The sequence below is a fragment of the Meriones unguiculatus genome, chromosome 8 (assembly GCF_030254825.1).
Source record: "Meriones unguiculatus strain TT.TT164.6M chromosome 8, Bangor_MerUng_6.1, whole genome shotgun sequence".
In the NCBI taxonomy this organism is placed as follows: domain Eukaryota; kingdom Metazoa; phylum Chordata; class Mammalia; order Rodentia; family Muridae; genus Meriones; species Meriones unguiculatus.
In genome coordinates, this window is record NC_083356.1 from 73359610 (window position 1) to 73498050 (window position 138441).

The 138441-nt window shown below is 52.8% G+C and overlaps 6 protein-coding genes and 1 long non-coding RNA gene across 11 annotated transcripts in view; 3 read left to right on the top strand and 4 right to left on the bottom strand.

Annotated features, from left to right (window-relative positions):
• Positions 1 to 7020, top strand: part of Ntmt1 (N-terminal Xaa-Pro-Lys N-methyltransferase 1) — a 9305-nt gene extending 2285 nt beyond the window's left edge. The window contains exons 2-4 of one of the 3 annotated variants that reach the window (XM_021650787.2): positions 4139 to 4327; positions 4943 to 5195; positions 6341 to 7020. In XM_021650787.2, the coding sequence (XP_021506462.1) occupies positions 4166 to 4327; positions 4943 to 5195; positions 6341 to 6597 (672 nt within the window). In that variant the 5' untranslated portion in view covers positions 4139 to 4165 and the 3' untranslated portion in view covers positions 6598 to 7020. Of the gene's footprint in view, positions 1 to 4134; positions 4328 to 4942; positions 5196 to 6340 lie in introns of those variants that run through there. The other 2 variants (XM_021650856.2, XM_021650941.2) reach the window with 2 other exon arrangements.
• A 55-nt stretch (positions 7021 to 7075) lies between these two features.
• On the bottom strand, positions 7076 to 11659 carry Asb6 (ankyrin repeat and SOCS box containing 6). Its single transcript, XM_021651064.2, has 6 exons — positions 11421 to 11659; positions 10224 to 10399; positions 9380 to 9486; positions 9176 to 9284; positions 8538 to 8624; positions 7076 to 8433 (listed from the first exon to the last, which is right to left on the bottom strand). Exons 1-6 carry the CDS (start codon positions 11531 to 11533, stop codon positions 7769 to 7771), a joined length of 1257 nt encoding a protein of 418 aa, XP_021506739.1. The 5' UTR covers positions 11534 to 11659; the 3' UTR covers positions 7076 to 7768.
• A 17335-nt stretch (positions 11660 to 28994) lies between these two features.
• On the top strand, positions 28995 to 62753 carry Prrx2 (paired related homeobox 2). The gene is made up of 4 exons (XM_021651187.2): positions 28995 to 29512; positions 60152 to 60339; positions 60828 to 61006; positions 62290 to 62753. Exons 1-4 carry the CDS (start codon positions 29269 to 29271, stop codon positions 62423 to 62425), a joined length of 747 nt encoding a protein of 248 aa, XP_021506862.2. The 5' UTR covers positions 28995 to 29268; the 3' UTR covers positions 62426 to 62753.
• An 8047-nt stretch (positions 62754 to 70800) lies between these two features.
• Ptges (prostaglandin E synthase) lies at positions 70801 to 82436 on the bottom strand. Its single transcript, XM_021651306.2, has 3 exons — positions 82232 to 82436; positions 80235 to 80317; positions 70801 to 71847 (listed from the first exon to the last, which is right to left on the bottom strand). Exons 1-3 carry the CDS (start codon positions 82358 to 82360, stop codon positions 71598 to 71600), a joined length of 462 nt encoding a protein of 153 aa, XP_021506981.1. The 5' UTR covers positions 82361 to 82436; the 3' UTR covers positions 70801 to 71597.
• Positions 82437 to 91846: 9410 nt separating this feature from the next.
• Positions 91847 to 109852, bottom strand: LOC132656025 (uncharacterized). The gene is made up of 3 exons (XR_009593984.1): positions 109758 to 109852; positions 106119 to 106495; positions 91847 to 92079 (listed from the first exon to the last, which is right to left on the bottom strand). It is a non-coding gene; the product is annotated as an uncharacterized LOC132656025 (long non-coding RNA).
• A 13616-nt stretch (positions 109853 to 123468) lies between these two features.
• Tor1b (torsin family 1 member B) lies at positions 123469 to 129583 on the top strand. Of its 3 annotated transcripts, XM_021651425.2 has the most exons (5): positions 123471 to 123737; positions 124252 to 124517; positions 126442 to 126617; positions 127075 to 127202; positions 127496 to 129583. In XM_021651425.2, the coding sequence occupies exons 1-5, from the start codon at positions 123539 to 123541 to the stop codon at positions 127735 to 127737; spliced, it is 1011 nt and encodes a 336-aa protein (XP_021507100.1). In that variant the 5' UTR covers positions 123471 to 123538; the 3' UTR covers positions 127738 to 129583. The 3 variants fall into 3 exon arrangements, 1 of the variants encoding a protein (XP_021507100.1); XR_009593795.1 differs by lacking the exons at positions 126442 to 126617; positions 127496 to 129583 and having other exon boundaries at positions 123469 to 123737; positions 124252 to 124880; positions 127075 to 127204; XR_002476946.2 differs by lacking the exons at positions 127075 to 127202; positions 127496 to 129583 and having other exon boundaries at positions 123469 to 123737; positions 124252 to 124880; positions 126442 to 126579.
• A 2372-nt stretch (positions 129584 to 131955) lies between these two features.
• Tor1a (torsin family 1 member A) overlaps positions 131956 to 138441 on the bottom strand; it is a 6683-nt gene continuing 197 nt past the window's right edge. The window contains exons 1-5 of the mRNA XM_021651577.2: positions 138385 to 138441; positions 137794 to 138059; positions 134909 to 135084; positions 134695 to 134822; positions 131956 to 132553 (exon numbers count right to left, since the gene is read on the bottom strand). The exon at positions 138385 to 138441 is cut by the window's right edge and continues 197 nt beyond it. Of these exons, the coding sequence (XP_021507252.1) occupies positions 132303 to 132553; positions 134695 to 134822; positions 134909 to 135084; positions 137794 to 138059; positions 138385 to 138441 (878 nt within the window). The 3' untranslated portion in view covers positions 131956 to 132302. The remainder of the gene's footprint in view (positions 132554 to 134694; positions 134823 to 134908; positions 135085 to 137793; positions 138060 to 138384) is intronic.

Consider the following 138441-nt stretch of genomic DNA (forward strand, 5'->3'; position numbering starts at 1 on the left):
TGGGATTAATGGAGTATTGCTAAAGCTACTTTTATAAAACTGTGTTTGCTTCTCAGTTTCTGTCTTAACCCGGCTATCACACAAATAACTGAGACTCTTTTATAGTTGTTTACTAATATAAGCTTCTTAACACAATAACTGAGCAGTTATTACTCCATTCTTAACCCTCTGAGCTAATCTGGTTTCCTCCCAGCGTGCATTTTATAGATACTTGCATTTTGTAGTTTCCCTTGCTGAGCTCTCTCCTGTGAACATCTCCTGTGGCTCAATCCCTTCTCCCTCCTCTAACTTCTCCTCCCCTGGCTGGCAGGAAGTTCAGCCCTATTCTTTCCTCTGCTCAGTGATTGGCTGTAAGCTGCTTTAGTGACATATAGAGGACAATTAGGGAGCAGTGTTTACATAATATTGAGACAGGAGGGGTTTTTTGTTTTGTTTTGTTTTTAAGATTTATTTACTTATTTACGCCAAGCAAGGACACCAGATCTCATTATAGATGGTTGTGAGCCACTATGTGGTTGCTGGGAATTGAACTCAGGACCTTTGGAAAAGCAGCCAGTGCTCTGAACCTCTGAGCCATCTCTTCAGCCCCAGACAGGAGATTCCAAGAACCAGGACTGCAGCCATGATGGGGGATACAGAAATCAGCATTTGAATTACACAGTAATCTTCTGCCTGCATCATATGCCACCACACCTGGCACCTGACATTCTTCTTGGTGTCTGTTTGAACTCTGTGTGATTTTGGTCGGGCTCCCTACCTCCTCTCTGTGCCAACATCTTTTCTCTCTCTCCCTTCTCCTTTCTCCTTTTTTTCCTTCCTGGAGCATTCTTGCTTTCACCAGGCCAACTGCTGTCCACCATGCTGCCGGAGGGAAGCTGTAACCGACGGAAGCTTTTCCTTTATTTTGCCTCCATTTGCTTTCAGGCTCTTTCGTAGAAATGTCACTGGGGGTGGTGACTGTAAAGGCCCGCTGGTGACAGCTTAAACATCATTTTCTTCTCTTTTCCTGGGAAAAGAGACTTAGCAGGGCAGCTGTCCAGGTGGAGCGGGAGGTGGTTACATGACTCCAGGGACTGGCAGGTGACAGTCTGCCATAAACAGGAGGCCTGCCTGCCCATGAGCTAGCCGAGCACACACATAGCCACATGCCCTTTCTTCTTTTGTTTTATTTTGTTTTTTCTTTTCTTTTCTTTTTTCTTTATTTTTTATTTATTTATTTTTTTTTTCAGACAGGGTTTCTCTGTGGAGCCTTGGCTGTCCTGGACTCAGTTTGTAGACCAGGCTAGTCTCACAGAGATTGCCTGCCTCTGCCTCCCTGAATGCTGGGATTACAGGCGTGTGCCATGAGGATGTCTTTCTTGATGTCTCTAATTCTCAGTCCACGTTTGGACAGGGCCCCAGGAAGCGCATGTCTTCATGAGTGGGCTATAAGGGCACATCAGCCCTGGACTTGCATTTCCTGTCCTGGATGCACTCCACCACCCCCACCCCCATCCCCCAGCTACTTCCGAGAAGCAAGTGGGATTCTTGTAAATTAGATTTTTTCAAGACACTTTGGCATTTAAAGGAATTGTGTCATAGGCTTTTGGTAATGCAAAAACTGATGTTGGTAACAGCTGCAGCAGCATCTGTTGTGACGTGAGGGGTGTAGGAGCCTCCAAATGTGAGAAATGGCTGCCCCTGTGTATGCTCACCAAGTCCTTCTACCACCAGCTAGCAAGCGCCCTGGACTTCAGGACTGCGAACCATGTGCCATATCATGGCACTGGCATCCTGGGAGGGGCAGATGGGCAGAGTGCACCCCCTTCTGTGGTTGGCTCCAATTTTCCTGTTCGTCTGACAAGAACCACACTTTGTGTTGGATGCCTGGGTGCTGCGTGGGCCACGAGAAAAAAGCGAAGTCACTGTTCTCATTGTCAAAGAAGACCGCTCTTTTTGAACATGAATCTGAGATTTTTCTTAGGACTTACAGGCATCGAGGGGGTGGCCAGTGGCTGGGCCCCGGGGTGAGTGGGCCAGCCCTGAGCTGGTGTGGTCTGGATGCCGTCCGAGCTCGTGCTCGCTGTGACATAGTTGCTGTGGTTCCTGGAGCGTCCTCCTGTCGTTCCCAGACTCCAGCCAGGTGAATGACGTTGAGGCTGGTGTTCCCTGTCTCGTCTGCCTCTCAAGCCACGGTTCCGTTTCTGCTTGTACAGGTGCTAGTCTCTGGGACTAGGTCTTCACATTCCTCTGTGGGCCGGAGACTTCACAGCTTAGGGCACCTGTTCTCAGGAGCGCGCTGCCGCCTTGGCTGGGCCAGCGCGGGTGCTGCCGGTGGGTTATTGTGGTAAAGGAATGTGCTGTTTAGAGCCAGGTCCCCCAGCCTGTTACTCCAGGGCCTCTTGGGGTGCAGGGTGGCCGTGTGTCTTCTTTTGGCACCAAACCCTTGTAACAAGTGCAGTTGTGGTGCAGTGGGGGCCCGGTGACAAATGGAGCCACTTTGCTGTTCTTGTCTTTCATTCCCCGCTTCTGGCAGCCCATGGGGCCCCTTCGTGCCTTTGCTCTCTGGGTTTGCTCTTTACCTCCCAGAGTCCCTCCCATGTTGACTTACTTTTGAGCTGTGGCTCTGGTGCCCAGGTAGGTTGGTGAGACCTGAGGCTGCAATGCTGGCCACGTTCCTGGGGACCCCAGCTCTCTCCCTAACTCCGCAGGCAGGCATTGTAGCTGCCCTGGGGCCCGTGTCGTTGCCCCGTGTTCTAGTGGAGACCCTCGAGTTCAGGACAGTGAGGAGAAGCTGCCCATGTGGTAGGATAGGACATGGGCCTCTGACCTTGGGCAGGGCATTTAGCTCCCCTGTGCCCCGGCACCCTCTTCTACTCCCGGGGGAAAGCATGGGTGCTGGACAGTGCCTGAGTGGTGACAACCCTGTCTTCCCTGCTGCTGCTACCTGTCCTTCAGCACAGCCACTGCCGTATCCACTCCCCTCTGACACCCGCAGGTTAGTCCTGGCTATTGCCCTGCATACCGGCTATTAGGTGCCTGATGGCTTCATGACTGCTCAGCCAGCGCGAGCCAGCAGGCCGCAGTTCAGGGCTGGTCCTCTGCAGAAGTCCTCCTCTTCCTCTTCTGCTGTTCAATTCTGCTTCTGGCCCATCTGCCCATGTCACTTTCTCTGGACCGCTGCCTACCCCCATTCAGAAAGCAGTCTCCGGGAGCGCTTATCTGGTGATGCAAAGCCTGGGTCCCACCCCCGGTACCGGAAACAGAAGAAAGGGGTCTGTGCACCGACCGCACCAAGTTTATGAAGCCATGCGAGGACAGAGGAGCCCTTGTTTCTGCTGTTTAGCAGCTTTCTGGCTTCCTGTCTCCTACTGGATTGTGACCATCAGATCCTGCAGTAGCTGGGACAAAGGGGAGTCAGCACTTCCGACAGCCACGATCCTGTGTTCTCCACAACCCATGACCAAACTAGTATGGACGCTGCCGATCCAGGGTCACTTTGCCGAAAGGGCAGGCTGGCCTAAGGCTGGATTGGGGATCTGAGGTTACCTGTGCCCAGATGTCTCCTCCATCACCAGCCATGTTCAGGGCCCACGGCTCCTCAGGCCACTCCCCGCTGATCCACCAGATCTTTTCTTCTCACGTAGCCAACTCTTGCTCATCCGTCACCACTGTTCCTTCCCTGAGGATGCCTTCCCGATCCTCAGTGACCCCTGGCTGTGTCCTCCCTACTGTTGAGGTCCTGTTTTGGGCCTCGCTCCTGCCTCTTGCTGCACAGCTTGGCACCTGGCTGAGACCCTGCCCTGGAATGAAGGGCTGGCCCTCCCTGAGCTGTTGACTTGCCATTGAGGGGGGAGAAAGGCATGGAGGTTGCTCAGGCCTCCTGGTGGGGGCTCCCTGGGTGTCTGTAGCAGAAAGCTCTGGGAGCTTTGCTTTTCCTGAGGTTGTAGGTCATCAAGTTAAGAAGTCGCATAGATGTCAGGAACAAGACACCAGGCTGCAGGCCCCTTGCATTGGTAGTTTTACAAACTGTCTGGGAAGCCAGCTGTCAGCCAAGAAGTCTCGGGCTGCTCGTTGCTCTCTCGAGGCAGTTTTGTGCCTCACACGGTATGGCCTGTGCCTTCCAGTGCCCTGCTCACCCTGCCTCTTCATTTTCCAGAGGCGCAGAGCTGTGGCTGGTGACATCATGACAAGCGAGGTGATCGAAGATGAGAAGCAGTTCTATTCGAAGGCCAGGACGTACTGGAAGCAGATCCCAGCCACGGTGGACGGCATGCTTGGGGGGTATGGCCACATCTCCAACATCGACCTCAGCAGCTCCCGGAAGTTTCTGCAGAGGTTTTTAAGGGTAGGCAGGTCTGATGTCCTCTCCAGGAGAGGCGTGGCTCTGGTGGGGCAGTGTGGGGAGTCACTTCCACACGCCGCGCTGCAGCTTCTCTGCTCATCTGTTGGTGGCTGCCGCCAAGGCCCCGAGGAGCTGGGGAGGGTGGTGATTGGGTGGCTCTTGTGAGTTTTGTCTCAGGGCTGCAAGGCAGGAGCTGCCCCCGCACTGGACCCGGCAGTCTGGGGACAGCCCCTCCTGGGCCTGGGGGTGCTGCGGCTGCAGGAGGGGACTGTCCTTCTGTGACTCCCTCCTCAGCTTCGTGCAGTCCAGGGCCGAGCCCAGCCGGCAGCCCTTACCCGCTCCCACATCCCCACAGTCCTCCCCACAGTGCTTAGCAGGTGCTCCATCCTTAGCACCCGTCCCCTGTGGGCTCCCGGGGGCTCTGAAATGAGGAGATTGTGCACCTGTCGCTCTAGCTGTCCCCCGGAAGTGGAAGCTGCCTTCAGCCTTAGAAAGAGTTCCACTTGCCCTCCCGTGACAGGCCAGTACAGCAGCCTGACTCGGCTTCCTGGGTCTCACAAGAAGGGCCCTGAGGTGGTGCTGCCGCCTTGTGGGTCATTTGCTGCCCCTGTGTTTTAGGAAGGCCCAAATAAGACGGGGACTTTCTGTGCCCTGGACTGTGGCGCAGGCATCGGAAGGATCACCAAGCGCCTGCTCCTGCCACTCTTCAAGGTGGTGGACATGGTGGACGTGACAGAGGACTTTCTGGCCAAAGCCAAGACCTACCTGGGGGAAGAGGGCAAGAGGGTGAGGAACTACTTCTGCTGTGGCTTGCAGGACTTCAGCCCAGAGCCCAGCGCCTACGACGTCATCTGGATCCAGTGGGTGATAGGTGAGTGTCCCACGGCCCCTCCCCCGTGCTCACCATGCTCTCTGTCCCTCAGCTGCCCCGACAGCCTTGGCAGCCTGGCTCTGCTCTGGCAGGGAGCTGGCCAGCTGAGATGCAGCTCATTCCCACTTCCCAGGACTGTGACGAGACCCTAAAGCCCACTGAAGAGCTGCCACCTAGCTGGATCCATCTCTTCTGGCCTGAGTGGACCCGAGGCACACACATGGCACAAATACATCCATATAGGCTAAACACCCATACACAATAAGAAGTAAAAGCAAATTAAAAAGAAATTCAGAAAGAATTTTTTTAAAGCTTTTAAAGTTTTATGTATGTGTGCTTGCACATGTGTGGGCCATGTGTGGGCCTTTCTCAGGCCAGAAGAGGGCATCATCCCCTGTAGCTGGAGTTACATACGACTGTGAGCCACCGTATGGATTCTGGGAACTGAACTCTGGTCCTCTGGAAGGACAGCTGGTGCCCTTAACCCATCTCTCCAGCCCTTAAATTCTTTTTGTGACTTATTTAAGTATGAGTGCTCTATTTGCACGTACAGCTGCAGGCCAGAAGAGGGCAGCAGATCACATTTAGATGGTTATGAGCCACCATGTGGCTGCTGGGAATTGACCTCAGAACCTCTGAAGAGCAGACAGTGCTCTTAACTGCTGAGCCCTCTCTCCAGCGCTTTTGTGACTTTTTAAATTTTATTTATTTTTTAATCAATCTCTTTATGTAGCTTAGATTGGCCTCAGACTCAAAATCTTCCTGCCAAGTGGTGGAGTCACAGGCTGCCCGGCCAGGCCAGGGGTGGGACCTGTGTGCGGTGGGGTGGAGAATGCCTGCACGGCCTAACTCATCCTGGAGCTGCCGACCTGGTAGCGGGCGCCGCCTCACGAGGGGCTACACAGCACTGCTTGGACACTGGGCCTGGCCCTTGTGTTGGGGGGCTTTCAGCTCACCCACCCCCAGTCCAGGCCTAGGAAGGGTGAGTGGTACGAGGTGCTGGCGGCACCCAGTCAGGTTGAACCCCCGCTTCTTGCTCGGCGTGTGCTGTGATGTGGGTGGCCTCACCCGGCCTCTGGCATGAGACGGCCTTGCCGGGCCCGTGCTCGGGGCGCATATCCACGCGTGCACACCTGTTCTCCCAGGCCACCTGACGGATCAGCACCTGGCTGACTTTCTACGCCGCTGCAAGCAGGGCCTGCGCCCCAATGGCATCATCGTCATCAAAGACAACATGGCCCAGGAGGGCGTGATCCTGGATGACGTGGACAGCAGTGTGTGCCGAGACCTGGAGGTGGTACGCCGGATCATCCGCAGTGCGGGCCTCAGCCTGCTGGCGGAGGAGCGCCAGGAGAACCTGCCGGATGAGATCTACCATGTCTACAGCTTTGCCCTGAGATGAGGCCAGGGCCAGAGCTGGGGCCCAGGCCTCGCAGGCCCCAGACCCACCTGCCACCCCCCATTGACTCCAGCGGGGAAGGGCCAAGCCCCGGGGGAGGTGTGCCTGGGCAGCACAACCCTGTCATTCTAAGGCACCCTGGCAATTTCCCATAAGGCATGTGGGAAAGTGCCCACCATAGGACTAGCTGCCTAAGGGAAAAGAAAGACTTCGCCTGGCTGCCGAAGGACCTGAGGGGTGTGGACTGCTATGCTCTGGGGCAGCCAGATAGTACCACTTAAAGAAATGCTCATAGTCCCAACTCCTCTTTGGTGATGGTCACAGGAGCCTGCTGTAAGGGGAGGTTTGCTCGCCTTCTTCAGCTCCTTGGGAGCTCCTCCCTGACAGGCACACATAGTTAATAAAGGGTGAACTGTTTTCAGATGCCCCAGGCAGCCTGGAGTGATGCTGTGCGGGGAAACTGTCATACAAAGACACCATATTTAATGTTGCAAATATATTTAATCATCTCTGCTCGTTCCCGAAGGCCAAGCAGACTGCCAAGGCCTCAGCACTAGGTTCTGGGGAGGCCCTCACCTTTAGTAGAAGGCACTGTCCCTGAGGCTGGGATATGCCCTGAGCAGAGCTGCCGCCAGCCACAGTGCCAGAGCACCGAAGGCCACAGGATCAGGCAGGCCCCTGGCCCTGGTCAGCCTGTGGTGGCCTCCGTGTTGTCTCCAGCTCCTCAAAAGCATTGTGAGACCTGAGGCAGTAGAATAGGACCTAACTGGATGGCCCAGGATTTTGGTGTTGGCCCCTGAAAGACCCAGGAAAGTATCTCTTCCTCCCTCCCCACCCCCCAAGAACCAACCAGCTGCCAGAGCTCTGAGGGGCCTGGCCTCTACTTCCTGCTTCTACGAAATGGCCTGGTCAGCTCCTAATACAGAGAGATGTTTCCCAGCTGCACTGGCCCCTCCATCGTGGCTGAGATTTAGGAATGCTGAGAGAGAATGGGTGGGCCTCTCCCCGGAGGCAGCTATGCCTTTGGCCTCGAGGGCACTGCCCTAGTGGTTTATATCAGTAAAGACAAGCCTTGTCCAGATAAAAGGACCCTCTGAAGACTGTTCAGGGACCAGGTCTACCGTCAGGTTGGCTTTGGCCACCCCAGATCATTCCATCCTGGGTTCCTCGGCAGTCAGCAGCTGTCTTCTGTGCTGCTGTGTGCACTGAGCAGGTACCACTTGAGCCTGTCAGGCAGGGGCAGCGCTTTGATCTTGGTGTCCACAGGCCAGGGCCGCAGGCACACCCGGATGGACACGCGGCACAGGTGCTTGAGAGGTGGCGGGAAACTCTCCAGCTGCCGCAGGGAGGCATGCAGGGCCTGGATCTTCCCTGCCAAACTACCCACTGGGTGGATGTTGAAGTTCTCAGGCAGCTGCAGCCTCTGAGAGCTAGTCACCATGAGGTCCAGCACGGTCTCGGCCTTATGCAGGAGCTCAACATGGCTGTCGTCCTCGGCACAGCCCGGGTGGGAGCACAGCCTCTCAAAAATGAGGTTGAAGCCAGACCAACAGGATGCGCCGTGCAGGGAGCAGTTGTAGGCGGCCCCTGACTCCAGCAGGAAGCGCAGGAGGGGGAAGTGCAGCTTGAAGCTCTTGAGGCAGATATGTGTGAGGGACTCATGGGCCGGGCACTCACTGGGGTCGGCTCCGTGGGCCAGCAAAAGCTGCGTGACTTGGAAGCAGAAGCGGTTGATCATCGGGGCCTCCTCCTTGTCCCCACAGACGGTCTCACCGAGCAGGAAGATGATGCATGTGAATACAGTGTCCCCATCTTTGGTGGTGGCCTTGACATCTGCCCCTGGAAGAGCCATGGGAACAGAAATGGGAGGTGGCCGGCAGCCTTTACCAAACAATGGGGATGAAGAAGAGCAGGCATAGCTGCGGGCAGATGGGGAGCCTTACCTCCCTCTAGGAGGAGCCGGATGTTCTCTGTGTTGTGGATTTGCACTCCGTCGCTGCTGGCCAGAGCGTGCAGCAGCGCTGTCTTCCCTAGGAAGGGGAGGGAGGATGAGGCCAGGTTGCCCAGAGATGGATGGGAGCAGGATTCTCAGGGCTTAACTTAATTCACACAAAAGCAGGAACAAGAGGGCCAAGCAAGGCCAAGGCCTGTCTGCTTCCGCACACAGCTGCTGGGTGTACTCACCTGGGGCACTGTAAAGACAGTGACCACACTCTCTCCAAAGCCTCTGGGGGCTGGACTCAGGCAGATTAGCATCCTCTGCCTGTGTGCCAGCGGTGGCTATGCCATCCACTGGGCCCAGCACCTAAAATGCTTGCTTGTCTTCCCATAACAAGTTTCCAGCCCCAGGGATGGCCAGCCTCCCACCTCAACACTTACCATTCTTGCTTTAAATTATTTTCTTATGTATGGGTGCTTTGCAAGCATGACATATGCTTATGTACCACGTATGTGCCAGTGCCCTCACAGGCCGGAGGAGGTCATCAGACTTCCTGGAACTCCAGCTACAGACAGTTGTGGTCTGCCATATCGGCGCTGAGAACTGAATCCAGGTCCTTACCCTCTGCACTAACTCCCTTACCATTCTTGTCAGCTGCATTGACATCTGCTCCGAGATCCAGGAGGCGCTGTAGGCAGGGCAGGCGTTCGGGTTCCTCGCTGGCCAGATCCAAGGGGCTGCTCTCATGGATCTGAGCCAAAAGGGATAGCAGCCATGTTGCCTGGGGGCCCGGAAGGCTGGCTGGTAAAGCTACCACACATGCCCAGGACTGGACCTGACTCTTACCCGGTCCCTCCTGTTGATGTCCGCCCCGTGGCGCACCAGCAGCTCCACCATGTCAGGCTGGTTCCTCAGGACAGCAATGTGCAGGGCTGTGTAGTACGTAACGGGGTCTGAGGGCAAAGAAGCTCTGGTCAGTCCATTCTCAAAGGTTCTGGCCCCAGAGCCTCTCCCAGCACTCCCACCTCAAGTATGCAGACGCTAGGCCCGGAGACCTGAGTGTTCCAATAGGCATGTAACTTATCTGCACTGTTCCTAAGGAGAAGGAAAAGCGGCTGCGCTCGGGCTCCAGTGTGCACCAGCCTTTTGTTTCCTTGAGCCAGGATCTTACAACCAAGCCCTGGCAGGCCTTGACCTTGCAGGTAGCCCAGGGTCACTAGAGATCCTTCTGCCTCAACCATCCAAGTGTGTTAGAGGCTTGGCTTCAGCCAGGCCGCGAGAACATGTGGATGGGCTTTCAAACAGCAGCTACTCCTCTTGCAGGATTCTCAAGTGCCCTGCAGCCTCTAAGCCTGCTTTCCATGAGTGACATGAAGGCTGTACTGGGGCAGGGCGGGGTCCGCATTGGCCCCCGCCACTGGCGCCTAGGCAGCCCTACTTGTGACAGCCAATGGCGGGACTGAAGGAATGGCCTTCATCATCCCTGAAGGCAGTGCACTTTGTTGCTAATAGAAAGATGAGTCTAAAAGCTGGGAAATGTCGGCAACATCACTCAGTGTGGGAAGAGAAACACTAAGAGCCACCAGAAAGTCACCCAAAGAGAAAGGGAAGACACCCCCAAAACAAGAGGAAAAGCAGTGGCCAGGCCTGGCTGCTTAGTCCTGCACCCCACCCCCACGGTGCTGCTGACCTTCAAAATTGAGGTTGGCCCCGCTCTGCAGAAGGACAGCCGCTGCCCGAGTCAGCCCCAGCTCAGCTATCTTCAGCAAAGCGTTGCTCACCCCCTCCTGGTAGAATGGCGAGTGGGCCTTCTGCTCCAGCAGCTCGGTGAGGACCAGGATGCGGCTCTCCTCGCTGGCAGCGTAACTATGTGTCAAGAGGCAGAACAGAGGAAGTGGGAACTCTCAGGCATGGAGAATATGTACACCCTTCCAGTCACCCACAAAAACTGCTCATGCTCTGTGGTGTAGAAGTCTTTCTTGGTCAAAAGTCTGAAGTGGTTTCAAAGCTATCTTTCAGCTTACTGTCAAAAGGGCTGGCTCCGTCCAGTCCTCTCTCACACCGCCCTGAATGTGGACCCACAGTTCCTGCCCTTCCTAGCCAACGCTACCTACTAATAGCTTCTTGGGCCTGGAGGCTGCTCCATACCTTGCCCCGAGCTCTGACAGCAGCCCAAACACCCTCACTTCAGAGTCACTGTGTCGCCACCATGCTCCTCACTTCATCTCTTCCCTAATCGCACCCACCAGAACTCTAGGTTGGCCACAAGATTCGACCAACGCCCGGACGCAAAACGCTTATCTGGGGCAGCCCTCCTGAATCCACTAATACTGGGCTCTGCCAAGGGGGGGCAGCAGCGCCTGGTGCTGCCCTCAGCCCCGCCTCCGAGCTCTGGAAGAGCCTGGCACTGAACGAAGAGTAGGCCCCAGAGGAAAGAAACGGTGTGGTTTAGAAAAGACGTCCTGGTGAGCTAATCAGTGTCTGCAACTCCAGCTCAGGACTCTGCCAATGCCCTTCCTCTGCCCCACCCTCTTCCCTGCATCTCACACCACCCTGCTGGTCTGGGTGCTCGCCTGTCCTTGCAGGACGAGCACTCCGAAGGCGGGGGTCTGGCCGCAGCGCTCGGGGAACCCACGAAGGCCAGCACAGAGGACACGGACCACATCGGCTTCCTTCCCCAGAGGCTCTTGGAGAGGCCTGCTGTCTGCAGAAAGCGCTGTCGGCCCCAGCCCCTCGTCTCCTCCCGACATCCATGCACAAGGCGCGGCGCCGAGGCCCAGGCCCTCTGCCCTGCAAGACGCTGCGGGACCGCTTCGGGATGGAGCTCGCGCTGGCAGCCACGCAGTTCCCGCGGGGACAACCACAGGGGATCGCAGCACAGACTCACTCGTGCACGGGCTCCTGCCGCTCCAGGTCCTGGATGCCCAGGGCGCCCAGGATGGAGTCCACCAGGGGCTGGTACTCGAAGATGATCCTGCGGAAGCCGTGCAGGAACGGCATGGCGACGGCCGCGCGTCCCAACACCCACACGCCACGACCTCCTGATCTACCGGTTCAGACCCCGCGCCGGTGACCAGTCCTCCGCTCAGGCCACGGTTCCGCACCGGAAGTCATCCTACCACTCCTACTTCCGTTCCACTCCGCCCTGTGAGGGCGCACGTGCGACCACAGTGCCCCCTGCCGCCGGGGAGGACCTCGCCAAGACCCTCACTGCCCGGGCTCCTCCCCCGCCCTGAGATTTCCCGCCGGGCCGCTGGAGGGCATCCGAGCTCTGGGCGGGCACGTGGGCCCGCTACTGCTCAGCTCCCGCCCGAGGTGACTCAGTCCCTGTCCTGAGCCTGAACACTGCCTTCTGCAGCCTGCTTGACTTTGGCCATTCTCTAAGGAAGGTCTGCAGCCACCTCGGTCTCTCCACGCTGCAGGCTGAGCGGTGCCACGAGGACCTTGCACCCCAACTCTTCCCCCACAAACAGTGGGGACAGTTCCTTATTCTCTGTCCCTTGACCTCTGGCCAATCAGGCTTCCTACTTTTCACTGGAGGGACTTAGTCAGCCTTCATAGCCTAGTCTGTAAAATGGGCAAAAAAAATATCACCTGCCTAAACTCCTAGACCCTGAGCAGGGAGGCAAGAGCGGAGATGTAGCAGAAAGGACTATACAGGGACCAAGCAGCTTCCCCCTACACGAATTTGAGCGGCTGCGACTTTGGGTCCTGCAGCAAGGCCCTGATGATTCTAGAAGGCCAGTTATGGGGAGGTGTCAGTGTTCCTGAAGCTGCATTGTCATAGGCCGGGGAGGATAGCGGTCTCTCTGCTTGGCACCCGCCTTCCACCACAGAGTTGACTGGGGGGGGAATAAAGTTTCGTGTTTTAAGACAGGCTCTCATGTAGGCCGAGCTGGCCTTGACTAGCTTTCGGAACAGCTGAGGCTGGTGTACTCCTGAGCCTCCTGCCTCCACTTCCCAGGTGTTGGAATCACAGGCTTCATTCCAGGATGCCCCAAGACACCAAACCCAGTGGGAACTGAAGTCTCTTATACAGAATGGTATAGCATTTTGTGGGACCTGCACGGTTCCTCTCATGTACCATATCAGCTCCAAATGACTCTTCCACCCAACAGTGAAAATGCAAGCCCAGTAGTTGTTTATGGGGTTATTCAGGGAATAACGGGGGAAAAGACTGTACTTAGGGCTGGAGAGCTGGGTCAGCAATGAAGAACACTGGCTGCCCTTGCAGAGGACCCAGGTTCTGTTCCCAGCCAGTGAGACTATCTCAAAAAGGGAAGGGGGTGGCTGGAGAAACGGCTCAGTGGTTATGGCCCCAGGTTCAGCGCCCAACACCCACATGGCAGCTCACAGCCATCTGGAACTCTAAGAGGAACTATGCTCTCTTCTGGACTCTGTGGCCATCAGGCACAAAAATGGTGCACACACATATATGCAGGCAAAACACCCATACACACGCAGAGGGGGTGGGCTACTGAACCTGGGCGCTGGGGATGTGGCTCAGCCGACAGGCTGCTTGGGTAAGGGGCTTGGGTTTCCTCTACCAGTGCCACGCAGAGTGGGCATCGTGGCTTCCTGCGTTGGGGCTGTGCCTTTGTCCAAATGTCCCCTTTCTTCCTCAGTGGCTCCCGCCCTTGGATTTGGAGGCTGCCCTGATCCATAGTGTCCGAAGTTTAACCTCCTGACATCTACAAGACCCTTCTCCTAAATAAGGTCACTTTGAAGGTCCCCAGGAACTCAGACGGCAGACTCCAACAACCTCTCTGCAGTAGGTGAACCCAGATGTGGCCTCTGTGTCTTCACCTCTAACTCGATTGTCGGCCCAGCTCTCACAGTCCTAGAGCCAACCACAGACATCCCGATGTTACCAATGGCTGACAGGGGGCAGAGTAGGAAGAGCTGGGCTGGGCGGGTGAGATGGCTCAGAGGATGGAGGCTTGCCACCAAGCCTCGTGACCGAAGGTCAATCTCTGGGACCTTTATGGCCGAGGGAGAGAACAGACCCCTCCAAGCTGTCCTCCGACCTCTGCACGCGTGACCCTAGTGTCCACATGCAATCACAGATGTGAACAATGCATACCAGAGAAGAGCCAACTTGCACTTATGGAACCCTTCCTGGTCCTAGCCCTGGCTGAACCCTCTACACACAGATTCCGTTAAATGTTATCATCGTGCCCTTTCACGAGCAAGGAATCCAGCTCAAACTGGTTTCAGAGCTTGCCCACTGACGCTCAGCAGGGCAGACTCTCACCTAGTCTATGGGCCCCTCTACACGCTGTCCTCCAGAGCTCAGAGAGGCCCTTCAGCTTCTCTGGCTCGGTGCTCTTGCGGATGGGCGGAGCTGACCTTTGCCCTTTCAGAGCCCTTAGGCATCACGCAGTGGAGCCAGGTTCCACTGCCAGCCAGTCCCCCAGGCTCCTGTCTTCAAAAAGCCCTATGCCCCTTGACCCCTCCTGTCAGCAAGGGCAATCCTGTTTCCTCCATCTGCCTCCCATTAAGGCTGTCACTCAGAGCCCCTGCTTTTGGCTCTGACCCTTCTCTCTCTTTTCCTCACCACTGCTCCTTCCTCTCTGCGTGGCCAGAGAAACCCCATCCTGCCACCCAGCTCCAGAGCTTCTCAGCCCAATGAGGGACAAATTCAAAATGCTCAGACCCTGAAAAGGTCTGTGCCCCTTCTTACTTCCCCGGGGAATGTAGGGGTTATAGTGAATAATGTATAGAGGTAACCTTAATATATAAAGAACTTTTAAAAATCAATAAAACGGTAAAAGTTTCCTACAGGATATAGGCATAGGCCATGCACTGGTGAATTGCAGGCAAAAAGTCAGCAAGCATGAGAAGAGGCAGCTACCCTCTTTAGCTCTCCATCAACAAAGACAATGGCGACCGCCACACCTTTAATCCCAACACTCAATGCTCAGGTGGCAGAGACAAGTGGATCATCTTTATGAGTTCAAGCCCATCCTGGTCTAGATATTGAGTTCCAGGCCTGCCAGAACAACCAAACGAGACTCTCTAAAAACAAAAACAGTTTAACAGGACATCTTTAGGAAGTTGGTTCCTTCCACCGTGTGGGTCCCGGAAATTGAACCCAGGTCTTCAGTCTGGGCAGCAAGTTCTTTTATCCACTGAGCTACCTCGGTGGCCGCCGTTCTTTGAACTTCTGTGGATTTTCTCCTTTTCTGCAGTGACTAGAGACTTGAAATTGGGCACAGCGGAGGCTAAGGTACGGCCTGAGTGTACCTCCTACATCGAGCCTGGACCTACATCTAGGTCCAGCAGTATCTAGACCCAGATCCCTCTCCAGACCCTATCAATCAGCTTCCCCTCCCCGGTCACTTCCACAGCGCTCCTGAACTCTCGGGTTCCCCAAGCCAGAAATGACACATTTGACTCCCCAGTGCAGAGGGTGCCCAGGGCCTCCATAGGCCCAGGGGAGGGAGCAAGGCCTCCAATAGCCACAGTAGCTTTGCTGTGGACCAGTCCCTTACTGATCCTTGGGAAGACACCCACCTCTCCAGACAGACAGACAGACTTATCACACTCGCACACACACACACAGCCCATGAGATGGGGGCTTAGCGAGAGGTGACCTCTGCAGGTTTGGCAGATGAGCAGTCCTGCTGGGATGTGGGCCTAGAGTCTAGCTTAGAGGCCACCCTCCAGCCTGCCACCATCTCTCCTCCCTGTTCCTCTCTCACACACAAACATACACTCAGTTGCTCACACCTGCTCCAGCATGGGCTCTCACAGCCAGGTGCTTTTCTTGTATCTGTTCAGAGTCAGTTGTCAGCACCTATACTATCTTTAACACAGACACTCTGGGTAATGGAAGTATTCACAGTTATCCTCTCCCTCCCCCTCCCTCTTCTCCTCCCCTCCCCCTCTCCCTCTCCCTTTCCTTCTCTCCCTCTCCCCCTCTTTCCCTCCCTCCCCCTCTCCCTCTTCCTCTTCCCCTCTCTTCCCCCTGTCCCTTCCCCTCCTCCTTTCCTTCTCTCCCTTTCCCCCTCTCCCTTTCCCTTTCCTTCTCTCTCTCTTTCTCTCTCTCTCACACACACACAAACACACAAACACACAAACAGGCACACACTCACACACTGGCTCACCTCAGACACAACATATAATTCATTTCCTCACTGGCTTGCTCTCACCTGTGCCTGAGGAGGGCAGCTGCCAGGGCAGGTGGTGCCTTGGCCCCAGCCCAAGTCCTTCATGCCTCTCTTAGGAGGCTGCTCATTAGCCAGCTGTCCCTTAGAAGGCCCTGAGTGGGGGATCAGGAAAAGCCCCCCCCCCCTTTTCCCACCCTTCCTTCCCTCCACTCCCTTCCTCTGGGGTTTGCAGCCTTCTTCTCCATCAAGTGAGAAATTTGGAAGCCATGGCTGCCTCTAAGGACTGTTCCATTGTGGAGGACAGGTGTGGCCTCAGTCTTCAGACGTGTCTGGGGCCTGAGGCACTGAGCGAATGAGCTCAGCCTACTTGTGAAGTGCTGTCATGGGTCAGCTCCCTCTGACTCCCTGCCTTCCTCCACACCCTTGTGATGAAGTGTACACTGACCAGCAGCTCCAGCTTCTTTGGCCCTGTTCACCTCCAGTCCCAATACAGCAGACAGCCGGCCCTCATTTATGAGTTCCTTCTGTAGGCTTCTAGGGGAAGCTGAGGCACTGGGAGCTGAGTGAGAAGAGCTTTCCTACCCCTCTCCTGGGACATCTCTCCAGAGCCCCTCTCTAAGGTGGGAGGCTAGTCCAGCTCCGACTGCTCCACCTTCTAGCCCCTGCAAACGCTCTGTGGCCATGGGCCATGGCATGGAGCTCTGAGGGCCACTTATGGCTGAGCTGGGCCCAGGCTAGGCCCCTGGTGGGCAGTCTCAGACCATGATGTACTAAGAGGCCGCCCCAGGGCATCTTCCTCATCTCCAGACACACCACAGGCCCTTATTCCCCCACCCCGCTCCCCAGCTGCTGCAACCTGAGCTGTATCCCCAGGGGCCCAGAAGCCCAGGAGAACTGAGGGTGAAGGCATAGAGCTCCATGGTCCCTGGCCAGGGACAGCAAGGCCTGTGGGCCTGGGCTCTGCCTAGCCTCTGTTCAGGCCTATCGATCTGCCCAGGATCCTTCAGGGTTTGCCAGATGAGGGTGACCTCCGCCCCATGTGTGGGAAACAAACTGGGAAACATGGCCCAGACCCTTCCGAAAAAGATCTGCCTAAATGCCGAGTCACCTCCACCCCTGCGTGACTTGCTTTGTCCTCTGTGCCCGGAGGACTGGAGAGCATGCCCAGGTGGCTGAGGTCTGCTCCACTCCTGGCTGGTGAGTAGGCCATCTCGGAGGCTCACTGGTGCCTACTTGGCCTCAGGCCCTGGCAGACATGCGTGCGAGGGGGTGGGGGTGGGGGTAATTGCAGAGCTCAGGAGAGAGGCCTGCTGGCACCCCCTCTGGCTGCTCAGCAGAGCCTGGCCAGACCTGCCAAGAGCCAGCATAAGGGCTTGGACCCCTGGAGGTGGGGGAAGGAGGAACAGCCAGAAGTTGGGACCAGGGGTACTTGCTCCAGGCAAATCCCGTTCCCTGCACTCTGCCCTGTTGGCAAAGCTGACTCAGGGCAGGAAGGACCCGTCGCCATCCGTCAGGGAGACAGAGTGGGCCCATGGCTGCCGGAGGAGGGAGCCGGGAAATCTGATCATTAAGAACCTCTCCTGGCTGTCTGGGGAACTTAATTAAATTGCTGGAGAGGGCTGGGAGAGGGCCACATCTGGAAACAATATGTGGCCTGCTGTTTTCCCTCTCTCCCTCGGCCCGTGTCACCGCTGGAGCAGAGAATTCAGCAGAGCAGAAGGGAGCTGCTCCCTCAGACACGTGGAGAAGAGGAGAGACCAGGCAGGCTGGGACTGGAACCCAGGCCCAGAGTGACACTGTGATGGACACAGAGAGAGGCAGGGGTTAGAGAACCATGGAGATGACCGTGTGGCCAGGCATGCTCTGAGATTTGTCTGTGGTCAAGAGGCATCAGTCTGAAACGGAGTGTGTAGCTTAGTGAAGGAGCACTTACCTAGCAACCTCAGGGCCCTAGGTTCAGTCCTCAGCACTGTATTAAAATCAATCGGCACCTGAGAGACAGTGACAGAAGGACCAGCTCAAGGCCATCTTTGGCTAGAGCTCAAGGCCAGCCTGGGCTACTTGAGACCCTGGCTTAGGAAAAAACAAGCAGAAAACCCACATTTATTTTACAGGTAGAAAGACTGAATCCCAGAGAATTGTCCTGTGCACAGCCAGCATTTGCCAGGCTCTTGCCCTTGCTGACACAGGTGATGGCTTTGGACACCTGTGGGCAGAGACATCCCTCTATTATAGACAAGAGGGAAGTGAGCTAGCCTCCCACCCCCACCCCCACCCCCAGTGACAGAACCTAGGCTGGCTGTACGGATTTGATCCTGGCCTGTCTGGACACTATCTTGCCACGCTGTGCGGGACACTCCAACTGGAATGACTTCATTTAGCAGTTATTTCACGCTGGCTGGTGCCAGGCAGGGGCTCTCCCCTCAGGAGGATCTGGTGTACCCAGCAGCCAGCTGGTAGGAACTAGACTGCCGAGGCTGAAACTGTCTTGGATGTGCGCCTGAGTCCACTTTCCAGGTGATCACAAGCGATGCAGCGTCTCTCTCCATCCTGCCGAGCAAAGACACCATGGCATCCCTCGGGCCAGGAAGGGATGTATGGTTGGCCAGCCTTGACCCCTGAGGATACCCCACAATGGCCTAAAGCCTCTTGCAGCCAGTTTGTACAGCAATCCAAGCTTACCTACCAGTTGCCTTCCGTGTCCCAGAGCCACAGGCCCCAGGCAGCTCTCATGTTCCCCCGGTGACTTCCTTCAAAACAGCTTTGTGCCGTGCCGGGACCCGTCCTCAGAGAAGCACCCACACTTGACGGTGGGGGCCCTCTCTTCCACCTGCCAGTGTGGCTCAGACCCAGCACTGATGCTCTGCCCGGTTCCTGCCCCACGGTGTTAACCCTGCCCAGCCCCACAGCAGGCAGAGAACTGACTTTACATATTCATGATGTGTGTGTCCAGCACTTTGGTATGAAAGGATGAGTTACTCCTGAGAGATTTTTAAATGTCACTTGAGCTCTCCGGTGGAGTGGGGAAAGTGAGACACAGCAAGACAGAACCAAACAAAGAACCAAACAAAAACAAAAACAACTGACTGTAGGTTCCACGGTGGGCAAGCAGGGCAGGCTGGGGCTCTCTGGGTCTGTCCCACACTGAATGTCCCATCTGTCTGCCCCTTCAGTCCTCTTTGCTGGATGCTGCTTGCTTACACCTTTTGTCTCCTTGGCTTTCCTTTAGTACAGGTCCCTCTGTAGGCATGCCCCTGTCCCCAGCACCACTTGGAAGGCCCTTAGTAGAACTCTTTGATAGACGCTGGGCTTGGTGGTGCACGCCTTTGGAGCCAGCACTGGGAGGCAGAGGCAGGCCAGTCTCTGTGAGTTTGAGGCTAGCTTGATCTACATAGTGAGGCCCTGTCTCAAACAAACAAACAAAAACAAAAAACAAAACTCTGTTGATGATTATGAAGCTAGGGATTTAGAGGCAGCCCATTTGAGTGGGTCAGGGGAAGAGGGCAGGCAGCAGCTGTTATGGTGGACAGGCACCATGGGGGAGACCAGACAGGCCTCTACCACAGCTCTCCTTAGAGAGATCCACAGCCGAGGAAGCCTGAGGCACTCTGGGAGGCCAGCAGCAGTCACTAGGGAGCAAGAAGCTCCAGGCCAGACTCAGTTCAGATCTGTACAGGGCACACACCTTGAGCTGTGCTTCCTGCTTTGGGGAAGAGGGACCCCTTCTGGAATGTAGGGGGCCAGGGCTGAGAATGGTAGGCTGGCAGGGTAGGAACAGGAAGGCGGGGAACCTGTACTGAGGAATGTGGGTGCAGATGGTTGTGGGTGGTGGGTTGTGTTTAGGTCACAGGGTGCAGTTGCCAAACCCTGCTTGAGGCGCCCCCCACCCCACCCCTGAGGGTCCTAGGGCATGGACCCGTGGCCCTACCACAGGCTGACTGACCACATGGGCCCTTGAAACAAAGAAAGGAGACCTCACCCCGGCTCCTGTCCCAGGCCCTGACAAGGTGATGATGTACTGAGTTTTAAATAAACCATCCTCTTTAGCCACATGTTGTCTGCTGGGAGAAAAACGATGCCATTCCCCATGAAGAGGAGGAAAAGAAGGAGGAAGGGGAGAAGGAGGAGGAAGAAAAGCAGAAGGAGGAGGAGGAAAAGGAAATTTCATTAATACAGATTGTTTTATTTAAAAGTCCTCAGGCGTCATCCCTTTGTGGAGACTGGGAGGAATTCGGGGCCGGATCTTTCCTCAGTGGTTTAGTGTCCCGTGAATGTGGGAGGGGTTGGGGCTATTTCAAGGCTCCCCGCAGAAGGGTGTGTTAATCTGCGCGCCTCAAGAAATTTAAGCAGACCGCTAAATCCCACTAAACCGGAGGAAAGGAAAGCTGGAAGGGGCCTCCTCTACTCTTTTTTTTTTCCCATTTCCCCCCACTTTAGAAGACTGTTTTCTTTGATCGTAAAAATAGTCATATTTCACACACACACCCCAAAAACATCAGCAATCAGCGAACTAAGGAAGTGGGAGCCCGCAGGGAGTTTCCCCCAGATTAGACCCTTGGTTTAATTATTTAGCGCCTGCCTGGATGGGGTAGGCGGGGAACACGCCCTCCTGGCGAGGGTTCAAGAGTAAGTTATAAATGAGAGGAACGATTATAGCCCCAATTAGCCATCAAGCTGGGAGCCTTGTCCGCAGCCTTGAGCCCCGCCCAGACCTCGCTACACCCCATTTCGGTTCGCTGCGCACTGCAGGCCTCCTCCCAGGCGCCGCCTCCTCCCAGGAGCCGCCTCCCCCACCGCAAGAGTAATCAGAGCAAGATGTTGCTGGTCCCAGACCAGACCAGGGCTTCAGGAAGGTCCTGCGAACCCCCCCTCCCCTGAAGTCAGAGGAAGAGGCCGGAGTTTGCCAGGATCGCTGAGAGCTGAGGTGAGGGTTTGGAAAACACCTTTGCAGAGTGGAGTGGCTGAGCCCAGCAGGGTTTAGTTTCAGGATTAGGCCGCCCTAGCTCTTCTCATGTAAGCTTTACTACTGTGCAGTACGTGCTCAATAAATCCCTGTGAAGTAGTCGCTTGGGTGTTTCCTTCCTTCCTTCCTTCCTTCCTTCCTTCCTTCCTTCCTTCCTTCCTTCCTTCCTTCCTTCCTTCCTCCCTCCCTCCCTCCCTCCCTCCCTCCTTCCTTCCTTCCTTCCTTCCTTCTTTCCAGTCTTACTGTGTTGCCTTTCCGTCATTGACTTCAGTGTTCCCAGTAGTCAAGACAAAAAGGGAAACAAAGGTTCTTATTATTTGGCTGTTTTATTTATGTATTCATTCATTTATTATTAAGAATAATTCTTCAGCCGGGCATGGTGGACATGCCTGTAATCCCAGCACTTGGGGAGGCAGAAGCAGGCACATCTCTGTGAGTTTAAGGCCAGCCTGGTGAACAGACCAGGACAGTCTGTGAGTTCCAGGACAGTCAGAGATACTCAGAAAATCCCTGTCTCAAAAAAAAAAAAAAAAAAAAAAAAACACACACACACAAAAAAAAAACAAAACAAAAACAATAATAATAATAATAAAACATACATTTCCACCCTCAACTTCCCATGGAGCCCCCTGGCATGGTAGTTGGGAGCTTGAGAAAGCATGGGGTGACAGAGCTTAAGGTCTTCCAGCCCTTGTCTCCCTTCCTTGCAGGTTCTGAGAAGGCGGCTGAGGTTCACAAGGTTGTCTGGCTTAGAGTAAGGCCCGTTGTGGTCAAGGTCCTGCTACCGTGAGTGTATCTTAATCTTTGAATCTATCTGGCCAAGTCCTGTATGCCAATTAGGGTCACACCTGCTCACAGCCTTTGCACACCCTGCCATCTGCTTAAACCATCCCTGCGTGGCGAGGATTCCCCAGTGCAACACAGATGCCGGGGAAGAGTCCCCCACTGTCGCTCAGGAATAATGACAGGGAAAACGCCTGTACGTGTTCAACACAACTGTCTTAATTTTCAAGTTTAAATTTAATTGTTTTGCAACAGGGTCTTACTATGTGCAGCCCAGGCTAGTCCTGAAATCAAGACGCCTCTGACTTCAAAGTGCTGGGATCACAGGTGTGTGCCACCGTGTCTCGCTATAGATGTGATATCTATCTGTCTGTCTGTCTGTCTATACATATCTATGTGCTGGAGAGAGCAGCTCGGGTAGTAGAACATTTGCTTCAAAATAACAAAGCCTTGGACTTCATCCCTGGCATCACATCACCAGCCCTGGTGGTGTGCACCTGTAATCCCAAAACTTGGGAGGTAAAAGTATGAGAATGAGACCACATCTGAGGTCGTCTTTGGCTACACGCAAGGTGCAAGCCAATCTGGGGTATGGGGGCCCCCTTGCCCCATGTTTGTATCTCTCTGGTTCTTAGTTGATCTCCTCCAGGGGGAGTGGACGGTGGAGAGAGAGCTGACTAAACCGAGCCCTGGCTATAACTGAGAGGTTCTCACTGAAGCCAGGGGTCCTCTAGAAACCTTACCAGAGAAACTGAGGCTCAGAAAGCGTGGGGCAGTGAAGCTGGCTGAAGGAGAGACAACCGTCTTGGCCACAAGGCTTTGTTCCTTGTCTCACAGGGAAGAGCAGGGTTTTGGCTGCCCAGAGTGCCCTGCTGTGTTCCCTGCCAGTGTTTACAGAGTGCTGCGATCTGTCACAGTCACGTCTGGGCACCTCTGAGTCACGTCTCCATAGTGTTCAGGGCTCCCCCATGAGCAGCTGGGAGCAGGATTCCTCGTGGGAGCTGCTGGGAGCTCTCCCTGCTCAGTGGTCTCCAACCTGCCAGGCTTTTGAGGGTCACCAGTGGCAGACAGCTGCAGGGACCCACCTGGGACGCCGCCTTCATTCCCATCAGTGAATGGAGCCTGATCTTTGAGTGACTGACAGCCATGTATCTTGAGGCGCTGTTGCGATGGTTAAAGAATGAGACAAATGTAACTCCCAGAGGCACAGAATCGAAGTTTCAGCTCAGGGCCTGTAAACAGTCCCAGCATCAAAGGGACATGCAAGTGCTGGAGAAACAGCTCAACAATTGTGCAGTCTTCCCGAGGACCCTGGTTGGGGTCCCAGCACCCACGTTGGATGACTCAGGGTCACCTATAACTCCAGCACCAGGGGTCTGACACTTTCTTCTGGCCTCTTGGGCACCTGCATGCACGTGGTCCATGTAAACTCATACAGGCATGCATGCATATTAAATGAAAACAAATTAAAGTAAGACTAAGTCTTTAAGCTCAGTGGTTAAGAGCACTGGCTGGGCTGGGGATTTAGCTCAGGGGTAGAGGGCTTGCCTAGCAAGCGCAAGGCCCTGGGTTCAGTCTCAGCTCTGGAAGAAGAAGAAATAATAGTAATTTTAAAAAGCACTGGCTGCTTTCCCAAAGGACCTGGCTCCAATCCCCAGCACCCACACACAGCAGCTCACACCTCCAGTCTCTAACTCTGGTTCCAGGGAATCTGATGACCCCTTCTGGCCTCCTCGGTCTTACGAAGATACAGTGCACAGACATACATTCAGGCAAAATACTCATCCTACATTTAAATTGAAATAAAGAGAATTTTAAAAATGTTTTTGCAAAATCTTTGACCCACTGTGTGACTTTTCTGAATTTCCCCTTTCCCCCATTTGTTACTGGAGCAGCCTGTAAAGTTCTCTGTTCCTTTCGCACGGCTGGTGACAGAACACAGAACCTAGCCCATACTGCACAAGCGTTCTCTCCTACTGAGTTAGACCCACACCCAGCTGTAGTTTTTCTAGTTTTTGTTTTTTCTTTTTGAAGCAGGGTTTCACTGTGTGGTAGTGGCTGTCCTGGAACTCATGCTGTAGACCAGACTGGCCTCTGCCTCCCGAGGGCTGGGATTAAAGGCGTGCACCGCCATGCCCAGCGCAGCTGTTGTTAGGATCCTGCGAGTTCTACAGCGGGTTCATAAATCACGCCATGCAACAGGTTCCACGTGGGAGCTTTTTCAGGGGGAAGGGTGGGTCACACAGACTATCTGGGAGAGGCCAGGAAGAGAGAAGGGAGAGGGAAGAGGGGAGGGCGAGGGAGAGAGGGAGGGAGGAAAGGGGGTTCAAGTCCTCTATAAGGTGACCCAGCGCCTGCGCAAAGGAACAGGTGGTTGCAGGCGGTCCGCAGGTGGCCACGTGGCTGCAGATTCCTCGGGTGGCCTCACAGATGCCTGAGGTCCCACTTGTCAGGTCTCCCAGGGGCTGGCCTTAGAGATGCCTGCTTTCCAATCCCAACATTGTAGTTGGGGAGGCGCAGAGGTTGTATCGGGCTGGGCATGGCTCAGTGGGTAAATGTGCTTTTCATTCAAGCATGAAGACTTGAGCGCAAATCCCCCGCGCCCACATAAAATTGAGGGGTGGCCAAGCTGGCAGCTGGAACCTCAGTGCTGTGACAGGACAGTGCAGGGACAGGAGGGCTTATGTGCCTAGCTCCAGGTGCAGTGAGAACAAACTGTCTGACACCCTCCTCTACCCTCCAGAGGCACACACCCGCACACACTCCTGCACACACAGACACACAGGTACATACACAAAGATGTGCTATATGGATGTCTGTGTGATGTGTAGAGAGATGACCGAGCAATTAAGAGAACTTGGTTCCTAACACCCATACCAGCCGGCCCACAACCATTTGTAACCTTCGTTCCAGGGGATCTGATGTCTTCTCCTGGCCTCCAAAGGCACCAGGCACACACGTGGTACATACACAAACATACAAGCAAAACACTAATACACATAAAGCAAAAAGCCATCCCAGATTGCATAGAGAGAACCTGTCCATAAAACAATCAGTAGGCATGGCTGCTTCAAGATACAGAGCGCAGGCTAGAAAACAGTGCCGCACAGACCTGTGAAAATGCCCTTTTACTTAGCTCGATATACAGCTAGAAAGATAGACCTTAGATTATTTTTGGTCATTTCTTTTTGTGGTGGTTTGAATAAAAGTGGTCCCCCTAGGATCATATATTTGAATGCTTAGGAACCAGGAAGTGGTAATATTTGAAAGGATTAGAAGGATTAGGAGGTGTGGCCTTGTTAGAAGAAATACATCGATTGGGTGGGCTTTGAGGGTTCAAAAGCCCATGCCACACCCAGAGTCTATGTCTCAGGGCTGCAGGTCAGGACATAGTTCTCAGTTACTGCTCCAGCACACCCGTGTGCTCAGCGTTCCCTACTGTGATGAGAATGGACCAAACCTGGGGGACTGTAAGCAAGCCCCCAATTAAATGCTTTCTTTCACAAGAGTCTTGCCTTGGCCATAGTGTCTTTCCACAGCAAACAAACAGCCACTAGGACATTTTTTCTTGTCTTATTGCTTTTTTTCTGAGCCTTCAACTCAGTATTAAATCAATAGCATGGTTCTCTTCAATCCCCCTTTAATAAACTAACTCTCTGAGACAGGGTCTCATTGTCTACTACAGGCTGGCCTGGAACTTGCTATGTGGCTCAGGCTGGCCTCACACTTACAATCCTGCCTCAGTGTGCCAAGTGCTGGGATTACAGACACATGCCACCATGAGTGACTAAGTCAACGTTAGAAACATTTGAAGCAGGGCCTGGAGAGATGGCTCAGCTCTGTGTTCAATTCCTGGCACTCTCATGGCGGCTTCCAACCGCCCATAACTTCAGTTCCAGGAATTCAACACTCTCTCCTGGCCTCCGGTGGCACCCGACACAGTTATTATACATAAATGCAAGTGTTGACTGCTATATGTCAGGCCCTTTGAGAATGAGCTAATAGTGATTTTAGTTCTCTGACTTTTACTTAAGCTTTTAAAACTCTCAGCAATGCATCCAGTGAGATGGCCCAGCAGGTAGAGGCACTTGCTGCCAAGTCTGAGTATGTGAGTTCCATTCCCAGAACCAACATGATGGAAGGAGAGAACTGATTCCCAAGTCCTCTGGCTCCACATGCATGCGCACACAGCAGAATAAGTAAATCAACGTAAAGACAACCAAATGAATGAAATCTCAGCAATCTGATTATCACTTCCATCTAAAGAAAAGATAGACATGTGAGCTCTTAGATGAGAGTAGATCAGTGTTGCCCCTCAGGGTGAGATTCAGGTCCTGGCTTCCAACAGAGGCACCGGCTAGCCACAGCGCCCCTCTCCACCCCTGCCCGGAGCAGGACTCCCTGGCCTTTCCTTTGTCCCTCCCCACCCCTTGGCCAGTGGGCTGGTTGAAAGGAGACCCTGCCATCTATTCCCCACTGACTCAGGGTTAGCATTTAGGATTTGCTCAAGTCACTATGGAAACTTTTAGGCAGTCCCTCTGGGAGGCAAGTCCATGAGTTCCGCCTTTCTTAGGTTATGGGTGTTCCCTTGGCTCTATTTCCAGGCAGAATCAAGTCTGATTTCCTTCAGGGCTGAGCTCTGGTGCAGCAGCTGATGCCTCTTGTCTTTCTCTGCTACCTTGTCCCACCCAGCCCTCGTCCCAAGATTGGCAAGCGTAGTGACCAAACATTTGGATACATTTGGCTAGTTCCTCTAATTTGCTGGAGATTGAGTGGACTATGGTAGGATAGGGGAATGACCTCTTTAAGGGCACACAGCTAGGCAACAGTGCTGAGCTCAGCCAAAACATGTGCCTTCAAGCTCTGGGGTCCAAGATAACATCACCAGCTTGACTGGCTGCTCGGAGCAGATGTTCCAAAAATAGCAGTTGCCAGGCTAGTAGATCAGCTCAGAGGTGTGCTGATTTCCCAGCATTTGCAAGTCCCTGTATCCTATCCTAGAACTGAATAAAACAAAGCAAAACAACCAAACAAGCTTGGTTGTGGTGGTGCACACCTTTAATCCTTGCATCCAGGAGGCAGAGGTGGGCAGATCTTTAAGAATTCAAGGCCAGCCTGTCTCCTCACTATGTAGACAGCCAGGGCTGCACAAAGACTCTGTCTCAAACTCTTAACGTAAATACTGTTAGCCTTTATTGCTTATCAGGCACCAGGTTTCACGCTCGTATTGACTTATTTCTACTTGTTCATTCATTTTTAAACTATTTAATTTTCACACGTCTGTATGTGTGCCTGAGTACATATACATGAACTTTGACTGTGAAAAGAGGCTTTGAGCTCCCGGAACTGGACAGTTGTGAGCTGCCATGTGGTGCTGGGAACTGAACCCCGGTCCTCGGTGAGAGCAGTGAGTGCTCGTAACTTCTGAGTCATCTCCCCATCTCCTTCAACTTAGTTTTAAAATTCATCTTCATATGTGTATATTATGTGTGTGCATCTGTGTAAACTGTGCTTTTTCTTTTTCTTTTAATGATGTTTCTTTTTCCTACAAACAGCACCAAGCTGGGTGCTTGCTATCACTTGTAGGTTGTCTTTGCTATTTGCGGGTTCTTTTTCCCACTCTTTATCCCCACCCCCAGTTTTACTCCCTAACGCTAGCTAGGAGAGAAAGAGGGGAGAGGAGAGAGAGATCCCTGAATCTAATTTCTTTCCCAACCTTTCCTGCCATTTTCCAGCCCAGCCCCTTTAAACGTTTCTCCCAACCATTCCCCCTTCAGGTCCCCAAAGGTCTGCTTGAACAGTCCCTTCTCCCAGTTTTCCCAATACTTCTGGTCCAAACTATGACAGCTGTTCTAACCTATCTGCTCAGCTCGGCTCCTGGCTCAACTGTCTCCTAACCATAGCTTCTTTTTTCCCTTTGTTTTTGTTTTTGTTTTTCTGTGACAGGGTTTCTCTGTGTAGATTTGGCTGTCCTGGACTCACTTCGTAGGCCAGGCTAGCCTTGAACTCACAGAAATATGCCTGCCTCTGACTCCCCGAGTTCTGGGATTAAAGGAGTATGCCACCATGCCTGGCTCTCATCTATTTATTTATTTATTCCATTTATAGATTTGTTTTTTATTTATATACTACTCTGCCTGCATTATGCAGGCAGATCTCAGAGGGCACCAGATCTCATTATAGATGGTTGTGAGCCACATGTGGGAATTGAACTCAGGACCTTTGGAAGAGCAGACAGTGCTCTTAACCACTGAGCTATCTCTCCGGCCCATCGTTTTATTTTTTTAATCTTAAAAAAAAAAAAAAAAAAAGAGTTACCAGGTGTAGTGGCGCTCACCTGTAATCCCAGCACTTGGGGAGGCAGAGGCAGGAGGATCTCTGAGCGCTGGAGGCCAGCCTGGTCAACAAAGTGAATCCAGGACATCCAAGGCTACACAGAGAAACCCTGTCTCAGAAACCCAAAAAGAAAAAAATGTTTTAATTCTGTGTGTGTGTGTGTGTGTGTGTGTGTGTGTGTGTGTGCGCGCGCGCGCATGCGTGCATGTGAGTGCTGGGGCCCCCAGAGTTGAATCCCCTTGGAACTGGAATTACAAGAAGCTGTGAGCCGCCCAACAGGGATGCCGGGAACCAGTCCAGTCCTCTGTAAGAGCAGCAAGCACTCGCATCTTCCTCTGCCTCTGCGGCCTGTCTTGCTGTAGCAGCCCTGGGATTGCAGAGGCTGCTGGGATCTGACCTTGTCTTGGGTTTTGAATCATGCTTGCACAGCAGGTCTTTTTACCGGGTTTTCCCCCCAGTCCTCGTTTCCACTTCTTTACTCCTCTCAATAGTTTGTTTGGCACACAAGGAAACTAGGGGCTAATGTGTTTGCTCCAGGTCCAAGTGCAGTCTTGATTTGGGCGTAGAGAGCTGGAGCCAGAGCGCCGTCACAGAGTGCAATCGGTGAAGGACGTCACTGCTCCACACACACCCTGAAGACCTCCTTGTGGATTTCTCTTTGGTACTTTGATTTCATGCCTTTCTGGTGGTAACAAGGGGCAGAAGGGCAGGGCAGTCTTGCGGTAAGGCGTGGGGTATTTGGAGCACTAAGAGTCTCCATTCTTCTCACCCAGTGACATTTTTCTGGGCTTTTCTAGGAAAAGTTAACCAGAAAAGATAGACCTGGTTTGTCCCTCTCCCTGTCACTCACCTGTCATCCTTGCTGAGTCTCTCCCTTGTGTACCCCAGGGATCTGGAGAGAAGCTTGCCCCTCCCAGCTTGGTTTTCTTTAGGGGAGAACTCTAGGGATAGGCACAGAAGTGTCACCCACTGCGAGATGACAGAAAAGGCCCAGCCTCCATCCCAGAACCTCCCTTTCAGCGTGGAAGGAACAGGGTGGTCCTCGAAACGTCTGATTCTTTCCATCAGGGTGGGGACAATGAGGGAGAAGCTGGGAAACGTTCAAGGCCATTCTTGGCTACGCAGCAAATTCGAGGCTAATCTGGAATATACGAGGCCCTGCCTGAAGAGAAGTAGACGGGAGAGAGGATCCCTCAACTTCCTTAGAGTGGCTCCTCACCCTCAATATGCAATGTACAGAGGCGGATTTCCCCACCAATCACCTCCGGGGACCCTGGCTCGGGGATTTAAAGAGATACCCCCGCCCCACGGGACTTGGCCACCCCTAAACAGCAGCTGGGAGTCCTAGGACCCCGTCCTGGCTCCGCCTCCCGCCGGACGGCGCAGAGCGCGGGGAGGGGAGCCGGGGGCGAGGTCCGCCCCGAGAAGGGGCGTGTGGCCCGTAGAGGAGGGCAGAAAGTTCGCGTCCCCGACGGACGGACCCGAGAGCCGGCGCGGCGAGCAGCGGGAGGCGGCGGCGGCCGGCAGAGGCGCGGCCGGGCATGGACAGCGCGGCCGCCGCCTTCGCCCTGGACCCGCCAGCGCCCGGCCCGGGGCCCCCGACCGCACCCGGCGACTGCGCCCAGGGGCGCAAGAACTTCTCGGTGAGCCACCTCCTGGACCTGGAGGAGGTGGCGGCTGCCGGGCGCAGGGCTGCAGGGCCGGGGCCGGGGCCGGAGGCGCGGGAGGCAGCGGCGCGCGAGCCGTCCGGGGGCAGCAGCGGCAGCGAGGCGGCGCCGCAGGACGGTGAGTGCGCGGCGTGGGAACCAGGCCGGGGCGGCGGGGCTCGGGCTGCTGGACTAGGGGTTGCGGGGTCCCTTCCTTGATGAACTGGGCTGTGGGGCTCGCTAGCTGCGGGATCCACTGGCCCTGGGGCTCTTGAACCTTCGGCTTGTGAGACTGTGGCTGTAGGACCAGCAGATATTGGGGAACACACACACACACACACACACGCACGTACACACGCAAACACACACTGAGCTTGAGATCCCAGTTACGGAGACCTGTGGGCTACAGGATCCGTGGGCTGCAGGACCTGGGCTGTGGGATCTCTGGGCTGTAGGACAGTTTGCGAGACAGTGGCTGTGGATCCCAGCCCTGGGCACTGGAGGACTGGCTTGTTCACAGTGGGAGCCGCAGTCTCAGAAACCACAGCCCAGGGGTGAGCTGCTGTTCTCAAAAGCCCCTCCTTCGGAGGAGACCCTCTTTGAACCAGATCCACGTACAGTCTTGAGGATGTGTGAAAGCGGGCTCTCCCTGCACTCTGTACTCACCTACCGGAAGAAGCTGGTGCCGTTGCTCTTGCAGGAGACTGAGGCTGTGGCGGGCTGAGCCGTTAAGTTAGACTCAGTTCAGCCTCTTCGCGGGGCTTCAGAGGGTTTGTGGGGTGGGGGTAGCTGCACAACCACACCCTTCAGTTTGGGGTGAAGGAACTCCCAGAGGAGGGCAGCCCCTAGGCCTGGTTCCCCTGCAGAGGTTAAAGGTCATCTGGAAAGAGCTTTAAAAACAAACAATCCACCCAAGCAAGCCCCCCCCAACACAAATTCACACAGGATTAAAGCTCAGTTTTTTCAAAGAAGGGAAGAAGTTGGTGGGTGTAAGGGTGAGTTTTGGGAGAAGCCGAGATTGGGATTGAAGGATGAGAATGAAGTGAAGGTCCCAGTCTGGACAGTTTCGGTGAGGAGCAGGACAAGGTCAGAGTGACCAAGGATCACCCAGGTGCTGGGGAGGAGTGTCGGAGGCTAACACTTCTGTCTCCTAGCTCCAGGACATCCTGGTTGTGGTGAGGCACCCGACTGTCTAGATCCCCAAACAGTGTGGAGAGGTGACAAAACAGGGGTTGGTATCCCTTCCACCCTCCCGCCCACCCCAAGGACTCCACTTCCTTTACTAGGCTCAGGGTCAGAGGGGTGCTCAGGCCGCCTGCAAGCCTTTGCTTTCAGACAAGAGGGGTCCTGGGAAGCCAGTGATGATAGTGGCACTGTCTGAAACGTAAGCATTTGTGTCCTGGGACAGCCACAGAGAATCTTCTGATAACACGTGCTGCTGCAAGCTGGAGTAGGGCATGCATGCGTGCCTGGTACTTAGCTCCAGAGAGGCTCCTGCCTCCTTTGCTGGTGACCACAGCCCATCATTTGCAGGGGCCTGGGTACTCTCTTCCCTCGGGTGTTGGGTGATGGATGATGAGTGAGCTGACAGCCTGGGGAATCAGCTTTTGAGATACTTGATGGAAAAGTAGAGGGAAGAGGGGCAGTTCCGGCCTGAGGCAGAGTGAGGTGCTATATAGCTCAGTGTTCTCTGGTTTCACCTTGATGACTGAGGCTGGGGGGCCAGAACAAAGGGAACAATAAAACCAAGGTGATGGGAAGGAAAGAAGGGGTAGGCAGAACAAGATGAAGGAGGGGCACTGGATTGATGGTGAACGGCAGAGTTGCTGACCCTGGTAGGGGACACACATTGCAAGGCCTGACTTCTTTGTCATGTAGCTGATCCCCAGATGGACTTTTCCCCCACTGGGTAATCCCAGACTGCAGTTGTCAGCTAGAGTATGAGTGCCCATGTGCCATTGGCCTCTAGGAAGCTGGGTGAGTACTGGGTGTCCAGGAAAGCCCCAGGATATGGCCATGTTCCTTGAAAGCCTATGAGGACCACCAGGCTCTTCCTGGGGTGCAGCTGAGGTGTTTGAGGACAGAGAACATGCTGGATGTGGAGGCAGATGGGAGACCCAAGGGCAGGTTCAAGAACTCACTCAACCCCAGCCCTTTGCCATGGAAACTACATCCAGATTTGCCCCGGGGACTGTGGTGGTCCAGGGGCAACCGAGCCAGGCTTCTCTCTGGGTTGGAGCCTACAGACAGAAGACAGAGGAAGGAGGCTGAGGCAGCTTCCTGTTTGTCCCTTGGGTTAGTTGCCCCTTGCTACTGCCATGGATTGGTAGTTTGACAGTCCTGAGGGCTCCAGAGATAGGGGAGAAGGGACCTGTCGTTTCCACATCCTGCTGAGCCCAGCCCAACCTGCTAGGAAGAAAATACCAGCTGGAGGATGAGCTTAGGGCCCCCAGTGTGCACAGGCCTGGTTCCATCCCCAGCACAGGAAGTGGGAAGCGAGGGAGGGAGGGAGACAGAATGCCAGGACCCACCCCCAGGGCAGCACTTGTGGGCCATGGGCTGTGCTGTTGACTCTCCAGTCCTGAGCCCTCAGCACCCCCCAGGGCACAGACACTGAAACCCAAAGTTCCTGTGGCTTCTGCAGTTTTCCCCCAATAGATAGTTTATTCCCCCCAATAGAAAAATACAGGTTATTGGGGGAATAAACGAATAGGAACTCCTGTTTTCATCCTGCCAATTAAAAACAAACAAGAACGACAACAAACTAAAATCCTTTTGTTTCTAAAAAGCCACCGTAGATCCAGCCTGTGTCTGCCAATGACTTTCCAAGCCTTTGCTCCCCCCACCCCAGAACTGACTCTGTAAACTGTGGCTTCGCTAGTGACTCAGAACAAACCAGGGGCTCGGGTTCCTTCAAATGCTGAGCTATGCCAAGCATGTTAGGAAAATAAACCCTCGTTGGCTTCCTTTGCGATGGCATACAACAAAAGAAACCACATTAATAACCTCGAGTTTCTTAAAACCATTCCCTCCTGTGGGCAGGGCGGAAACCAGGCCATGGACACGCTGAGAAAATAAACATGGCCCTAGGAGCTAGGCAGAGAGACCAGGACAGCTGAGCCCAGATCAGGGCTGGTACCTGTTTGGAGAATTACAGAATGCTGGGTTGCCAGGACTATGTGGATCTGAAGAGAGAGAGAGAGGGAGGGAAGGAAGGAGAGACAGAAAGAGAGAGAGAGAGAGAGAAGATTTTGGGTAGGATACCTAGAATCCAAGGTCCTGGGGGAGGTAGGGCCCTTGTGAACTGAGCAGCAGTTGGTAGTTGGGGTGAGTCTGGGTTAAGTGGGGGACCTGTCCCTTCCCTTTGCTAAGAAGGACCAACCGGAACTGCTGAGGAATCTGGGGTTCAGAGATTGGTACCCTTCAATCTATCAGGTTTTTCATTTCATTTTTATTTGTGGTTTTCTAAGACTGTCTCATGTAGCCCAGGCTGGCCTCAAACTTGCTCCATAGCTGAGACTAGCCTTGAACTCCAAATCTTTCTGCCCCGCCTTCATTACTCTTTACTGTGATAACACGTGGTTAGTTCAGAATTTACCACGGGCCATTTGTGAGCGCACAGCCCAGTCTCTGTCCACCACACCCAGCTCCCCGCAGCCCCCAGTTCACTCTCTTTCCCTATGAATCTGACCCCACAAGATCCCTCACAGAAGTGGACTCTAAGGTTTGACCTTTCTGTGTCCGGCTTATGTTGTATATCGTATAGAAAGCTTCTAAGTTCATCCATGTATCCTGTCTTCAAACTCCTTTCCTTTTCAAGGCTGAATTATGCTCCCTTGCATGGATGTACTGTGATTTGCTTGTCATTTCGCTCATCAGTGGACATAGGTTGTGGGTAGTGCTCCTGTGAACGGAGGTATGGATTCAAAGGTCGATGCTTTGAATTCTTTGGGGTGTGTTTCTCTATGCAGAATTATTAGGTCATGTGCTCCTTTCACTGCGTGTTCTAGAGACCAATCTGGACAACAAACTCATCTGGACATCGAACTAATGTTGTCAGGTTTTCAAGCGAGCACTTTCACGCACTGAGCCATCGTGTTGGCCTGTCCCCTGTGGAATGGGAACAAGGGACATTATTTATGGGGATGGGGCAAGCCCTAAGCAGTTGTGTGACACATAGTAGGCGCTCAATACAGTTTCCAGATGGCTCCTTGAGGTACTTACAGGGCTTGTGGAGGCCCAGGGAGGTGGAACCTGCCCAAGATCACACAGCTGGGAAAGGATGTCAGGCTGGCTGTGGGACTCCAAGTCCAGGCTCTTCTCTCCAGCACGTGTGGGTGGGAGAAGCTAGGAACAGGAGCTCCCTGGGGGCTGGGGAGACTGGCTGTGGGGCTAGGGAGCTAAAGGGGTGAGGAGGTGGGGGTTGGGACCAGTGAGGAATAGGATTCGGGTAAGGAACTTGTGTGCATGATGGGATTTCTGAGCTTGCGGGTAGAAAGGATAGATGTCTGCTGGCTTGTCCTGGAGAGGGTTGTGATGTCAGAGAGGCCTTGTCCTAAGGGAAGGACACTAGGGGACTGGGGATGCTATTTCCTGGGGAGAGTGCTGCTTGATTGTTCTGCACGAAACCCAGCATCAAACGCCTCGGCACCACATAGTCCCAAGTGGGGTGCCCACGTGTAATCCTAGCACCGAGGAAGCGGGCGCCCGAGGATAAGAAGTTTAGGGTCATTCTCATCTACATATTGAGTTCAAGGCCAGCCTGGTCGATGTGAGAGCCTGTACTCAAAATGAGGCAGACTGTGGCTGCTGCCTGGTTGGGGGGCTGAGAGTAGGGTAGACATCACTGTTTGGAGATGGGTCCGAAGGCCCATAGGAAGAGTGGCTAGGAGCCCACAGGCACCTCAGCCAGGAGTTGAGTGTTGGCTGGGGTCCCACCTGCCTTGCCTTCCCTCCAGCCCTGTGGCATGGGTCCTATGATTATCACCACTTTATAGAGAGGGAAATGAAGGCTCAGAGAAAACCATATATGTGACAGAGTCGGTTACAGTAGTCCCGCATGTGATTCCAACCTAGGTGTGTCTTGTCTCGAAGCCCTTGTCCTGTCCCAGGTCATTGGCAGAGCCTTGGAAATACTGAGGTGGCCTGACCACTGGGGGCCTCACACCTTCTGACAGGTGTAGCTGTACTCTGGGGGTATGAGGAAGTCGGGGAAGGAGAGAGAGCGGAAGGAATTCAGCTTTGTGGTACAGGTACAAGGGAGAATGGGGCTACCTCATGAAAGGGCCCCTATATCTTCCCTTCCCAACACCCATCCCCAGCTGTGGACAGCAGTGCGACCAGAGGCCCCTCCTCCAGCTCCCTCTTCCTCTCCATCCAGTCTTGTCCGCCTCCAGCTCCAGTCCTTCAGTCTCAGGCCCAGCCGACCTGCCCTGCCAGGCCCCCGGGAGCTGGCGTAGAGCACATGAAGTGTGGTTTGCCAAGGAAAGACTGTCTTCCTGCCGCTGTCCTCCCACAGCACCACCATCTTTCCACCCGAGCATGAGCCTTCTGCTCAGTAGAGAAGGCTCCCCTGCTAACAAAAACTCGCCGCCATTTTTCTCTCCGTTATCCTTTGAGGGTGAGAATGTCATCACCTGCAAGCACTTGGGTATCACACGGTGGGCTGGCTGCCCTGGACTCACAGTCACAGAGTGACACACACACCCGGAGTGGTTACACATCCACTCTGAGGCTCCCACGCGCCTGAATAGCCCTAACCAGGCTTTTGGGTGAGGCTGGCTCAGGCCCCCAGAGCAGTGGCAGGGCAGACATACCTGGCTGGATGGGCCAAGGGTTAAGTGCTCTTATGAGGTGTTGAGCAGGAGAGAGCGTGGCGCTTCCTGTTTGGAGAGGGCCTGGGGGTGGCTGTGTCTCCATTTGCTCTTGTGGTGGCCAGGGCCACAGACTGGGCCCTGGCAGCACACACTGACCCCTCAAGGAGGGGCAGGGCGTGTCTGAGCTACCTGCTGTCAAGTAAGAGGCCAGAGCCTCCATGGCTGACAGCTCTACCGAGCCCAGCAGAGAAACTCCTAGGCCACGCACACTGCTTTTCCAGTCACCCGGGAGCTTAGGTCCCTTCCACATGTGTTTGTTTCCTGACTGGCTTCGGGGGAGGGGGGAGGCGTGCAGAGGGGTGGTGATGACAGGACGCCATCCACACGGGGCCCTTTACGGGTAATGATATTTTTTTATTGTGCCCTAAAAATGAAGCACGTTCTGGAAGAGATTAGCTGGGGCTTTAAGATGGATTCTGCTTGGCTGTGTGTGGGATGGGCAGCCAGGACATCATTAGTCTTCAGTGGTGGGGCGGTGGGAGGGTCTAGGAAAGGGGCCCCTGAAAGGCTCAGCAGTGGCCGGGACTGAGCTGAGGTCTAGGAGGCAGTCCTGGAGGAAGAGCCTGGAGTAAGATAGCAGAGGAGCATCAGGCTCAGGGATGGGTGGTCCGGAAGCTGCCACAGAGGGGTGCTGCTCCCTCCAGCCCCAGAGCAGAAGAAACTCCTCAGCAGCACCAGCTGTGCCAGGTGTGAGTGTGGCATCGCTGTGCCATTGCTGCCCAGGGAGATGCTTCTAGCCAGCGCTCAGAAAACCCAAGTTTCTACCTGCCCCAACCTAGCCTTCCACTTGAAACACGCCCTGCTTCTGAGCCCAGGCTGTGCTCCCAGTGTGTGGGATAAGGTGGCCGGCACGTCTGTCTCTGGGCACATTTGATGAGCTTCCAGGACGCACCTGTGAAGCTGATGGAAGTGTATCCCTGAGTTCCTGACCCCTGGCCTGAGCACCCGCATGCAGAAGTCCCCTCTCTGCAAGCTTTGGTGTTTGTTTCAGTCCGACTTGGTTTTAGAGCCACGGTCTTGTATAGCCGAGGCTGGGCTAGAACTCATTACAGAACCAGGAATGACTTTGACCTCTTACTCCTCCTGCTCCCGACACCCAAGTGTTGGGCTTCCGGGCATGCTGCACATTGAACATGGGCTTTGCGCATGCTAGACAAAGCCCTCACCCATGGAGCCCCAGCCCCGGCCTGCAGGTGGGTCTTCTGCCCTGCTAATGATCCTCCAGAGCCAACCACATCCTAGCACCCCCTTTTACTGATTGAGAAGCAGCCCTCTTGGTGATGGAGCAGGTGTGTGGGGTGCCATGGAAACAGGAAGCTGAAGGGTCTGGAAGGGCGCCTGCACAAGAGAGAGGGCCCCAAGGCCTAGCTGGGATAGCTGCTTTCATCTGCCCACTGGGTGCGGCATTGCCCAGGCACCTGCCCTGTGCCAGCCCCAGGCATCCTGCGAGGCTGGGATGAAGCTCGTGGTGGGGCCAGTCCTGGTGGATCCCCCACACACACCTCCAGTGTCCCGGACCCGGGGTTCAGCTGGGGCTAGTCAGAAGCCTCGTCCTGAGTTCACCCCCCGTGGCTCCCTTCAGGGGGATCCCCTGGGCATGAGTATCCACAGTCGCCAATGGGATAGCCATTTCTTTCTAGGTTTTGTTCATCAGTCGCTAGACCCCACCTTCCTGCCTCCCCGTCCTCCCCACCACTGTCCCCCCTTGTTCCCCATGGCAGCCTCCCTTCTTGCCTTGGGCGAAGCCGTTTACATGCCAGGGATGGCGTTATTAAAAATGACATTTAACCAGGGCTGGAATTACCACGCGGATGGCTGCAAACCTCGGAATCAAAGCAGAGCCGCGGGGCGGGTGCGCCTGGCAGGGGCCTCGCAGCCTCCCCGCCGCCAGAGCTCTGCGAAGGCTTCCCACATAAAACCCCCGCAGACCGTCGAGGTCTTGAAAGCCAGCGCACCTCCTTTCATTAGACTAACAAATAACACGTAACAGAAAACAGCTGTTCACAGCAGCCCTAATGCTCTCAAGATGGGCTCCGGTGGCTGGTGTAGCCAGTGGGCACCCAGCATGCAGGGTGCAGGGTAAGGTTGCTCCCACCCCAGGCTAGCCCACAGGCCTCATCCCACACCCGTGAGAGCATGAGCTTTTTCCTTTTCCTTGTATCTTTCAGGTTTAGCCATTCACTCTTCCTTCTCGCTGATGAGGGTTTGTTATCTGAGGGTCTGTAGGCAGGGAGGTGGGGTCACTGGACAGCAGGCACCGTAACCCAGACAGTTGGTGATACAGGCTCAAAGCGCTAGCAGTCGGAAACCCAGTTTTGAGTCCTGCCCAGGGCCTGAGTGTGTTAGTACTGCATTCCTCGGAGGACTTCTTGCTCTCCTCTACACACACACACACACACAGAGTGAGTTTAGTCTTCAGAGCTAGGATGAGACCGGCTCTTCTGTCCTTATAGAAGCCAGGTGCCCTGTGAAAGCACCCTCCACCACCAACCCCGGTCCCTTAAAGCCAGGGAGGCCCATGGCTGCCTTGAAGGCTGAGGCCAGGAGAATCATACATCTGTGCTCCGCTGCTCAGACGTGGAGAAGGCAGGCCTGCTTCCCACAGCTGAAAACCTCCCAGCACTGATTGCCTTGCTTCACGTCCCCGAAGGACCAAGCCACACAAAGGATGCTCTGCCATCCCCTGAGAGACGGTGTTGGGAGACCGTGTCGTCTCCCTTGCCAGCATCAGCCCCATCCCCTCGCTCAGAGAGCTGGGTGGCACTTCTTTGTTTGGGACTTAATTCATTCTGCACACAGGCACCTTGCTGGGCCGTACCAGTGACTTGGCCAGACTCTGCCCCCGAGGGCTCGGAGCCCAGGGGAGGGCAGCCTCCCTGCTGCCCTGCTTCTGCTGAGCCTTCTGCACTCTACCCGTGGCTGGTTTGTCCTGGCAGCCCATGAACCTGCTTTCAGCTGGGACAGCATCCCCATGTCACAGCTCAGGAAGACAGAGTGACTCCTCCACAGTTGCCCGGAGAATGTGCAGGGAATGCAGCGGCCATGTCATCTTGTGCGTGGCTGCAGATGGCCAGGTTGCCCCCTTCCAACCAACAGTCTGCTGTTCCAGACTCACTGCCCATGCTCCCAACACCCCCCCACCCCTGCGGGGCCTGGCTGGAGCTGGGGTGGTGCTGAGCCGGAGGGAGGGGGTGGCAAGTTTCTTAGAGACATCCTGTTTTAATTGGGAGGCCAGCCTCTCCCACAGAGCTGGTTCCCTGGGTACCACAACCCAGGGAGGAGAATGTCACGACGAAGCGGGAAATTGCTGGAGACAAGAAGTAAAAACTGCTGCTCCAGTTTCATCGAGAAGGAAGACAAGAAGGCCTGGATCTAATGGCAGCTGAAAGCAGGTTCATTATTTAAATGAAACTGTTGCTGCGGGGGCTCCAGTCTTGTATCTTGCAGGGGTAGGGGAGATCTTGAGGACTTTGGTTTCTGGGTCAAGGTACTGAAAGTGATGATGAGGTCCTGTTAACCCTTTTTTTGTTCCTTGCCTGTCTGCTGAGTGTCTCACGCATGCCAAGCACAGGCTGGGCCCTGGGGTGAAGGGGCTGCCTGGCTCCCGTCACGGGGACAACTGAGGAAGGTTCCGTAGGAGGCAGAATCTTAGAAGGGATCAAAAGCTGGAGTGAGGTAGCCAGGACAGGGGCACTGGAGGGGCTTCAGGCGGGAGATGAAGCCTGTCTGTCCCAGAAGCGGGAAATGAGAGACAGGAGATGGCCTAAGAGTGTTTTCTTCAAGATTGTCCCTTGTTGTCGGGTGGTGGTGCACACCTTTAATCTCAGCACCTGGGAGGCGGGCGATCTCTGAGTTAGGAGGCCAGCCTGGTCTACAGAGCAAGTTCCAGGACAGTCAGGGCTACACTGGGGGAGGGCAGGGGGTGCGAAGAGTGTCCATCATTAGAGCCATGCCTGGTGATTCAGGCCTGTTGGTGGAAGCTACTCTGGAGGATGAGGCAGGGAGATTTTGAGGTCAAGGTCTGTGGGGTCTATTTTGTGAGCCCTTGTGTCAAAATAAAAATGTAGGAATGTAAAATAAAAATGTGGGGAATGTAGCTCAGTGGTAGAGCCCTTCCTACCATGATGGAGGCCGAGGCCCTGAGTTCTACCTTCAGTGCTGTGAGAGAGAATGGAGAGAAAAGATTTCTCATTTTTGGTGTTATGTGCATTGTAGATAATTCCCTGCATTTGTGGGTGTCAAGAGTGTGGAGACCAACAGCTCCCCACCCTTTAGGGGGGCTGGTTCTCAAAATTAGCAAAGATCTGATGTGGAAACAGCTGCTGTGTCTCAACTGCCCTGAGCCTTCTGGGCAACTCAGTCTCCAGTCTCCAGATGCTCACCAGCCCTGGCCTCTGTCCTAAGATCTGAGTTTCTCGCCTGCAAGAGGGCAGCGTGGCTGGGCCCACACTAGGGACATTCAGAGGAGCTGAGAAGACTGTCCGCTGGGTGCAGCTGTGGGCCTGCCAGATAGCAGGAGGCACACAGATACACACCGGCTTACACTTTGGTTCCCTCTGTCTGACACTCTGAGAAGGGACAGACACAGTGTACACCACTGGGGGTGAAGCTGAGCAAGGAAACATTCCCAGGCCCCACCATCTGCCTGGTGGCTTTGCTGATACCTAACCTTGCAGCCCAGTGCTCTGAACCCACAGGACATGTTCCTTGGATCCCTGACCAGCTAGCCCTGTGGCCCAGGTCCTCTCAGAAGGGACAAGACTATTGTGCTGCAAACCCTTGCTTAGCTGTGCCTGGCCCTGCTGGTTGCTCCCGTGCAGACAGAGGCATGATGCTTTCTTTATTCTCTGTGGCATCCATGTGACCGTAGCTAATTTCATGACAAATGCCATCCTGAAAATACAACACAACTATTTTTATAATGTGGTGTTTGAGGTTGAAAATTCAAATTAGAGATTAATTGCTATTTCCAGATCTGTGGATAAGATGGCTTTGGATCGTTGTGTCCTTGGGGCTGCGTAAGGCCTCCCATCAGGCCTAGAATACGCATGTGCATATGCTCATGCACATGCCCACCAGGCCATTTCTTGGGTGCCAGCGCACTTAGATGGATGTGGTATTTGAATTCATTTTGTTGCTGATCGCCTCTCCCACTTCCTTCTCTGCCTAGGACCCAAACGTCTTAAGTGACCAGAGCAGGCGCTTCTCTCCACTGACATAGCAGCTCCACAGTTTGGGGAGCAGATGACAGAGGGGAGAATGCGTAGAGAGTGGTCGTCAAAGAAGGAAGAGAAAGGGCCAGGCGAGCCTCCTCTGTCCAGTGCTCTCGGCTTCCCCTTCAGTCTTCCAGCAATCTCCATATCAGAACCAGATGGAAGTCTAAGGAGGGTCCGAGGCAGGATGGATGGGTAGAGGGCAGCTCTGCCAGGGAAGGAGGCATGCCAGGCCAGCCCTGTTTCCAAGAGAGTGGATATGGGAAGGGTACCCCTTTGGCACATTGGGGTCATCTCAGAGTCTCTTCACAAGGTGTCTGGGCTCTTGAGAGCCCAGTGGTAGCTCTCGGGTTTGGTGGCCATCCTGAAGACCTGGAGCATTCCTCCAACCACTGCCCCAGTTTCTGAAGGTGGATGTGATGTGAAGTAAGAAAACAATAGTCTCCTGAGAGCTTGATGGGACAGTGATCTCTATATGTGTCTAAGCCCCCAGCAGAGGGGATCAGGAGGCCAGGGACCCAGGCCAGGGCTGCTTGTCTCCTTGGGGCAAGAGGCTTTCCTCTCTGGGCCTCAGTAGCTTCTTTGAGTAGGCAAGGCAGTGGCAACAGCTGTCCCAGAGGGGAGGGTTGTGAGATAAGTTATTCATCCATATACCTGCCATTATTGTTAACTGCCATTATTATTACTTCCATTACTATTATTAGCAGTACCTGCATTGGGAAGAGAGGACTGTTTGAACAGGCAGGCATGCCCCTGGCAGCTGCTCGTCCCAAAGGACCCTCATCTTTTCAGTCTAGGGATGAGGGAGTGTCCCAACCCAAATAACTCCTTATTGAGGCAAAACCTGTTCCTCCATCCCCAGGCCACCCTGGGGCCGGAGAGGGAGAGTAAGGTCTGGTTAGCTGGTCTTTTGTGGGCAGGTTGGAGGCCAAGATGGAGTGGGAAGTGCAGCTGTGACTCTGCCTTCCCAGGATTGCTTTGCCTGTTTCAGGGGACAGCAATAGTGCCACCTGCCCTCTCCTTAGCCTTTGGCACAGCCTGGGGGAGGAGCGCCATCCTCCTGCTCTCTGCTCTGGTTTTAGAGCTCAGGCCACTCGTTCTGCTTTGTCCCTCCAACAGCTCCTGTGACATAGCCTGCAGGGCCACTGTGGGCTTCTCTGGGTGAAGTCTTGGTCAGCATGGAGTTTCAGTTGCACCCTGCTTTGTGACAGTAGGTAATAGTCTCTGTCTTGGGGGCCCTTGCTACCTAATGACACACTGTGCAAGAGTATCCTTCTCTTCTTGGAAGGCTTTCATGTTTCTGCTTTTTTTCTCCAGCCCCTCATAAGCACAGATAGGCACACCTGTAATCAGCTTCTTCAAGGCTGCACCCAGGCAGAGCAGAGACTCAGCTAGCACACACACACACACACACACACACACACACACACACACCACACCACACCACACCACACCAGCTATGGCACAAGGCTGAGGCTAACTGGAGTCCAGGTGAGGCTGTAAAGATCCATATCTCCCGCAGGTACCAGAAGGACCCACCAACTGTGTCGTGTGACAAGGACAGGGCTGGGAGCCCAGGAGAAAGCCTTCCCCCTGAAGTGGGCCCATCCAGCATGGCTCTCCATAGGCTTGGGGTACAGAGGGTGTTCCAGGAGGCACAGTGCCCTCACTCTGCCGGAGTGGGGACCAGAGCCTTGGAATGTTGGAGCTCAGGCAATACCAGAATATCATCTGTCTCAGGGCCAAGACTGTGGATCTGTTCCCTGTGGCTTGCAGAGCATGGGGAAGCCATGGACCCCACCCCAGCACTGCATAAACCTAATGTGACAGCACACAGTTGTAAAACCAGCACTGGTTTTACACCCGAGTGGAGGTGGAGGCAGGAGAATTAGAAATTCAAGGTTACAGCCAGCCTGGTGATGCACACCTGTAATCCCAGCACTCAGGGAGGCAGAGGCAGGCAGATCCCTGAGAGTTCGAGGCCAGCCTGGTCTACAAAGCGAGTCCAGAACAGCCAAGGCTATGCAGAGAAACCCTGTCTCGAAAGAAAAAAAGAAATCCAAGGTTACACACGGGTGTATATGACTCTTCTCTGTAGGAAAAGGCAGAGACAGAAACAGAAAGGCCCACGATAGAAGTGTGGAGCCAGCTGTGCCTGAAACCACCCCACCTGCATTTCCCATTACACGCCCTGGTTTCGCCTAAGCCAGTCTGCTCAGGTCCCCGAATCTTTCTTTTTTTGACTGCAAACTTTCTGTGCAGCTGAGGTGGGGCTTGGGGTCAAGGTAAGGAGGACGAGCACGGCCAGCTGCCAATGCTATGAGGTTCCCAGCTCTCTTTGGGGCTGAGCCGGGTCATCCTCGGGACCGTGGCAGCTGGGCACTTCGTTCTCATCATGCCATGCCAGGGCCGGCTGGGCAGAGGTCCCTGCTCCCCCAGAGTCTCAGAACCCGAGTGGCCCCTTCTCAGCTTGGTGCCAGTCCCCTTAGAGGGCAAATTATTAGAGGGCAGATTAAGTTTCCCCTGTCACAGGGCTGGATTGGGGCACCACCTGACACCCCCCACCCCCCACCAGGGCTGAGGTCTTCCTGAAAGGGACCGAGATTTACCAGGGTGACACAGTCTAACCTGCACAGCCTGCCCTTCTAGGTGGGTGCAGGACATTCGATGGCGGGAAGTTGGCACAGTGGAGGCTGCCATAGGCTTTGGCTCAGGTTCACCTTCGTGACCTCAGTTTGGAATCCACAATGGTGGGAGGACTGAGGCTTCAGCAGTTTAGCAGTCCTTCTAACTTAGTGTCCCTGCTCCCGGGAGCCACACGAGTGGTTTCGAATTTTCTTATTTTAAAAAGAAACTTTCTTCTTCCCTGCTGTAATTGGGATGGAACCCAGGGCTTCATGCATGTTGGGTAAGTGCTCTACCACTGAGCTACATTGCCAGGTGGCAGTACCCCACCCCTCTTTTAGATGGCTTTTCCCCCATTTCCTTTGGATACCAGTCTTTCATGTGACCCAGGCTAGCCTTATACTCCTGCCCCTCCTGCTTCTGCCTCCCAAGCCTGTACCACCAAGTCTAAAAAGCAGACTTCCTGTTTTTCTAAAGCGATTTCCCACACACCCCTCCTGCCTCCTCCCCACAGCCCCGCCCACCTCAACACACCCTGCCAGGTTGGGGCATCAGTTAAGATCAGCTGACCTTCAGGGCACCCCACCACCAGGCGTGCACAGTCAGGCGGGGTCATCCGTGAGGTAGGGCTTTGGTGAGCTGGACAGATGTGAGATGAGTGTCTACCATTCTGATGTCGCTGCCCTGAAAACGCTCTGCGGCCAGGCTCCTCCCGCTCCCTTCCTTCTCTTTCCTGGGACCCTCGGTGCGGGTGCCATCTGCACAGGCCTGCATTATTTCACAGGGAATATTGCTTAGGGCTCTTTCACCTTGGCGCTCCTCTCTTCCTAGTGTGCATTTAAGGTTCCTCTTCGATGTTGTTACCATCCTCCTCCTCTTTAAAAGGTAAATTTTACTCATGTACATGTGTGTTTGCCTTGTACGAGTGTGTAAGAGCTCCTGGAGGCCAGGGCTGTTGGATGCCATGAAGACGGAAATACAGGCCCTTGTGAGTCGCCTGACATGGCTGCTGGGAACTGAACTCTCACGTCCTCTGCAAGAGCAAGAAGGGCTCTTTTCAGTTGAGCCCTCTCTTACCTTCCTTTTACACAGGTCTTGCTGTGTAACCTGGCTGACCTCAGACTGATCCCCCTGCCTCCAGCTCCTGCGTGCTATGCTTACAAGCATTCACTACCATGACCGGCTTATGAATTTTTAATACAGTATTATTATGGGGGGGGGTGCTGCAGCCAGAGGACATGTCTGTGGAGTTTGCCTTCTCCATTATGTGGGTTCTGAGATTCAATCCGAGTCCTCGGGCTGCTAACCAACCGAGCCATCTCACCAGCCCACAACTAAAGTTTCATGTTTCTGCTCTGAGGCTAGCCCAGGCTAGCCTAGACTGCACTGTCCAGCCCAGGATGACCATGGTCTCTGAGCCCCCCTTTCTCCAACCCCACAACACCTGGCTTCTCAGGGAGAAACAGCAAGTCCTTTTCAGTGTGACTGGCAGCCTTGTGTCATGCGTTGCCCAAAGCCCCGTTGAAGGACATCTCAGTGGCCCCAGGCTCATGAAACTGAGGCTAAGACTGACGTCCTCCTGCAGGTGTTGGTCTGCAGACGCGCCATCTTGGAGTGATGTCGACCGGGGTGATGGCTGGATCTGGCAGTGAAGAGTTCACAGAGAAACTTGCAGGCTGGGAGTTGGGCCCCTGCCCCACCCCCTTCACACTCCGGTCCCTTGCAGTCTGCCTGATAAGTTTGTCTTTTTGTAGTCTGAAGGAAAGAAGGGGGAGGAGGGTGGGTAAACACGGAGGTGCAGGCTGTAATTTCAGTCCTTGGAAGTCTGAGGCAGGAGGATTCTTGGGCTAGCCTGTCTGCCTGCATAGGGCTACATAGCAAAGTCCTGTCTGAAAAAAGAAAAAGAAAAGGGAAAGAGAGAGAGAAGAGGGGAGGGGAGGGATAGGAAGGGAGGAGGAGGGGAAGGGAAGGCTTGGATGTAGCTTATCTGGTAGAATGCTTGCCTAGTATGAACAGAGTTCTGGGTCCATCCCCAGCTCCCACGGGCTGGGTGAGATGGGACTTGGCTGTAACTTTAGCACCTAAGAGGTAACAGCAGGAGTATTAGAAGTTCAATCTTTACCTACATGGGGGAGTTTGGGGCTAGCCTGGGCTATTGAGACTACTTCTCATAAACAGAAGTGAGGAGGGGTGGAGGGAGAAGGAAGAAACCAGGAACACAGGACCAGGCTATTTTCTACAGTGGGACAGCATTTCACTTCCGGCAGCAGTGACTGCCATCGCTCCCCTGCCTGTCTGCACTGGGTGATGTCAGGTTCTGCCTTCGGTCCATCGAGGCTGGTGTGTCCTGGCCTCATGGTCCCTAGGTACCTTTCTCTAGACAGCGTCCCGTCTGCCCATCGGCATCTCACGTCTTCAGGAGGTGTCTGCAGGCCTTTCCCATCCGCTATGCTTCCCAATCAGATTGTTTGTTTGAAAAAATTGTTTATGTTGGTCCTACCCCAGCACTGGGGATGGGAGGGAGGAGAGGCAGAGGCAGGTGGAGCTCTGAGTTTGAGGCCAGCCTGGTCTACAGAGTGAATTCCAGGACAGCTAGAGAGCTGCATAGTGAGACCCTGACTTGCAAAACAAGACAAAAAGGATGTTTAATATGTGTGGGAATGTGGACAAGCACGTGCCTCAGTGCCCACGTGAAGGTCAGAGGACAACTGTTTGGAGTCAGTTCTTTCCCTCCACATGGCTGAGGAGGGTCTCTCCAGGCTGGCTGCCCGGTGAGGTTCCCTCTGCCTCAGCCCTCCTGTCTCTGCTCTCCATCTGGGTTACAGACACACTCTAGTGCCTGTGGTTTTGTTTTTGGATGTGTCTGTGTGTGTGGACTCTGAGGATTGAACTGAAATGGTCACATTCGTGCAGCAAACATTCTTACCTGTGGAGCTATCTCCCCAATCCAGACTATCATTTAATTAAAAAAAAAAAAAAAAAAAAAAGATTTTCTTAGCCAATCGGTGGTGGCCCACCACCTTTAATCCCAGTGCTCAGGAAGCAGAGGCGGGCAGAACTCTTGAGTTCAAGGCCAGCCTGGACTAAGGAGCAAGTTCAGGACAGCCAGGGATACTCAGAGAAACCTTGTCTCAAAAAACAAAACAACAACAACAAAAATGTTTTTCTTAAATTTCATTTAAAAGTTATTACTACTCTTGTGTGAGAGAGCGTGTGGGTCTATGTGGAGGTCAAAGGAGGACTTTCCGTGTGTTGGTTCTGCCCTTCTACTATGGGTCTCGGGAACTGAATTTAAGGTGTTCTAACAGAGGCCTTGTGGTTGGGCCAGAACCTCACCGTCTGTGTGTGAGCATGTGCATGAGAGAAAGACAGAGACAGGAAGGTTCTGGGGAACATCCAGACTAGCTCAGAAAGGTCTAGGGTAGGCCACAGCACCACTGTGAAGCTTTTGGGGTGACCCTGCAGCCCAGGGATTGCTCACCACTCCACAGGCCCAGCTGGGGCCAGAACTCAGGAAGACACAGGCTTGCTCTGTCACTCTCAAGGGGAGTTCTCAGCCCTTCAGTACAGAGAGGGTGCTGGCCATCCGCACCTCCTTGAGAGCTTCCGGTCTGAGAGATCGTGACACAGGCATGGCGTGGAGTCATAAGGCACGGTGGCAGGGTTTCGTGGCCAGGATCTGCCACAGGCCCGCTACAGTACTCAGAGGTTGTCTGCCGCACAAGCTCGACCACTTGAGTTTGGTCCCCCGAAACCACATAAAGTGGCTCTTCCGGAGAGCCAGGCCGAGGAGGCAACAGAGGACTTGATGAGGGGCCCTGGCTTTGAACTCCCTGCTGGTTAGCTGTTCCAGGTGCAGCTTGAGCACTCTTGTTTGGTGACCCCACCCTGTTCTTGTCTCCCCCTGGCCTCCACGTCACCCCAGTCCGCCCCCCACCCCCCAAGCCCCACACCTTAGAGTGGAGGTCAAAGAGAACAGGATTCCTACCAGCACCTCAGCACCTGCAGGTGAATTCAGCTTTAAGTTTAAAAAAAATAAAACAAAACAGTGTGCATCCTGGTCTCGGAGTGAGGGGTTAAAGAGTCAGGGACCTGCGTCTTTCCTGCTCAGAAGTCTGCAAATTGGCTTGTTCTGCAATCCAGACTTTTTGATACCTTCGTGAGCAAGCTCTTCAGTTAGATTTGAGGTGAAAGGATGGGAATGCATTCTTTTGTCTTGCCAGTAAAAGCTCAGAAAAAGGTGAGTGCTGGCTCTGATGGGGCCCCACCTCCTTATTAAGCCCCTCTGTAGAAGGTTTGCCTGACAGACGCAGAGCCAAGAAACCCTTGCAGTTTGCAAGAACATTTGTGCAGCTTCGAGGAGCCAGAGGCGCCCAAGATTGCCACTCAGGAGCCCATTGTAGCGCACACCCATCTGTCACCAAATACTGGAGTGTGACAGACTGCCCCAAAGGTCACAGTCCCTTCTACAAACCAACTAGGCCCTTCTTTTGATGGCCAGAAATGCCTTTGTAAAGCAGGGCAGCTCTGGGGAGCACCATTGAACCTGCTTGTGCCCTGCTACCTTGCTAGGGACCGGATGGCGTTGGGTCTCCCACGATCCTGGAGCTTCCCATGAAACTTCACGTCGACGAGGCACAAGGGCTAAAGGTCCCAGAGGAGGAGGGCCTGCATGGCTGCCACCTTGGGTGCGACCTAAGGGGCCAGAGGATGCCTACAGCCCAGGATGGTGTCCAGCCCAGTGCCCCCTCTGCTTGTGCTTTCTCTCCATATGGTCTCTCTCCCAGCCTCAGTTTCCCCGCCTGGGCCATGGTGGGAGGTGGGGATGGTGACGGTGGTACCCAGGATGCGACAGGGCGGGGCGCGCCAGGCTGTTAACGGTGTCTGGGCCGCGGGGCTGCGGCGAGGCCGGCGCCAGGGCCGCGCCTGGAACCAGATGTGGCGGCGCCGCCCTGGCCGCCCCGGCGGCTCGCACGCTCGGCCTGGCGAGCACATGGCGGGAGGCTGCGGGCGCGGTCCCCGGGGCCCTGCGACCCCAGGCCGGCGTGGTGAGAACTGGGCCCAGGAGCAGGCTGAGGGAAGGGGTGTTCTGAAAGCCAGCCCCCTCACCGCGCCTGCTTCCCCCGGGCTGGGGACCCTCCCGCCCCCCAGAGTTTGTTTGCTTAAGCCCTGCATAAGCTGTTTCAAAGCTGAGTCACCTCAGGGACCGCCAGTTGGGAAAGAGAGGAGAGAAGGGGGAGGGCGGGATACAGCTTTGAAACACCGATTCTGCCATGGGCTTGTCTGTCATCCACCAGACCAACCGTGACTTTGATGTCTCCGTACCAGCCTTAGGATGGTGGTCAAACCCGGGCTCTCAGGGCCTCCAAATGTGACCTGCTGGCGTTTCATGTCCTAGCTTGGTGGGGGAGAGAAGAAAACCCATCTCCAGGGAGGCCAGGCTAGCCCAGTTTGGGTACAGTAGTGGCGCCGGCCTTGTTCTCAGGGGAGTTGGTTTGAGCCCCTTTCCAGTGAGTGATGGTGAGAAAGAGTGGTGCAGTCCTGCGGACTCCAGGCTCCCTGCCTCTGATGGAGGAGGGGAAGGGGGGCTGCCCACCTCTACCCAGCATGCCACTTGCTTCTTGGTGCTGTTGTGTGAGGACACCGCAGGCATCTGCAGGGGGCAAGCGCCCAGAGCCAGGACAGGACACGGAGGCGGTCCATGCTCCAAGATCTCCCGGCTGCCGAGTGAACAGCCCTACACCTCTTCCTAAACATTAGAGGACTCATGGGCCCGCTTCCCAGAGAAACCGAGGCCTAAAGGGCAGGAGTGATGATGGTGGCAGAGAGGGAGCACCAAGCGTGAGGTGTTTGTATCTGGAGGCTTTGGGGACGGTGTTTGGCATCAAACTTCAGGAAATAGAGAAAGGGCAATTCGTGAAGCTGGCAGGCTCAGCTGTCTGTGTGTGTGTGTATGTGTGTGCTTGAATGTGTGTGCGTGCACATATGTGTACGTGTGTACATGTGCTCATGTGTGCCAGTGCGCGTGTGTGCCAGTGTGAGTGTATGCATGTGCACATTGCCACTCCTTCAGCTGTGAAGTGTCTTGGGAAGCCGAGAGCTAATCTCTGAGATGCTAAGAATCATCCGGGAGAAAGGTCTCTGTGACACAGGCACATTTTCCTCTGCAAATTTCAATTTAAAAATAGCCATTTAGAGAGGGCAGTTTAGTAACTTCCCCAAAGGTTGCACAGACAACGTGGAAAATTTGGCCGTTTCTGGAATTTCTTCCCTGGGGAGAGGTAAGCAGTACCCACCCGTTCCTCACAAGATTGGGGAGCTGGTGAGTGTATTGAGTTCACTTCCAGGGCGTGAGTGAGGGTTTGCTTACGGGAGGGGGGGACCCCAAATCAGCTACACTGGAAAGTCTTCACCCGGAATGGATGTTGGCTTCCCCATAGTTGCATAGATGGAAACCACACACGCCCCTCCCCCCACGTAACCCCCTTTAGCCTATGGACTCTGACCTCTTGGGGATCCCAGAGGTCCCCAAATGTGCTATTACTGCAAATTTGCATAGAAATGGCTGGGATGAAAGGCTGGACCACTCAGGCGAAGGTCCGGTGACCTTCATCCTCTTCCTATGAGACACGTCCACAGCCAATAAGCCTAACCTCCTCTCTTGCAAGTAGGCCCAGCTGTCCTGGCGAAGATGGTGGCTGTTTAACTTGGAGGAGCAGTGGCATTTGAGTGGGTTCACATCAGCCTCAGATAAATAAATACCCTAACTGTAGAGTTCTGTGCTCTAGACACTGTTTTAAGAGCAAGGGTATAGTCATTCATCTCCTTGTATGGGGTGAGGGCATCCCACCGTCCCCTTTGCTAGGCCAAAGCTCAGAACACTCACTTGTAACTGACTCCAGGTCCCCAAACATCGAGTGAGTCTGGGATTTGAGCCCCACAGCCTGAGGCCAGGCATCCAGCGGTCTTCCTCATTGTGCTCCCTGAATCCCCCTCAGACTTCTGCAGGCCAGCTTATCCGGAACAGCTGCACACACGGAAGTGTGGGAGATAGGACCGTGAGTAGAAGGCCTCCAGTCAACATGGCTTTGAAAGCCAGCTGAAGGGAGAAGAAATGAGACACTTTTCATTTTACACAAGAGGAAACTCTGGGAGCAGCGGAAGTGTCCGTGGAGAGGGGACGACTGGGGAAGTGATGCCGCCGTTCACAGGGAGCCTGAGGAAGCTAGAACCCAGGCAGGTGTGTGGAGTGGGGACTGAGGGTCAGGCATCTATGTCAGCCTAGCTCCACGCTGCTTCATCTGAGAAGCCGGGTGCCCCCTTGAATCAACTCCATGAGATGTCAAGGTAAAAACAGCCACTGACAGAATAGGACGTATGGTAGATTCTCCGGCACACCTCAGTGCCAGCCGTGTGGGTATACCTCAGAGACCAACGTCTCTATTCCTAGGAAGGAACCTGAGGCTCAGGAGAGTGAAGCTTGGGCTGGAGAGAGGCTCAGAGGTTCTTCCAAAGGGTCCTGAGTTCAATTCCCAACAACTTCACGGTGGCTCAGAACCATCTGTAATGAGATCTCATGCCCTCCTCTGGCATGTAGGCGCACATGCAGGCAGAATAGTGTGTAAGTAATAAGTAAAGAAATCTTTTTAAAAGAAAGAAAAGAAGAAAGAGCAAAGTGGAGCTCAGTGTTCCCTGGCAGAGCTGGGAGGGGAAGCCAGAACTTGAATGCGGCCATTAAACTTGAACATGGGGTGCCTGCTGCGTGGCTGTCAGTCCTGGAGTTGTGGATCGCACAGCCCATGCAGGTGTATACCTACCTTTGTCCCTGGCATGTCCGCTCTGAATCCCAACCTGACAACCAAAAAAGGAAGTACGGTTCTCACATATGCTGTAAAGAGATTCAGGACATCTTTGTGACAAGGGACCCAGGACAGGAAGCACGTGAAATGAGCAACAGTTATTTATTGTAGCGAGGGGTGTACAGAGAGGCGCCACTATTGTCCATTGTGCCTTTCCATTAAAAAAAAAAGAAAAATTCTGGCCGGGTGTGGTGGTGCACGCCTTTAGTCCAAGCACTTGACGAGGCAGAGGCAGGCGGATCTCTGTGAGTTCGAGGCCGTCCTGGTCTCCATAGTGAGTTCTAGGCCAGCCGGGGCTACATAATGAGGTCCTGTCTCAGGGAGTGAACAAAATGTTCTTGGGAGGCGGAGTCCCCTGATTCTGTGCCTCACTCGAAGCATCAACCCAGTATTACTGGGAGCCCCTCGAGGAAATGGGTCAGGGGAGCACTTTTGTGATTGGGGTGGCTGTCCTGTGAGGCTGTGGCTGGGAGCATGTTAGAGATGCCGGAAGATGGCTTCTTTGGTAGACTCTGTGCACCCTCCATGCAGGTGCCTGGGTTCTAGCTGGAACTCTGAGGCAGATGGGTACCTCACTCTCCCGGCACGCAGCGGGGAGTGGGCATTCCCTGGTAAATAGGCTTGGTAAATAGGCAGAGTGATCACAGTGGCTAAGGTTAGAGGGCGACCAATGAGCAGCAGAAATCACACTGCAGCCAACCACTGGGTGTGCTGAGGTTCCAGAGCCTGCTGCCTGCTAGCTCCGTGCAGGAGAGAGGGGCCAACATAGCAGCAGCCTTCTCTCCCTCAGCCTAAGAACAGCGAACTTCTAGCCACTCAGAGGACAGTGCTGTGTGGCCTGGGTTAGTTACACTACCTCTCTGATGCTCACTGTCTCATCCCACAAAGTAGGTTTAATAGCAAAGCCCTCTGAGTTTCAGGGAAGGCTCGTGACCCAGAGTCAGGAGTGTAATGGAAGTGGAGGAGGTGAAAGCCAAAGAAACAGGGTTGGGGAAAACTCCAATCCTGACCACAGGCCCCCTGCTGTGTGGAGGCAGGGGCTGGAAGTCCTACCCGCCCTTGGAGCCTTGCCTAGCAGGGCTGGGCCGAGCTAGCAAAGCAAATTTTCCGCCTTGCAGGGACTCACAACTGGGTCATGGAAACCTCCAGCCCTGCTCTGTAGCTTAGCATCTGGGAGGGCAAGGCTGTCCAATGGTTAGGGTCACAGCAGGTCCCACGGGCCCTGGATGGGAGGACAGAGTGATGGGCATGCCATGGCTGGAGTTAGGGCAGGACCATAAGGACAGGGCTCCTGGGGCCAGAACCCACTGGGGAGTGGGTCCTGGGGATGGTCTGGGGGTTCTTGACGGGAACAGACAGAGCACTGGCCAGCTGCGAACAGGTCGTCCTAGGGAAGGAGAAGTGGGAGGGGTCTAGGCTGTGTCTCCACAGCCAGCAAGCTTCTAGGAAAGCCCCAGGTCCCTGAGGAGGAGGTGGGAACAGCGCTTGTCCCAGAGGACAGGAGGAACCCAGGACCTGCGGAGGAGAATCTCTCAGCCCTGGAAACCCGTAGGCCAGCTTTTCTCCTTGGGTGCTCCGGGAGCGGGCAGCGTTGACTGTCCAGATGGCTGCCAGCTGCATCTTGGCCCAGCCGCCAGGCCGTGACTCAGTTTCCTGCAGCCCACCCAGGAATCTCCACCACAGAGATGGGGAGTGGTAAGGTTCTGGGTCTCTGAGTGTCCAGGAGAACAGAGCTTGGGGCCCCACCCCCTTGGGAAGAGTCCTTGGTCAAGTCATACCTCAGTTTCCCCGTTTGCAAATAAGGGGCTTTGTTGATGGCCTGTGAGGCCCTTTGGACTCTGAGTCCTTTAGAGGATGCATTATGGAGTAGGGACCCCAGGACCGGCTTTGGATTTACTCACGGCAAGCCTGGCCAGGCATGTGGCTCAGGTCTGTAATCCTGGCTGAGGCAGGCGGATTGCCACGGGGCCAGTCTGAGCTATAGAGGGAGACCCTGCTCAAAAAACAAGCAACAAAACAAAAAAACGGGCTGGGGAGATGGCTCCCAGAGGGCCTAAGTTCAGTTCCAACACCCACTTCCGGTGGCTCACAACAGCCTAGAACGCCAGCTCCAAGGATTTAGACAACCTCATCTGGCCTCTGTGGGCGTCCACACACATGACACACACACACACACACATACACACACACACACACACACACACACCTTCAAAAGTTCTTAACAAAATTACCAAAGCTGGGCAGAGTGGCTCACACCTTTAATGCCAGCGCTCCGGAGGCAGAGGCAGGCAGATCTCTGTGGATTCGAGGCCAGACTGGTGTACAGAGTGAGTTCCGGGACAGCCAGGGCTACTTAGGGAAAACCCGTCTCAAAACAAATAAACAAACAAAAAAGCACCTGGATGTGGTGGCTCATGGGTTTGTAATCCCAGCCCTAGTTGCAAACTGAGTTTGAGGCCATCCTGGACTCCCCAAGACCCTGCTCCAAATAAGCAAGCAAAGAAAAAAACACCAAAACTCAATGTGAAATTAGATAGCACTGGTGTCTGGTCCCAGCCCTCACCTCAGCCTCCTGCTGGCTGTAGTCGAATGAGGCCCGGGGCTCAGAGGGGAGAGGAAAGCTCCAGGGCCCCTTGGGTCTCTGTGTCCTGGTCTGGAGGCGGTTACCAGGCCATGCCAGCCCCTATTAAAATGTAGGTCCTGTGCTAAGTTGGCAATTGGCCGCCAGCTGCAGATTAAAACCAGACAGAAGACATGAACCCCTTCTCAGACTGGATTTGGAGCTGGGGCAGTCGCCACCCTTCCCCTCCCCCTCTCCAGGTCCCCGTGTTACTTCAGCTGCAGCCGGAAGCCTCACTCTCCAAGAGCTTAGGGTTGGGGGTCACAGCAATGGAGACCAAGCTGCCCATCTGTGTGACCAGGAGTGCTTTATCCGGTGTGCTGAAGCCTGGGAGACCAAGCTGGGGGGAGGGGCATAAAGAACGGTACCACTGGTACACTGGTGCCCCACCGGAAGGCCCAGCCTGTGAGACTGTCCTCTGTGGGGACCTGTGTGCCTGGCCTTTTTTGTGCTTGAGAATAGCAGGCGAATGCCCTCTGCCAGGGGCCGAATTCCCATCCCACCAAGGCTTTACAAGCTCATCTCTCAGAAGCTTTGGCCTTGCCTGGGTCTGCTTGACCCACAGGGGACACTCCCCTGCCTACTGTCTCACTGCGAGTACCCAGAGCACTCAGACACCCCTACCCTCGTCTACATTACCTTCAACTTCCTCCCTTGCCTCTGTCCCCCTGCCCCCGCCTCCAAGCACCTCAAGCCTGGGAGATTGAGCACCTTTACTTCATTCTTTCCCATCCCCAGTTTTCCTTTTGTCTCCTCTTTCTCATTCTCGCTGTTTTTATCGTGTGTGTGTGTATGTGATGTATATGTATGTATGTGTTCATGTGAGCAAGGCTGTGCGCATGCCAAGTTGCATGGGTGGAGGTCAGCGAGCAACCTCACTTTCTACCTTTTTTGAGACACGGTGTTCTCACTGTGGCAAATACAGCTAGTGGCTGGTCTGTGGCCTTGCGGGGCTTCTCTGGGCATCTATTTTCCTGCCATAGGACAGCTGGTATTACAATGTCTGGCTTTCCTCAGGTCCTCACTTTCATGGCAAGCACTTCGCCCACTGAGCTGCCTCCCCAGCCCAAGCAGTGGCCACACTAGCCTGAGGGCCCTGAGGACCCTTCCTGGGCTTCATGGAGTGTGATAGGAAATCAGCCTGTGTAAGTCTGACCAGGGGACCTGGGATCCTCCATCTTCTTTGTCCCTGAGTGTTGGGGACAGAAGCCAGCCCTTGGGCCCCTGGTTTGGGACATTAGCTTGTGACTCCAGCTGTCATGGAACTGACTCCTGGAGCAGGACACCCTCAGAACCCTGGTGTCTCCTTCACTGAGTTCATCACTTGGTCCCTCTCCCTTCTTTCTCTCCCCTGGGGGCAGGGTGGCCCCTCAGTCAGGCCTGTGCACCCTGCACGAGATTCCCCTTTTCAGCGTCTGAGAGTCTGGGCAGCAGAAACTTCAGCCTCTTCCCACCTTCCTCCTCTGTACTCGCCTTTCCAGGGAGGCTCCTGGGCGCTCGGGGCTGCCATCTTGCCCAGGCAGTCATACGCAACCACCTCTGGAGACAGCTAAGACCTTGGTCTTTGAGCTGATCCCTAAGTTAGAGCCCCAGCTCATTAACTAGCCATGTGCTTTTGGCCTGTGACCTAACCTACCATGCTGCCTCAGTTTCCCCACACGTAAGATTGTGCCGAGAGCCACCAGTGAAGGGCCAGGGCGGGGTTAAAGGAGGTGACCTGCTATTCCACTGTGGGAGCGGTTGAAGGGCATGCATGGCCGAACCATACTACTAGTGATGGGCCTGAGACCTAGCCGAGGCTACCCCGCACTCCTTGGTCAACAGTTCCATCTACTCTCACTCTTGTTCTTTTTCTTTTTTTTCCCTAGTTTTTTGAGTCAAAGACTCATGTAGTCCAGGCTGATCCAAAGTTCACTCTGTAGCCTAGGATGACTTTGAACTTCTGAACTTCAGTCTACTTTTCTGGTGCTGGGATGGCCGGTGTGCACAGTCACACCCGATTTAAGTGATGGTGGGGGCAGACCTCAGGGCTTCAACTGTGCCAAGCAACACTGCCACTGAGCCACGCCAGCCCCCCCCCCCCCGCCATTGTTCTCCTCTTCTGGCTCGACCTGTAGCACCCAGGGTGAAAGATGTGACTTTCTTCTCTAGGGGCCCTTCAGGAGAACGCATATCTCTACCAAGGGCTCCTGAAGCCTCAAGCAGGTCCCAGACTGTGCCACCCCCAGTCCCTGCCTGCTCCGTCCTTGGTCGTAATACGTACTGTTCTCTTAGCCTCCCCCTCCCCTGAGAAGGGCCTCGTGTTAATTTGTTAAATCCGAGTCAAGGTCCCAGGGACCAATGGTTTATTTTTCCGATCATGTTGGCAGAGCTCACGGGGAATGGAGCTTATTTGGTCAGAATGAATGCTAATTAATAAAAGTTATTTATTTGGGTTGGAGCTCGCCACAGCCCAGGGGTCAGGCACAAATGACTGCTCACAGTGTCCGCAGCGCTTGAGAAAGGCAGGGTGGACAGGCTGAGTTTATTTGTCTTCTGAAGAATTCTCAGCTAATTCCCTGCAGGCTATTTAGACCCTTAAATTACACGGAATAAGAAAAACCATGGAGAGGGGAAGACTTGAATGTTTGGCAGCGAGGAAGGCTTTTAAATATCTTTGGGTCAGTCGACCAAAATAATAGTATCTGTGCCGGCACTTTGTCATCGGGAACAGTGTCACTTCAGTTGTAAGAGACCAAAAGCCACAGTAGGCCCCTCCGTCTCAGGGTTCCGACCCAGCCTCATCAGGACAGCCCCATCAGAGCAGCAGGGGTGGTTCGGGCGGTGTAGGTTTTCTGTTTGCACGCTCCTTTAGTTTCTTTTTGTTGTTTTGTTGTTGTTGTTGTTCTGGGGGTGGAACCAGGGCCACATTCATGCACACACTCTACCATGGAGCCTTATTTTTACCTCATCCTTATTTTTCCTTGAGAGTCCGCTTCTCACAAACTTGCCTGAGCTGATCTTGAACTCATTCTGTAGCTGGCTTTGCATTTGAGGTCTTTCACAATGATCTTTAAGCTTGCTAATCACGTTAATGACAGGCTCAGCCATTGACTTTGTACTTAATATGTGGGGAAGCAGAGAGAGGTCCTAGAACCAAAGGAGAGTGCCCACAGCTCTGGGGTCGGGGGCAGCCCACCCAGTGAGCACCAGCCAAGGGAGGCACTGGGATAAGACAGGACCTGCACGCCAGTGGCCTGGGGCTTGGAGAGCATTTATTTATTTTCCAAATACTTGAAGCCAAGCTTGGAGTCCAGAGGGAATCTCTGTTCTCAGGGACAGAACAGGAACCTGTGACAAGCAGTCAGAACAGCAGCCCTCTTGGGGGCTGCTGCCTGGGCTCTGCAGTGGCTGAGTCCTCCATGCATCCATCACTGTCCTGGAGAGGACCAAAGGACCAGGCCATCACACAGAGCAGGGGGATCATTTGTTGAGCAAGGCTGTCTGTGCTCTTGCTCACACCAGCTTGGGTCCTAGAGCCAGCCACTGCCTGCAAGCTCCCATTATGGGGACTTCCTTGAGGGACAAGACACTGCTCGGGTCTGTCGTGGCGGCTTTGGACACCTTTGCTCTCTGGTTGAGGTGGGGGCTGGAGGCTCATCATTGTGGGCTCTGAGAGCTGGGACAGACAGTGTCACCAAGCCTGGGAGTGAGGTGGCTGTGGGAGGGGACCACAGAGGGATGGAGCTCCTGAGCCTCTTAGCAGACAACGGACCCAACCCCAACTGCACAGCCTTGAGAGAGAGAGAGCCTAGAGCTTCAGTTTCTCCATGTGAAGTGGCTTAGCACCTCACAGCTGTGCTGGGCTCTCGTGGGGGGCTGCAGGATCATTTCTTGCCCAGACTGGTTTTGCTGGAGTGTTCTGCATTCAACTATCTGGCTGTCATGACCCTGAAGGGCAATGGCTAAAGCCCCTTTGTGGACCCTTGTTGGACCCTTGCTGGCATGGGGAAGGAGCCTAGGCTTTGAGTCATTGCTGTAAGTCCCCATCAGCTTCTCTGGCCCCAGGTTTCAGTGTTTCTTTCCACAGCCACTCAGTGAGGCGAAGCCTGCAAAAACGGTTTTCATTTAAACACCCCCAGTTTCCAGTTGCTCAGAAACTTCCCGAAACACTCTCCTTTTTTGGCTGGGATGCCTCCTGCATTGGGTGTGTGCCCAAGTGGCATTGCCTGAAGGAGGGCGGAAGTCAGCTCTTGGGGTGGCTCATGTTCCAGAAACTTCCATCTCTCCTTTTGGGCTCTTGTTTACCACCTGACTTTCAACACCCAGCCTTAGTTATTTTGGTTTAGGATTTCCTTCCCATCAAGGGGTGTGGGGCATGGGGGTTGGGACGGGGGAGGGGGGTAGGGACATTCCCAGGCACTAGGCACACTCATCCATCTTAGCCTTTTCTCCTAAGACCAGACAGGGGTGTGGAGTGACAAGGAAGCAGGGGGAGGGGGACCAGGTGACAAGGCCAGCTTGCACCAGCCATACTTCGTTCCCAGCCTCCACCCTTACATTCGGCTCATGTTTGCCAGTACTTCCCGAAGAGGGGAAACTCTTGAGTGTAAGCATCAGCTCATCTGCTCTGCCGCTGCTGGCATTTTGGAACAGCCGATGCCTGGACGTGGAGGTGAGGGTGGGGATGATGGGGTACACTGGCCTGGCTGCTGGAGTCCGATGACGGAGGGTCTCTTAACTCTTACTGTTAGTCCTAACAGCACACAATAAACCAAACTGTCCGCAGGCCAGGATGTAGCTCAGTGGTAGCATGCTTGCCCAACCTCTGTGACCCTGGTTCCATCCCCAGGGTTGAAAATAAGTAAATGAGTAAATAAATTCAAAGTGGGGTTAGGGGCCCGGTGTGGTGGCATGCTTCAGCGCCTGTCTTTAATCCCAGCCCTCAGGAGGCAGAGGCCTGAGGATCTCTGGGAGTTCCAGGCCAGCCTGGTCTACGTATTGAGTTCCAGGCCAGACAGACAGAGAGACCCTGTCTCAAGAAAAAAAAAAGAGTTTACATGTTTATTTATTTAAATTGTGAGCGTGTGTATGTTGTGGGGGGAAGCATGTGCCCGAGTGCTCCAGTGGAGGTCAAAGGACATCTTTCAGGGGAATCAGCTCTCTCTCCTACCGTGTGGTTCTTGGGACTGAACCCAGGTTTTTCCGTAGGTTCCCTTAGCCGCTGAGCTATCTTGCTGGCCCTGCTCTTCTTACTCATCAGCAGAATTCCCACCAATAGGAATCTGCAGCAAGTGTGCACGGCAAAAAATGGAAACCCCTGTTTACATGGGGGCAATTTGTTTTGATATTTTAGCTCCAAAAGATTGGAAACGCACCAGCTGTCCATCACAAGGACCCTGTGAACCAACTGTGGCACAGTCGTGCAGGGAGTCAGTGCAGCTTGCTGCGCTGCTGTGACGAGGAGCAGGCAGGTTCCGTTCACAGACTGAATAAGTGAGCCCCAGGAAGGCTTGTTACGAGGGAGAAAACAGGAATCATGCAGACACGTTCCTTAGATGAGAGAAAACACTACACATATTTATTGTATTACATTGGAAAAAACAATACTGGGGGAATAGAGCAAAAACTGATTAGAAAAGGAACAAGAGACATCACGGAGTTAAGGTGTGTGCAGAACTCAGATGGAAGGCTCCAGAATATTAGTAAATAACAGACCACTCAGAGCCCCAGTGCGCATGACACAGCAGCATGCTTGCTGGCTCTTAAATTGTGTATTTGCTATCTTATAAACCATGGGTCCTTTGATCTGCTTCACACCCTCCTGTGTCGGCTGGACGTGGCATCATGGCGAGTGATGTTTCTTGCTATTCAAGCATACATTTTAGTGGGCAGAATGCTTGCTCTGCAAGCATGAGGACCTGAGTTCAAATCCCCAGCCCCCATGTGAAAAGCCAGGCACCTATAACTGCAGCACAGGGTGGAGGGTAGAGACAGGCAGATCTGGGAATTGCCAGCCACCAAGCCTGTGTGGCTGTAGTGGAGAGACACTGTCTCAAATAAGTGAACAATGGATAGATGGGTGGATATATGAGCAGCAAATGGATGGACGGACGGATGGACAGATGGAGAAGCGAATGTGTGGATGGACAGATGTGTGAGCAGCTAATGGATAGATGGCTATATGGAGGGAGGGATGGATGGATGGATGGATGGTTAGATAGATGGATGAATGATGGATTGACAGGTAGGTGAGTGGATGGATGGATATGTGAGCAGATAATGGATAGGTGGATGAATGATGGATTGATAGGTGGGTGGTTAGATGGATGTGCGGATGGGTTGATGGGTAGATGGATATTTGGATGGATACATAAGTTGACAGGTGGGTGAGAAATGAACAGACATAGGCAGAAGGCAGCAGGTGAGTTAAGAGGACATGTTCCAACCCTAAGGTCCAAAGCAACCTACAGAAGGAGGCTCGGGAAAGCCAGTGTCAGAGGAGTAGAGGGCTGATACTATGGATGTCCTAGGACAGGGCCACAGGGACCTCGTGTGACATGGGGCACAGTGCATCCACCCTGCTGACCCTCCATCTTTCCTCAGGCGACTGTCCCAGCCCCGGCCGTGGCAGCACCACCAAACGAAAGAAGAAGCAGCGTCGGAACCGAACCACCTTCAACAGCAGCCAGCTGCAGGCACTGGAGCGCGTGTTCGAGCGCACGCACTACCCCGACGCCTTTGTGCGCGAAGAGCTAGCCCGCCGCGTCAACCTCAGTGAGGCGCGTGTCCAGGTGAGTGGGGTCCTCCTAGAGGGCTCACATCCAGGCGGGTGGCCACCGCTGACCCGGAGACAGGCAGGGCCGGGAAGGGGATCATCGGCAGCCAGTCTAGGACAGCCAAGCTCCCGGCTCAGAGACTCTTGGTAAACAAACAAAAACACAAAATTGTGACCTCCACCTACCCATGTGTGTGAGTACATGCATATGTGCACAGATAGGAGCTGAGAGTGCTTCCTGCAGTGCTTTTAGGAAAGCTCTGCCCTGGGTGCCGGCTGCCCTTGTACTCACCGGCGCCAAGGGCTCACCCGGCCATTTTTCATGGGTCCTGCTTCCCAGCATGTAACGCAGGCGCTGTCAGTCATTCCCAGAGGGTCAGAAGCCACCAGCTCAGGTCTGGGGCAGCACCAGCATGTGCCCAGATCCACAGGGCCATAGTGGGTCCTCTCAAAGTCTGCTAGGCCCTGCCAGCCGCACCCTGCCAGCTGCACCCTCCTTCTCAGGTCTGGTTCCAGAACCGCCGTGCCAAGTTTCGCCGGAATGAACGAGCCATGCTGGCTACCCGCTCTGCCTCGCTGCTCAAGTCCTATGGCCAGGAGGCTGCCATCGAGCAGCCCGTGGCTCCCCGACCTACCGCGCTGAACCCAGATTATCTGTCTTGGCCAGCATCGTCCCCCTACAGGTGAGAATGGGGGCTCTGCTGGATCAGCAGGGACAGCTGGACCCCCATGAAGGCCACCTCTCCAGCGAGAGCTTGGATGGTGTGTGGATGCGTGTGTGTATACATGGCAGTGCATGTGGCCGTTTAAGAGCACAGGATCATAAGCATGAGTGTGTCCACATGAGCACTGATATGCATGTGGAGAGGGGAGAAGCCAGGCCTGCCTGGAGGAGAGCAAAGTGGGCTCCACCCAGAGGTAGCTAGAAGGCTGCAGGAAGTCTCAAGCTAGACACAGTGCCCTGTGTCCACGTGGCCTTCAGGCAAAAAACAGAGTCTGCGAGCACTGAGAGCCCATATTCCAGCCTTCCAGTCCTGCGACCCTGGACAGATCTAGAGATGTGTAGAGGAATGGCTTTGTGACTTTTGATAGATAGATAGATAGATAGATAGATAGATAGATAGATAGATAGATAGATAGATATGGGTGGGTGGGTGGGTGGGTGGGTGGGTGGATGGATGGATGGATGGGTGGGTGGATGGATGGATGGATGGATGGAATAAAAAGCTTCTTCCTTGGGCTGGAAAGATGGCCCAGAGGTTAAGAGCACTGTCTGTTCTTGCAGAGGCCCTGGGTTCAATTCCCAGCACTTACATGGCAGCTCACAACTGTCTGTAACTCTAGGTCCAGGGGATCCGACACCCTCTTTTGGACTCCACAAGGACCAGGCACTCCTGTGGTGTGCTGACATTGATGTAGGCAAACATTCACACATATAAATAGGAAGTAAGCTAAATCTCTTCAAAAGAATAGCTCCCCGCAAGATGGCCAGGTGGGAAGTGGGGGAAGGTGGCCACCGTATCCTGCAGCTCCAGGGGCTCCCTCTCCTCACCCCTGTAGCAGGCTCTACAGAAGCCAGGGGCCTCTGGGAGAGGGTCCTGGGTGGATCAGTTGGAAGGGCCTCTGGGTCTCCAGCCTCCTTCCCTGGCCTATCCTCACCCAGAAGCACTTAGGCACAGAGCAGTGCTAGGGGACAGGGCCCATGTCCCACTCTTAGGAGGGTCATGATCCAGAGAGGAATGCCAACAAGTAAAAGGCGAAGGTCCCACACTGTAGCCTAGGCCAGCCTTCCGCCTCAGCATCCGAGGGATAATAGCGGTGGGAGCCACTCCATCGGGCTGGCAAGGCTCCTCTCACCCAGTGCTACTCTGGATGCTTGCCTCCCCCCAGCCCTGCAACCCTGGCTGGGGCCACCCTGAGCTTATCAGAGTACGCCAATGGCATCCTCTCTTTCCCGTCTCTGCAGCTCTGTGCCTCCTTACAGCCCTGGAAGTTCAAGTCCTGCAACTCCTGGGGTCAACATGGCCAACAGCATCGCCAGCCTACGCCTTAAGGCCAAGGAGTTCAGCCTACACCACAGCCAGGTGCCCACAGTGAACTGACAGTGTGCCCTGGGCCCAGCCTCCTCCCTGGCCCAATGACAGACAGCAGCAAAGCAAGCGGCCTTGTCTGTCCCTGGCCCCAGGCAGAATGGGCAGCCTCTCCTGTGCCTTCTCTCCAGCCCAGCTTCCTGAGTTCCAGAGGCCTGCTGGGGACTGGAAGCGCAGCTGAACACCTCTCTGCCTGTGGTGGCTGAGATTGTGGCCGGAGGCCCCAGGGGTGGCCTGGCCAGAAGGCGGAGCAGGAGTCCGCCAAGGAACTCACTCACTTATGTATTAAAACCAAAAAGCTTTTGTCTTTAAGGAATAAAAACCATTTTTTTTTTCTTAAGCTCCACTAGACTCCAGAGGGGCAAGATGGGAGCTCCCAGAAGGTGCCAGGAGTGGCTTGGCCTCGATCACAGCCTTCCTGGTGGGCAGCAGTCTGAAGGCTGCGCTGGGCGTGGGCTGGCTCATATAGCTGGCACACCTGTGTGGTTCCTCAGGCGTGGTCCCTGAGGCGTGGTCCTGTCACCCAACAGGACCCCAGGTGGGAGGAGAGGCAGAAGGCAGGACCTGCCCTGGCCTGCATTTCCCATCCTGAGCCCCATGGGGACACTAGAGGAGTCTTTCTGGGTGATTGATTAGCCGGGACACATCTCTTTCACTCCATCGTGGGGCACGGAGGATGTTGCCCATTCCTGGAGTGCGGGGACAGCGCTGGGATTGGATTCCTGCCACTGAGCACCCTCTGGTCATCTGGCCATGGAGGGTACCCTAGTTTTATTCCCGATGCCGGGATAAAATACGCTGGCAGAAATCGACGTGTGTGTGTGTGTGTGTGTGTGTGTGTGTGTGTGTGTGTGTTACATTAGCTCACAATTCCAGGTGACATCTGCCATTGTGAAGAAGCCAGGGTGTCAGGATCTTGACACAGCTGGTCACACCCACCGTCAAGAGCAGAGAGAATGAATGCATGCGTGTGTTAGTGCTCAGCCCCGACTCTACACTCCGACAGTCAAGGATCCCCAAGCCTGGGGAATGGTGCTGCCCGTGATGGGCATGCCATGTCATTTAAGGTAATCAAGACGGTCTCCCACAGACAGCCTACCATAGCGGGACGTGGTCCGGACAACCCCTCAAATTGCGACTTTCTTCCTAGGTGATTCCATAGTGTATTGAGCTGATAAAACTAAGCACCACAGCCGGGCACGGCGCACACACCCCCATGATCCCAGCACTCAGGGAGGCAGAGGCAGGCCGACCTCTGTGAGTTCGAGGCCAGCCTGGTCTACAAGGAGAGCTCCAGGACAGCCAAGGCTTCACAGAGAAACCCTGTCTCAAAACAAAACAAAACCAAAACAACAACAGAAAAACCTCAAACCAACCAAACAAACAAACAAACAAAAACGACGCCTCGAATGGCTGGAAAGATAGTACTTGCTGCTCTTCAGGGGACCTGAACACATAGCAAGCTGCTCACAGCTCCCATAACTCCAGCTCCAGGAGGTCCAATGCCCTTTTCTTGCCTCTAGGCACTGCACTCATTTAGCCATGCAGAGATACACATTTTTACACATCAAAAAAAATTTTTTAGCCTTTAAACACACACACACACACACACACACACGGGCACAGCCCTGAGGTCATAGGCAAACTCCTGGCAGAGTGCTGACAGCTGAGGCCCTTGAAAGGCCTACCCCATTCTCCCCATTCACAGACAGAGGTGGGGTGACAGAGGACATGTGCTAGCACACAGGAGAGTCTGCAGGCCAGAAAAGTGGGTGGAGGCTTCCTCGTTCCATACCACCCCAGGGAGGGTACAGCCTTTCTGCAGAAAGAAAGGAGGGAAGTCCCAGAATAGCCCTGCCCATGGTGATTCGCCATAGGCGTGGCAGGTTAGACTGACCCCTCAGGTTGGTGGCACAGCTGCCCTAGATGTGGTTAGTGCAATGGCCTGTTTGCCTATATCTGTGCTTCCAGTTCATATTCCACGGAGCACGGTACTTTAAACCTAAAACAGGCTATTCTTAAGCAATGGACATGATGTAGCTCAGGGTGACCTTGAACTCCCGGTCCTCCTGAGTCCATTTCCTGAGTGATGGACATGTCCCACCACACCCAAATGGGCATCATTTTTTGTTTTGTTGTCTGTGTGTGTGTGTGTGTGTGTGTATTTCATGTGTGCATGTAGTGCCCAAAGAGGCCAGAAGAGGGCATCAGATATTTGGAGTTATATGCAGTGAACTGCCTGATATGGGTCCTGGGAACCAAACTCCTGTCCTCTGAAAGAGCAGCAAACACTCTTTAACGACAGAGTCATCTTTTCATCCCCTGGGCATCTGTTTCTTCAGAAGGTATTGAAAGGTTGGGGTGGGGCTGGAGAGATGGCTCAGTGATTAAGAGCTCTGACTGCTCCTCCAGAGGTCCTGAGTTCAATTCCCAGCAACCACATGGTGGCTCACAACCACCTATAATGAGATCTGGTGCCCTCTTCTGGCATGCAGGTGTACATGCAGGCACAACATTGTATACATAATAAATAAATATTAAAAAAAAAAAAAAAAAAGAAAAGAAAGGTTGGGGTGTAGCCCTGTTGGCAGATTGCTTGCCTAGCATGCGCAGAACCCTGGGGTCCATTCCCACCTCCACCTGAAAGTAGACATGGTAGTGCACAGCCATCTTTCCATTTTAAGTTGGTTCTTATTTATATGTGTTGTATGTTGCCTGCTTGTCTTTGTGTCCATGGTGGAGCTACAGGTGCCTGTGGAGGCCGGGAGAGGGTGTAGATCTGCTGGAACTAGAGTCACAGGCAGTTGTTAGTCACAGCTACCTGATGTGGGGGCTGGGGGTGTGCGTCCTCTGCAAGAGCAGCTAATGTCCTCAGCGCTGCACCATCTCTCCACCCCACCCTACCCCCAGCCCTGCCAACTCTCCACTTCATAGTGCCCAGAGACCAAGTACCACAAAGAGCTGAAGGCCGGACTCTCCTGCAGACATGGGGTCCCGCTGAGTGGGGGCCTGGAAGGCGGGCCCCAGAAATGCCAGCGCTGGAAAATGCTGGAGGCCCTGTTCCCACGGATGGCCATGAGGATGTCAGTGTCGCTTCCACTCTGGCACTCTAGAAAAAATAAACCAACTTAATAGTTTGCACATGCGGCTCTGGGAAGCCGAGGGAGGGGCATGCCGCCCTCTCTGCAGAGCTGAAGTTATTTAAGCACTGCTGTCCCCGCTGTGCCTGGCCGCAGGTCTGTGTGAGCAGCTTCCTGGGCACGCGTCCCGGGCTATCGTCTTTCCACAAAGCCGGGGCACCTGAGGTCCAGGAGGCTTGGACGCCATTCTCCCCTGGCTTTGCCTATTTGACCAAGAGAGGAGGGCACTGTGTCTGCTTTTCTTATAGCAGGCAAAGGAGGGGAGGGGCCTCAAAAAAAGAAAAAAAAAAAAAAGAAAGAAAGAAACAGCAAAAGACCACTACGCGTGGCTCGGGGCCGTGAACAGGGCGCTCCGAGCCCATCACACCTGGTCCATGTGGTTCTGGGGTGGAACCTGCTCTGCGCATGCTAGCGGGGCAAGCTCTACCAACTGAGCCACGTGTCCTCTGTGGGTTGGAGAGACTGCAGCAGTTAAGAGTATGTGCTGCTCTCACAGGGGACCTGAGTTCTGGTCCAGCACCGGCAGATCCAGTGCTCTCAGATGCAGATGCACACACACACACACACACACACACACACATACACACGTCTTTATGGACTGGATAGAAAGGCTTAAGAGCACCGGCTGCTCTTCCAGAGGACCTGGATTCAGTTCCCAGCACCCACATGGCAGCTCACAACTGGGACTCCAGTCCTGGGTCACAAGGAGAGCTCATTTGGTTGCTCTCTTCTGGCCTCTGTGGGCCGTGCACGCACACACGTACAGGCAAACACGAAATAAAAATCTCCAAAAAATGAAATAAATAAACATTGAAAAAACACTCAAGCCAGGCATGGTAATCCATGCCTTTAATCCCAGCACTTGGGAGGCAAAGGCAGTTGGATCTCTGTGAGTTAAAGGCCAGCCTGGTCTAAAGAGTGAGGCTACATAAAGAGTCCCTGTCTTAAAAGGAGGGTGGGTAAGGAAATGAGCTTTGCTAATCACATCTGCTCTGGGAGTGGGGATGTTTCTATGAAGAAGAGGAGGAGGATTCGAAGAAAAGAGAGCAGGAAGGTGTGGGAAGAGGTAAGGGGGTAGTAAGAGATTGAATGTGATCAAAATACATTTTCATTTTTAAAAAAAATTAATAAAGGAGTGTGTATAAACAAACAGCCAAGTTCTAGACTATCAACAAATAAGAACACAAACAAAAGACAGAATGATTCTGGGCTGAAAGTCTCTGTTTGCTGAATAGAGAGAGAAACTGCTCAGTTTTGCTTTTTTTTCCCCTGTGATAAACACTGTGAACAAAAGTGACCTGGGGAGAAAAGGGTTTACTTCCCCTTTCCAGCTTCTGCTCCATCAAGAAGGGAAATTGGGGCAAGAGCTCCAGGCAGGAGCCTCGAGGCAGGAGCTGATGCCCAGGCCACGGGGGACGCTGCCTTTGGCGTGCTCCCCAGGGCTTGCTCAGTTTTCCTTCAAATACAGCCCAGGACCACCTACCTGCCCGTGGGTGCCACTGCCCACAGTGTGCCAAGCCCTCCAGTGCCAGTCAGCAATCAAGAAAACTGCCTACAGGCCAACCTGAGGCTCCCTCTCCCCAGACGACCCTCACTTTTAGTCAACTTGACAAAAACAGCAACAGGCAACCTACGGGGACTCCTTTTTATTTTCCTCATTCCAACGTGCAAACTGAAGCTTGTCAACTCCGGGGCTGGTGCAGACTCGAGGAAAAGCTACCAGCATTGCATGCCTGGCCAAACATAGCGTCTCCTAGAAGAAAGGAAATAACGCCAAAGGGAGCGTGCCCTTTAAGGATGGTACAGTGGACCCCAAGCCTACATCACTGTTTTACAGAGTGTGTTATATTTCTGTTTTCTGAGTGCTGGGATTAAAGGTATGTGCCACCATGGCTGTTTGATTTTGAGACAAAGTCTTACACAGCTCACAGTCCCCTCAAACTCTATAAAACCGAGATAACATTTTATTTTCTTTTTTAAGATTTCTTTATTATTTATAGTGTTCTGCCTGCATGTACACCTGCAGGCCAGAAGAGGGCACCAGATCACATTGTAGATGGTTGTGAGCCACCATGTAGTTGCTGGGAATTGAACTCAGGACCTCTGGAAGAGCAGCCAGTGCTCTTAACCTCTGAGCCAACTCTCCAGCCCTGGAGATCTAATTCTCCTGTCTCTACCTCCTGAACCCTGGGATTAACGAGACCAAAAAAAGGGTGTGAGCCCTGTGTGGTAGCATGAAGATGCAGTCCTATCAAGGTTGAAGCAGGAGGATTGCTTTGAGTTTGAGGCCAGGACTATACTGAGTTCCAAGCCTGCCTAAGCAATGTGGTGAGGTGCAGGCTACCCTGGGCTACAAGAAGAGACTAGAGGGAAACATACGTGAGCTGGCGTGGTGGTACTAGCCTATAATTCCAGTAGGGGTTGACGTGTGACGATGTGCACCCTGGGAAATTAACTACTCAACAACCAGGGCTGACTGAATGAATGCCAAGACACTGGGTGCCAACTAGGGACAGCTCTAGCTCCCCAGGGTCCTAGAGGCCCATTGAGCCTTGCCCAGCTCCTGTGTCTGGGACTCTAGGGCTCCAGGCTGCTGCTCAGTCCACTCCACCCTGGGACCCCATGACCCCAGCCATCCCCTTCCCATTGTCTGATCCTAGGGTCAGGAGGAGCTGGTCCCATCTGGGTGAAGTCTTAGCTAGGGTTTCTATTGCTGTGAGGAGTGACCCCAGCAACTCTTACAAAGGAAACCATTTAATCTGGGCTGGCTTACAGTTTCATTATTATTATTTCATTATTATTATCATCATTTTATTAGTCCATTATTGTCGTGGCGGGGAAACAGTGGTGGCATGCAGGCAGACATGGTGCTGGAGAAGTGGCTGGGAGTTCTTCATCTTGATTCGCAAGCAGCAGGAGATGGCCATCCTAGACCTAGCTTGCGCATAGGAGACCTCAAAGCCCGCCTCCACAGTGACACACGTCCTCCAGCAAGGCTGTGATTCCTGGTAGTGACATTATGCATGGGCTAAGCATTCAAACACATGAGTCTGTGGGGCCATTCCTCCTCACACTGCCCCAGATGGTTTCAGATAACACACCACGTCAGGGAGAAGCAGGAGTTGCTGGTGTGGTGGCAGGGTTTGAGGGCTGTGTGTCGCTGCCTCTGGCTGATCAACAGATGGTGCTGGCCAGGCTGCCTTTCTGGACAGTGCGCCTGCTCTGTCCTGTGCTGTGGGCTGGAGCCAGGCGCTTTCCGTCTTGAACCCAGATCTGCAGCCAGGAGATCAGTCTGCATTCATTCCCTACCATGAGGGCTGTTGTGGAACACCAGGTCCTCTCTCTGCTCCTGCCCGCTGCCCAGTGACACCCTCCTGGAGCCACTGTCCCACTCTCTCCCACTCTTGCACATAGCCAGGGTACCCAGCTCATGAAAGAGCCCACCAAGCCCGCTTACCTAGGCGTCCACCCATCCTGTGCCCTGTTGACCTAGTGGTCCTCTTACCCTGATTTGCCACCAATCCCAACTTCCTACGATAAAGGTTCTTTTTTTCTGTTTTTGAGACAAGGTCTCACTTTGTAAACCAGGCTGGCTTCCAACTCAGAGATCCACCTGCCTCTGTCTCCCACGCGCTGGGTTGAGGGCGTGCGCACTTGAATTACTTCACACTTCCTGGCCCGGGTCAGCATGACTCACCTCCCCATTGCATCTCCCAGCAGGGATCAGAGAACTGAGATTCTTGCCCCACACCGAGCTGTCCCTTGCCACGCTGCCCTCGCCACTGCAGTGCCAGGGGACAGGACGAAGGAGCTGCTGCAGGAGTGGACAAATGAGAAGAGCCTCAGGGCCTCGGAGGGGGTCTGCTCCATCACACAGGCCCCACGACACGCAGACATCGTGGGTGATGCATGCTCCCACACCAGGCAGCTGGCAGATTCTTTAGAACATTCACTCTCACAATCCTGCCTTCCTCAAGAGAGGAAAACACTGAAACAGACAGCCGTCCATCCGCCCTGCCTGGGCCTCTCCAGCCCCTATATTCCTCCTGGGCCCACCTTGCTGAGTTCTCTCCTGTCCTAGCCCAGGAATTCAGGGCAAGTCATCTTTTTTTCTTGGACCCTTGAATCCCTCATCTGAAATGCCAAAATGGAGCTGGAGAGACGGCTCAGTGGTAAAGAGCACTGTCTGCTCTTCAAAGAACCCAGGTTCCATTGCCAGCATCCACATGGCAGCTCACAACTGTCTGTAAATCCAGATACAATCTCTTCTGGCCTCCATAGGCACCAGGTCACATATTATACAGACGTACCTTCACACCAAACACCCATGGACATAAAATGAAAATGCAGAAACGAAGTCTTCTGCCTGAATTCACCTGATCTTGTCTAAAATGCAGAAGTGCCTCCTTCTTAAAATTATTTTAAGTAGTAAATGGGGCAGTGAGTATGGGGCAATGGCAGAGAAAGGAGGCACCCAGGCTGACGTTCAGCAAACAGCGGCCACTCAAAATGGGGGCCCCATCTTCCGCTTTTGTTTTCCTCAGGTGAGCACTCCGGTAGCAGAGATTTCATCTCACCACCGGAGGGCAGTGCTGTCCACTCCCAGCGCACGGTGGCTGTGTAGGGCTGAAGCCTGGGCAGGCTGGGCTTTCCAGCAAGGCCCCTCCCCTTCCCCTAGAGAGCAGGCCTCACCAGCCAGAGGGGTGGCAGGCCCACGGAGAGCTGTGAGGAGGCAAGGCAGCAGCCGTGGGTGGAAGGCAGGGCTTGGGAGCCTGAGTGTCCCGTGTTCTAGGGCAGATCCTGCGCCCTCAGGCAGTCTCTCTGGCTTCTCCACCTGTAGAACCCGGAAGGCAGCATCCTACCAGGTGGCAGAGCTGCGGGAAGGGTCACCTGGCAGGACAGGATCCCAAGCCAAACACCATCTTATCAGGGAGCCCCTTGCTGAGGAAGGGCTTTCCTGGAGCAGCTGGAGTGTGATTTCCACAAACAGGCCGCCTGTGCTAGCTTGGCCCCAGGAACCACCACTGTGGTGGTGCAGGCCTGTATGTAATCCGGCACTTGGGAGGTATAGCAGGCTGTTAGCTCAAGGTTGTCCTGGCTACACAGTAAGTTTGAGGACAACTTGGGCTAAGTGAGACCCTGACTCACAAAAGCAAAACACACCAAGGCCAAACCTCAAAAATTCCCGGCAGACAGCAGGCAGACAGCTAGGACAGCAGGAACACGAGAAATAGAGAACACAGGGCATTCACAGGTCACGCATTGCTGTTTAATGACTAAACCTGAACAGGTCTCAGGAGGACTCTGGAGGGACACCACACACACGCAAATGAGGCTTTCCACTGGGCTAGTCATTTGGCATCCATCTTCAAGCCTCACAGATGCTGACGAAGCCCAAAGTTCCTTTTCAGCAGTTGGTCAAGGCCCAGCCTTGACTCGCAGTCTTTGGAGGAGCGGAGGCCGTGAACAAGCAGGCTGAGCTGGAAACAGTCTCCATCCTGAGCTGTGCTACACAAGCACGCACTCAGAGGGCAGGGAGGTGTGACCCAACGGGGGACAGCAAAGCTCTTACCTACTCATCTCTGAAACACAGCAAGTACCCCACCTCCATGGGGAGAGGGCCACCTCGGGGCCTCTTGCGAGGACTTCCTGAGACACACGCCAGCCAGTGTCTCTCCTCAGACTGGGTCAGAATAGTGGGCAGGTCTGTGAGGCCTTCATTTTTAGCCCTGTGTGGAGTGATGGCTGTGTCAGTGAATCCTCCGTCCTTTCCGTTTTAAGGGCAAGAGGGAGTGCGGCGTGCTGCCTAAGGCATTTCTCGAGGTGAAGGAGGTTCAGTCAGTCTTGAATTCATCTGTAAGTGGTTCTAATCGGGCACTTCACCCAGGATCCCAAGAGGCTAAGAATCACATGTGCACATTGGGGCCTGAGATCCATACACCTAGGTGGCTAGGAACCCAGGACCTGAGCCCATCCCTAGTCTACAAGGGACACCACATCCCCAGGTCCGGCCCCGTGACTGTCCACAGTGTGGTAGCTGCTGGTCACAGATGGTGCGCCACTTCCCAGAGGATCTGCAGGGCCATAGAGACACAGGAGAACTGGGCCAGGACGTAGGCCCCGGAGCGGATGCGTGGGTTCAGCTTGCCAAGGTAGGCCACCGTGTGTACCACACGGGCCGTGAGGACAACGAGGAAATGTATCCAGGCAATCAAAGGGCTGGGTCCCAGGAATGAGTAGATGAAACCCAGGAAGAGGAAGGGGTAGATAGTCTCCATGTCATTGCGGTGGGCTCTAGGGAGCAGAGGGGTGCAGTCAGCAGGTTTAGTGCCAGGGCCCCTAACCCACCAGGGTCCTTCTGGGACTGCCAGACACCCCAATCCCTTCCTGGCCAATAAGCTAGATGCTACAGAGCCAAGGGGGACAGTGACTCCAAGCTTTTGCCCACAAACGGCTGGTGGCTGAAGCCCTATTAACAGACATGGCTGGGAGGCTGCTGCTGGGTTGGAGCTTGTTTAGGCCCAACCCTTCCCACCTTCCCCACACTGTCCCTGCCGTCCCTTAGACATCAGATAGAAAAAGGAGGGCTTGCAGGATTGGGTTCAGGTGAATGACAGGCATTCACAGGCCCAAGTCAGACCTGAGACCCGCCTGCCCTCTGAGAGCAGGTTTTGGGCCATGTCTGGTTTCTGTCCCCCTCTTACCCCAAAAGCTGACTAAGCAACATCTTTGCAGGGATAACCATAGCATTCTCCCAGCTATCAGCCCAGCCAAGCACCGGACCCCGGCCAAGCCTTCCCTTCTTTCATGCATGCTATCTGGTTCTCTTGTGAGCATGCGTGGTGAGAGGGCTATGTACAACCCAACCATAAATAATGATGGAGGAAGAAAACTCTCACCCGCTGCCACTCAGTTTCCATGATCCCCTTTGGGCAGCAGCCTCTCTCTAGGACGAGGCAGGAAATTAAAGCCCATCAACTACAGACAGTGAATGCCTGGAGCCATTTATGTACGCTTAGATAAACATGAACCCAGTGAACGAGCCGTGACCCTTAACCGGACAGGCCCCAGTTTAGTACGGGGACTCGAGGACTTCCAGCTGTAATACCTCTGACCAGCAGCACTGGGCCAAGTGGCCCCAACGCTCTCATGGTGAACCACTGGCCTTATGTTTCCTAGTGGCCACCACCTTTTCACTGAGAGGAGGCAGAGCCTGTTAAAGAGGCACCAGCAGCCCAAGGCTGCAAGGGAACTCGGCAACAGTCAAGGGTGGAGACTAAATGGTGAGAAACTGGCCAGGAGGAGGAAGAGCCTTCTCGGGAAGTCCCCAGCGTGTGCAAAGGCCCTGTGGTAAGAACAGCAGCAGAGAGCTCAAAATTGACCTGTTTGCTGGAGTCAAGTCCACAAGAGGAAGGTGAGGCAGATGGGTAGGTGAGGGTCTGGTAACAGGAGGAAAATGAAATTCATGCAAGGACATAAACATTCCTAAAGGGGGCATGTGTAGCTCAGCAGGCGAAGTGGCTATTCCCAGCTCGGCTTAAAACAGGGCGTGCTGGAAAAATGACTACAATCAAGAGTTCAAGGTCAGAGACAGCTCAGCAGTGAAAACACTTGCTGCTCTTGTGGAGAGCCCAGACTCATCCCAGCACAGCCACCTGTAACTTCAGTTCCAGGGGATCTGATGCCCTTCTCTGGCCTCTGAAGGTATCAGGCACACACACTGCACACAAACATACATGCAAACACCTACACATCAAGTAAGGATCTAAATAAATCTTGGTCAAGCCGGGTGTGGTGGTACAAGCCTGTATACTCAGCACTCAGGGAGGCAGAGGTAGATAAATCTGAGTTCGAGGTCTATCTACAAAGCGAGTCCAGGACAGCCAGGGCTACAGAGAGAAAACCTGTCTCAAAAACAACAACAACAATAATAATAATAATAAATCTTGGTCATACTCAGCTACATGGTAAGTTTAGGCAGGCCTGGGCTAGATATAAAACTTTCTTTAAAAAAAAAAAAATGGCTCAGTGGGTAAACAGATTGCTGCACAATCATGAGGACCAGAGTTCAAATCCCCACCACCCATATTTAAAACAAATCAAACCCTGGGTGTGCCCACAGGGGTTTATAACCCTAGGAGGGAGGGGGGAAACAGGAGGATTGCTGGAGTTTGCAGGGGTCAACCTGGTCTCAGTGAGAGACCCTGCCTCCTCCGGTTAAGATGAAGCCTCTGGCCTCTGTACACCCACACCTCCCTCTCAGACTCTCACACACACATACAGACAGACAGGCCACCGACAGACAGACTCCTGGAACTTTCCAGGTATTGCATCCAGCCTCCATCCCCCTGAGACCCACCCCTATAACCCTTCTTTCTCCTTTGCCCTGATCATGACCTTGTGGGCCAGACACAGGAAAAGTCTGGGTAGCTAGTTTGGGGAGCCTCAGCCTGCTCTAGGGTACACTACAGTAGAACATGACACAGGGCGATGGGCCTGGGCTCTGGGGACTGGCCTCGGGGAAGGTTGGGAACCTAAGAGGCCGTGGTGACTCCCCACACAAAGTCAGTCCGGGAACTCCCGTGAAAGCCCATCACGGAAAATTAACCTGTCTACAGATGAGCGGACCACCACAGGGGACTGGGAGATGGAGGATTGCTTGAAAGTGTTTGAAAAAAGTAAGCCACACCTGTAACCCCAGCACTCAGGGAGGCAGAGGCAGGTGGATCTCTGTGAGTTTGAGGCCAGCCTGGTCTACAAAGTGAGTGCAGGACAGTCAGGGCTATACAGAGAAACCCTGTCTCATTTAAAAAAAAAAAAAAGAAAAATTGCTGAGAAAAGTCAAATGAGGGAAAAGGCTTAGCTGCCAGACAGTTTGCTCCTTAATCTACGGGAGCTGTGGGCCAGGGAGACAGTTCTATCTGCAAAGTGGCTGTGCAAGCATGAAGAGCCAAGTTTAATGCCCAGAAGCCACAGGAAAAAAGCTATAGGCTCTTGTGCCCACCTGTAATCCCAGCTCAGGGGAATGAGACAGGAGGCTCCCTTGGGCTCATAGTCGGGACAACCTGGCTTAGCTCCAAGTTATGAAGTCCCGTCTCAGAAAACAGTGGGACAGCACCTGAAAAACAGCAGCCAAGGCTGACCCCTGGGCTTACAAGCAAGTGCAAGCCAGCATACCTCCACCAAAAAAAAAAGGAGTGAAAAGTGAGAGTTGGGAGCCAGGTGTGCTGGCTTGCATCTGTATTTTGAGCACTTGGAAGGCTGAGGCAGGAGCATTACTGTGAATCAAGAGTTCAAAGCCAAGCTCGCCTACACAGGAGCTTTGCAGTTACCCTGGGCTACATAAGGCCCAGTAGCAAACATAAAAGCAAAGCTAGAGATGGCTCAGCGACTGGGAGCACTGGCTGCTCTTTCGGAGGACCCCAGCTCCTTTCAAGCGCCCCCGTGGTGGCGCACGCCTGTCTGTAATGCCCGTTCCAGGGGATCTGACACCCTCTTCTGGCCCGAAGGTATGTGCTGCACACACATACAACCATGTAAAACACCCATATACATAAAGATAAATGATTTTTAAAAGGCTAGAAATACGGCCTAGTTAGTATAACACTTGGCTAGCGATTCAGTCCCTGAGTTCAGTCCCCAATGGCAACTAGAACTGGGGGTGGGGACAAGTTCCTGTAATTCCAGCCCTTGAGAGGTAAGGACAGGAGGTTCCTGGAAGTTCACGGTTCTCCTCAGCTACATAAAGAGTTAGAGGCCAGCCTAGGCTACATGAGAATCCATCTCAACAACAAAACAACAAAACCACATTGAGAACAAATACGACCAAACCAGAGCAGGTAGGGAAGTTTGGGACACGACACGGGTAGGAGTGGTCCCTCCTCTGAGCGGAAGGCCCCTGGTTGGGGATGTAGCTTTGCAGAGGAAACACACACCCTTGATTTGTGACCCTCGTGAGAGAGGTGGCTGGGAGCTGACCCAGGGCCTCCCTCCCTCGTCTGTCTGAAACCACAAAGGGGCCCCAACAAAGCCACGGTGGTGCCAGGGGCAGGGAGGAATGGGGAAATCAGGATGTTGAAAACACAAAATAAAGCTCCCCTGCCCTCCCCTGCCCCAGTATCCAGAGACATGGAGGGAGTCACGTAGCAGAAACACAGAGAGTGTGTCACTCCAGTAACCGCCACTGTTCTGAGGCAAAAGTCACCCCAAGCCAGTTCCCACCAGCCGAGACTTGCACAGTCCCGTGGCATCAGGCCTGGCCCTCACCCTCACCACGTGTCGGAACAGGGCTGTTTTACCGCAGCAAGCGGCAGCGGTGGGGAGCAACCTCTGCCGACCCCAGGCCTCGGCCAGTGACTGCACTGCTCAGCAGCCTGTTTCCTCTCCCGTAGCTCACCACCCTACACGTGGACCTGAGCGCAGGGGGCAGGGGCAGGCTGCTTGGTGCCAAAGGGGGGTGCAGGGGGACCCGGTAAGGGGTGGGGCTGAGGCAAGGGGGTCCTGAGGCTTAGCTCTCCTGTGTGATGGGGTCACAGCCTTGGGCCCAGACCTTGCAAACCACTTTTATCTCTATAGGTAATGTCCCTCTTCTCCCGGTGTTGGCGTGCTGTGTGTTGGTACCCAGAAAACAGGGAAAAGCACCTCCCCCACAGGGCCACCTCCCAATCACTAGCCCTGGCTTAGACACTGCTATGATTGCTCCTCATTCCTTGAGCTGATAACCTGCCACAGGCCCTCACCGACCTTAGCAAGAAACGGGATTCCACCAGGGGCCATCAGCTCTGACTGCCACCAAGGAGCTCAGAGGCCACAGGCAGGCGTCCCTCCCTCTCTGAGCCTGCATCCACTGCTGATAAATGGACTGTCACAATGTTGTCTGAGGAGCTTAGGAGGTTGGCACCCGGGGGCCCAGTTTCCTGGCAAACTGCTTTCCTCAGGCTAAAAGCCCAAATAGTGAGAAAGAGTAGGAAGCCTGGGCCAGGCGTTGTGCCTGGGGGAACAGCCCTGAGGTAGAATTCTCAGGCATGGGTGCAGGTGAGAGCACTTCCCATCTGCAAACGCAGGCGGGGTTCCTGGGGGGGAACGCTTGGCTGGGTACCTGTCCAGCACGCCTGGGACTTGACCTGAGTGGGACACGGAGGGAATTGAAGGAATGAACAGACCTGTGTACAGAAAGGCTACTGGCTGGCTACCTGGGGTTCATGCTGTCTGGAGTGGGGGAGGGGCCCAGAGGTCTTGGTGGGAGAGGCTGCAGTTGCTAGTTTTTACCCAACCCTCGGAGGAAGGCTTTGCCACCCAGAGCCTTTCCTGGAGAAGGCTTTGCCACCCCTGTGTCAGAGGCTTTAGGCTTTGGTGTGGCTGTTCCTGTGTCAACTACACACTCACTCAGGCCTTCATCTGCACCTTACACATTACTCAAGGCTTCCTTCACTCCCCACGCAGGCCCCCTTCCTGTCTCCTGCGGCCCACACAAGCCTCTGCTGTTATACCGTGCAGCTAAGGCTGGCTTTGAACTCCTATTGCTTCTGCCTCCTCAGGCCAGAATTCCAGGTGAGGGCCATGGCAGGTGGCCTCAGTTCCAGTCCTCTTTTTAACTTAAAGAAAAATTATTTTAGGCTCGGTATAGTGGCTCGAACCTTTAATCCCAGCATTGGGAGGCAGAGACAGGCGGATCCCTTTGAGCTGGAGGCCAGCCTGGTCAGAGTTCCAGGACAGCTAGGGCTATAAAGTGAGACCCTGTCTCAAATAACAACAAAACTAACTTAAAGTTATAGTTTATTACCTGTATGAGTACTTTGTTTGCATGTCTGTATGTGTGCTACATATGTGCCTACTGCCTAAGGTCAGAAGAGGGCACCATGTAAGTGCTGGGAATTAAACCTGAGTCCTCTCCAAGACCCAGACACTTGGGTCCCAGTCTTTAAAACCCGGTCTCCGACTGCCCCCAGAGCCTGGCTGGTTTGTCTTCAGCTTGTGCTAATCTGCAGAGCAGCTTTATGATCCAGGAGCCAACCGTCACGCTTCCTGTGTGCACAGCAGGGCCACACAAGGGCGCCTGCCCTGGTTCTAATCATTAACTGGCTGTCCCCACCACACCGGCTCTCCAGCCACTTCCTAGTGGTGGGCAGCAGGCGTGAATCTCAGGTCTGTACCCTCGCTAACACGCTTTCTTCTTTGAGGCAGGGTCTCACTGCACAGCTCTGGTTGGCTTGGAACTCACTGGGTAGATCAGGCTGAATGAAACTCACAGAAATCCCCCTGCCTCTGCTTCCCCAGATGTGCTACCACTGGCTTCCTTCCTTCCTTCCTTTTTGCCTTCCTTCCTTTCAGAAGACAGGGTCTCATGTAGCCCAGGCTAGCCTCCAACTCTTATTTTACGCAAGCACTCTCTACCAACCTAGCTTCACCTCCAGCTTTCAACTTGCTGTGTTGTTCTGTGGCATCAGGAGGGTTCCCCAGCTTCCCGGGTGCCCCCCTCCCCAGCTCAAGTACCTAGTTAGGGAGTCCCGAATGAAGCTACACCGAGGGGATCAACAGCATCATTAGGTAGGAATGTTCAGAAAATGGTTAGACTGAATGCCAACCAGGCAAGGAGAGATCTACAGGCAGGAAAAACTTTCATACGCATAAAGTAAAGAAAATATAAAGCAAAAGTCACAAAAGAAAAGAAGAAGTACAATCCTACTGGATGGATGAAAATGCTGGCATCTTCCCAGAAGCAGGCTGCGTCCTCAGGAGGCAACACACCACACCGCCGGCTTGCTGGCGGCTGGCTGGGGTGACTGCCCGATCACTTCCCCTCTCCCAGTCAGTGGCTCAGAACCGTCCAGACAACCCAGAGTCACCAACATGGGGTCACAGTAGGGCAAGGCCGCCTATTCCTGAAAGCAGCCAGTGCCCTGGTCCAGTGCCTGCCGTACAGAAGGTGGCCACACACGGATTACAGCGCTGCTGTTGGAAAGGACAGGACTGCTGGAGTCTCACTTCCTGTGACACACTGCTATCGTTTTGTGAAACCACAAGTGTGTACATTATTGTCAAAGGCTAAGGAAAACATGAGGAACCCTCCCAAACTCAGTCTTCGGCGGGGAATTCTGTCATGGAAGTCACACGGCCCCACCCGCTTCTGCCTGTGAGGCAAGAGGATGTGTCGGGAGACATGTGTGGCCGTTTGTTTCACATCTCACCAAGCCCAGCTGCAATTCCTCGCCCCCGTCACCCCAGTACCCCCTCTTCATTCTGGAGTACTGATGAGACAGCAAAGAAATGTCCTCAAACTCCAACACTGAGCCAGCTGCTAAAAATCGACTGTTAGTCTCTTGGGGAAGTTTACACAGCCCAGATTTTTTTGTTGTTGTTTCACTTTTTGAGACTGCAGTTTAACCTATGGCCCATACCAGCCTAGAACCCAAGGCAATTCTCCTGCCTCAGCCTCCAAAACATTGTCATCATGGGTGTGTGCCACAATCCCTAGCCTTAAGACTCACTTTAAAAAATTATTTTTACAGAGGCTGGAGAGATAGGTCAGAGGTTAAGATCACTGGCTGGTCCTGAGTTCAATTCCCAGCATGGTGGCTCACAGCCATCTATGTGATCTGGTTACCTCTTCTGGCCTGTAGGCACACATGCAGGCAGAACACTGTATAAATAATAAATAAATATTTTTAAAATAAATTTAAAAAAATTTTTAGGGCTGGAGAGATGGCTCAGCTGTTAAGAGCAAGGCCTGCTCTTCCAGAGGTCCTGAGTTCAAATCCTGACAACCACACAGTGGCTCACAACCATTTATACCCTCTACTGCCCTCTTCTGGTGTGCAGGTATAGATGCAGATGGAGCATTAATAAATAAAAGCGTTAAAAAAAAAAAAAGATTTTCACAGCTGGGTGGTGGCACAACCTTTAATCCCAGCACTCGGAGAGGCAGAGGAAAGCAGATCTCTGATTTTGAGGCTAGACCAGTGCCAGAACAGCCAGGGCTACACAGAGAAACCCTATCTTGAAAAAAACAAGCAAACAAAAAGTGATTTCTATAGCCGGGAATGGTGGCACATGCCTTTTTTTTTTTTTTTAAAGATTTTATTTATTTTATGTATACACCTGCCAGAAGAGGGAATTAGTTCACATTATAGATGGTTGTGAGCCACCATGTGGTTGCTGGGAATTGAACTCATGACCTTTGGAAGAGCCATCTCTCCAGCCCCTGGCATGTGCCTTTAATCCCAGCATTCGGGGAGGCAGAGGCAGGTGGAGAAACCCTATCTCGGAAAAAGAAAAACAAATATTTTTTACAAGATAGGCATGGTGGTGTACGTCTTTAAATCCCAGTATTTGAAAGGCAAAGATGGAAGAAATCTGAGTTCAAGGCCAGCCTGGCCTACAAGATGAGCTCCAGGACGGCCAGAACTACACAAAGTAACCCTGGAACTCTGGTCGTGGGTCCTGGTTCCACCTCCCAAGGGGTGGGATTTTAGACGTGCACCATCAACCTTGAACCAACTCTGTAATTCTAGATGATGAGAATTTTCTTTTCCAAGACAAATGTAATGAGTGAACTATACCAGTCTGAGAGGAAACCAGGCCCAGAGACAACAGCTGTCCCTCAAGTCCCCAGTTCAGAAGCTCTGCAAGTACATGGACCAGGAAGGTTTGTGGGCAAGCCCCAGACACTCACAGGTACTCACCTGAGGCAACGCTCCACATCCGGGTCACTCCTGAAGTACTGGAGGCCTCCACGTTTCAGTGCGTCCTCGGGATTGGCAAAAGCCTGGAACACATTGGCTGGGGATCACCATGCTGAGGAGGAGGGCCGGGCAGCCTGCAGACCATCCAACCCGCTCCTGACCCTCTTCTCTGTGAGAGCACCCTCCAGCCCACCTCTTGGGCTCGCAGGTTAGGAGACCACCAGACGGGCTGTGTGACTAGGTAGCTGAGAATGCACCGAGGAGGGGCTAGGTTTGCCTAGCATGCAAACCCTGGGTTCCCCAGCGCTCCTCCCTAGGCTCCATTCCCAGAACCTCAAAAAAGTACATAAACATAAAGTAAGTGGCAGAGGGCGGCGGCGCACACCTTTAACCCCAGCGCTCTGGAGGCAGAGGTAGGCGGATCTCCGTGAGTTCGAGGGCAGCCTGGTCTTCATAGTAAGACCCTGTCTCAAAAGAGTAAAACAAACAAAGAAACAGCTAAGTAAAAGCTAGCAGAGGAACTCCAGAGCCTCTGGAGTTAAGCCCCTCGCTGCAGCCCAGGCGAACATAGCCCCTCACCACCAAATTGGCTCTGGTGACATCTGAGTCAGCCTGTCTGAACTGCGAGGTGGGGGGAGGCGTACTGTCCCTGGAGCAGAGGGCCCCTGCCCTGCCTGAGGAAAGCGTGAAATAACACCACGAGGCTAGGGTCTCCCTCCCAGAATTCCTCCCTGCTGGCCAGCTCTGAGGGCCCAGTTTTGCCACCCATGGAGACCCTGTAGTGAGATATGAGGGAGCCAGTGCTGGTGCCCAAGGGCCGTTCAGCATGTCCTTCCAGAAAGGACCCGTGGCGGCTGCTGCTCAGAGCAGCCTCCACACGGTAGGAACCAGTCTTAAGGACCAGTGGGGATGGCGTGTCCTCCATCCCAGGTTCACAGATGCGGACGCTGAGCCCTCCAGGCTGGTGGGGGAAAGAACCCTGAGCCTACTCCCACTCTCTTCGTGCAGGGTGAACCCCTGGTCCTCCTGGCAGAAAATGAGGAGTCCCAGGACCCAAAGCAGGGGAGGCTTCCCTCATCACCCATGGCATCACCCATCGTGGGCAAGAGAGGCTTCAAAGGGGGGTGGAAGGAGCCATGGGAGGCAACTACCTCTTCAGCCCTGGCTTCTCACCGGATAATCCAAGGGAAATAACTCCACTGCCTTCCCCAGGCTCTGGTGGTAATTTAGCGCTCAGCTTTGCCCCCCACCCCACCCCACCCCCGCACAAGGGATAAGGACAGGATGTAGTTATCTGTCCCTGGCATCTGTGTCCCAGGACAGACCAAAGCAGAAGCAGAGGCAGTCAGCAAGTGGCGGTCTTGCCTTTATTCCCACCCCAAGGGATGAACCTGACTAAAGGGCGAAAATCCCACCCGCACTCTGTAAGCAACAGACGCCACCCTCCCGCGTCCTCCCCCACTTCCCGTGGCTCTGCTTTCTAGCAGCTTCCAAGGGTCCACGCAAGACAGAGGAATGGGTCCAGGAGTCCTGGCCACTCCCACAAGCTCCGTGAGGGCTCTTTTACTGCCGTTTCCTAGCCGGGACAGAGACCAGATAATGTCGTCTGTGACCCCTCTGGCTAGGACCAGACTTTAGGCTACCATGAGTGTATGCGGCGTCCAGGGGGAGTGGGAATTTCCACGGAAAGACTCCTTAGGCTCTTGTTTTGCCGGTCCCCACTCCACCCAGATATGAAGTCTCCCTGCCTGCGGGGGAACCTCAGGAGTCCTCTCCAAGTCAGAGCCTTCGGCTGGAGCTGAGCGAGGGAACCCCAAGTCCGTTCATACCAGCCGGCTCAGGAGCTGAAGACCAAGCCAGCATCCAGAAGGGCTTGGGCGACGGCAGCTCCGAAGCGGCTCCCTCTGCACGCCGGCGAACACCTCGGCCACATTTTTCAGGTCCCAGACCTTCTTGCAGGACCACCCACCCCCGGCCACCCCCGGCAGCGCGCGTACCTTCTTCCGAAGCCTCGTGTAGCCTGTGATGACACCCACCACGTACATCTTGATGACCAGCAGTGTGCCGCAGAGCAGAAAGGCGGGGAGCACCTGGCCGTTCTCCATCACCAGGCCCAGGGAAGTCATCTCGGCGGGGCGGCCCTAACGCCGGGACACCCGAACTGGGAGTGAGACCGTCCCGCAAGGCAGCAGCTTCTGGAGAGCAGGAGGCGGGCCAAGCCCCGAGTAGGCGGCCCGCGGTCGCCCCCGCCTACTCCCCCGCCCACCCAGATCACCCACGGAGGCCCCCTGCTCCAGCAGAGAAGGAAGCCGGAGACTTTCGCTCCAAGTGCCCGGAGAAGCAGAGGGCCCCCAGGCCATTCTAGGTTCTGGACCACTGCTCTCTGGCAAAGCCTCAGACTTCCTAGTTTGTTTTCTCATCGTAACATCAGGTCTCTGACCCCAGTCTATGGAGCGTATTACTGACCCACCTTCTAAAAAGGAAGAGCAGGTAGAGGGCGTGAGAGAGGCCTCGGTGATGCTGGACCCTCAGCCATGGAGGTGGGCTGCCTGTGCAAGGCTGGACGAGGAGGAAAGACATCCTGCCATACTCCAGCCGGACACAGTCGCCAATTCCTAATTTGCATGTGTGTGTGTAGGTGTCCATTTGGGTGTGTACATGTTTGTATGGGTATGCTCTACATGTGTGCACCCATGTGTGGAAGCCAGTAGCTGATGCCACATGACTTTCTCAATTGCTTGCCTTATCTTTTTAGTTTCTGTTAAAATTACATTTATAGTGTGTGTGTGTGTGCCAGTGTACCTATGTGAAAGTCAGGACAACTTGATAAAACTGGTTCTTTTCGGCCATTTGAGTCCCAGGAATAGAATTCAGGTCTCATTGACCCAACTACCTTACTTTTTTCTTTCTTTCTTTCTTTCTTTCTTTCTTTCTTTCTTTCTTTCTTTCTTTCTCTCTCTCTCTCTCTCTTTCTCTCTCTGAGTGAGAGAGACAGAGATCTCACTATGGAGCCCAGGCTGGCCTCAGACTCCCAGAGACCGGCCTGCCTCTGCCTCTGGAGCGCTGGAATCACAGCGCCACCGTCACCAGGCCCCATGTTACTTCTTGAGGCTTGATCTTCTACTGAGCCTGAGGCTAGTCATTCTGCTAGACTGGCAGGACAGGGAGCTCCAGGCGTCCACCTGTGTCTGCCGCCAGCAAATTACAAATACACATTTCACCATCAGAACCCAGGTCTTTCCGTAATATCAGCTGAGCCGTTTTTCCTCTTTCTCTTCCCCTCCCCCATCTCTTTTCTTTTCTGACAGCATCTAAAACAACTGGGCTCAAACTCACTAGTTAGCCCAGTGTGGCCTTGAACTCCTAATCCTTCTGCCTCCACCTCTCCAGTGCTGAGGTCCCAGGCTACCACTGCCACCATCTTGGGCTCTCAAAGCCCAGCTTCTAAGCTCTAGGGTTTTTGTTTCACCGCCACTAACTCTGTGTGAAGTCACTCCGGCAGCAATGGGAGGTGGGTGCATTGTTCTGATGTCTTCTTTGGGGTCCCCCTACTCTTCTGGGAGATCCTTTCCAGCAAGGAGCCTGACTTACAAAGACTCTTGAAGCCCTTGCCTGCTGCACTCATCCTTGGCTCCTGGGAGCATGGTCTAGGGAAAGAAAAGATTCCCTGCTCACTCCATTCTACAATCAACTAGGGACAGTCACCTGCCCAGAGGGACATTAGTGTCAGCCTGGCCATGCCTCAGAGCAACAGAGATCTAGGGGCAACTAGTCTGAACCCCACTCAGCTGGCAAACTCAGCCAGTCCTTAGGGCAGTGATAGACCCAAAGATGTGTTTTCTCCTCTGACCCCACTTCCCGCTTCTACAAAATGAAGCTCTTGCCACCAGCATTTCTGCCCCAAAGCAGTTGCTGGAACTAAAAAGCCTTGGCCGGAGATGTGGCCCAGTTGGCAGAGTGTTTGTCTAACACAGAGGCCCTGGGTTTAATTACCAGCACCACAGAAACCACGAATGTCCTGTATGCCTGTGATCCTCGGTGTAGAGACCAGTTCAAGGCCATCCTTGGCTACATAATGAGGCCAGCCTGGGATACATTTAGCCGTGTCTCAAAAACAAGGGCTGGCGAGATGGCTCAGCAGGAAAAGGTACCCTCCACCGAGCTGGGAAATGTGGGCTCGCTTTCACACCCACACGGTGGAAGGAGAGCAGTGACAGGAGCAGTGGAAGGAGCAGGTTGTCCTCTGACAGCCAGTATACACGTGCATAATAAAATAAGTGTAAAAAGGATTAAATCAGTGAAGTAGTTATGTCTCCAGACACAGTTACAGAGCACCTACTACGCAGTAGCTCCTCCTTGTTAAGAGCACAGGAGCCTCAGTTTCCCCCTCCTCAGAACAGGGCTAATGGCTCCTACCACGCTGGCTTGACAAGAGGCAGTCCTTGGTGCTCAGGGCAGTGGGCGGCTTCTTGCTGATTTACAATGTGGACTACAGATACGCTTGACAAGATGACATTCCTGTTTCCAGAGCACAGGGTCACCAGCCCAAGCTCAGCAGCCCCAGATAAGAGATAAGTCCCTTCCAGGGAACTGACGCTGACAAGGTCTGGTTGCCCTGAGGCAAGTTTTATCTGAGGCTGTGGGATGGGAAGCTGGGAAAGTAGCCAGCTTTCTGCTCTCCTGGCCACGGATTTGCTTCAGATCATGCGTCTAAAAGCTCAGAAATGAGCTGGCTCCTTTCACCTCCATACTTATGCCTTGAGTTCTCTCTCTCTCTTTCTCTCTCTCTCTCTGACACAGCCGGTACTGCATACACCTATAATCCCACCCAGCACTCCAGAGGCAGGAGACTCAAGGTCAACTTCTGCTACAAGTTGTGTGGACCACACAAGGCTCAGTGTGCAAAGAGCATACTAAATAAATAAATAAATAACCTTTAAGACACAAAAAAATAGCTCAGTCAGGATTCCCACTGCACCCAAGGCCTCACCTGATAACCACAACGCCTATCTGCCTGCTTGCTCCGACACAGTGGTACCAGTGATTGCTAAGTATGAGAACCCGAGTTCAAATCCTCAGCTCCCACGTAAAAGCCATTAGGTAGTGTGTGCGGCACAGAGGCAGGGAGAGCACTGGGCTTGCGGGCTACCAGCTGCGGGTTGAATGACGTATCAGGAGAATAGGGAAGTGATAAAGCAGGACACTTGGTGTCCTCTGGCCTCTAGTCATGCAGACACAGACAAACACATGTGCACACACTACAGACATACATTACACACACACACACACACACACACACACACACCAGCAGCCAGATAGAACAAGTCCTCAGTTAGAGGCCAGGGCTGTGGCTCCGCGTCAGACCACTTGCCCAGTGTTTCTGAGGCTCTGGAACACCCCCAATGCCAGAAAAATAACACTAAATCAAAACCCCAGCTGTGAGGTTTCAGCCTGTAGGCTCTCCTGTGTCCCAGACCATAAACCAGATCCAGCCACGGCGGCCTCGTGTGTGCAGCCGTGCAAGGGCTGGAGGTTGCGGGGGGGACAGCTGCACCTTGCTCGGCCCTCTCTGAAACAAGCACCAAAGTGCACAATCCAAGCTGTGAACAGAAACTCCTAGGAAGCTGCCTCTGACTGGCTGGAGCCTGTGTCCTAGGAGCCTGATGGCCGCGAGGACTTCAGGGATGTGCAGAGGTTGGAATGTTACAGGTCCTGAGGCTGATTCCCTTATCCCCATATCAGAACTGACGTGTCCAGACTAGAGATAAAACCCTCCTAGAAGCTGGCCATAGTGGTGCAGTGTTCCCACTCAGGGAGGCAGAGGCAGGCAGATTGCTGGGAGTTCAAGATCAGCCTGGTCTACAGATCCAGTCCAGGAGAGCCACGGCTACACAGAGAAGCCCTGTCTCAAAAAAAAAAAAAAAAAAAAAAAAAAACCAAAACAACCAAACAACCAACAAACAAAACAACAACAACAAAAGCCTCCTAGGAGGTGCTGAGTTAGCAGGCAACTAGCTTCTGCCAATCCAAAAGCCAGGGTGCCATGGGATAGCATCTGGAGGAGCTCCCGCCCGCCGTCTCGCTCTACCCACCTTTCTGACGTACCGGCCGATGGATTTAAAACTTGCCTGAATGCATGACTGTCTCTCCTCTGTAAAACCATACAAACGGGGGAGACTGCTTCCACTTTGGAGCACACACCTAAGTGTGTGCTCCCAGGTCATAGCTCCAGAACTTATTCTTAGCTGGATAAGACAGGTCCCACTTTGATTGTTACCTTTTTTCTGCTTTCAAGAAATTTGGTGTAGATATGTAGTTTGGTTGCTTTTTGGTCTGGGCTGTTGGGCCTGCTTGCTTTCTGGTGGAGCTCTAAAGGCATTTAGATCTAAAGATTCTGGCTGGTTAGTTCGTGTCTGGCTTATCACACACACCCCTTTCAGAATCTGAAAGGCATTTTTTTTTTTGTTTTGTTTTATCTGTCTTTGAAATATTTTCATTATCATTTCATTCGACCCTTGTCTCCTGATGTTCCTCCTCAGTTGCATAATTCTGCCTTTTCTGCCATTTCCTCAGTGACCTTGCCAAGCCTTGAGCCCTGGAAGACTGAGATCTGCTCACCCAGTGCCTGAGCTGTGCAAGGCACCCTAAGACTAAGTGAGGGAGGATGTCTCAGGGGGAAGGCTAAGAAAGCCCATCCCAAAAGCAGCACATAAAACTGACCCAAAACAATTCCCTTTCTAGCATAGATAGGCAATTTTCAGGAGAAAAGAAAAACACATAAATATGGAGAACAAGGTTTCAAGCTCAGCTGCCATCTGGCACTCTAGTTGGCCCTACGCATCATAATTACCAACTTGCAACTATCTGAGAAAACGAAAAGGTCTAAAAATAACCACCACAAACTGGCTTATCTTGCCCCCTTAACAAAGTTTTAGGCAATCAAGTGGTTTGTTGGTTTTTTTTTAAGCAAACAAACAAACAAATCCCTGGCAGTCTGCTCTAATTGAAATGTAAAATATGTGCTAACAACATCAAACAGGTCACCTAGGTAAGGCATTCAGCAGGGATGTCCCTACAGCTTTGGAGCGCCAGCAGGCCTGAAAGATAACCCATGCCCACGTGTCTGGTGAGTCTCGCCGTCTTTTATTTGACTGGTTGATCCTGTCAAACATGGGTTGTGTGTTCCTTTGTCACTAACAAGACTTGAAAACAAGACTTGTTAGCTGGGCATGGTGGTGGCACACGCCTCCAGGAGGCAGAGGCAGGTGGATCTCTGTGAGTTCGAGGCCAGCCTGATCTACAAAGTGAATCTAGGACAGCCAAGGCTTCATAGAGAAACCCTATCTGAAACCCCCAACCCTCCCCGCCCCCCCAAAAAGAAACAAAGCAAAACAAAACATTTTCCTAGCCCTGCTCATACTCTGCTGCTGGGTCATATAACACACAGCATTTCTAGGGAACATCTTCAGAGATCTTGGTCTGCCTGTAACCTGTCTGACAGATGCAAGGATTCTAAAGAGACGCTTTTGTCTCCCTGTCTGGCTCTGAGACTGTCGAAAGAATGGGCCCCAAGGATGGTGGCGTTTCCCTGGGATCTCGTGTGAGAGAAGGCGAGGGTGCCAACAAGGGTGGGAACCTGCCTTCCTGAGGGTGACCGAAAACCTTCCAGCAGCCTGTCAACAGCCTTATAGGGCTGCTTGGATGTGCACAGCCTTGGTCTCTATTTAAACATTTTTTTAAACCTCAGGACCCTAAAGGTGGCCTTGAGGGTTTTCCTGGCTCTCTGTCTTCCCAATGATACCACACTGAACGCATTACCCACTGCCCTTTTCTGCTTTCTACTCTTTTTTTTTTTTTTTCTTCAAGACAGGGTTTCTCTGTGTAGCCTTGGCTGTCCTGGACTTTGTAGACCAGGCTGGCCTCAGACTCACAGAGAGCCACCTGCCTCTGCCTTCCGAGGGCTGAGATTACAGGTGTGCACCACCGTGCCCAGCCTGCTTTCTATTCTTTATTTGGTCCTTTTAATTGGCTTGTTTGGAAGGATGACTACGCCTGACTTGTCACAAGTAGTGACTACCAAATCGCCTGCTAGAAAGCAGCCTGAAACACACACACAAACATACATACACATACACACAGATACACACACACACACACACACACACACACACAGACACCCAGGCACACACACATACACCTATCCCATTTTACTTGTGAGGATGCCATCCTAGGCAATCTCTTCCACCTTCCAGGATCTGCCTGTAGCCCCACCACAGCCCTTCATGTTGTCAAGTCTGCACAAGACCCACAGGCCCCATCGCTCCCATAGCAAAGCCCAGAGAGGCAGGAAGTTCCATGGAGGCAGAAACTCCAGACCTGAGCAGGCAGGAGCAGGTCCTGGTGGTTCGTGCCTGTAATCCCAGCACCAGGGAGGTGGAGGCAGGTGGTAGAGGCTGTTAGTTCGAGACCTGCCTGGGTTACAGAACACAACAGTGTCTCACACAACAGCTAGTGAATCATAACATCAGGGAAGAACAAGGACAGAGAGGTCGGGCACTTGCCTTGCACACACCCTGAGTTCAGTTCTCAGCCCTGCACCGCCCTCTCCAACAATTCCAGTAACTCTCTGTGCTGGATGTCCTGCTCCACACAGTAATCCCAGCATGCAGGAGGCTTGGAGGGAGAGGCCGGAGAATCCGGAGGCCAGGGCCAGCCTGCATTACCTGAGACTCTGTCTCAGAAAATCCAAACCAAACCAAACATAAAACCCCACAGCAATACAATCCTCAGCAGAGGGTGAAGCCGCGTGGGTCAGGACAGTTCCCCTTCCCAGTGTCTTTTGATGGCCCCAAGTCACTAGGAAAGGCCAGCAGGCTGTTCAGAAAGACAGACAGATGGAGGGAAGAATCTGCCTCCAAAATGGCAGGGATGAGAATAAGGTTCAAGGCAGGTTCTCAGTCACCCCAGGAACACCAAGAGCACAGCAAAGAGATTTGCACAGCCTGTTGGTCACCTCTGGACACAGCCTAGGTGCTCATGCTGACTGAGGTAGCACGGTTCCCATGATGCTCCATCTTTGCACAGCCTGGAGAAGCGTGTCCTTATGCTGGCTGTAGACAGTGACAGAGGCGGCACCCCACGTGCCCTCTCTGTGTTTCTCTCCTTCCCGAGGACAGCTGGGGACCCAGCCAAGCTGTCTGTACAGAGCTGGGCTTGGAACCAGGAGTCCTAATCAGGTGACATTGTATTGCCCCTAGCAGTCAGGGAGGGGAACACGATGGTTCCCCCTAGTTGCCCAAGGCCTGCCAGCTACGGCCCCTCGCAGATGTCCCCTCGGAAAAGGGGACATTCATGCCTTTAATCCCAGTACTCAGGAGTCAGAGAAAGATGGATCTCTGAGTTCCAGCCCAGCCTGGTCTAGATAGTGAGTTCCAGGACAGCCAGGGCTGCAAAGTGAGACCCTGTTCCATTTTTAAAATAAATAAATTAATACAATTACATTACTTGCTTCACAATATTTATTCACTCTTCAGCTTATTTATTTATGTTGATGTTGTTAATGTTTTGTCTTTTGACGCTGTGTCTTACTGTGTAGCCCTGACTGGCCTAGAACTCACTATGTAGACCAGGCTGGCCACAGAATCAGAGGTCCATCTTCCTCTGACTCCTGAGTGCTGAGATTTAAGTTGTGGGCCTCCTGGCTGAGGATTTGTAAGGGACTTTTCTTCTCCTTCTTCTTCTTCAGATCTACTTAGAGTGTGTGTGTATGCGCACACTCACACACGCAGGTGTGTATGGGTGATGTATGTCTGTGTGCCCGTGTGGGAGAGATGGGCACTGGATCCCCCGGAGCCCTTGTGAGCTGCCGTGTGGGTGCTGGGAATGGAATCCAGGTCCTCTGCAAGAGCAGCCTTGCTCTCAGGGGCTGAGCCAACTCTCAGCCCCAGGTTTGGGCTGCTTGCAGGAGTCCCAGGGTTTCTTCAGCTTTAAGGAGTCAGTTTGTTGTCCCTCCCTGGCCATGGAAAGGGAGTACAGAGAAACCCCTCGAATGTTTCTTCTCTCTTGACCTCGTAGTCAGAACTCTGTCAAAGAGGGGAAGTCCTGGAGCAGCCTGGAGTTTACCACAACTGCTTCCTTGGCATCCCCTGGGGATCAGTGAAGCAGCTCTTGGATCCATGCACGGGGCTGAGCGGGAGGGGAGAACCGAGGAAATGACTCCACCCCGGCTTTTGACTCGTGATCCCTGGAGTGTGCAGCCAGTGATGGGGAAATCAACCCCCAGGGGTGAAAAATAAAATAAAGTAAAACAGGATGTAGCTGGGCAGCCTTTGAAGTCAGGCTCATACTGTGATGCTCACCCTGCCTGACCCTGCGAAGGGAGGTCAGGGGTCAGGGGTCAGCTCTCGGAAGTCGCTTCTCTCCTTCCCCCTTGTTGAGACTGTCTTGTTTTCTGCTGCTTCACCGATGTGCAAGGAAGGTGGCTCTTGAGTGCCTGGGCAGTTCTCCTGTCCCTGGGTTCAAACCTCACGGCAGGGGTGTGTTGATTACAGATGTGGGTTCAGGGATGAAACTAGGGTCATTAGGCTTATCCTTCACCCAGTGAGCTGTCACCTTGGCCCCAAACAAACAACCCCTAGCACTGCAAAACCGTAACGCCCCGTACATGTGTTTGCCACGTGACCCAGAAGAGTCAATAAAGTTCCTGCCATCTTCCGGGGTGATTGTTCCTGCAGGGCTGAGCGTTTCTTTGCTGACTGCCAGGGAAATCTTTCTGGGCTCTGAGATGAGCTGATGAGGTGTTACCCAGAGGAAGAAAGAAGCCAGCCACTGACTCATCTGTGCCTAGAAATCTAGAAGTTTCCATCTTTGCTCAAATGAAAACACCCCTCCCTTGCTGGGAACCCAACAGTGGCTCCCAACTCAGGGAAAGGGTGAAATGTCCCGTATGGCCCTTCCCAGTCTTCTCTCTCTCTCTCTCTCTCTCTCTCTCTCTCTCTCACACACACACACACACACACACACACACACACGCACACATACCTCACGCCCCCATTCCTTCCCTCTGGCTGAAATTCTCCTTGGGGACACGTGGCTGACATCTTACCTTTCTCCAAGGCTATGCTGGTCTAGAATTTGAACTTTCTCAGAGAGGCCCACCCTGAGCTTGTTCTAGGAGCCAAGCCTCCACCCTCCAACTGTTTCCACAGGGAATACCTCTCAAGGCCACCATGCAACGTGACTACAGAGAGAGAAGCAGGTGAGGGGAGAATGCCTCTTGGTCACTGGTTTTACTTTTTTTTTCTGAAGTTTATTTATTATGTGTGTATATCTGTGGACGTGTGTACCTCAGCACACACTCAGAGGTCAAAGGACAATTTGCAGAAGTTAATTCTTTCCTTCCACCATATGGGATTAGGAGGTCAAACTCAGGCTGTCACAGCTTAGCAGCAAGCGCCTTTGCCTACCTGGCCACCTTGTGGGCCCTGGGTCACTCACTGGCTCACAGCATTACCCCACTCTGCACAGATGGGCTAAACAGTTCGGTGAACTGGAATTGAATTAAATCAAATTTGGGTTTTTTTGTTTTTTGGTTTATTATTTTTTTGCTCCTCATGAGATGGACTCCAGACTGAGATTGGTGGCTCTCTTCCTCTCCCAGGATCCGGTTCTGCCAACCTCCCGGAATACCTCAGTGTGCTTGGCTGCCGGCTCTTGAAGTCTGGGTGGGACAGGCTGCCAGGCAGGCAGGCTGAGACAGAATCAGACAACAGGAACTGCCTCGAGGCACCTCTTCTGGTCACCACTGGGTTCGGAATGAGAAAGATGCAGGGTTGCCTCCATTTTCCTGTGTAAAAATTGGGTCTCACATTGTAACCAAGGCTAGCCCAAAACTCACTGTGTAGCTGCAGTCGGCCTCAGAGTTGCAACAATCCTTTTTGCCTCAGCTTCCTGGGCATGTGGTGGATTCACGTTAGAGTTCGGGAGCCCAAGGCTGGCAGGCCCACACTGGCCTTCGATAGAGGTGATTACCCTACCTCAGAACGCCCCCTCTGAAGAAGTGGAGGGCCGAGCCCAGGGCACCTCGCACATAGTCAGCATGAAAGAGACGGGTCTCAGCTGGTACCACGGCACAGGCAAATTCATGGCCTAACCTGGGCTACAGAGAATTCAAGGCCAGCCTCAGCAACTTTTTGAGACCCTGTCTCAAAGTAAAAAAAAAAAAAAAAATCAGTGAGCTAACCCAGGCAGAAAAGGAGTCCCCTGGTAATGTTCCCTGGACCCACACTGTGGCAAGAGAGGCTCTCCCAAGTGTCCTCTGATTTCCACCATGGGCAACAGTGTGTACCCCAACCCATATAAAATAAATAAATGTAATATTGGTTTTAAAGCTGGGACTAGGGAACTTGGGGGTGGTGGTGCTGGGGAGATGGCTCAGAGGTTAAGAGGTCCTGAGTTCAATTCCCAGAAACCACATGGTGGCTCCCAACCATCTATACTGGGATCTGGTGCCCTCTTCTGATGAGCAGATGTACATGCAGACAGAACACTGTATATATAATAAATAAGCAAATAAATAGGTTTTTTTTTTTTTTTTAATAACGGTTAAAGCTGGGACTGCAGCTCAGTTTATTCCTCAAGGCCCCGCTGGCTTCCCTCCCTCCCTTCTTTCCCTCTTTCCCCCTCCCACCGCGGTGGTGCTGGGGGTTGAACCCAGGGCTTACGCACACCAGGGAAACACCCTGCCACCTAGCCTGTCTCCCAGCCCTTTTTGTTATTCTTATTTTGAGACAGGGCCTCACTGAGTTGCCCAGACTGGCCTTGGACTTGCTGTGTAGTCAAAAAAGCCACTGAACTCAAGGGTGAGTGAACCAAAAACCCTCTGCCTGCAGCGTCTGGGAACGGCTGGGATTGCAGGCATGTACCACCAGACCTAGCTAGAATGATGTGTGTGTGTGGGTGGTTGTTGCTGTTGGTGTTTGTTTGTTTGTTGTTTGTCCAGTGCAAATGCCAGGCAAACCCTGGACCCTGAGCCACAGCCACAGCCCTCCCCTCTCTGTCCTCTAACTTAGGACCCTGAGCTGCCCAGCTGTAAGAACAGTCTGGGTCTTCACCTGACCTGTCACCCAGGCATGAAGAGGAAGGAAATGCTGAGTCTGCTACAATGCTCACGAGCCTGAAAAGAGCCTGTTAAGGGAAGGAGGCAGGCACAAAAGGCCACTTGCTGGCGAGATGGCTCTGAGGGCTGGTGTCACCTGCAGTGTGAACCTAACTACTCAAGCGCCGTCTGAGGAGTCCACATGACAGAAGAGAAGCAACTTCACAGTCCTGTGACCCTCCACATGCGCCACGGCAAACACATTACACATGCTCTCCCCTTCCCTCACACACATAATCAGATGTAAGAAGGAAGGAAGGAAGGAAGGAAGGAAGGAAGGAAGGAAGGAAGGAAGGAAGAAAGGAAGGAAGAAATGCTCAGCCCTACTAGTGTGTGGGAGGCCCTCGCTCCCATCTCCATTACAGCAAAGGAAAATGAAAGAGAGAAAGAATCCTGGCGGCTTTTCGGGGAGACCGCACGTCGCCAGCTGCTGGAGCGTCTTCCGGGTTGATGGGGCGGTTCTGCAGGAGTGAGGCTGCGGGCACAGCACTGCATCGAGCTAAGCACACCTGACTGCTTGCTTTCCTGCCTTAGCTTTCAGTGCTGCGGCTAGAGCCAGGCACTCAGGGCTGTTAAGAGCACGGGCTGTTCTTGCGGAGGGCCGAGTTCAGTTTCCAGCACCCACCTGGAAGCTCACACCATCTATCTAGTTCCAGGAGGTCCAGCGCCCCCTTCTGGCCTCCTCGGGCTCTGCACGCAGCTGGTGCACAGACCTACATGCAGATGAATACTTGTAAGGTACAATGAAAATAATAAAAAATTTTTAAAGATTTATTTATCTATTTTATGTATGAGTGCTCTGTCTGCATGTACACCTGCACCCCAGAAGAGGGCACCAGATCACATTATAGATGGTTGTGAGCCTCCGTGTGGTTTCTGGGAATTGAACTCAGGACCTCTGCTCTTAACCTCTGAGCCATCTCTCCAGCCCAATACATAAAATCCGTTAATAGAAAAGCAAGCAAGCAAACAAACAAACAAAAAACCCCCAAAACAAAAACCATGCAGTGTACCACTGGCCCCGCCTCCCAAATCGTGCTTTCTTCTTTTAACTTAATTAGTTTAGGGCGTTTGTCATTATCGTTGTCACCAAGTTTGGGGTCAGATACAGGGTCTTGCCTGTTACTAGGGAATCTCTCTACCACTGAGCCATGTCGTCAACAATTGTTTTGCCAGTTTTGAAGCAAGATCTCATTCTGTGGACCAGGCTGGCCTCAAACTCACAGAGATCCGCCTGCCTCCGCCCCCCAGAGTGCTGGGATTACGGGTGTGCACCACCACACTAGACTGTGTATCTAGTCTTTTAGAACCAGCCAGTCGCGAAAGGCTATGAACTTCCTAGCCCACGGGTAAATTACAAGTTTAACATGTTTATTAGAATAGGACCTTTTTAGGGAACCTCCCACTGCAGGGTGCTTGCCAGCCTGGTTTGGGTTCTGGTGTCCCCTTTTTACTGAAAGAAATTGTCTTGCCACATTACTTTCTCTTTGTGTATTTGTGTGTCACAAAAAATACTTGTTTCAAAACCTAGTGAAGATCCTAAGAGTGTGCCGCCGTGCCTGGCTTCGTGCACGGGATACCTACGCGGGACTGAGTGTGCATGAGCCATTCCATGATGCATGTGTAGAGGCCGGAGTTCAGCCTTGTGGGGTCAAAACTCTCTTTCCATCAGGTCACCAGGTTTGCGTGGCAAGTGCCTTCGCCCCCTGAGTCACCTCAGAACCTTAACCCCGCCTCAGAAGCTAAGGTGGCGAGTGAGCAGAGGAGACACCTTAAGGTGCTCTATGGCCTCCACACACTCATGCTCACATCCAGAGAGGGGAGGGAGGGAGGGGAGTGGTGGGGAGAGAGGAGGAGGGGAGGTAGAGCAAGCACTCAGCCTTCTGTCTTCCCGGTGGCTCCCGCTGCACAGGCTAGCCTGTGCGCTAGCAAAGCAGAGCGTGGTGATTGCTTGCTGACTCAGGCCATCTGCTGCTCCCGGGACTCGGGGACTTGGATCCTATCAGTGATGCACAGAGCTCAGGGGTAGAAGGGAAGCATTTCCTAGACCTGACGGAGAAACCGCTGCCAAAGATATTTCCGGGGAATCCGCTGTTTCCTGAGCGCAGCTATAGGTAGAGTCTTTAGAGTCAGGAATCAAAGATCTACCCAGCCTGGTGGCCACCCAGGTGGCTCACATGCATGACTCGTCAGTTTCCCAGAGGTCACAGTGCAGATGGGCCATTTGGGCGTTCAGAATTCTGTTTGGCTACTTTAGGGACCTTGTGGGGACACTCCACAGTCTTCAAGGGTTTGGCCAGTGATGGCTGTGCTTTCAAAGGCTGGACCGGTAAGAACCCTTCCCAGCCCTCTGTTTCACAGCACCTTAACCATTCTCTCTCCTCTGCACACAGCACCCTCGACTTTCCCTCCAGGCGTCGTCAAGAAATAGTACTCTATGCCTGCTTTGTGGCATTCATTCATGCATGCCAGATGCTGACGTCTTCCAGGGAGCCAAGTCCTGCTTCCTCCTCTCCTCTTGACGTCAAGTTCACCTCTGCAGCATGCTGAAGACCTGTCTCAGCCTCAGCCCTGTTCTGTAGTAACAAAGGCAAAGGCAGGCATCTTTCACCGCCCCTCCAGGGAGCCCGGTGCCCTCTGGATGCTCTGCAGAAAATGGTCCCATTCCTCTTCAGCATCCTTCTAGCAGGCTCAAAGTGCAGATCAGGGCACAGGCCTCAGGCCGCATGTGCCCTGACTAAAGCCTCTGAGGTGGATGGAACCACCTCCAGCCAGAGGCCACAAAAATCACCCGCAAGGGAGGGTCGCTGCTGGGATCAGGCCAGCATGTTTCTTCTTGCCCATCCTTCGGAACTCCCTGTCCTTTCTAGGGGGAACATGCCAGATCAGATCACCCAAATCTGATCCTTCCCTTAGGACTTCAAAGGAGACACGCCCTGCCCCTCCCCCACTGCCCTCTGGAGCCTGCAGATCAAACAGTGGCCCACATGGGTTCTCTAGCTTGCATACCAGGTCTGTCCAGCATGTGCAAGTCCCGTGTAGCAGGCCATGCCCCACATTCCAGCAACCCAGCTCAGGAAATCTCTTTCCAGGAGACCTGTCACTGGGGCTCCAAGCAGGTCTGGCCATGTCCTTCATGCAGCCAGAAGCAAAATGAAAATGCAAAGCCCTTTATTCAAAGATTAAGGATGTTAAAGGGGCCGCGTGTCCTTTAGCAGTAAAGCATGTTCAGGGAATGTTCTAGGCCCTGTGTTCAGGCCCCAGTGCTCTGTGTGTGTGTGTTGTGAGTGTATGTGTTTGTGTGGGTAGGTGTGTGGTGGGGGTGTTGTGGGGGTGTATGTTTGTGTGTGAGTGTGTGGTGTGGGTGTGTTTGTGTGTGTGGTATGAATGTTGGTATTTGTGTGAGTAGGTGTGTGTGTGTGTGTGTGTGTGTTACAAGGCAGGGACAGTAAAGCCAGGCAAGGTGACACTTGTCTATAATCTCAGCACTTGAGACTGAGGCAGGGAGATCAGGAGTTCATCCTCTGCTACATAAAGATCCAGGGCTACTTTGAGCTACAGGAATCCTGTCTCAAAACCTAAACAGACAAGTTATTTATAGCGGTAAGGGTGGGCAGTCCCAGCACTCCAGAGGCAGAGGCAGGTAGAGTTCTGTGAGTTCAAGGACAGCCTGTGCTTCCAGGCTACATAGTAAAGCCTTGTTTTTATTTTGTATTTATTTATTTTTGCTTTTTGAGGCAGATCTTACTGTGTAGCCCTGGCTGTCCCAGAACTCACTCTGTAGACCAGGCTGGCCTAGAACTCAGAGATTCCCCCTGCCTCTGCCTCAGGGATATTGGGACTCCTCGAGGGATGCACCACCATTGCCCAGCTGAGACCTTGTTCACCAGCCGGGCACAGTGGTGAATGCCTGGAATCCAGCACTCCAGGAGGCAGAGGCAGGTGGATCTCTGTGAGGTCAAGCCCAGACAGAGGAATGGGCTCCAAGGAGAAGGACGGAAGAGGAGGAAGGCTGCTTGTCCATCCGATGTGTTTGCCGTTTTCGATTTCTGGAGTGCTGGATAGCCTGACTACTAACCAGCCGGAACTAAGTCTAAAGAGGTCTTCGTCCCCTTTCCCTTCTAACCGTTTTTCTCTCCTACCTAGGATTGTAGGGTTGGAAGGGGGGTAGAGGCTAAGGAACCCCAAATAAAGTAGAGTTTAAAAAACAGCACCTACGCATGTGGCACCTACGCACCGACACAGACACAAAAACAAACAATAATACTTTAAAAAATGTTGGTATTTTGCCTGGTGTGGTCGGCAAAAGTGCACATCTTTAATCCTAGCACTAGGGAAGCAGAATATGGTGGATCTCTGTGAGTTCAAGGCCAGCCTGGTCTACAAATGGAGTCCAGGACAGCCAGGGCTCTGTTACACAGAGAAACCCTGTCTCAAACAAACAAACAAAATCTGTTTTCTGAAAATGACAGGGACGATAAAAGCACGAAGCACAGCAGGAGAGGAGGCTCAGTTGGTAGAATGCTGGCTTCGTTACAAGAAGCCACGGGTCCATCCCCTGGACAGTACAGACCCCACATGCTGGTGCGCACTTGTAATCTCAGGGTTCAAGAGATGGGGTTAGGAGGATCAGAAGTTCAAGACTGGACACATACCCAGTTCCAAACAAGCCCGGACTATGTGAGCGCCCGTCTCAATAAAATTAGTCAGATAAACAATCTGTACACATAAAACACAAAGCCCTTTCTAAGCATGGCTAGGTGTGCCCCCATGAAGCTGGTCCTGAGCCTCCTCAGTGATGAGTCACACTGGCTGAACAGGCCAGGTTGTTCTAACCAAAGCCAGCCCAGGCTGACATCACCTCTACTTCTGCCTAATTTCCACAATCAGGAATCTCAGGCTTCCTCTTGCCCATCACTGTTTTATCTGGAAAGATCCCGTGAGCTGTAACAGGCTCCTGAGCCAAGCCTCCTGCATGTATTTCTTTCATGGTGCTTATATAACGCTTACCACATGCCAGGCTTAACTTATCTAATCGCATTAACCAGATGAGGTAGGCTTCTGTACTTTTTATTACTATTTTATGTTCATGACTGTTTTCCCTGTATGTATGGATGTATCAGAGGAGGGTGTCGGGTCCCCTGGAACTGGAGTTACAGGTGGCTGTGAGCTGCCATGTGGGTAATGGGAATCAAACCTGGATCCTCTGAAAGAGCAGCTGGTGTTCTGTACTGCTGAGCCATCTCTCTAGCACCAACTCGTTTGAGAGAGGGTCTTATGACGTAACCCTGGCTGACCTGGAATTTTCTATGTAGACCAAACTGCCATTGATTCACGGAGATTTGTCTGCCCCTGCCTCCCAAGTGCTAGAATCAAAGGCGTGTGCCACCATACCCAGAGAGGTAGATTTTATTATTCCTGTTTTATGGATCAGAAAACCGTAGTTCAGGGGATGTGGCTCATGGCGCAGTGATCAGCTGGCACACACAAGTCCTGAGTTCCATGACCAGTTCTGATAAAATGACTGTAGGGATGGATGCCAGCCACGCACTTAAATCCATGAGACCCTGGATGGGCTGGGGAGAAAGACTCCGTGGTTAAGAATGTGTACTGCCCTTGCAGAGGACCTGAATTCAGTTCCCAGGACCTATATTGGTTAGCTCACAACCACCTGTAACTCCAGCTCAAGCAGATCCATGCCCTCTTCTGGCCTCCAAAGGCACTGCACTTGTGTGCACATACCCCCCCCCATGTGTATGGGTGTTTTGCTGACACACGTGTCTCTGCACTACGTGTGTAGTGTCCACAGAGGCCAGAAGAGGGCGTCAGAGTTCCAGAGACCTGTGAGCCACTGTCTGGGTGCTGGGAACTAAACCAGGGTCCTCTGAAAGAGCAGAAAGAGCTTTTAACCATGATCCACCTCTCCAGGCCCTCACATAATTACAGAAAGATAGACAGAGTGGGTGGGGAGTGGAGTACATAGCAATCACCCGTATGCTCACCTGAGTGTGAGGAACCTCATGGAGTAAGCTACACTGATACCAAGGCATTTCCAGAGAGGGTTTTCTGAGGCTGGGGGAGGGGCGGTGCACACAGCCACAGTGCAGTGACCTCGGGTGGAGTTGTCAAATCCAGAACCACCAAGCCCTGAGACCACAGTTTGAGCTCACCAAAGAACCAGGCTACATGGAGAAAATCTCACCACCCCAACACCCCCTCCACCACACACACACACACACACACACACACACACACACAGTTTAAGTCCCAGCTCCTGGCACCTGTGAGTGTGCAATCATTTGGAGCACCACCAGCCTCCGCAGAGACAGCCCATAGCTCATGAGTATACGTAATTATACATGTGTGTATGTGTTCCTGTGTGTAGGAGCATGTGACACAGAGTGCTGTGGAAGTCAGAGTGCAGCCTCAGTTGTCATCCCTTGCCTTCCAGCTGGTTAGAGGGACCAAAACGAGGGAGCTCAAGCTTCTGAAACTTCTCCCGTCTCTACGCCCATCTTCCTCTAGGGATGCTGTGGTTATAGATCCACGCTGCTCTGGCTCTCTTGGGATGTCCCACATGCCTGGGATCACACTCAGGGCCCCACACTTGCGCACTCTACTCTCGGGCCACTTTCCAAGTCCCAGAGCTTTATGACATATATGATTGGCTCCTGCGTAACAATCACTTAGAACTGGCTGCAAAGTCCTGCAAGCTGTGCACAGACGCTCACGCCTTCCATCCCGACACTTGGGAGACAGAGGCAGGCAGATCCTTGTCAGGTCAGCCCTGTCTACACAGCGGGATGCTGTCTCAATCAATTGATCGTTCTCCCTATCCACTCTCTACAAGCTACAAACCAGGAAGGTCAACTGCATACAGATATAGTTCAGTCCAAGGTCAAAGGCAAGATGGTGGGGGCTGGAGAGATGGTTTAGCGGTCCAGAGCACCTGCTGCTCTTGCAGAGGACACACGTTCAGTTCCCAGCACCCACATCAGACTGTTCAAAACTGCCTTAACTCTAGTTCCATGATGTCTGACACCTTCTTCTGCCCTCCAGGAGCACTCACAGAGATATATACATGTCATCAAAAATAAGCCTGGAAGAAAGAGAAGGTTAGTGGCATAAATCCCTCTCTGAGGTCTGGGGATAGGAGGAGATGTCACAGCTCATGTCTAGCTTTAAGAATCCAAGCAAAGACCTCCTCCTTCTGCTCTGTTTTCTGTCCCAGCCTGAGTAAGTGGGCTGTGGACTGAGGGTGAGGGCCTTCTGTGTGTCCATGAGTACAGCATTTAACCTCATCTGGAAACATCGGAAGACACACCCACAAATGTTTTAATCTGGGCATGTGGTGGCTGGCTGGGTTGGCTCAGAAAATTAAAGCACCACAAATCCACCCCTAGTAAAGACACACCTCCTAAACCACCCTTAATCTCCCAACAATGTCGACAGAAATCATAACCCCATCAGGCACGATCCATCTGTCCAGATCAGCCCCAAACACCCTGATCCCTCTTCCCTGAAGAAAAGAGCCTGAGCCTCTCATCTCCTGAACATGCTGTGGGCTGAAATCAGAATCCCTAGAATCTCAGCCTCCCATAGGGCCCAGGCACATGTGTGCATCATGCCTTGCTCATGGCTGGGTTTTCTTTTTATTTATTTCTTTTGTTTTGTTTTTTAAATATTTATTTATTTATTACATACATAGTGTTCTGCCCACATGTGTGCCTGCACACCAGATGAAGCCACCAGAAATCATTATAGATGGTAGTGAGCCACTATGTGGTTGCTGGGAATTGAACTCAAGTCCTCTGGAAGAGCAGCCAGTGCTCTTAACCTCAGAGCCCTCTCTCCAGCCCTGGTTGGTTGATTTTTTTGAGATAGAGTTTCCCAGTGTATCCTGGCTGGCTTAGAACTTGCTATGTCAGTGATGCTGTCCTTGAGCTTACACAGATCCATCCACTGGCCTCTGCCTCCAGAGTGCCAGGATTAAAAGTGTGTCAAGCTTGGCTGGATAGCTGGTTTGTTAAAATAATACATCTTAGCTGGGCAGCGATGGCACACACCTTTAGTTCCAGCACTCGGGAGGCAGAGGCAAGCAGATCAATGTGAGTTCAAGGCCAGCCTGGTCTACAGAGTAAGTTTCAGAGCAGCCAGGGCTACACAGAGAAACTGTTTTGTCTGTTTTGGGGAGGGTGGAGGTAGAATATATATATATATATATAATTGTTATTGTTGTTGTTTGAGACAGGGTTTCTCTGTGTAGCCTTGGCTGTCCTAAACTCCTTTTGTAGACCTGGCTGGCCTCGAACCCAGTGATGCTGGGATTAAAGGCGTATACCACCAGGCCCAGCTCTACTTTTAGATTTTTTATGACATGTAGTACAAAGGTCATGAACTTGAGTAGCTTCTCAGATGGAGCACACGGCTGCCGGATCAAGCCACAGCTCTGTGAGACTGGTGTAGCTGACCTTGAGATGGTGGGTACCCAAACCACGAAACCACGAGCTAATGTCACCTGTGCTGGTCTTAAAGAGCTAGCCTTTGCATCACTGACAATAGTGGGGTATGATGAGGCATGCCTGTTGGAGCATCAGGATTTCAAGCCAGTCTGGGCTACCTACTAAGTTTGGGGACAACCTGGGCTACATGCCATCTTAATTCAAAAAGAAAAAAAAGAATCAAATGCCCATCTGCAATGACTGTGCTAGATTATTTTTCTCCGACTACACTGTGTATTGCGTCTACATTACTTTCTTCTTGGGGAGGGAGAGAGCCAGAGCTCAAATGTGGAGGTCAGAGGACAACTTGAGGAGTCAATTCTTTCTTTCCACCACGTGGGTCCTGGGGTCAAACACCTGCTGTTGGGCTTGGTGGTGGCCATTTCCCCGGACCCTTATTACCCTTCTAAAGATGGGGAAACTGAGGTCTGGAGAGACCAAGAAACCTGCCCACAGTGAACTGGCTGAGAAACAAGAAGGAGCTCAGGTAGGAGCCAGTATCTGCTTCCTGTATTCTGTAAGGAGACAGAGCCTTAGCTTCTGTCTGTGAAACACTCGGGGAAAATAGCCGGTCTCTTGCCGTCTTGGGATGTTCCAGGCTGAAGGAGTTGTGAGCAATGTCAGGGTAAGCCATCGCTTCTGTGAGTGTGGCTGTGCATGTGTGTACGTGTGCATGTGTGCATGCGTGTGGCATGCAGATGTGTGTAGAGGCCAGGAGCTGACGTGGAGTGTTTTCCTCTGTTCCTCTCCACCCTGTTTTAGTCTTAAAATTCCCATGTCTGTGCCTGTGGGAGTGTGTCCTTGTGTAGGGGTGCTTGCTCAGGGGCGTATGATCCCCTGGAGCTGGAGTTACAGGCAGTTGTGAGCCCTCTGGCCAACCTCAGGTCCTGTGCAAGGGCAGCAGATGCCCTAATCGGTGGGTCCCTCGCTCCAGCCCTCCTACCTGAACTTTCTGAGACAGGGGCCCTCACTGAACCTGGCGCTCCCTGATTTGGCGAGGCTGGCTGCTCAGCCAGCTGCAGGTATGGGCAGCCTCCCTTCCTTAGTGCTGGGATTCCAGCCATCCCCCACCACGCTGGTTTTTCACGCGGGCCCCCGGGATCTAACTCGGATCCTCAGGCTTGTGTGGCAAGCGCTTTACCCACGGAGCCCTCTCCAGCTTCGGTGGTTGCTATTTTAAGAACTGAGATTCAACTAGGCCAGGTTCCTTCCCGAGGCAAAGCATTTACACAGAGGACGAGCTTGTACCCAATCCAGCCGGCTACAGGGAGCCGGAAATGAGTCCCCAGCCTTTACTTAGAGTCAACAAACACTCAGCAGCCACTTAGACACTCAAGGAAGTTGGCTCATCTGCGAATGCCCCGGCACCTCAAGTCTACGCCAGCATAGCCAGAGGAGGGAAATTTGGGGGCGAGTTACACAACAGCTCCCTCCCCTAAGCTGGGTGAGGCTGACATCCTTCTCTCAGGGTCATCTGGAAAACCCACATAGCACCTCAGACAGAGGCCCAGGGGCCAGGGACACACATGTGATGCTCAGGACCTGCAGACACAACAGTGTGGCACTAGGGAAGCAAAGAGGAGAGAGAAGGGCTTCAGGGGTCTCCCAGAACCTGGCTAGCTGGCAGGCAGCCAGGCCATACACTGGACAAGGCCCAGAACTCAGGCCTCGGAAGCACTGCTTCTTTCGTATTCACAGATGGACACAGCGTCCCCCAGACCCAAAACCATGGGCAATTGTCCCTGTCAGGACCCACCTGCTTCTGCCACCGTGGCACAGCTATTTGGGCAGCAGAGAGCATCTGCTCACAGGTAGCCAGTGAGTAGCTCAGAGCTCAGTGACAGCACCCAGCAGTGCTCTGATGAACTGATTGACAGGCGGACAGGAGGAGCTCAAACTGGCCCAGGGTAAATGGAGCCAAAGCTGTAGGTAGCTGGTGCGTAAAGGTTGCACCCTCAGCAGTTCCGAGCACTGGCTGCTCTTGCAGAGGCCTGGGTTCAGTTCTCAGCACCCACGTGGTGGCTCAAACATCTGTTCCTCCAGTCCCTAGGGAATGTGACGCCCTCTTCTGGTCTCTGTGGGCACTGCATACATGCGGTGCACATACATACAAGCACACACATACCTATAAATAATTTTTTTGTTTTGTTTTTCATGACAGGGTTTATCTGTGTATCAGCCCCGGCTGTCCTGGACTCACTTTGTAGAGCAGGCCCACCTTGAACTCACAGCCATCTGCCTGCCTCCTCCCCCCTCCCCCCAGAGTGCTGGGATTACACCAGTGTGCCACCACACCCACCTAAAAATCATGAGCTCACCTGGAGATGACAGGAAATCTGGTCCTGGAAAACTGCTTCCGATGCTGACTGGTTCAACTGTTGGCCATGCTGAGAGGTCTCAGGACCCAAAAATGCCCACTAGAGGCCTTCTTTCCTAGGTCCTCATAGCATCTCTGCCCAGCCACAGCAGAACAGCTGTCAACTGTCACAACCAGAGGGGCTCACAGACTCTTCCCACTCCTAAGGCTGGGGACCTTACTTCCTCTGGGCCCCTTAGGGTTTGAAGAGATTTGTGTCACACACGGCTGCCCGCTTCTCCCTGTCTCCTCATCCCCTCATCCCCCCCCCCCAATGCCTCAGTGATGACCAGATGAGCCCCTGGCTAACCAGATGAGCCCCTGGCTAACAGCAGCAGCCTGGTTGCACTTGGGACCAGGCATGGTTCTGGCCTCAAGAGCCACCCCTGGCATTGCGTGTTGCCTTGTAAGCTTGTTGGTAGCCGCAGCAGAGAAAAGAAGCCATTCTATGCCCTGGAGAAGGGACCAGGCTGAGAGGCCGAGCAGGCATAGGGAATTCCTGGCCAAGCAGAAGACCTGGCAGGAGATGGGGACTTTGCCTTCCAGCTAGCGGAGCGGAGAGACCGCGCTGCTGCAGTGTGCACAGGGGCCAGCGGTGAAACACTGGGCAACGGCTGCTGTGCACAGGCACTGGCATTAAGGAGCAGACGGGCACCCAGCTTTAGCCAACAGACAGCGTGCCCAGTGCCCTGTGTGTTCACTCGTTGCCATCTTGTTTCCACCCTGCTATTCCTGGGTTTTTGTTTGTTTTTTGTTGTTGTTGTTTGTCTTGAGACAGGGTCTCACTATGTAGCCCTGGCCTGCAACTTGCTCTGTAGACCAGGCTGGCCTTAAGTACACAGACATCTGCCTGCCTCTACCTCCCCATGCTAGGATTAAAGGTGTGCAGCCCCAGGCTGGCTTTACTCTAAGGTCTTATTGTTTCTTTCTTTTTTTTTCCATACAGGGCTCTATGCTCCCCTGAGGCTTTGAACTTGCTTCGTAGCCAAGAACGACTTTGAAATCCTGCCTCCTGCCTCTCCATCCCAAGTCCCGGGTTACAAGTATGCTTTATGAGATGCTGAGATGGAATTCAGGCCCCCTTGTATGCCAGGCAAGTGCTCTATCCACTGAGCCACACCCTAGCTCTGCCCAAGCTCCTGAGCTGAGGAAGCTGGGGCTTAGAGGAGGGGCATGACTCAGCCAATGAGTGCGCTGAACACCAGCAGGACTTTGTGCTGTAGGCAACAGACTGAAATTCGGATCCACATGAAGTCCCCCACCAGGCTCAGGAGGGTGGAGCTGGTGGTCAGGAAGGTCTTTGAGACCTACCTGTCTCACCTCCTTTCTGGGCCTTAAGGGAGCTCCTACCTCACCCAGAAGGTCTGGTTTCCAATCTGGGCTCTCAGAACTGCAGTAAAGGAGCAGGCACCTAAGAATGTCCTTTGTCATCTACACTGCCATCCAAAGCATGACGGACAGCCAGGGACCAGGACATGCAAGCCTGACAGCACGAAGTTTTCCCTTGTTCTCATCCTCAGGGACTTGGGGGGCCCTGGGAACAGCACAGCCTTGCATTTTGGCACTGCATTTTATTTTAGGAGAAAACTCTCCTCCTTCTCCTTCCTCCTCCTCTTCCTTGCTGGAGGCGGTATTTGCATTCCACAGCTCCACCTACACAGAACAAGCACACTTGAAGTAAAGACAGCAGGCACCAACCGGAAAGCCAGTGCGGTCCTTGAGGGAGCCGAAGAAATGAGAACCCAGAGGAGCAGTTAGTGAAAGGCCGAGCTTCCATGGGGGAAGGGGGGGAGTGTGGGGACCTTTCCATGACTGAGCTTCTCGGCCCTCCGGATTTCGGGAGCCAGCCTCAGCCCTTGTTGGCCTCTTACCGTGTCCCCAGGTGCCTCTGCTGAGCTCATCGGTCATGACTTCACCACGTCACACTGGAAGCCTTGGCCACTGAGTGTCGGAGGGCTTCAGGGTTCTCCTCTCCCCTTGCTTTCAGCATGACTCAGGCCAGGAGACACAGCTGGGGCAAGGCTGTCCATTCTTGCACAATTGCTGTCTTCATTCAAACCGCAGCCCCTTTGGGGGGCCTCCCCGGGCTCCCAGCCACCTGAAGGTCAGCACTCAGGCCTGGGCCCAGAGCCGCACTCCCCTGTGCCAGTGCTCAGGAAGGTGCTCTCCTCAGATGTCCTGTGGCTTGCACACCCGTGCTCCCTCAGGGGCTCCTCTGTTCTCTCCCGGGTCAGGGAAAAAAGAAAGCCTGAAACAGAGGGTCATCCATCTATCCATCAACTCACCCACCCATCTGCTCACCCACCCACCCATCCATCCACCTACCTACCCACCCATCCACTCACTTACCCAACTACCCATCCACTTACCCACCTTTCCCCCATCCATTTATCTATTTATCCACCCACCTACCTACACACCCATCTATTTATCCATCCATCCATTCACCTACCCACTCATTAATCTACCCATGCATCCATGCATGCATGCATGCATGCATCCATCCATCCACCTATTCACCCACCTACTTACCCATCCATCCACCTACACATTTATCCATCCATCCATTCATCCATCCATGCATCCATCCATGCATCCATCCACCCATCCATCTACCCATCCATCTATCCATCCATCCACCCATCCATCTATCCATCCATCCATAAATCCATCCATCCATCCATCCATCCATCCATCCATCTATCCATGTAGAGGTGATGGAGTAGTTTAAAAGCACGGATTCAGACAGGAATGGGGGCATAAATCCATAACCCTAGCTCTTAAGAGGAGGTGGCAGGAGGATCAAGAGTTTGAGGCTAAGGGTCTGGAGAGTGGCCCAGTGATTAAGAGCACTCACTGCTCTTCAAAGGACTGGAGTTTAAACCCAACCCCACATGGTAACTCCCAGTAACTCCAGCTCAGAGCAACGGCCCTTCCTGGCCACTGAGAGCACTGCATTCACTGGGTGCACAGCAAAACACCCACACTCATAAAAAATAAATAAATCTTTAAAAAAAATACAAAAAAAAAAGTTTGAGGCTTGGACTGAAGAGATGTTTCCGTAGTTGAGAACCCATGCTGCTCTTGCAGGGAACCAGGGTCCTAGAAAACCCGCACGGCAGCTCAAAATAGTCTAAAGTGCAGCTCCAGGGGAATCTGAAGCCCTTTTCTGGCCTCCTTGGGCTGCTGGACCAGGCTGGCTTCAAACTCACAGAAATCCGTCCACCTATGCCTCCTAAGTGCTGGGTTCAAAGGTGTGGGCCTCCGCCACCGCCACCACCACCAGCAGCAGCCTTTAGTTAGAGGAAAGCACAGAAGAGTCAGTGCTAAGAGTCCTTTGTGGCGGAATGGAGGACAACAGGTATGCGTACCAGTAGTCCTGGTCCAGGCGCGGTCCGCCCATCACTGGCCCGCCCATCACTGGCCCGTCAAACTCTCAGCTCTACAGTCCCAACAAGCATGGGAACTGTATGGGCTCTCCCTTCTGGAGACGAGTTCCCTGCCTGGCTGGCATCGGGGTCGGCTTCTCTCAGCCTGAGGTTCCTGGAAAAACCCCAATTCCTAGGGGTCCATCATTTCAAAAGTCAGGTAACCTTCAAAGGGAGTGGGCACAAGAGGCCTTTATTTGTTATTGTTTTAATTTTCTGATCACTGCATTTGTGTCTGTGTAAGAGTGTTGGATCCCCTAGAACTGGAGTTACAGACAGTTGTGAGCTGCCATGTGAGTGCTGGGAATTGAACCCGGGTCCACTGGTAGAGCCGCCAGTGCTCTGACCTGCTGAGCCATCTCTCCAGCCTCTCACAAGAGGTGTGTGTGTGTGTGTGTGTGTGTGTGTGTTCCCCATGGGGGCTCTCCCTCACTCACCTTATCCAACCCTAACCTCTCCAATAGCTTCACCTCCAGCGCCTCTCTCCAGGCATTAGGAGTTCAACACACTGATCCAGGGACACAGTTCCTTCCCCGTGGCCCTGCGGTGTGCTCTGCCTTGCTCACGCCCCCGCCTCTCAGAGCAGTGGCTGCACCACCAGAGAGGAACAATCTCCAAGGCAGTCTTCTAGTGTTGCCTGAGAAACGTTAAAGTGTCTGTGTGTCAGGCGTTGACTTAGTGTGGGCACAGCAGCGGCTGTGATGGTGGCTGAGTCTCTGCCCTGGTGTGCCCAAGCCTGCTGCTGCATAGAAGGCGCGGCCAGGGCTGGCTGGAGCCGGAAACCAGGGGCAGGCTCATTCTGCCCGGCAATTGTCTAGAATGGCCTTCAGTTCTCTTCCCCAGATATGGGACAGAGGCTACCTGGCTTCTTTAAGCAGAACTGAAACCTAAAACTTTAGACACTGCTGGTTAGAAAGCCATTGTAGAGCTGGGGAGGTGGCTCAGTGACATGCTTGCCACACAAACATGAGGACCCAGGTTCTAATCCCCAACACCCAGGTGAAAAGCTGGGCATGACAGCATGCACCCATAATGTCCATGCTGGGGAAACGAAGACAGGAGGGTCTCCGGGGCTCGCTGGCCGGCCAGTCTAGTGGGACAAATGAGCTCTAGGCTCAGTGATAAACCCTGCCTCAAAAAGTCAGGTGGACAAGTGGGCAGGGAAGCACCTGGTATAGACCTCCAGTCTCCATATGCATGGGCACACACACACACACACACACACACACACACACACACACAGCCTTTTAAAGGGTGATATTATTTAATAGTCTGCTACAGGCCCTGGGTTCTACTCCCAGGACCATCCTAAACTAGGTAAGTATAGAGACCACGCATAACATATATCCAGGCAGGTGTGAAGTGCCTGATGTGGGTGCAGGGGAGCAAGGCTGAGTCCTCTGCCGGAGCAGCCAGACTGCTCTCCAGCCCTTTCTACTTGAAAACAGTGATTTACTGTGTGTGGAGGGATGAGCCTGGGCCTGGCATGGACTTCAGGGGCCGGTTCTTTCTTGCTGTTTGGAGGCAGGGTCTCTCTTGTTGTTTCTGCTCTGCTGTGCTCTCCAGTTGGCCCACGGGCTTCCGAGTGGTCCTCCTGCCTCCCAGGGACCTCTCCACGGGAGTGCTGTGACCTCGGTTTGCACACCATTACATCCAGCACTTTCTGTGGCTTTCAGGGACAGAGCTCTGGCTGTCAGGCTTCTGGGACTCAGGCTTATACCCCCTGAGCACCTCCTGAGCCTTTTGTATCGTTCCTTTTCTGTTTGACTTGGGTATGAAGCTGAGCGTGACCTTGAACTCCTGAACCTCTTGCCTTCACCTTCCAAGTGCTGAGATTGTAGGTGTGCACCACCACATCCAGTTTACTTAGTGCTGGGGAGTAAATAAACCCAGGCTACGGTTTTACCAACCGAGCCCCCCGGCCCTCGAACCCTCACATTTAATTAAAGACAAAGAAAGCAGACAAGACACGGGTTGAACCACATCCTGGCACTTTTTCCTTAGGTAAGGTTTCCATTGTGAAGAGACACCATGACCACGGCAACTCTGACAGAGGAAAACATTTCATTGGGGCTGGCTTACAGTTGAGGCCTAGTCCATTGTCATCATGGCGGGAAACATGGCCGCGTGCAGGCAGACGTGGTGCTGGAGAAAGACCTGAGAGTTCCCCGTCTTGATCTGCAGGCGGCAAGGAGAGACTGTGTGTCACTCTCTGTGTCGCTTGAGCATATACGAGCTCAAAGCACCCCCACACAAACTCACACGCAGTGACACACTTTCTCCATCAAAGCCGCCCCTCCTAACAGTGCCACTCCCTAGGGCCAAGCACCCGAGCCTGTGGAGACCATCCCTATTCAAACCAGCACAGGGCTGTGGGCTGAGCAACTCCCGGCGGAGCCAGAGCCCACGCGTGAGGGAGCGACTGTCCATAGACCATCCACGGGTCTCAGCGATGGTTCTCTGTCGGTCCATGGATCCTGAGGTCCCACAGCCTGAAGGCCTGCTAGGACACTCAGATGTACAAGCCAGCTGTGAGGGAAGGCTGGGGGCCAGCTGGGGGCTCAGTAAGACTCCATTTGGTTTGGGTTCTTTGGTTCACCAAGTTCTGAGGCAGCCATGCCGCATTCCACACCAGACGAAAATGCTCTGCGCTGGAAAACGTGAAGTCACTGTTTATAAAAGCGCATGTTTTGTTAGCAAAATGAGAACCACGACAGGCTCCTTAAGTGGCCTCTCCTAAAGACGACACCTCCGCCAGAAGCTCAGCCCCTCGTGCTGCTGGGCTCTGGTCTCAGGGTGCTGCAAAACTGAGGCCAGGTGCCCCCCTGTGGACGCTGGCATGCCTGCAGCAGGCGGAAAGCCATGCCTTTGGCTGAAATGTCGAAGCAGGGCTGGAGTAGGATGGCTGTGTTTGTTTATTTATTTTTGTATTCTTTGCCCCCCCCCCCCCTTTTTTAAGGTTTTGGAGACAGGGTCTCATCAGGTAGATTAGACTGGTCTCAAGCAGCCTGGTCTGTTGACTGTGTGTGTGTGTGTGTGTGTCTGTGTAGATGTCACTTGTCATCCCCAGTGACTTTCCATATTATTATCATTTTTCTTTTCGAGACAGGGTCTCCCTGTTTAACCCTGACTGTCCTGAAACTCACTCTTCACACTGGCCTGGAACACACAGATCCACCTGCCTCTGCCTCCCAAGTTGGGATTAAAGGAAGGCGTGCGCCGTTGCATGTAGCTGGGCTCATCTCACTTTTTGAGACAAGGTCTGTCACTGAACCTGGAGATTGCTGATGTGACTAATCTGTCCGGTCCAAGAGCCCCCAGGATCCTCCTTTCTCCACCTCACCCCGTGCTGGGAATGCAGGTTCACATCTTTGTATCTTGTTTCTTCTATGGTGCTGGACATCTGAACTCAGGTCCTCCTCCTTGCAAGAAAAGCCCTCTACTGAAGGAGCGACCTCCCGAGGCCCTGTTAGCTGACTTTTTTTTTTTTTTTTTTTAACACCACAAACCATTGTTTGATGGGGCTGAAGGGATGGCACAGCCATTAAGAGTGTGTTCTGCCTTGAATGTGCAGGGTTCTCGAAGAACAAGAAGGACTGAGCATGGCATTCCACGTTGCGAAGCTATGGAGTCTCTAGCTGGCCCTATCATCCCCAGTCTGTAGATGAGAAAATAGAGGTCCGGAGAGGTTAAAACAGCTGCCTGCAGTTGCCCAGCCGCTCAGAGCCAGAGCTAGGATAGCTGGAGCCTGTGTACCCGAACCCAAGCACGCCAGCAAACATCGCGGAAGAGCCACCAAGCGGTCGCCGCCGCCGCGTCGGTGCACCTCTGAGTCATTCAGGGAGCAGGAATGGAATGTTATCGGACATCAGGACAGGAACTGGAATTTCCCTGAACCCCTCGTTAACCTCTCTTTTGCTGAGTAACAGCTGCGTTTGGGGTGATTTCTAAAGACTACGGGGAGGAAAGGTAGTTAACACCTGCGAACGGCTCTGCTTCACTTGGTTGTTCTTGGCGGTAACTTCTTGTCGGGACCTGCCTAAGGCTCGCCAAATCTCGGCCTCTGTGGCTTCGGGGTAGAAACCCTTCAAGGGTCCCGCGGTCCTACCGCAGTCCTATTCTTAACTGCGCCTGCTCTGCCATCTAGTGGTGACAACTGGGAAGTGCACCACCGCTTCTGACCGAATGCTATCTTTCCCTAAACAACGAAAATAGTAACAGAGACACTCTTCAGGTTAGAGGTTAGATTTGTCAGGCGTCAGCTCTTTTTGTGGGAGTTCCATGGAATTTGACAGGGTCTCAGAACAAAACAAAACCAAAATCCAACCAACACACACACACACACACACACACACACACAAGCTGAAAAGCTGTCTGGCAAGAACTGGACACAGAGGCACCCATGCGCACGCGGACACACACACTCTCCCCTCTGCAGTACTGGGATAGGCTCTGGAAGAGTCTATTTGGAATCACTATTTGGACCAGTCTGGCCATGTGTTTCATGGCTGGAGAAGGCCGTTTGGGGCTTGTACCCCAGGGACCTCAGCTTTCAAGTGAATACACAGAAGATGGATTAAGCAGCAGGGAGAAGGACCTGAGTCCTCTGGCCCAGGGGAGAAGACTTGGTACCCACATACCAGACCGAGGCTGGAAAAGCCTGGGAAGGAAGCATTCAGGAATGGCTTGGCCAACCTCCTGCCTCCGGCTCTTCTGCATGTCGGCAACATTAGCAGAGCAGGAAACTGAGCAAGAGTACTTTGGTTCAAATGCTAGTCCAGACAGCCAGAGAGGGGTCCCATCTTTGCTCACCCTTCTCAGTACAAAGCTGCCTCGGGCTGTGAGAGCCAGCCGGAAGCAGGCACTGGGAGGTTGAAGAAAGAGGATCCCACTGTAAGACAGCATCTGAATTGATGCACTGTTTGACTTTCTGCTCATGCATGGCCATGGGCCATAGCAGCTAGCCGAAGTCAGCTGCATCCCCTGAGCCAGGCCGGGATAAGAAGTCCATAGGCTTTAGGCCTGTTAGTATCCACTGCTAAGAACTGGGAGATGAAAAACAAAACAAAACAAAACAAAACACACACACACACACAAAAAAAAAAAAAAAAACAAAACTGGGAGATGGACAGTGCTACTCAAGGTCATCACAGAGCATAGCAGTTAGTGCTACTCAAGATGGACAGTGCTACTCAAGATGGCTAGTTTGGCTGGAGAGATGACTCAGTGGCTAAAGTATCTACTTAGCTACTTAGGGAGTTGATTTCTTTTTGTTGTTGTTTTGGTTTTTTGAGACAAGGTTTCTCTGGGTACCCTTGGCTGTCCTGAACTTGCTTTATAGACCAGGCTGGCCTCGTACTCATCTGCCTGCCTCTGCCTCCCTGAGTGCTGGGATTACAGGCCTGCACCACCGTGCCAGGCTTGCAACCACAGTTTTTAAGGCAAGAGCCCACAGCTTCCAGATTAGATCCTCTGCAGAGCAGCAAGGTCTCCAACCAGCTGCAGGAAAACAAAAACTGAGACAAATCCCAGAGAGGCAGTTCTTTTAGGAAGATCTTGCTAAGGAAAAAGAAAAAAAAAAAGTGGATCTTTAACATAAGCAAGCTTCTCAAAGCCAGACTTTGCTAGCCAAGGCAAGAAGCTAAATCCCTTTGAGAAGGGGCTCTTGTTGGCCTGACTCCTACAAGCCAGAAGAACAAACGCTTGTGGGCCAGATAACTCCCCAGAGTTGGGGAGGGGTCACCATACTGAGAGGGAGGCAGAAGAAAAACCTCTCCCTGGAAGCAGGAGCCAAAGACAGACCGAGAAGCCTTAAGCATATGAACTGGTAAGGTCTAGAAGGAAAGCTGGGTCTAAGAAAGGAAGGTCCTCAGGGAGAAGTTTTGACATTAAAGAAGATAATTTTCTCTGTTGAAAATGGAGGAAGACACAGTGACACAGTGCTTCTGGATTCCACGTCAGTTTCTTCTCTCAGTATACAAATAATTTTTTCAGTGATGATTTCAGATTTGTATTTTCTCTTTGGGAGAGATCAGAGTAAGGAAGACTTGGGATAAAGAAGAGATTGAGATAGTCTATGCTAAATTAAAGGCCACAAAAGGGAACCTTCAGAGAAATTCAATCTGGAACTTACAATAACACCAAAAGATGTAGTTCTGGATGAGGAAAGTCCACAGAGGCTTGAAGAAATTGCAGAATGACAGCCCACTGAGATGCTGGATAGGGAGCCAGCACCGCATTGCACACACCTGTAGTCATAGCGCTCAAGGAGGCACAGGCAGGCGGATCACTGTGAGTTCAAGGCCAGCCTAGTCTACAAAGAGAGTCCAGGACAGCCAGGACTATACAGAGAAACAAACAAACATGTTTTCAGCCTCTGAGACTTACCCTTTCTTGTTCTTACTGAGCTCTGGGCTGGCTGGTTCAATTCAGCTGTTCTGGCTCAAACTCCTCTCCCAACTGATTTATCCAATCTTGCTCTTCTCCCAGCCTCTGAAGTTCTCTGCTTGGCCTCAAACTAACTCTAGCAATCTGCCCTAATCTGCCGGTTTCTTATTCTCTGCCTCCTCTGTCTTCACCTCAGTTCTCGCTCTGCAACCTGTCTTTCTATTACTGTCCCGGTAAAACTGCCTCCTCTCTCTCATTGCATTGTAAGTATCTTCCCTTTCCTCTCTCTTCTCATGAGAGTTGGGCCCATCCTGTTCTGTCAAGTCTTTCTCTGATTCATCACTGTTTCTGCCACTCAATTAGTCCTCACTTTCAAACATGGGTGCTTCCTTCTACAAACTAACTTTACCTTCATTGCTTGGGATTAAAAGCGTGTACCACCACGCCTGGATATAAGCTTTTCTTTACCTGAAATTTGCTCTATGTTAGGCTGGCCTTGAGCTCAGAGATCTACTTACCTCTGTCTTCTGGGATTAAAGGCATGTCTGTATTCCAGTGGGATCACACAGACCTAGATCTTTGGATGTGATCTCTTGCCAGAGCAGTCATGTTCTGAATCAACACTTCTCTACATCAGGCAGCAAAATATCTGTCTTTTCTGTACTTTTGGAGGCTGCTTGCCTAACTTCCTACATTAAAAAAAAGATTTATTTATTATTTATAGACTACTCTGCCTGCAAGTATGTATACACACCAGGAGAGGGCACAAGATCTCATTATAGATGGTTATGAGCCACTATGTGGTTGCTGGGAATTGAACTCAGGGACTTTGGAAGAGAGGACAGTGCTTTTAACTGCTGAGCCATTTCTCCAGCCCAACTTCCTACATTTTTATTTCTTCTTAAGTCTCTTATGGGGTTGAAGACTAGATAGTTATAGTCTCACAGTTAAACTTAATTGTTTAGGATAGAAATTAATAGGGAGTAGAATACCTCATCCAAACATTGTAATGCCAGGATCACGGACCCTCAGAGATGACTTGATGCAATAGCAGGAGAGCTTTATTATGAGAGCAATTGAACTGGGGACCCAGGTCTCATTGACACAGCAGTAGAGAAGTGGGACCCCAAGCTCTGAGTGAGCAGGGTTTTTAAAGGGAAAGTCTGTGATCAGGGAGGTTTCCATGACAGCAAGCAGGGGGCACATGTTTTCATGACAGCAAACAGGAGGGCACATGCCTTGATGTTACAGGATTAGGTAAAAGTTAGAGGGGCGAGGTGACCTTCTCTGCATCACAATTACCTAATATGATCACAATGGCTATTCTTTTAAACTGTATCTGAAACATTGGGGAGAATTTTCCCACCTGATTCTCAACAGATTCTCATTGATTATTGCCAGGGAGATTGTCTCTATTTTCTATCAAGTATTCATTCTGTGATATTTCCTGGAGGCTGTTGCTAGGAGAGTTAACTTTATTCTCTGCCAAGTGTACATTCTGTGATATTTCCTGGTACCTGAATTCAGCTCTCAGGCAAGATGGCTCTTTATTTCAAAATGGAGTTATACACAGGATAACTATATCCAGGCTAATTTAAACTCTTCAACATACAAAATATAAATCTTACCTAATAATTTTCATAATTTTTATTATTACATATCGTTTGTTATTGTAAGAGGAAGAGCCATTTATTAGACTAAAAGGGGGAGATGTAGGCAGAGGGTTATTGTGTAAGTCAAATGCTGATTTCTGTACCCCCACATATCCTTGTTCTGAGAATCTCCTACTCAGTGTTGCATAAACCTTGCTTTCCAATTGTGCCCTGCTATGTTACAGCCAATCACCGAGCAGGGGAGATAATAGGGCTGGACTTCCTGCCAGCCAGGGGAGGAGGAGTTAGAGGAGGGAGAAGGGGATTGAGCCACGGGAGCAGTGAAAGTGAACAGGAAAGGAGCTGGAGCAAGAAAGCTACAAAGTGCAAGTATCTGGGGTGTACACCGGGAGGAAGTCAAATTAGCTTAGAGGGTTAAGAATAGATTAACAACTGTTCAGTTCTGTGCTGTGAAGCTTGTCAAAAGAATATAATAGAGTCTCAATTATTTATGTGATAGCTGGGTTAAGCGAGAAACAGAAACAAACAGCTTTAAAAAAGTAACCTTAACACACAAACACATAAAATACATTGTTGTAATTGGCTTTAATATTTGCTTTTGATATATCTTTTAGTAATGCTGCGATTAATCCTAAACAGCTGTTTAACCAAATCACCACACAGAGACTAGGATTTATTTAGTTAACCTAGAATACAATGCTGGGCAATAGTTACTCCATCCTAAACCTCCAGGCCCGCAGTTTCATACCATTCAGATTTCCCCATTATACTTGCTTTTAGTGATATCTTAGGTCTGGTTCACTTCTCCACGTCATTCCAAAACCTCTCCTCCAGCCTCTGCCCTCCCAGCTTCTGCTCCTCTTCCCCTCCTACTCCTTCCTCTCCTCCGGCTCCTCCCTTCTCCCTCCTACTTCTTTTGTTTCCTTCCTCTCCTCCCACTCTGAACCAGGGTCTCCCACCATATCCTCTCCATTGCTCAACATTGTGGCTGGTTGTTTTATTTTGGCATGTTTACACAAAGTTGAGACAGGTGATGCTTAGAATAAGTATCACAATGCAATGTCCGGATTGAAACCAGAGAGTCGGGGAGAGAACTCAGCATTGAATGAACAAGGGTAAGGTGTATACATTCCAAAAAAAGATTATACGAACAATACATTTTTTTAATTTATTTTATTTTTAATGTATGTGTATGTGCATGCAAGTGCAAGCATCCACAGAGACCAGAGGTTTCGGAAACTCTGAAACTGGATTCATTCACAGATGGTTTTGAGACACCCACTGTGGGAACTGAGGGTGAAATTCAGGACCTCTGGGGAAAAAACTATGTGAGTCATTTCCCCATCCCCTAAATAAAAGCTTAAAAAATAAATAAACTGCTTATTACTGGCACATGGAGCTCAGAGATAGTGCACCTTTCTAGCACGGTTTTTCTGCAATTCATTTGTAGACCAGGCTGGCCTTGAACTCACAGAGTTCTGCCTGCCTCTGCTTTCTGAGTGCTGGGATTAAAGGTGTGCACCACCATTGCCTGGCAGCTGCCGTTTTTTGTTTTGTTTTGTTTTTTGTTTTATCACATCTGAAAAATAAAAACATTTTAACAAACTTTATAAATGGGCTGCAGAGATGGTTCAGTGGTTAAGAGCTCCGGCGGCTTTTCCAGAGGACACAGTTCAGTTGTGCTCCCAGCACCCATGTGGCAGCTCACAACCACCTGCCGCTCCAGTTCCAGGGGATCCGGCGCCCTCTTCTCGCCTCTGAGGGCACCAGAGGCGTGGCCCACAGACACTCATACACAGAAAAGAAATAATAGACATTTAAAAATCAAATCTCAGAGCCAGGAAGATGTCTCAGTAATAACATTTGCCATGCAAGCCTCAGAGTTGTCTGACCTCCTGGAGGCCGAGTGTCCCAGTCACTTTTCTATTGTGATAAAACACCTCGCCAAAGCAGCCTCCGGAAGGGCTTACTTGGTCCTTTAATTCCTTTCAATTCCAGAGGTCTGTAATGGCCGGGATGACGCCAAAGCTGGAAGGTGACAGCACACTTGGAGGGCCTGCTGACTTGTGAAACCCCAAAGCCTGCTCCCAGTTACACACTTTCTCCAGCCACGCTACCCCCCTAAACCTACCCAAACAGGGCCGCCAAAGGGGGACTGTGCACCCTAACACCTGAGCCTATGGGGGAACATTCCACTGGGACCATCACTCCATCACAAGGCAGAAGGAGAGAACCAACTCCAGGATCTCCATCAGGCACAACCGTGGCGTGGGTATCCACACACGTGTCACATGCGCAACAACAGGAATCTGGGACTTGATTTTTTTTTCTAAGTCGTTGTTTATACGCCCACACTCACACCCAGTCCATTCCAGAGTGTGCAAATAACGAGAGAGAGAGAGAGAGAGAGAGAGAGAGAGAGAGAGAGAGAGAGAGGGAGGGAGGGAGGGAGGGAGAGAGAGAGAGAGAGAGAGAGAGAGAGAGAGAGAGAGAGAGAGAGAGAGAGAGAGAGGGCGACTGGCGAGCATCCGTGAGGCTGCAGACCTGCGGCTCTCTGGCGCCCTCTACTGCTGGTTTGGTAGAAGCACATGGGTCTTTTCAGTAGCCTCACATCCCCAGATCCCCCGCCAAACAGGTGAGGACCAGGGAGCGCTGTCTCTGGTCCTGAAAAATACCAGCCAGCGTCCCTCTCTCCCTATCTGAGTGGCTCTGGACATGTGACGTCACCATCCTGGGCCTTGCTTTCCCTATCTGTAGAGGGGGGGCACTTCCCTTTTTGGAGTTGCTGAGCAACCAATGGCTGGTGTGCGCAGAATCCTTGCCAGCCACGAGGCTATGCATTTGGAGGAGGTGACAGATGTGCCCACCAGCTCTGATCCTTTCACAGTCCAGACAGCCTGTTCAGCCCACACCTGTTTGAAGGAGGTTCCCTGACTCGGGGCGTTGCCACTGTTTCTGGCAGGATTTGGAGTAGCATTCTGGAGTCAGGAAAGCTTAGCCGCTGGTACTTCCGACCAGTGAGGTCACAGAGCACACGGGGTCCTGCCAGAGACAGTGGACCGCTGCTGCAGGTTGAAAGCTGCTCTCTAAGAGTCATGCTGAACAACTAAGGGCCAGGCCATCCTCCTCATCCACCTGTCCTCCAGTTTCCACCGCAGTCTTGCCTCTCAGGAATCACACTGTAGCAAGCCCTGGCTCCTCCCGGCCACTCTCAAGTTCCTTTCTCTCCCAGCCATAGTTTGGGAGCAGCAAGCCACCAGCCATTCCCTCAGGGACACTGTTTCAGCCTTAGAACTGGTCCCTCCCATGTTGGTATAATGTTCTTTTGACATGTGTGCAATTTACCCTTGTTCATTCATATGCTGATTTCTCTACCCCGTTATCTGGTTTCAATCCGGACTTTGCATTGTGATGCTTATTCTAAGCATCACCTGTCTCAAGTTTGTGTAAACTTGCCACCATTTGTTCTTTATATTGTCAAGAACAACCATCCCCAGTGCTGAGCTACAGTGAGAATAGGGTGGGACATCCTGGTCAGGAGAAGGGAGGAGAAGGAAGCCAGTAGGAGGAAGAGGAGAGAGAATCCGCAGGAGAGGTCTTGGAACCACATGGAGAGATGGACCGGATCTTAGATATGACTAAAAGCAAGTATAATGAGTGAAATCTAAATGGTAGGAAACTATGTGGGCTTGAAGGTTTAGGATGGAGTAACTATTGCCCAGCATTGTGCTCTAGGTTAATTAAATAAATCCCAGTCTCTGTGGTGACTTGGGAGTACAGCTGGTTTAGGAACAACCGCTGCTTAACTAAAAGATATATCAATAGTAAATATTATAACCCACAACACTCCCCTCCAAGGACTTGACCAGTGCTAGCTCAATATAGGCCCAGCGTAGTCAGAATGTGGCAGGCACTGTCTCCTTGCTTGGAGGCAGTCCTGCAAGGTAACTAAAAGCATGGTGAAGCCTGTGTGGGGTGTATGTGTGCGTGTGTTTTGAGACAAGATCTTATGTAGCCCAGACTGGCCTCCAATTCACTGTGTAGCCAAAGGTGACCTTTTACTCCCAATTCTCTAGCCTCTGTCTCCCAGTTGTTGAGACTACAGGTAGCTACACTGTTTTGTTTATTTGTTTTGGGTAAACAAACCTTTTATTTTTTTTTGGCATGCCAGCTCCTAAATAATGACACGGAGACTTTTTATTAATAGCAAATATTTGGCCTTAGCTTTGGTTTGTTCCTTAAATAGCTCTTAAATTAACCCATTTATATTAATATATGTTCTGCCACAGGACTCATTACCTCTCAGTCTTTTAGACCCAGCATTATTTCTTCCTCCATGTCTGGCTGGTGAAATCTTTCTGCCTCTGACTCCTCCCTAGCATTCCTGTATCTGCCAGGAAGTTTGGCCTCCCTTTCCTGCCTTTGCTATTGGCTGTTCAGTCTTTATTCAACCAATCAGAAGGTGAGGAAAGTGCATGTTTACAAAGCATTGAGACAGGTGGTGCTTAACAGCACTAAAGTGGGACCTGTACTCAGCTCTCTGCTGGAACAGACACCAGCATTTGACTAATACAAAGACAACCTTTACACAGTGGAAAAAAAAAAAAAAGCAGTTTTTGTTGGTTGGTTTTTCAAGACAGGGTTTCTCTGTGTAGAGTTGGCTGTCCTAAAACTCACTTTGTACAGAAGGCCGGCCTCTAACTCAGAAATCCACCTGCCTCTGCCTTCTGAGTGTTGGGATTAAAGGAACGCTCCACCAAGCCTGGCGTACTGTCAGTTTTTACAGTGTTCCCTTTTAGACTGCCAAAATGGCTCCAACCACGATGCTAACCCTTCAGTCAGCTTGGATTGCGGGTACAGGACTGATCAGTCACCATGCTTCTGACAGGGCCCTTGCACCAACACCAGCATGGGGGAGCCAACACACCGTCCTGTGAGGGAGTCTGAACAACCTCCTGTGAACTGACTTGTCTTTTCCCACAGTCTAAACTCCTGTGAACCGTCATCCAGGAGAGCTGAGATAATGATCAACCAGACCACCCTTTGGCCAGGACTGCTTACCTGTGCATGCCTCTTGTCCCAATTCTTCCTCTGTCTAAACCTAAAGCTCATGTCAGTGTCCAGAGATGGACTTGGGGTCACTGGACGCCCTTAGCTGCTCCTCTTCCCAATGTGATACATTAATAGAATCTCTTTTATCTGCTTTTCACTATTTTTGGGTGTGTGTGTGGCTTGAGACAGGGTTTCTCTGTGTAGCCTTGGCTGTCCTGGACTTGCTTTGTAGACAAGGGTGGCCTTGAACTCACAGAGGCCCACCTGCCTCTGCCTCCCTCAGTGCTGGGATTACAGGTTTGCAGCATGCAGCCCCATGCCTGGCTGTTTTTCATTGTTAATCATCTCATCAGTTAGCACACTGGGACAGGTGACTGAGACTAGCTTTTGCTCTAAAACCCCAGAAATAAGAAAAGTCATGGTCAGTGACTCTGTCCTGAGGTCAGGAACTGGTTGAAAGAATGGAATGAGCTAAAGGCAAGACAGAGTTATATATATAAATGCAGGTTTATTGGAAGCAGCTCTCAGCTACCATGAGAGGGAGAAAAGCATGCACAAAGAGAGGAGAGAAAGGAGGAGGAGGAGGAAAGAAGAGGAAAGATACAAAGAGAGAAGAGCAGAGGAGAGAGGGAGGAGAACCAAAATATCTGGATTATATAGTGAAGGGCCTCAGGGAGAGGGTTAGCCCTGCCTCTGGGCTAGGGAATTCATGAGAGAGGGCAGGGTATACCAGCCATGCCCTGCAGCAGGTACAGACCTAGGATACCTGAAACCAAATTAAGAACCACATCTGTCCTGTCCCTGGTGTAAGCCTGGGACTCTATATGTTGCTGGGTCTCACACACAGCCAGAGTTCGGGAGCTATTTGGTGCTAATTGGTCTGCCCAAGGAACTCGACCAAGTTCGGCAAAGCCTGGGCTAAGCGTGCATGGGCCACCGTGACAGCCACTTTTCTTCGTAGGTGATCTCTGAGCTGGCTGTGATGTCCCCCTTAAATGCCCGTGGCTCCAGAATACAAGCTACTTTCCTTTGGTGTCTGCAAGCCCTTAACCTTCTGCATTGTCCTCCATGCTCGCCTCTCAATACTCTCCACGATGTATGTTAATTCTCAGCTCCCCAGTTCTGTGGGGACTTTGGGGGTCGCACCTGTACTTTGATAGTGGAGATATCTGTAGAGTGTAAGACCGTTGGCCTTTTTGCTGGGGCAGTCCCTCAGCTAGCCCACCAGACTCAAGGCCACTTCCCTGCCACCTCCTCCTCCCTTCCATCTCTCTGCCTCTCTTTCGCCCGCTCCAGCTTCAGCACTTTCCTGCTCGTCCGCCACGCTTCTTTCTTATGCAAAAGTCGCTATTAGCATGGTGGGAGGAGGGCCATTTGGCCCTTGCCCGTTTGGTTTGGGCAGGTGAGAAAGCAACAAACGTTTAAATATCCTGCTTGCACAGCAATGAACCATTGTGACTACTGGACACACCTCCATAGCCAGTTGAAACAATCAGTGTGTGTGCGCGCCTGCGGGGTATTTCAACAGCCCAGACTGACGGTTACGATCTCTAGACCACATAGTCCACGTAGACCGCACCGCTGCTTGCTTTGGGTTGGCCAACTCCTTGGGTTTTTGTTTGGATAACACCTTTCATTTCTAGCTTAAGCAAAGGCTTTCCCTGCCCCAGCGTCCCTGGACTTTGATGGGTCACTATTAGCCCGTTTCCACTTGCCTGCCTCCCCAACAGCCTGTAAGTCCTGAGAGGCAAGACCAACTCTGTCCGCTCCACTGCCGTCTGCTCAGCGGGTAGCCTGGGCACTGCCATGTGGCATGCAGCAGGAATGAAGGTCCAGATTTATTTGTGAGCCTCCGCAGCACGCGTCTCTATGTGCTCTGCACCCCCAGTCCTCAGCCCTGGGCATCAGGAAGGCAGATCTGGGGAGTGCTCAACACAGCCCAGGTGAAATGGGAAAGGGAGGTCAAAGCGAAGTCTGGGGCTCCTTGAGAGGCTCCTTAAAAACGCCCCAGGAGCTGGGCGCAGTGGTGCACGCCTGTAATCCCAGCACTCCAGGAGACAGGCAGCCCTATCTCTGTGAGTTCAAGGACAGCCTGGTCTACAGATGGAGTCCAGGACAGCCAAGGCTACACAGAGAAACCCTGTCTCAAAATGAAACAAAACAAACCAACCATCCAACAAAAGCCCTGGGAGTTGTGTGTGTGTTTTAGTGGTAGAGATGGTTGCTGAAAGAGAAAGAGAGGTCTGTAGAGATGGCTCTGTTGGGTAAGAGCCCTTGCCGTGCAGGCCTAGGGACCTGAGTGGGAATCCCCAGCACTCATGATAAATTCTGGGTAAGAGGCCCAAGTTCTGGCCCACCCCAGTTACAACACGCCCACCCCACCTCAGACAGAAAGGTGGCTGTCTCCATTCTCTCGCTCTGTGTATGTATGCATATGTGTATGTATATACACACGTTACACATATACTCACACACATGTATAAGTATATACATAAGTATACACACATATACATACATGTATGTATAAGTATATACGTGTGTATATTTTATATATGTCTATATGTGTATGTATGCATATATACACATATAAATTTAGAAAGAGAAAACAAACACGACTTCGAAAGACAGGAGCGAAATTCCTTCGAAGAGGGTTTCTTGCCACTCACAAGGATGGCGCCTACAGCTTCCCTGCCCCTTTCCAACATGGTCGCTTTCTGTGTAGGCGGAAGTGACGCTCCGTACCGGAAGAATCTGCGGCACCGCTGGGACAGCATCCGCGCGCAGCGGGAGCAGCGGGCTCTGTGGCGGGCGATGAGGCGAGCCGGGGCGTTTGGGGGCTGCACGGCCCTGTGGGTGCTGCTGGCCGCCCGCGTGGCGGCGGCGTTCGAGCCCGTGAGCGTGACCATCGCCATCGGGGCCGTGTCGGCGCTCACGGGCTACCTGTACAACACCGACTTGTACTGCCGCTTCACCGAGTGCTGCCACGAGGAGCGGCCCCTCAACGCGTCGGGTACGTGCCCTCGGGCCGGTCGGGGCGGGCGGGCGGGCGCCGGGAGTCCAGCCTGAGCGGCGCCGCGGGACGCAGCCTCGGCCGGACCTCGCCACGCCTTCGTGGGCCCGGAGATGACCGCCTGGAGAGCCGACCGCCGCGGGGCCGCCTGGGCGCCCCCTCCAGCGGGTGTCGGCGTGCGGCTCCGTCCAGAAAGCCCGCCTTTGGCCCTTGCTGCCTTTTTTTTTTTTTTTTTTTCCCGAGCCAGCCAGGGGTGGCGGGAAAGCTAGCCCGGAGCTCCCCCGCAAAATGATCATTTCCTGGATGAATGAGTCCGCCTAGCTTCCTTGTTTGACACTTAGGTGTTGAGGAGAACTGCCGCTTAAGGGTCTGGCTCTAGATCCTGAAGGTTCGGGCTCCCAGGCGTGGCAGAGACCCTGCTGGATCAGTCGCTAAGCTGTGCCTCACTCTGGCCAGTTTCTGGTGCCTTTTTAACGTGTGTTTTTCTCTCTGTTCCGGGGCTGGCCACCCGCAGCCCTCAAGCTGGACTTGGAAGAGAAGCTGTTTGGACAGCACCTCGCCACTGAAGTGATTCTCAAGGCACTGACTGGCTTCAGAAACAACAGGAATCCCAAGAAACCACTGACTCTGTCCTTGCACGGCTGGGCTGGCACGGGCAAGAATTTTGTCAGCCAGATTGTGGCTGAAAACCTCCATCCAAAAGGCCTGAAGAGTAGCTTTGTCCACCTCTTCGTCTCTACTCTGCACTTCCCTCATGAGCAGAAGATAAAACTGTATCAGGCAAGAAAACCTACTGCTCCCTGACATGCCTGGGCCACCTGTGCAGTAGCTCTGGCCCCTGCTTCTCTCTGCATTGAAATAGCTCCGGCTGGCCTCTCTGCTTTGCTTCCTTTTTTTCTGCTATTTATCTGTTTACAGAGTTTTCCTATAGTTCTGGCAGCCCTGGAACTCACAGAGATCTGCCTGCCTCTGCCTCCCGAGTGCTGGGACTGAAGGTGTGCACCTCCATGCCTGGCCTCGATTTATATTTGTTCAGTCGAGGTCCCATCACGTAGCCCAGGCTGGTCCTGGTGGTAGGGATCCTACTGCCCCAGCTTTCGAGGGCTGAGAGTAACAGGCATCCACCGTTTTGCCCATCTTACGGTGAGTAAGCGGCCAAATAAGCAGGAGCGTGTGCTTGTGTGTGTTTGGGTTCTCAGGCGGGGTCTCTTGTAGCCCAGGTTAGCATCAATCTCACAGTATAGCGGAGGCTGGCCTTGCACTTTGCTGGGATTATAATTGTGCCTCACCATGTCCAGCCTTCTCTTTTCTAAATTGGTCTTCCAAAATAATCCAGTGAGTTAGGGAGCCAGCTAGTGTGCAGGAGGCCATAGGTTCAATTCCCGGAACTAGGGAGAGGGGAAAGGAGGGTGAATGAGAAAGGATGGGCAGGAGAAGCCGGGTGACTTGCTCCTCACAGCCTGCCCTCATTGACTCCCATCTCTCTCCTAGCATATGTCTTAGCACACAGAGAGTGATTCCATTCCCAGCCGGCCATAGGTAGGGCAGTCTTAAGCTTGCTTGGGCATGGCTTTCCCGTGCCACAGCCTGGGCTTTGCCCCTGTGCTATGCAGGATACAGTAGAGGATTTCCTCCTAATGGCTTTGATTCCTTCAGTCCTTCATATCTCACAGAACGAAACCTCCAGACTGTTTCTGCTTGTGAGATCTCTGTACATTTCATTGGTTGATTCTGACTTAATTGGCTGTCTTGTTTGTTGGTACTAACCTAGTCCTGCTACTACTACCTTCTAGGGACTGAGATCACAAGCAGAAACCCAAGTGAGGAAGGAAATGAAAGTGAATCTGTTGTCTTAACTGTAAGAGGGAGGAGTGCCAAAGGGAAGGATAGTTTGATTTTAAGGTGCTGGGAATAGCAACCGAGCTTTGCTCTTGCTGAGGAAGTGCTATGCCACCAAGCTACAGTCCCCCCAGGAAGTAATGTTCATGTTTTACAAATGTTATAGATTTCTTGAAATACAGTATTTGCAGTTGGTGTCCCATGCCCTATCCCGTTTAGGGGGTGAGAGGCTGTTGCTCAGGTGTAAACCAAGGGGTCAAGGGATGTAGCTCAGGGTTTTTCGTGCCAGCCAGGTTGCCCTCTTTACCCACTGCATCATTCCAAAGCTTTGGTGCCCTGCATTGCTCGGATCTGAATCCAGTTGTCAATTTCCCGTGTGCCTGGCTTCTTTTCCTGTTGCTGTGGTAAAATAGCCTGACAGAAGCAAATCGAGGGTTCCCTCCTGCCTTGACTGAGGGTGCTGTATTCTGTGCTGTGGGTGAGCTGGCCTACCAGCCTCCAGCCAGGTCTCTGCCTCCCATTTATTGCAGGAGGGCCGAGTTTACGGATGTGGGCCTAGGGCCATGCTGGGGGATGTATATGGAGGTCAGCGGGTGGCTTGCCAAAGCCAGTTCTCTCCTTTAGCCATTTGGGTCCTAGGGATTGAACTCGGCTGGCCAGGGTTCACCCACTAAACCATCTTCCTGACCCCCCATCTGTTCTGTGTGAGTTTCAGGGTTTAGGTTAGTGCCTTTTCACTTGTGATAAAGCTCAGAAAAGGGTCTACCAGTTGTATGGGGGCAAGGGTGTAGTTCATGGCCCAGGGAGCTCTGCCCCTTCATCCTCTGGAGCATCCTCTGAGCTGTGCCTCTTGTGGTTGGTCTAGGACCAGCTCCAGAAGTGGATCCGAGGCAATGTGAGCGCCTGCGGCAGCTCCGTCTTCATCTTTGACGAGATGGATAAATTGCACCCTGGGATCATTGACTCTATCAAGCCCTTCCTAGACTACTATGAGCAGGTGGATGGGATTTCCTACCGCAAAGCCATCTTCATCTTCCTCAGGTCAGCCAAGGAAGCTTCTCCGTGACCTATAAGTGCTAGAAGGAGGGTCTCTCAGCCATCTGGAACAGAACTACCGGCTTGGCAAAGCCATAGGCTCGCTTGTCCTTTGTTACTTCCCAGTGTCACTTTGCCGTAGAAACTAAGTTGGGGATGAGCCAGAGCAATCGATCCTTGGTGCTCCTGCAACCCGTCTGAATTCTAAACATAGCACACACGCAGGCAGATAAGCTTTTTGCCCTTGTCTGGTAGCACGCTGCAAAAAGTCCTGGTTTAAAGCGTAGCACCCCTGGGACCCCGGGTGTCACATAGTGCTATGGTGACACATGCTTCACACGCACAGGACCCCAGAGTCAGTTCTAGCATTGAAAAAGAATAAAGCCTTGGGCGGGGTGTGCTTGGCAAGGAGCCTGGGATAACGCACCTATGATATTGGTCTCTGCATCTCCGGCTAACCCAGCAATGCAGGAGGGGACCTGATAACTAAGACGGCCCTGGACTTCTGGCGGGCAGGAAGAAAGAGGGAGGAGATCCAGCTGAAGGACCTGGAGCCCGTGCTGTCTGTGGGCGTCTTCAACAACAAGCACAGTAAGTCCACTGTGGAGCAGGGGAGAGTGGGGACAGGGCGGGGGATGGATGGATGGACACCCAGCGCCCTGCCAGCATTGAGCTGGCTCTCAGCAGTGTGTCTTACACGAAGCCGGCCTGCCCCTTGCATGTGGCTTTGCTGCTATGGGGAGTTTTCTTGGGATATTATGAGGGCGTATGTCATTTGACAGTTTCTGGAAAGGCAAAGACATGAAGGATGGACTGTGGGCCAGGAAAAGATGGGGTGTGGCCAGGTGGCACTGACAGGACACTCACTTTGTCTTGTTCTGCAGGTGGCCTGTGGCACAGTGGGCTGATAGACAGAAACCTCATCGACTACTTTATCCCCTTCCTGCCCTTGGAGTACAGACACGTGAAAATGTGTGTGCGGGCAGAGATGAGGGCTCGCGGGGCTGCTGTTGATGAAGACATTGTCACCAGTGTGGCAGACGAAATGACGTTTTTCCCCAAGGACGAGAAGATCTACTCAGACAAGGGCTGCAAGACTGTGCAATCACGGCTAGATTTCCACTGAGCTCTTCGCCCAGCCGGGTAGAAGATCCTTGGGGCCTCCTGCCCCCACCAGGGTCTTGCCTTGTAGAAGCACTTTGAAGATGCCCTTCGGGCTTTGCACATTTGCACCTGTGGACTCAGGATGCTGTCAAAGCAGCGTCTAGAGATGAACTTCTAGAAACCTCACACTGTTACTGTGAATCAAGTGCCTAGAAACATCTAAACACAGGAGGCCAAAGGTCAAAGGTCCTGTTGTGGCCAGGACCGCCCATGCCTCACTTGCCACTAACTGAGGCTACAGTACCCCACCTCTTTCTTTCCCCTTTTTCTACCCTGAGCTGGTACTCACTGACAGTTCTCAGAAGCTGATGGCGTTGACAGATGCTCACTGGTGGAGGGGAGCACGTGGACTTGACGTTGGCTGGGCTGTCGGCGGGAGCAGGGGCAGCCTTGGAACCCATACCTTACCCTCGCTGCTGCTCACAGCTCTGGCTGTAGAATCCCGTCTCCCATTGTGTGTGGGCTGCAGCCTGCCTTGTACCTTGTCTTCTCAGCTGTTAGACTCACACATCAGAATGGGCTGTCATCTTTGAAGGAGGTATTTGGCTCCTGTTTGCCTGTTACACTTGCTCTGAAGGGCAAGGTCAGGTGTGCAGAACCAATAGCATGCATAGGAAGAGTTAAATTCTAGGCCAGGGCTGACCAGGCCAAACCCCACGGGAAGATGCAGGTTTGCTGCACACCAGAGATACCGATTTTTTTTTTTTTAAGGGCAAGCATATATTTAAAACAGGGTTTATAAAACCTAGGATGTGGTGGCACACGCCTTTAATCCCAGCACTCAGGAGGCAGAGACAGGTGGATCTTTGTGAGTGCTAGGCTAGCCTTGTCTACAAAGAGAGTTCAGGACAGCCAAGGGTATACAGAGAAACCTTGTCTTGAAAAATAAAAACCTAGGAAGGACATAAATAGAATAATGCTTATTCTCAGGTGTTTATTATTGCTGGGTTTGGGGGCACAGTGCCCATGACCCAGCAGAAAGATCAGGATTCAGGGTTCCTCAGCTATCCTTTGAGTTTGAGGACAGCCTGAGCTACGTGAAACTCTCAAAAGAAAAAAAGGGCTTTATTGCTAAATGTGTAGAGAGTGGAACTACATGGGTACAGTTTCAGACCCCACAAAGTCCTCAGTTTGTGGCGGGTCCCGGGTGTAATCTCGGGATGCCTTTTGAGTGGCAGTGCCGGCCGGGCTGCTCTGACTGTAGGGAGGTGAGCCTGCGATTCCAGCCGTTCGAACCCTGTCCCAGCTGCGGTGCAGCTGCAGACAGAGACTGTGCCATATTTTTATGGGCTGTAGTAGAATGACTAATTTTATAACCCGGGAATGACATATTCACATTTAGTGTCTTTTAAATGCCAAGGTAAGCCGGGTGTGGTGGTCACACCTTTGGTTCCAGTACCTCGGAGGCCACGGTAGGACTCTCAAGTTTGAGGCCAGCCTAGGCCACACAGTGAATCTAGGCCCAGTAACCCTCGCACTTAGGAAGCTGAGTTTAAAGTCAGCCAAGTTACAGAGACCCTGTCTCAAAGCACAAAGCAAACAAAAACCTGCCAAGTGAGGCCGAGTTTCATTATTCTTGGATTGGAGCCAAGTTACCGTTCATAACCTATTGGGCGCCTGGTCAAGAAGAAACAAGCCTTTCTGTTTACAATGATGTAATATGTGGACACGTGTTGGCCACCTTTGGACTGCTGTTACTGACCTGTCACTCTGAAAGGCCTGGTCTGGCCTGCCCCAGCCTCCCTAACCTGCCTGTGAGAAGGCACAGACAGCTGGATACAGAATAAAGCCAGTGTAGTGTACTGTGAGTTTCTTGTTTCCTAGTTTCCCCTCTGTGTGTTTGCACACTCTGAGCTCAGAGTGAAGACTCTGTCCATGTGGTGCTTGCCTTCCCACACTGGACGCAGGCTGACTGCATCACACAAAAATCACTGCACACCCCGTCCCATGGGGGCTTAGAGACTGAGACGTGGTCTGGACCTAGGTCCCTGCACACATGTGGCTGATGCGCAGCGAGGTCTTCATATGGGATGAGTGGAGTGTGGGCTGTTTCTAACATGGACTCTATTGTCTGTTTTTGGATCACTTCTTCCTGGCAGGGCTGCCTTGCCTGCCCTCGGGGATGAGGATATGCTCAGTTCTGATGTGACTTGATACGCTGGGGAGGGAATGACAGTGGGAGGGAACCTCTCCCTTTCTGGGAGGAAAGGGGGGGAAGGGAAGGAGAAGAGAGAAGGGGCACCCTTGGGATGTAAAGTAAATAAAATGGAAAGAAAAAAATAATCACTGCTTTAAAGGCTGTTACCCACAAACAGGATGAAGTTGTATCAGTGTTGGATAGCTTCATTAGGTAGGCAAGGGCCTTTTCATGTTTGCACACAAGGGGTGGACAGTTACAAGCACACACATGTAGAGGCCAAGTTGGGTACCTTCCTTAGTGCTCTATCTTCCTGAGACAGGCTCTGAAGTTCAGAGCTGGCTAGAGCTGCTCCCTGGGCAGCGAGCTCCAGGGAGCTGCCAGAGACAGGCTTCTCTACCACATAACATCCTAATGATGATGACCTACCTACCTGAATTTTAATTCAGAACATGGCTGTTATGGCAAGAAATTACATCCAAAGACTAGGTCTGTGTGATCCAGCTAGCAAGAGAGCACATCCAGAGATCTACGTTTGTGAGGTCCAGCTGGAATACCAGCATGCCTTTTATCCAGGAGACATAGGCAAGCAGATCTGAGTTCAAGGGCAGCTTGGTCTACACCAAGTCCAGGCGTGGTGGTGCACGCCTTTAATCCCAAACAATGAAAGTAAAGACAGTTTGTAGAAGGAAGTACCCATGTTTGAAAGTGAGATCTAACTGAGTGGCAGAAACAGTGACGATCAGGCTTGACAGACTAGGATACATCCAACTCTCAGGAGAAAAGAAGAAAGGGAAGGTACTTATGGGACCATGAGAGAGGAGGCAGTTTTACTCAGTAAGAGCGGGAGAGACAGGTTGCAGAGCGAGAACTAAGACAGAATGAGTCAGAAAAAGCAGCAGCCAGGAGATTAACGCACACTGCTGGAGTTAGTCTGAGGCCAACCAGACCACTTCAGATGCTGAGAGAGAAGCCAAACTGAGTCAGCTGGGAGGAGTTTTAGCCAGAACAGCTAATTGAACTGGCCAGCTTTGAGTTCAGAAAGAACAAGAAAGGGTGAGCTTATTAAGCAGTAAATCTCAAAGGCTGAAACATTCTAGGCTAGGTTAGATTGTATGAAGGCTTGAAGCTTCCAGGACTAGGACTAGATTAGCAGACAGGCAATAAGCCTCCAAGACAACAATTAGCTCAGGAGAATAAGTTACTTTTACACCTGGCCATAGATGTCTTCATTCTAGCTCAGAGAGGTCTTGAGACCCAGCTGCTGGCTCTTCCTGCCCAGAATTGGTAAAGGAACCCAATTCTAGTTCTGTCTGTTGGCCAGATCTCAGCATAACCACGCTAACCTGGCTTCTTGGCAGCACTGTTAATATGGCTGTCACAGGATGGGACAGTCTAGAAGGGTAAACCTTCCTGTCATCCTGCTACTTCCGTTTCTTAGTTGAGTGTCTAGGAGCCTGACAACAGTATCCCCCCTGTCCCATGCTGTCATAGACAGGACTGGGGGGCTATGCTCCTCAGGGACCAGTGCTTGGGCTCCACCCTCAGGTGAGCAGTCAGACCTGATATGACTGCTGGGGACTTGGAAGCATCATTGGGAGCCTTGGCCACCTAAAAAGGGGCCCTGAACAGGCTGATAGCAGAGGCAGAGCGTGGGCCTGCCAGCAGTTGACCTAGTTTTGACTTCTGGTCCTGTGAGAGCCCTGAAAGGCAACCACACCGACAGGAGCCCCGCCCCTTGGCAGGCATTCGTGTGTTGCATGAAACAAGCCTATGCAGAGCTCTGCCCTGCCTGGCATCTGGAGTGGACCTGTCATTAAGCTTATTTATTTGTCTTATTACTAAGGAGTCCAGGAAAGGGCACGCAGGCGCATTTGTGAGCCAGGCTCACCTAACCACTGCAGTACCCCTGGCAGGCCTGTTGTCAGCCCCCTGGGGACAGTCCTTTTTCCTGAGATGCCAGTCCACGCAGATGTCCCTGATTGGGCTTCTGCAGCAGAAACACCAGTGTCAGCCTGACAGTTTGAAAGGACACACAAAGCCAACAGCTGAAAGGCTTCTTGTAATATTAAAAACCATTTTAAATAAAGTTATCACATTTGCAGTAAAACTTACTTGTCCTGCCTCAAAACAGAAACACCTGAAATTAAAACATAATTTTTAAAAAATCATGAGCCCAGAATGGGCAGGCTGGGAGCTGGCTTCATCCTCCGGAGGCGCCAGGAGCTTCGGGTCCATGTTGTGTCTGTGTTTGTGGTCCCTACAGCGTGGCCTCTTGGAGGCTCTGAGAGCAGAAACAGCCCTTGAGGGCGTTGCTGATACTCAGCAGGAAACATCCTGAGGCTCTTCCTGGGAGAGGAGCAGACCTACAGAGCCTCTGGCAGCAGAGCTCACTCATCCAGGTAGTAGTCCAGCTTGGTGAACACAGTCTTGCAGCCCTTGTCCGAGAAGACTCTCTCCTCCTTGGGGAAGAATGTCATCTCTTCAGCCACCTTGCTTACAATGTCCTCGTCTACTTCATAGCCACGGGACTGCATCTCAACTCTGATGCACATTTTCAGGTGCTTATACTCCAGGGGCAGGAAAGGGACGAAATAATCAATGAGGTTCCGGTCGATAAGGCTGCTGTGCCAGAAGCCGCCTGTGAAAAAGACAAAAACGGTGCCAGTGTACACTGATCTGTCCACCCAGTGTGACTACTGTCCACTGGGGCCAGCCCTGAGAGGGAGCTGGGAGACCACGCCCCACGCCACCCATCTCCAGACGCTGAGGGAGAAAGACAGGAGCCGAGAACTGCCTATGAACACTGCCTGGTGATGCTGTGATGGCAAGGCGACAAAAAGGGACATCTTTGGGGCTCAGTAATTAAGAACGTCAGGTGGTCATGCGCACGCCTTTAATTCAAGCGGTCCTGAGACAGGCAGGTGAATCGCTGAGTTCAAAGCCAGCCTGGTCTACAGAGGGAGTTCAGGACAGCCAGGGCTACCAGAGAAACCCTCTCATGCAAAAACAAAACAGGAATGCTTGTTGCTCCTTGCAGAGGACCTGAGTTGGGTCCCAGTACTCGACAAGTACTTATAACTCTGGATTCAGAGATGCAACACCCTCTCTGAACACCCACATGCACAACATACACAAAAAAGAAAACACAAAAATGCTTAAAAAGGGACACTTTGTGCTTGGAAAGTCCTCTCCAGTGCACCCTAGAGATGGGAAGCAGACTGGAGGGCCACAGGCACCACAGTGTATGCTGGGACCTCGGCAGTGTGGCGAAAGCTGGGGGACAGGTTGGAAAGTGCAAAAAGGAGCTAAAGGAATGATATCTCCAGAGATGGCCTCACCAGCCGGTCTCCTTTAGGAAACTAGTCTGTCCCCAGAGCTTTAGCAGCTGGACCAACAATTAAGAAGAAATGCGCTGCTGCTGTCCGTGCCCAAACCACACAGAGCATCCTGGAAGCAACACCAAGGCTCACCTAGGTGGTAGCCCTCTTCCCCCCACTGTAAGGCTCAGCCTCCCAGTCCTGAGAACACTTGACTCAGCACCTGCTGGATGCCCCAAGCGCTCATGTCTTGGTGCCCTGCTAACCCACTAATCTTTGCACTCTGTGCAAGTGCAAGCTCTGCCAAGGGCCCAGATTCTATGTCCCCCACACACTGTGGTGCCCCACACTCGGGGTGGACCTGTGGCCGCAGTGAAGAACAAAACTGATTATGGAGCAGTGGCCAGTGCAACTTCTGCCTTGGTGGCCTACCGCTCATGACATGTCTCCCATCCCATCCACCGCCCTGCAGGGAGGTCCTCTTTACCTTCAACACACACACACACACACACACACACACACAATGTTCTGCTGTATTGCTGCCACATCAGTCTGGATCTTCTGCTGTGTGCAGCCATCCTTTTTAGCACCAGGAGAGACTTTTCAACATTTAGCAAAACCTGTCTTCTTTCAGTAGTATTCCGTTTGCCCAGGAGTAACAGAGCACAATTGTGCTAGCCACCTAACATCAAGGTTAGGTTTCCAAAGAGGCCTGTGGCCTCAACAACCCCAGAACACAGCCAGGTATGGTATCACATGCCTATAATACCAGCAGAGGCAGGAGGATCTCTGAGTTTGAGACCAGCATCCTCTACAGAGAGTTCCAGGCCAGGCTACATAGAGAAACCCTGTCTCAAAAAACAAAAACAAAGAATAAATAAACAAACAACCCAGAGCAACAAAGATCTGGTGAGATCACCAATGAGTCACCCTCAAGTGTGTCTGCCTCCTGGGGGTCAAGGTCAAAGGTCTGCATGACAGTTGCTGGAGGAGCAGCGGAGCCAAAAGTTAAAGAGCTCTGAGGCCTGGATAAAGGCTCCCCACAGGCTGCCCAGGCCCTGTGCATGCTCCTCCACTGAGCCTGTGTCTTTTGCACAGACAATAGGCATTTAACAGGTAACAGGGCAGACAGAATCAAACAAGCAGTTCAGGGGTCTGAGTGTCCGGTACAGTGGGAAGGCCAATGGGCAGAGTTCTAGGGTACAGCAAAGGGAGAGGCCTTACCAGCCACCACAGGCCCTTCAGCCACCACAGTGGCCTCCTGGTTCAGTGACCTGCTTTCCTGCCACAAGGAAGGAACCCTTGTGGAGCAAGGTCTCAGCCCAATGGTCAATGGCGCGGCCCAAACTTCTATGTTTATGGACCCTCCTGTGGCTAGTTCTCAACGTCACTCAGATCATGCTGAGTCCGAGAGTACTGAGGGTTCGGGGTCAGGGGTCGCACGCCTGAAGGCCATACTTACTGTTCTTGTTATTGAAGACAGACACGGCCAGGGCGTGCTCCATGTCCCTGAGCTTGATCTCCTCCCTTTGCTTCCCACTCTTCCAGAAATCCAAAGCCACGTCTGTGATCCTCTCTGCCCCCGCATTGCTGAGGAAACAATTGCAATGAGGGGCTGCATGTCCCCAGAGCCCCCAGGTCCAGGCTCTCCCACCGTGCCCCAGCCACAGCCTTACCTGAGGAAGATGAAGATGGCCTTCTGATAGGAGACCTCGTCTACCACATCGTAATAGTCTAGGAAAGGCTTGATGGCGTCGATGAGGCCAGCATGCATCTTGTCCATCTCGTCAAAGATGAAGATGGACCGGGCACAGGCGCTCACGTTGCCTCGAATCCACATCTGTAACTGGTCCTGCAGGACAGGAGAGTCCATTCAGAGCTCTCAGTGGGCAATTCTATCGGCCTTGGGTTTCTTTTTTCGTACAGTTCTGCCCAGAGCCTCATTAGTACTGAGTAAGGCCAGGCCCTCAGAACTTTACCCTAAGGACAACGAACGGCTGTACTTCTGGGGCACTGTGCTGAGCATTTCGCACACACCTTTCTCCTCACAATCACTTCGTGTGTGGGCAGCACCGTATCCGCGCCACAAGCGAGGACCCTGAGGGACAGAGCATTTCAGCAGCTCTCCTGGGACAATGTAATTAAGCCGGGGCAGGATGGGAGTGCCATCCAGCCCTGCCCTGAGCCAAAGCCCCAGGTCTGTGACTCTCTGTTGTGACCACACCGATGCCATGTCAGCCAGGCAGCAGCTGTGTCCTCAGTGTCACCTGTATCCTGTGTATGTCAGTCTCTTGATAAGAGGCAGAAACCCACCATCACCCTTCTCTCCCTCTGCAGCCCAGCTTGGAGAAAGCAGTGCACAAGCTCTCAGGGAGCCTGCACCTGGCTCAGCATACTGGGAGGGTGGGATGAGGTTTTCTGAAATGAATTTGCCCGGGCAACACACCAACCATAAGAACACATTTGAAGGTGGACGTGGTTATCTGGCTCTGGGAACCCAGCTGAGAGAGCAAGAGGCCTAGGCCAAGGGTGAGGAGAAGGCTCAGTGGGTAAAGTGCTTGAATTACAAGCACCCCCATGAGGACACCAGGCATGGGGACACAGTGCCAAGGGGGCAAGGGCAGAATCTCTGGGGCTTGCCTGGTCAGCAGCTCTGGGTCTCAACAAGAGAGCCTGTCTCAAAAAACATGGACAGATCCTGAGGAACCACCAGAGATAGACCAATGGCCCCACGCACACTAATGCTCACACACACATAAAATTAAAATAAATAAAAACAGAGATCAGGGATAGCCCGGGCTACAACAATGATCACAGGAGCTGCTGTCTCAAATAAAACAATGAGGCTCAGTGGCACAAGCCTATAATCCCAGGACAGCCAAGGCTACACAGAGAAACCCCACCCCCAACAAGCAAACAAACAACTCCCCTCCCCCCATTATTTGTATTTGGATGTTTTGGTGGGGCAGATGCTAAAGAAAGAAATCAGGGCCTCAGTCACTCTAGCCCAGTTTTTATATACTAAGCCATCAAGGTGAGAGACATGGAGAGCTCTTCAGGCATTTTCTTCAGAAAAATTGAGCCCAGATTCTGCATAACATGTAGGAAGATCCAGCCTCCTCCTAAGCGAGGAGAAATCAGCTATGTACTCTTTAGAACACACTGGCAGCCGCTTGACTGTCCATCTACTTGGGGTTTTCCCATCGGCTCCTGTGACCACGGGCTACACGTTTCCTAATGGAAGCAGCAACTCTGCAGGGACAGATCACCTTCCCCCAGAGCAGTGGCTCTCAACCTGCGGGTCACGACCCAGGGGGCCGCCTATCAGAAATGTTTACATTAGGATTCTAACAGTAGCAAAATTACAGTCCTGAAGTAGCAACAAATTAATCTTATGTTTAGGGTGCGCCACATGAGGAACTGAGTTAACGGACTGCAGCATTAGGAAGGTTGAAACTGCCTTAGAGGAACCTTCCGAGACCCAAGTAGCCTGCTGACACATGTGGCAAATGAACACTGATGTAGATCGTTAGAACCCAGCAAGGCAAGGTTTGCCCAGTCTGCTGCCCCAGTGTACCAGAGGAGCAGTGTGCAGGCGCTCACCACAGCGGCACATCACCCTAAGCAACGCTCTCCCAACATCTCACACCGCCTCCCCAAAGCCACTCAAGAAATGCTACTGGACCCCATTTTCTGTTTCTTCCTTCCCCCTCTATTTGTCCTTCTCTCCCTGTCTGTGTTTTCAGAGGCTCACTATGTAGCCCAGACTAACCTCAAACATGTGATCCTCCTGCCTCAGCCTGCTGGGAATACAGGTGTGTAGGAAAACACCCAGCTGACCTCAGGCACAGAGATTAAACATCCTGCCCAAAGCTACACAGTTATGGTGGCCCTGATGTTAAACAGAAAGGGGGGGTGTTTGCACCAGTGAGGGTGAAGCACCATTCTAAAACGAAGAGTGTCCTTCTCAGAGAGGTTAGGTGATCACCCCAACACTGCACAGCTGGAGGGTGGGAGCGACAGACAGAACCTGAATTCAGGTGCCGGCTGTTACCAGAGTTCAACTCCAAAGTGGGTTGCAGCAGCGAGTCAAAGCAAATTTAGACCTCCGTGTTTCCACTTCACAATTCAGGAGGGCCCTCAAGTCCCTAGAGTTGGATCTTACTATGTCCCCACTTCCTCAGCCAAGTGGTACCCAGCCTAGAGGTCACCCATAAAACTCTGGTGCCCTAATTGCCTACGTGTCTCAAAACCTCTGTAACTTATACATCCCCGCCCCCGCCGCCGCGGGCCGGGTGGGGTGGGCGGAGGTGGGCACGTGGAACCCAGAACTCAGCACATTCTGGGCAAGCGCTGGAAACAAGGTCCACGCTGCACAGGCTACCCCGGCCTCAGCGGTCGCTCCTCCAGCCTCTGCCTCCGGAATAGCGGATACGACCACGGGCAGCGCTGTCCACATCTTAAAAGAGGAACTGACATTACAGAGCCATGCTGAGGCCCACCCACAGCAGAGCAACCCCAAACCCGCTCATCCGCGCGGCCGGCCGGTTAGTGCTCTCGCCTTATACAGGGTGATGTTGGAGGCGTGGGGGAAGTGCAGCGTGGCCACAAACAGGTGCACATAGTCACTGTTCAGTCCACCCTCGTAAATGCTCTCTGCGATGATCTTGCTGGCGAAGTTTTTGCCGGTGCCTGTCCACCCGTGGAGGGAGAGGGTAAGGGGTTTCTTGGGTTTCGGGTTGCTTAGGAAACCAGCCACGGCGTTTAAGATGACTTTTTTTGCAAGATGCTGTCCAAAGAGCTTGTTATCCAGATCCTTCTGCAGCGCTGGGAAAGGAAAGATCTGGTTAGGAGAGAAGCAAGCCGGCAAAATGCAGCCCCGTTTCCGGCTGTCAGGGCCCGGTCTGGGAGCACAGGACCCTGGCGCCGCGAACACTGCCCTTCCTAAGGCTTGGCCTTGGGACCTTTCGGGCTGCTGCCAGGCTGCGTCCCAAAGCCAAGCGGAAGAGGCACGGTGAGGCCGCCCGGATGAGCTCCGCGCAGGACTGACACCCTACCCCCGGCCACGGCGACTCCTCTCTCCGGCCTCGGAGAAAAGTCTGGCCTGGTCGCGGCGCCATCCCCCTGCTACCAGTCCCCGGTGCCCGCCTACCCTCTCGGCTGAGGCTCCGCTTCTGGCCGCAGCACTCGGCGAAAAGGCAGTAGAGGC

What these genes read in the sequence shown, in the direction of transcription:
- Asb6 (XM_021651064.2), bottom strand. Translation starts at nt 11,533, where the DNA reads ATGCCGTTCCTGCACGGCTTCCGCAGGATCATCTTCGAGTACCAGCCC. An exon ending in GGCCAACCTCAATTTTGAAG is followed by an intron (nt 9,487 to 10,223) that starts GTCAGCAGCACC and finishes CTTTGCCCTCAG; the next exon opens with ACCCCGTTACGTACTACACA. An exon ending in CCGGCTCCTCCTAGAGGGAG is followed by an intron (nt 8,434 to 8,537) that starts GTAAGGCTCCCC and finishes TGGCTCTTCCAG; the next exon opens with GGGCAGATGTCAAGGCCACC.
- Prrx2 (XM_021651187.2), top strand. Translation starts at nt 29,269, where the DNA reads ATGGACAGCGCGGCCGCCGCCTTCGCCCTGGACCCGCCAGCGCCCGGC. An exon ending in CGAGGCGGCGCCGCAGGACG is followed by an intron (nt 29,513 to 60,151) that starts GTGAGTGCGCGG and finishes ATCTTTCCTCAG; the next exon opens with GCGACTGTCCCAGCCCCGGC. An exon ending in CCAGCATCGTCCCCCTACAG is followed by an intron (nt 61,007 to 62,289) that starts GTGAGAATGGGG and finishes CCGTCTCTGCAG; the next exon opens with CTCTGTGCCTCCTTACAGCC.
- Ptges (XM_021651306.2), bottom strand. Translation starts at nt 82,360, where the DNA reads ATGACTTCCCTGGGCCTGGTGATGGAGAACGGCCAGGTGCTCCCCGCC. An exon ending in ACACGAGGCTTCGGAAGAAG is followed by an intron (nt 80,318 to 82,231) that starts GTACGCGCGCTG and finishes AATGTGTTCCAG; the next exon opens with GCTTTTGCCAATCCCGAGGA. An exon ending in GATGTGGAGCGTTGCCTCAG is followed by an intron (nt 71,848 to 80,234) that starts GTGAGTACCTGT and finishes TCTGCTCCCTAG; the next exon opens with AGCCCACCGCAATGACATGG.
- Tor1b (XM_021651425.2), top strand. Translation starts at nt 123,539, where the DNA reads ATGAGGCGAGCCGGGGCGTTTGGGGGCTGCACGGCCCTGTGGGTGCTG. An exon ending in AGAAGATAAAACTGTATCAG is followed by an intron (nt 124,518 to 126,441) that starts GCAAGAAAACCT and finishes TGGTTGGTCTAG; the next exon opens with GACCAGCTCCAGAAGTGGAT. An exon ending in GCCATCTTCATCTTCCTCAG is followed by an intron (nt 126,618 to 127,074) that starts GTCAGCCAAGGA and finishes CGGCTAACCCAG; the next exon opens with CAATGCAGGAGGGGACCTGA.